Raw genomic sequence first — 136,633 nt, forward strand, 5'->3', positions numbered from 1 at the left:
AGCCCGCACTTGTGCCCTGGCCTTAAGCCTAGCCCGCACTTGTGCCCTGGCCTTAAGCCTAGCCCGCACTTGTGCCCCGGCCTTAAGCCTAGCCCGCACATGTGCCCAGGCCTCAAGCCTAGCCCGCACTTGTGCCCTGGCTTTAAGCCTAGCCCGCACTTGTGCCCTGGCCTTAAGCCTAGCCCGCACTTGTGCCCCGGCCTTAAGCCTAGCCCGCACTTGTGCCCCGGCCTTAAGCCTAGCCCGCACTTGTGCCCCGGCCTTAAGCCTAGCCCGCACTTGTGCCCCGGCCTTAAGCCTAGCCCGCACTTGTGCCCCGGCCTTAAGCCTAGCCCGCACTTGTGCCCCGGCCTTAAGCCTAGCCCGCACCTGTGCCCAGGCCTTAAGCCTAGCCCGCACCTGTGCCCAGGCCTTAAGCCTAGCCTGCACTTTTGAGCCCCTTGAAAGCTTGTTTGTTTTTGTATTCAGCTTCATGTTGGTTATGCACATAGGGCCAGCTTTACGCTCTTCGCTCTTGTCCCGTCTGAATGCGCATGCACGACTGTAATTGGGGAAGAAGGCATTACCCATTTACGGAGGACAGACAAAAAGTGCCTGGTCGCTTGGAGCATGGGGTTATGGAGAGGCTCCGCACTGTACAACAAAGGATCTAGTCCTAAATGTCCAAGTACAGAGTAGAGGGGTGAAATCTAGCTCTTCACCCCTATGGGTGCCTAACCCTTTATGCAAAGAGTGCAAAGAGTTAGCTGTATGCCTTAAGCCTAGCCCGCACTTGTGGCCCGGCCTTAAGCCTAGCCCGCACTTGTGCCCAGGCCTTAAGCCTAGCCCGCACTTGTGCCCAGGCCTTAAGCCTAGTCTGCACTTGTGCCCAGGCCTTAAGCCTAGCCCGCATTTGTGCCCAGGCCTTAAGCCTAGCCCGCACTTGTGCCCCGGCCTTAAGCCTAGCCCGCATTTGTGCCCCGGCCTTAAGCCTAGCCCGCACTTGTGCCCCGGCCTTAAGCCCAGCCCGCACTTGTGCCCCGGCATTAAGCCTAGCCCGCACTTGTGCCCCGGCCTTAAGACTAGCCCGCACTTGTGCCCCGGCCCTAAGACTAGCCCGCACTTGTGCCCCGGCCTTAAGCCTAGCCCGCACTTGTGCCCCGGCCTTAAGCCTAGCCCGCACATGTGCCCCGGCCTTAAGCCTAGCCCGCACTTGTGCCCCGGCCTTAAGCCTAGCCCGCACTTGTGCCCCGGCCTTAAGCCTAGCCCGCACTTGTGCCCCGGCCTTAAGCCTAGCCCGCACTTGTGCCCCGCCTTAAGTCTAGCCCGCACTTGTGCCCCGGCCTTAAGCCTAGCCCGCACTTGTGCCCAGGCCTTATGCCTAGCCCGCACTTGTGCCCAGGCCTTAAGCCTAGTCCGCACTTGTGCCCAGGCCTTAAGCTAAGCCCGCACTTGTGCCCCGGCCTTAAGCCTAGCCCGCACTTGTGCCCCGGCCTTAAGCCTAGCCCGCACTTGTGCCCCGGCCTTAAGCCTAGCCCGCACTTGTGCCCCGGCCTTAAGCCTAGCCCGCACTTGTGCCCCGGCCTTAAGCTAAGCCCGCACTTGTGCCCCGGCCTTAAGCCTAGCCCGCACTTGTGCCCAGGCCTTAAGCCTAGCCCGCACTTGTGCCCAGGCCTTATGCCTAGCCCGCACTTGTGCCCAGGCCTTAAGCCTAGCCCGCACTTATGCCCAGGCCTTAAGCCTAGCCCGCACTTGTGCCCAGGCCTTAAGCCTAGCCCGCACTTGTGCCCAGGCCTTAAGCCTAGCCCGCACTTGTGCCCCGGCCTTAAGCCTAGCCCGCACTTATGCCCAGGCCTTAAGCCTAGCCCGCACTTGTGCCCAGGCCTCAAGCCTAGCCCGCACTTGTGCCCAGGCCTTAAGCCTAGCCCGCACTTGTGCCCAGGCCTTAAGCCTAGCCCGCACTTGTGCCCAGGCCTTATGCCTAGCCCGCACTTGTGCCCAGGCCTCAAGCCTAGTCCGCACTTGTGCCCAGGCCTCAAGCCTAGTCCGCACTTGTGCCCAGGCCTCAAGCCTAGCCCGCACTTGTGCCCAGGCCTCAAGCCTAGCCCGCACTTGTGCCCAGGCCTTAAGCCTAGCCCGCACTTGTGCCCAGGCCTTAAGCCTAGCCCGCACTTGTGCCCAGGCCATAAGCCTAGCCCGCACTTGTGCCCAGGCCTTAAGCCTAGCCCGCACTTGTGCCCAGACCTCAAGCCTAGCCCGCACTTGTGCCCAGGCCTTAAGCCTAGTCTGCACTTGTGCCCAGGCCTTAAGCCTAGCCCGCATTTGTGCCCAGGCCTTAAGCCTAGTCCGCACTTGTGCCCCGGCCTTAAGCCTAGCCCGCACTTGTGCCCCGGCCTTAAGCCTAGCCCGCACTTGTGCCCCGGCCTTAAGCCTAGCCCGCACTTGTGCCCCGGCCTTAAGCCTAGCCCGCACTTGTGCCCCGGCCTTAAGCCTAGCCCGCACTTGTGCCCCGGCCTTAAGACTAGCCCGCACTTGTGCCCCGGCCTTAAGCCTAGCCCGCACTTGTGCCCCGGCCTTAAGCCTAGCCCGCACTTGTGCCCCGGCCTTAAGCCTAGCCCGCACTTGTGCCCCGGCTTTAAGCTAAGCCCGCACTTGTGCCCCGGCCTTAAGCCTAGCCCGCACTTGTGCCCAGGCCTTAAGCCTAGCCCGCACTTGTGCCCAGGCCTTATGCCTAGCCCGCACTTGAGCCCAGGCCTTAAGCCTAGCCCGCACTTATGCCCAGGCCTTAAGCCTAGCCCGCACTTGTGCCCAGGCCTCACGCCTAGCTCGCACTTGTGCCCAGGCCTTAAGCCTAGTCCGCACTTGTGCCCCGGCCTTAAGCCTAGCCCGCACTTGTGCCCCGGCCTTAAGCCTAGCCCGCACTTGTGCCCCGGCCTTAAGCCTAGCCCGCACTTGTGCCCCGGCCTTAAGCCTAGCCCGCACTTGTGCCCCGGCCTTAAGCCTAGCCCGCACTTGTGCCCCGGCCTTAAGCCTAGCCCGCACTTGTGCCCCGGCCTTAAGCCTAGCCCGCACTTGTGCCCCGGCCTTAAGCCTAGCCCGCACTTGTGCCCCGGCCTTAAGCCTAGCCCGCACTTGTGCCCCGGCCTTAAGCCTAGCCCGCACCTGTGCCCAGGCCTTAAGCCTAGCCCGCACCTGTGCCCAGGCCTTAAGCCTAGCCCGCACCTGTGCCCAGGCCTTAAGCCTAGCCCGCACCTGTGCAAAGGCCTTAAGCCTAGCCTGCACTTTTGAGCCCCTTGAAAGCTTGTTTGTTTTTGTATTCAGCTTCATGTTGGTTATGCACATAGGGCCAGCTTTACGCTCTTCGCTCTTGTCCCGTCTGAATGCGCATGCACGACTGTAATTGGGGAAGAAGGCATTACCCATTTACGGAGGACAGACAAGAAGTGCCTGGTCGCTTGGAGCATGGGGTTATGGAGAGGCTCCGCACTGTACAACAAAGGATCTAGTCCTAAATGTCCAAGTACAGAGTAGAGGGGTGAAAGCTAGCTCTTCACCCCTATGGGTGCCTAACCCTTTATGCAAAGAGTGCAAAGAGTTAGCTGTATGCCTTAAGCCTAGCCCGCACTTGTGCCCCGGCCTTAAGCCTAGCCCGCATTTGTGCCCCGGCCTTAAGCCTAGCCCGCATTTGTGCCCAGGCCTTAAGCCTAGCCCGCACTTGTGCCCCGGCCTTAAGCCTAGCCCGCACTTGTGCCCAGGCCTTAAGCCTAGCCCGCACTTGTGCCCAGGCCTTATGCCTAGCCCGCACTTGTGCCCAGGCCTTAAGCCTAGCCCGCACTTATGCCCAGGCCTTAAGCCTAGCCCGCACTTGTGCCCAGGCCTTAAGCCTAGCCCGCACTTGTGCCCAGGCCTTAAGCCTAGCCCGCACTTGTGCCCAGGCCTTAAGCCTAGCCCGCACTTGTACCCAGGCCTCAAGCCTAGCCCGCACTTGTGCCCAGGCCTTAAGCCTAGCCCGCACTTGTGCCCAGGCCTCACGCCTAGCTCGCACTTGTGCCCAGGCCTTAAGCCTAGCCCGCACTTGTGCCCCGGCCTTAAGCCTAGCCCGCACTTGTGCCCCGGCCTTAAGCCTAGCCCGCACTTGTGCCCCGGCCTTAAGCCTAGCCCGCACTTGTGCCCCGGCCTTAAGCCTAGCCCGCACTTGTGCCCCGGCCTTAAGCCTAGCCCGCACTTGTGCCCCGGCCTTAAGCCTAGCCCGCACTTGTGCCCCGGCCTTAAGCCTAGCCCGCACTTGTGCCCCGGCCTTAAGCCTAGCCCGCACTTGTGCCCCGGCCTTAAGCCTAGCCCGCACTTGTGCCCCGGCCTTAAGCCTAGCCCGCACTTGTGCCCCGGCCTTAAGCCTAGCCCGCACTTGTGCCCCGGCCTTAAGCCTAGCCCGCACCTGTGCCCAGGCCTTAAGCCTAGCCCGCACCTGTGCCCAGGCCTTAAGCCTAGCCCGCACCTGTGCCCAGGCCTTAAGCCTAGCCCGCACCTGTGCAAAGGCCTTAAGCCTAGCCTGCACTTTTGAGCCCCTTGAAAGCTTGTTTGTTTTTGTATTCAGCTTCATGTTGGTTATGCACATAGGGCCAGCTTTACGCTCTTCGCTCTTGTCCCGTCTGAATGCGCATGCACGACTGTAATTGGGGAAGAAGGCATTACCCATTTACGGAGGACAGACAAGAAGTGCCTGGTCGCTTGGAGCATGGGGTTATGGAGAGGCTCCGCACTGTACAACAAAGGATCTAGTCCTAAATGTCCAAGTACAGAGTAGAGGGGTGAAAGCTAGCTCTTCACCCCTATGGGTGCCTAACCCTTTATGCAAAGAGTGCAAAGAGTTAGCTGTATGCCTTAAGCCTAGCCCGCACTTGTGCCCCGGCCTTAAGCCTAGCCCGCATTTGTGCCCCGGCCTTAAGCCTAGCCCGCATTTGTGCCCAGGCCTTAAGCCTAGCCCGCACTTGTGCCCCGGCCTTAAGCCTAGCCCGCACTTGTGCCCCGGCCTTAAGCCCAGCCCGCACTTGTGCCCCGGCATTAAGCCTAGCCCGCACTTGTGCCCCGGCCTTAAGACTAGCCCGCACTTGTGCCCCGGCCTTAAGACTAGCCCGCACTTGTGCCCCGGCCTTAAGCCTAGCCCGCACTTGTGCCCAGGCCTTAAGCCTAGCCCGCACTTGTGCCCAGGCCTTATGCCTAGCCCGCACTTGTGCCCAGGCCTTAAGCCTAGCCCGCACTTATGCCCAGGCCTTAAGCCTAGCCCGCACTTGTGCCCAGGCCTTAAGCCTAGCCCGCACTTGTGCCCAGGCCTTAAGCCTAGCCCGCACTTGTACCCAGGCCTCAAGCCTAGCCCGCACTTGTGCCCAGGCCTTAAGCCTAGCCCGCACTTGTGCCCAGGCCTCACGCCTAGCTCGCACTTGTGCCCAGGCCTTAAGCCTAGCCCGCACTTGTGCCCCGGCCTTAAGCCTAGCCCGCACTTGTGCCCCGGCCTTAAGCCTAGCCCGCACTTGTGCCCCGGCCTTAAGCCTAGCCCGCACTTGTGCCCCGGCCTTAAGCCTAGCCCGCACTTGTGCCCCGGCCTTAAGCCTAGCCCGCACTTGTGCCCCGGCCTTAAGCCTAGCCCGCACTTGTGCCCCGGCCTTAAGCCTAGCCCGCACTTGTGCCCCGGCCTTAAGCCTAGCCCGCACTTGTGCCCCGGCCTTAAGCCTAGCCCGCACCTGTGCCCAGGCCTTAAGCCTAGCCCGCACCTGTGCCCAGGCCTTAAGCCTAGCCCGCACCTGTGCCCATGCCTTAAGCCTAGCCCGCACCTGTGCAAAGGCCTTAAGCCTAGCCTGCACTTTTGAGCCCCTTGAAAGCTTGTTTGTTTTTGTATTCAGCTTCATGTTGGTTATGCACATAGGGCCAGCTTTACGCTCTTCGCTCTTGTCCCGTCTGAATGCGCATGCACGACTGTAATTGGGGAAGAAGGCATTACCCATTTACGGAGGACAGACAAGAAGTGCCTGGTCGCTTGGAGCATGGGGTTATGGAGAGGCTCCGCACTGTACAACAAAGGATCTAGTCCTAAATGTCCAAGTACAGAGTAGAGGGGTGAAAGCTAGCTCTTCACCCCTATGGGTGCCTAACCCTTTATGCAAAGAGTGCAAAGAGTTAGCTGTATGCCTTAAGCCTAGCCCGCACTTGTGCCCCGGCCTTAAGCCTAGCCCGCATTTGTGCCCCGGCCTTAAGCCTAGCCCGCATTTGTGCCCAGGCCTTAAGCCTAGCCCGCACTTGTGCCCCGGCCTTAAGCCTAGCCCGCACTTGTGCCCCGGCCTTAAGCCCAGCCCAAACTTGTGCCCCGGCATTAAGCCTAGCCCGCACTTGTGCCCCGGCCTTAAGACTAGCCCGCACTTGTGCCCCGGCCTTAAGCCTAGCCCGCACTTGTGCCCCGGCCTTAAGCCTAGCCCGCACTTGTGCCCCGGCCTTAAGCCTAGCCCGCACTTGTGCCCCGGCCTTAAGCTAAGCCCGCACTTGTGCCCCGGCCTTAAGCCTAGCCCGCACTTGTGCCCAGGCCTTAAGCCTAGCCCGCACTTGTGCCCAGGCCTTATGCCTAGCTCGCACTTGTGCCCAGGCCTTAAGCCTAGCCCGCACTTGTGCCCAGGCCTTAAGCCTAGCCCGCACTTGTGCCCAGGCCTTAAGCCTAGCAAGCACTTGTGCCCAGGCCTTAAGCCTAGCCCGCACTTGTGCCCAGGCCTTAAGCCTAGCCCGCACTTGTGCCCCGGCCTTAAGCTTAGCCCGCACTTGTGCCCCGGCCTTCAGCCTAGCCCGCACTTTTGCCCCGGCCTTCAGCCTAGCCCGCACTTGTGCCCCGGCCTTCAGCCTAGCCCACACTTGTGCCCCGGCCTTCAGCCTAGCCCGCACTTGTGCCCCGGCCTTCAGCCTAGCCCGCACTTGTGCCCAGGCCTTCAGCCTAGCCCGCACTTGTGCCCCGGCCTTAAGCCTAGCCCGCACTTGTGCCCCGGCCTTAAGCCTAGCCCGCACTTGTGCCCGGCCTTAAGCCTAGCCCGCACTTGTGCCCCGGCCTTAAGCCTAGCCCGCACTTGTGCCCCGGCCTTAAGCCTAGCCCGCACTTGTGCCCAGGCCTCAAGCCTAGCCCGCACTTGTGCCCTGGCTTTAAGCCTAGCCCGCACTTGTGCCCTGGCCTTAAGCCTAGCCCGCACTTGTGCCCTGGCCTTAAGCCTAGCCCGCACTTGTGCCCTGGCCTTAAGCCTAGCCCGCACTTGTGCCCCGGCCTTAAGCCTAGCCCGCACTTGTGCCCAGGCCTCAAGCCTAGCCCGCACTTGTGCCCTGGCTTTAAGCCTAGCCCGCACTTGTGCCCTGGCCTTAAGCCTAGCCCGCACTTGTGCCCTGGCCTTAAGCCTAGCCCGCACTTGTGCCCTGGCCTTAAGCCTAGCCCGCACTTGTGCCCCAGCCTTAAGCCTAGCCCGCACTTGTGCCCCGGCCTTAAGCCTAGCCCGCACCTGTGCCCAGGCCTTAAGCCTAGCCCGCACCTGTGCCCCGGCCTTAAGCCTAGCCAGCACTTGTGCCCCGGCCTTAATCCTAGCCCGCACTTGTGCCCAGGCATTAAGCCTAGCCCGCACTTGTGCCCCGGCCTTAAGCCTAGCCCGCACTTGTGCCCCGGCCTTAAGCCTAGCCCGCACTTGTGCCCCGGCCTTAAGCCTAGCCCGCACTTGTGCCCCGGCCTTAAGCCTAGCCCGCACTTGTGCCCCGGCCTTAAGCCTAGCCCGCACTTGTGCCCCGGCCTCAAGCCTAGCCCGCACTTGTGCCCGGCCTCAAGCCTAGCCCGCACTTGTGCCCCGGCCTTAAGCCTAGCCCGCACTTGTGCCCCGGCCTCAAGCCATAACCGCATTTGTGCCCCGGCCTTAAGCCTAGCCCGCACTTGTACCCCGGCCTTAAGCCTGGCCCGCACCTGTGCCCCGGCCTTAAGCCTAGCCCGCACCTGTGCCCAGGCCTTAAGCCTAGCACGCACCTGTGCCCAGGCCTTAAGCCTAGCCCGCACCTGTGCCCAGGCCTTAAGCCTAGCCCGCACCTGTGCCCAGGCCCTAAGCCTAGCCTGCACTTTTGAGCCCCTTGAAAGCTTGTTTGTTTTTGTATTCAGCTTCATGTTGGTTATGCACATAGGGCCAGCTTTACGCTCTTCGCTCTTGTCCCGTCTGAATGCGCATGCACGACTGTAATTGGGGAAGAAGGCATTACCCATTTACGGAGGACAGACAAGAAGTGCCTGGTCGCTTGGAGCATGGGGTTATGGAGAGGCTCCACACTGTACAACAAAGGATCTAGTCCTAAATGTCCAAGTACAGAGTAGAGGGGTGAAAGCTAGCTCTTCACCCCTATGGGTGCCTAACCCTTTATGCAAAGAGTGCAAAGAGTTAGCTGTATGCCTTAAGCCTAGCCCGCACTTGTGCCCCGGCCTTAAGCCTAGCCCGCACTTGTGCCCCGGCCTTAAGCTAAGCCCGCACTTGTGCCCCGGCCTTAAGCCTAGCCCGCACTTGTGCCCAGGCCTTAAGCCTAGCCCGCACTTGTGCCCAGGCCTTATGCCTAGCCCGCACTTGTGCCCCGGCCTTAAGCCTAGCCCGCACTTGTGCCCCGGCCTTAAGCCTAGCCCGCACCTGTGCCCAGGCCTTAAGCCTAGCCCGCACCTGTGCCCCGGCCTTAATCCTAGCCCGCACTTGTGCCCAGGCATTAAGCCTAGCCCGCACTTGTGCCCCGGCCTTAAGCCTAGCCCGCACTTGTGCCCCGGCCTTAAGCCTAGCCCGCACTTGTGCCCCGGCCTTAAGCCTAGCCCGCACTTGTGCCCCGGCCTTAAGCCTAGCCCGCACTTGTGCCCAGGCCTTAAGCCTAGCCCGCACTTGTGCCCAGGCCTTAAGCTTAGCCCGCACTTGTGCCGCAGCCTCAAGCCTAGCCCGCACTTGTGCCCGGCCTCAAGCCTAGCCCGCACTTGTGCCCCGGCCTTAAGCCTAGCCCGCACTTGTGCCCCGGCCTCAAGCCTTAACCGCATTTGTGCCCCGGCCTTAAGCCTAGCCCGCACTTGTACCCCGGCCTTAAGCCTGGCCCGCACCTGTGCCCCGGCCTTAAGCCTAGCCTGCACCTGTGCCCAGGCCTTAAGCCTAGCCCGCACCTGTGCCCAGGCCTTAAGCCTAGCCCGCACCTGTGCCCAGGCCTTAAGCCTAGCCTGCACTTTTGAGCCCCTTGAAAGCTTGTTTGTTTTTGTATTCAGCTTCATGTTGGTTATGCACATAGGGCCAGCTTTACGCTCTTCGCTCTTGTCCCGTCTGAATGCGCATGCACGACTGTAATTGGGGAAATAGGCATTACCCATTTACGGAGGACAGACAAGAAGTGCCTGGTCGCTTGGAGCATGGGGTTATGGAGAGGCTCCGCACTGTACAACAAAGGATCTAGTCCTAAATGTCCAAGTACAGAGTAGAGGGGTGAAAGCTAGCTCTTCACCCCTATGGGTGCCTAACCCTTTATGCAAAGAGTGCAAAGAGTTAGCTGTATGCCTTAAGCCTAGCCCGCACTTGTGCCCCGGCCTTAAGCCTAGCCCGCACTAGTGCCCAGGCCTTAAGCCTAGCCCGCACTTGTGCCCAGGCCTTATGCCTAGCCCGCACTTGTGCCCAGGCCTTAAGCCTAGCCCGCACTTGTGCCCAGGCCTTAAGCCTAGCCCGCACTTGTGCCCAGGCCTTAAGCCTAGCCCGCACTTGTGCCCAGGCCTTAAGCCTAGCCCACACTTGTGCCCAGGCCTTAAGCCTAGCCCGCACTTGTGTCCAGGCCTCACGCCTAGCCCGCACTTGTGCCCAGGCCTTAAGCCTAGCCCGCACTTGTGCCCCGGCCTTAAGCCTAGCCCGCACTTGTGCCCAGGCCTTAAGCCTAGCCCGCACTTGTGCCCCGGCCTTAAGCCTAGCCCGCACTTGTGCCCCGGCCTTAAGCCTAGCCCGCACTTGTGCCCCGGCCTTAAGCCTAGCCCGCACTTGTGCCCCGGCCTTAAGCCTAGCCCGCACTTGTGCCCCGGCCTTAAGCCTAGCCCGCACTTGTGCCCGGCCTTAAGCCTAGCCCGCACTTGTGCCCCGGCCTTAAGCCTAGCCCGCACTTGTGCCCTGGCCTTAAGCCTAGCCCGCACTTGTGCCCCGGCCTTAAGCCTAGCCCGCACCTGTGCCCAGGCCTTAAGCCTAGCCCGCACCTGTGCCCAGGCCTTAAGCCTAGCCCGCACCTGTGCCCAGGCCTTAAGCCTAGCCTGCACTTTTGAGCCCCTTGAAAGCTTGTTTGTTTTTGTATTCAGCTTCATGTTGGTTATGCACATAGGGCCAGCTTTACGCTCTTCGCTCTTGTCCCGTCTGAATGCGCATGCACGACTGTAATTGGGGAAGAAGGCATTACCCATTTACGGAGGACAGACAAGAAGTGCCTGGTCGCTTGGAGCATGGGGTTATGGAGAGGCTCCGCACTGTACAACAAAGGATCTAGTCCTAAATGTCCAAGTACAGAGTAGAGGGGTGAAAGCTAGCTCTTCACCCCTATGGGTGCCTAACCCTTTATGCAAAGAGTGCAAAGAGTTAGCTGTATGCCTTAAGCCTAGCCTGCACTTGTGCCCCGGCCTTAAGCCTAGCCCGCACTTGTGCCCAGGCCTTAAGCCTAGCCCGCACTTGTGCCCAGGCCTTAAGCCTAGTCTGCACTTGTGTCCAGGCCTTAAGCCTAGCCCGCATTTGTGCCCAGGCCTTAAGCCTAGCCCGCACTTGTGCCCCGGCCTTAAGCCTAGCCCGCACTTGTGCCCCGGCCTTAAGCCTAGCCCGCACTTGTGCCCCGGCCTTAAGCCTAGCCCGCACTTGTGCCCCGGCATTAAGCCTAGCCCGCACTTGTGCCCCGGCCTTAAGACTAGCCCGCACTTGTGCCCCGGCCTTAAGCCTAGCCCGCACTTGTGCCCCGGCCTTAAGCCTAGCCCGCACTTGTGCCCCGGCCTTAAGCTAAGCCCGCACTTGTGCCCCGGCCTTAAGCCTAGCCCGCACTTGTGCCCAGGCCTTAAGCCTAGCCCGCACTTGTGCCCAGGCCTTATGCCTAGCTCGCACTTGTGCCCAGGCCTTAAGCCTAGCCCGCACTTGTGCCCAGGCCTTAAGCCTAGCCCGCACTTGTGCCCAGGCCTTAAGCCTAGCAAGCACTTGTGCCCAGGCCTTAAGCCTAGCCCGCACTTGTGCCCAGGCCTTAAGCCTAGCCCGCACTTGTGCCCCGGCCTTCAGCCTAGCCCGCACTTTTGCCCCGGCCTTCAGCCTAGCCCGCACTTGTGCCCCGGCCTTCAGCCTAGCCTGCACTTGTGCCCCGGCCTTCAGCCTAGCCCGCACTTGTGCCCCGGCCTTCAGCCTAGCCCGCACTTGTGCCCAGGCCTTCAGCCTAGCCCGCACTTGTGCCCCGGCCTTAAGCCTAGCCCGCACTTGTGCCCCGGCCTTAAGCCTAGCCCGCACTTGTGCCCCGGCCTTAAGCCTAGCCCGCACTTGTGCCCAGGCCTTAAGCCTAGCCCGCACTTGTGCCCAGGTCTTAAGCCTAGCCCGCACTTGTGCCCAGGCATTAAGCCTAGCCTGCACTTGTTCCCAGGCCTTAAGCCTAGCCCGCCCTTGTGCCCAGGCCTTAAGCCTAGCCCGCATTTGTGCCCAGGCCTTAAGCCTAGCCCGCACTTGTGCCCAGGCCTTAAGCCTAGCCCGCACTTGTGCCCCGGCCTTAAGCCTAGCCCGCACTTGTGCCCCGGCCTTAAGCCTAGCCCGCACTTGTGCCCCGGCCTTAAGCCTAGCCCGCACTTGTGCCCCGGCCTTAAGCCTAGCCCGCACTTGTACCCGGCCTTAAGCCTAGCCCGCACTTGTGCCCCGGCCTTAAGCCTAGCCCGCACTTGTGCCCCGGCCTTAAGCCTAGCCCGCACTTGTGCCCAGGCCTCAAGCCTAGCCCGCACTTGTGCCCTGGCTTTAAGCCTAGCCCGCACTTGTGCCCTGGCTTTAAGCCTAGCCCGCACTTGTGCCCTGGCCTTAAGCCTAGCCCGCACTTGTGCCCTGGCCTTAAGCCCAGCCGGCACTTGTGCCCCGGCCTTAAGCCCAGCCCGCACTTGTGCCCCGGCCTTAAGCCTAGCCCGCACCTGTGCCCAGGCCTTAAGCCTAGCCCGCACCTGTGCCCCGGCCTTAAGCCTAGCCAGCACTTGTGCCCCGGCCTTAATCCTAGCCCGCACTTGTGCCCAGGCATTAAGCCTAGCCCGCACTTGTGCCCCGGCCTTAAGCCTAGCCCGCACTTGTGCCCCGGCCTTAAGCCTAGCCCGCACTTGTGCCCCGGCCTTAAGCCTAGCCCGCACTTGTGCCCAGGCCTTAAGCCTAGCCCGCACTTGTGCCCAGGCCTTAAGCCTAGCCCGCACTTGTGCCCCAGCCTCAATCCTAGCCCGCACTTGTGCCCCGGCCTCAAGCCTAGCCCGCACTTGTGCCCCGGCCTTAAGCCTAGCCCGCACTTGTGCCCCGGCCTCAAGCCTTAACCGCATTTGTGCCCCGGCCTTAAGCCTAGCCCGCACTTGTACCCCGGCCTTAAGCCTGGCCCGCACCTGTGCCCCGGCCTTAAGCCTAGCCCGCACCTGTGCCCAGGCCTTAAGCCTAGCCCGCACCTGTGCCCAGGCCTTAAGCCTAGCCCGCACCTGTGCCCAGGCCTTAAGCCTAGCCCGCACCTGTGCCCAGGCCTTAAGCCTAGCCCGCACCTGTGCCCAGGCCTTAAGCCTAGCCTGCACTTTTGAGCCCCTTGAAAGCTTGTTTGTTTTTGTATTCAGCTTCATGTTGGTTATGCACATAGGGCCAGCTTTACGCTCTTCGCTCTTGTCCCGTCTGAATGCGCATGCACGACTGTAATTGGGGAAGAAGGCATTACCCATTTACGGAGGACAGACAAGAAGTGCCTGGTCGCTTGGAGCATGGGGTTATGGAGAGGCTCCGCACTGTACAACAAAGGATCTAGTCCTAAATGTCCAAGTACAGAGTAGAGGGGTGAAAGCTAGCTCTTCACCCCTATGGGTGCCTAACCCTTTATGCAAAGAGTGCAAAGAGTTAGCTGTCTGCCTTAAGCCTAGCCCGCACTTGTGCCCCGGCCTTAAGCCTAGCCCGCACTTGTGCCCAGGCCTTAAGCCTAGCCCGCACTTGTGCCCAGGCCTTAAGCCTAGTCTGCACTTGTGCCCAGGCCTTAAGCCTAGCCCGCATTTGTGCCCAGGCCTTAAGCCTAGCCCGCACTTGTGCCCTGGCCTTAAGCCTAGCCCGCACTTGTGCCCCGGCCTTAAGCCTAGCCCGCACTTGTGCCCCGGCCTTAAGCCTAGCCCGCACTTGTGCCCCGGCATTAAGCCTAGCCCGCACTTGTGCCCCGGCCTTAAGACTAGCCCGCACTTGTGCCCCAGCCTTAAGCCTAGCCCGCACTTGTGCCCCGGCCTTAAGCCTAGCCCGCACTTGTGCCCCGGCCTTAAGCTAAGCCCGCACTTGTGCCCCGGCCTTAAGCCTAGCCCGCACTTGTGCCCAGGCCTTAAGCCTAGCCCGCACTTGTGCCCCGGCCTTATGCCTAGCCCGCACTTGTGCCCCGGCCTTAAGCCTAGCCCGCACTTGTGCCCCGGCCTTAAGCCTAGCCCGCACCTGTGCCCAGGCCTTAAGCCTAGCCCGCACCTGTGCCCAGGCCTTAAGCCTAGCCCGCACCTGTGCCCAGGCCTTAAGCCTAGCCTGCACTTTTGAGCCCCTTGAAAGCTTGTTTGTTTTTGTATTCAGCTTCATGTTGGTTATGCACATAGGGCCAGCTTTACGCTCTTCGCTCTTGTCCCGTCTGAATGCGCATGCACGACTGTAATTGGGGAAGAAGGCATTACCCATTTACGGAGGACAGACAAGAAGTGCCTGGTCGCTTGGAGCATGGGGTTATGGAGAGGCTCCGCACTGTACAACAAAGGATCTAGTCCTAAATGTCCAAGTACAGAGTAGAGGGGTGAAAGCTAGCTCTTCACCCCTATGGGTGCCTAACCCTTTATGCAAAGAGTGCAAAGAGTTAGCTGTATGCCTTAAGCCTAGCCCGCACTTGTGCCCCGGCCTTAAGCCTAGCCCGCACTTGTGCCCAGGCCTTAAGCCTAGCCCGCACTTGTGCCCAGGCCTTAAGACAAGCCAGCACTTGTGCCCCGGCCTTAAGCCTAGCCCGCACTTGTGCCCGGCCTTAAGCCTAGCCCGCACTTGTGCCCCGGCCTTAAGCCTAGCCCGCACTTGTGCCCCGGCCTTAAGCCTAGCCCGCACTTGTGCCCCGGCCTTAAGCCTAGCCCGCACTTGTGCCCCGGCCTTAAGCCTAGCCCGCACTTGTGCCCGGCCTTAAGCCTAGCCCGCACTTGTGCCCCGGCCTTAAGCCTAGCCCGCACTTGTGCCCCGGCCTTAAGCCTAGCCCGCACTTGTGCCCAGGCCTTAAGCCTAGTCCGCACTTGTGCCCAGGCCTTAAGACAAGCCCGCACTTGTGCCCCGGCCTTAAGCCTAGCCCGCACTTGTGCCCGGCCTTAAGCCTAGCCCGCACTTGTGCCCCGGCCTTAAGCCTAGCCCGCACTTGTGCCCCGGCCTTAAGCCTAGCCCGCACTTGTGCCCCGGCCTTAAGCCTAGCCCGCACTTGTGCCCAGGCCTTAAGCCTAGCCCGCACTTGTGCCCCGGCCTTAAGCCTAGCCCGCACTTGTGCCTCGGCCTTAAGCCTAGCCCACACTTGTGCCCCGGCCTTAAGCCTAGCCCGCACTTGTGCCTCGGCCTTAAGCCTAGCCCGCACTTGTGCCCCGGCCTTAAGCCTAGCCCGCACTTGTGCCCCGGCCTTAAGCCTAGCCCGCACTTGTGCCCCGGCCTTAAGCCTAGCCCGCACTTGTGCCCCGGCCTTAAGCCTAGCCCACACATGTGCCCCGGCCTTAAGCCTAGCCCGCACTTGTGCCCAGGCCTTAAGCCTAGCCCGCACTTGTGCCCAGGCCTTATGCCTAGCCCGCACTTGTGCCCAGGCCTTAAGCCTAGCCCGCACTTGTGCCCAGGCCTTATGCCTAGCCCGCACTTGTGCCCAGGCCATAAGCCTAGCCCGCACTTGTGCCCAGGCCTTAAGCCTAGCAAGCACTTGTGCCCAGGCCTTAAGCCTAGCCCGCACTTGTGCCCAGGCCTTAAGCCTAGCAAGCACTTGTGCCCAGGCCTTAAGCCTAGCCCGCACTTGTGCCCAGGCCTTATGCCTAGCCCGCACTTGTGCCCAGGCCTTAAGCCTAGCCCGCACTTGTGCCCCGGCCTTATGCCTAGCCCGCACTTGTGCCCCGGCCTTAAGCCTAGCCCGCACTTGTGCCCCGGCCTTAAGCCTAGCCCGCACTTGTGCCCCGGCCTTAAGCCTAGCCCGCACTTGTGCCCCGGCCTCAAGCCTTAACCGCATTTGTGCCCCGGCCTTAAGCCTAGCCCGCACTTGTACCCCAGCCTTAAGCCTGGCCCGCACCTGTGCCCCGGCCTAAAGCCTAGCCCGCACCTGTGCCCAGGCCTTAAGCCTAGCCCGCACCTGTGCACAGGCCTTAAGCCTAGCCCGCACCTGTGCCCAGGCCTTAAGCCTAGCCCGCACCTGTGCCCAGGCCTTAAGCCTAGCCTGCACTTTTGAGCCCCTTGAAAGCTTGTTTGTTTTTGTATTCAGCTTCATGTTGGTTATGCACATAGGGCCAGCTTTACGCTCTTCACTCTTGTCCCGTCTGAATGCGCATGCACGACTGTAATTGGGGAAGAAGGCATTACCCATTTACGGAGGACAGACAAGAAGTGCCTGGTCGCTTGGAGCATGGGGTTATGGAGAGGCTCCGCACTGTACAACAAAGGATCTAGTCCTAAATGTCCAAGTACAGAGTAGAGGGGTGAAAGCTAGCTCTTCACCCCTATGGGTGCCTAACCCTTTATGCAAAGAGTGCAAAGAGTTAGCTGTATGCCTTAAGCCTAGCCCGCACTTGTGCCCCGGCCTTAAGCCTAGCCCGCACTTGTGCCCCGGCCTCAAGCCTTAACCGTATTTGTGCCCCGGCCTTAAGCCTAGCCCGCACTTGTACCCTGGCCTTAAGCCTGGCCCGCACCTGTGCCCCGGGCTTAAGCCTAGCCCGCACCTGTGCCCAGGCCTTAAGCCTAGCCTGCACCTGTGCCCAGGCCTTAAGCCTAGCCCGCACCTTTGCCCAGGCCTTAAGCCTAGCCCGCACTTGTGCCCAGGCCTTAAGCCTAGCCCGCACTTGTGCCCAGGCCTTATGCCTAGCTCGCACTTGTGCCCAGGCCTTAAGCCTAGCCCGCACTTGTGCCCAGGCCTTAAGCCTAGCCCGCACTTGTGCCCAGGCCTTAAGCCTAGCAAGCACTTGTGCCCAGGCCTTAAGCCTAGCCCGCACTTGTGCCCAGGCCTTAAGCCTAGCCCGCACTTGTGCCCCGGCCTTCAGCCTAGCCCGCACTTTTGCCCCAGCCTTCAGCCTAGCCCGCACTTGTGCCCCGGCCTTCAGCCTAGCCTGCACTTGTGCCCCGGCCTTCAGCCTAGCCCGCACTTGTGCCCCGGCCTTCAGCCTAGCCCGCACTTGTGCCCAGGCCTTCAGCCTAGCCCGCACTTGTGCCCCGGCCTTAAGCCTAGCCCGCACTTGTGCCCCGGCCTTAAGCCTAGCCCGCACTTGTGCCCAGGCCTTAAGCCTAGCCCGCACTTGTGCCCAGGTCTTAAGCCTAGCCCGCACTTGTGCCCAGGCATTAAGCCTAGCCTGCACTTGTTCCCAGGCCTTAAGCCTAGCCCGCCCTTGTGCCCAGGCCTTAAGCCTAGCCCGCATTTGTGCCCAGGCCTTAAGCCTAGCCCGCACTTGTGCCCAGGCCTTAAGCCTAGCCCGCACTTGTGCCCCGGCCTTAAGCCTAGCCCGCACTTGTGCCCCGGCCTTAAGCCTAGCCCGCACTTGTGCCCCGGCCTTAAGCCTAGCCCGCACTTGTGCCCCGGCCTTAAGCCTAGCCCGCACTTGTACCCGGCCTTAAGCCTAGCCCGCACTTGTGCCCCGGCCTTAAGCCTAGCCCGCACTTGTGCCCCGGCCTTAAGCCTAGCCCGCACTTGTGCCCAGGCCTCAAGCCTAGCCCGCACTTGTGCCCTGGCTTTAAGCCTAGCCCGCACTTGTGCTCTGGCTTTAAGCCTAGCCCGCACTTGTGCCCTGGCCTTAAGCCTAGCCCGCACTTGTGCCCTGGCCTTAAGCCCAGCCGGCACTTGTGCCCCGGCCTTAAGCCCAGCCCGCACTTGTGCCCCGGCCTTAAGCCTAGCCCGCACCTGTGCCCAGGCCTTAAGCCTAGCCCGCACCTGTGCCCCGGCCTTAAGCCTAGCCAGCACTTGTGCCCCGGCCTTAATCCTAGCCCGCACTTGTGCCCAGGCATTAAGCCTAGCCCGCACTTGTGCCCCGGCCTTAAGCCTAGCCCGCACTTGTGCCCCGGCCTTAAGCCTAGCCCGCACTTGTGCCCCGGCCTTAAGCCTAGCCCGCACTTGTGCCCAGGCCTTAAGCCTAGCCCGCACTTGTGCCCAGGCCTTAAGCCTAGCCCGCACTTGTGCCCCGGCCTCAATCCTAGCCCGCACTTGTGCCCCGGCCTCAAGCCTAGCCCGCACTTGTGCCCCGGCCTTAAGCCTAGCCCGCACTTGTGCCCCGGCCTCAAGCCTTAACCGCATTTGTGCCCCGGCCTTAAGCCTAGCCCGCACTTGTACCCCGGCCTTAAGCCTGGCCCGCACCTGTGCCCCGGCCTTAAGCCTAGCCCGCACCTGTGCCCAGGCCTTAAGCCTAGCCCGCACCTGTGCCCAGGCCTTAAGCCTAGCCCGCACCTGTGCCCAGGCCTTAAGCCTAGCCCGCACCTGTGCCCAGGCCTTAAGCCTAGCCCGCACCTGTGCCCAGGCCTTAAGCCTAGCCCGCACCTGTGCCCAGGCCTTAAGCCTAGCCTGCACTTTTGAGCCCCTTGAAAGCTTGTTTGTTTTTGTATTCAGCTTCATGTTGGTTATGCACATAGGGCCAGCTTTACGCTCTTCGCTCTTGTCCCGTCTGAATGCGCATGCACGACTGTAATTGGGGAAGAAGGCATTACCCATTTACGGAGGACAGACAAGAAGTGCCTGGTCGCTTGGAGCATGGGGTTATGGAGAGGCTCCGCACTGTACAACAAAGGATCTAGTCCTAAATGTCCAAGTACAGAGTAGAGGGGTGAAAGCTAGCTCTTCACCCCTATGGGTGCCTAACCCTTTATGCAAAGAGTGCAAAGAGTTAGCTGTCTGCCTTAAGCCTAGCCCGCACTTGTGCCCCGGCCTTAAGCCTAGCCCGCACTTGTGCCCAGGCCTTAAGCCTAGCCCGCACTTGTGCCCAGGCCTTAAGCCTAGTCTGCACTTGTGCCCAGGCCTTAAGCCTAGCCCGCATTTGTGCCCAGGCCTTAAGCCTAGCCCGCACTTGTGCCCTGGCCTTAAGCCTAGCCCGCACTTGTGCCCCGGCCTTAAGCCTAGCCCGCACTTGTGCCCCGGCCTTAAGCCTAGCCCGCACTTGTGCCCCGGCATTAAGCCTAGCCCGCACTTGTGCCCCGGCCTTAAGACTAGCCCGCACTTGTGCCCCGGCCTTAAGCCTAGCCCGCACTTGTGCCCCGGCCTTAAGCCTAGCCCGCACTTGTGCCCCGGCCTTAAGCTAAGCCCGCACTTGTGCCCCGGCCTTAAGCCTAGCCCGCACTTGTGCCCAGGCCTTAAGCCTAGCCCGCACTTGTGCCCCGGCCTTATGCCTAGCCCGCACTTGTGCCCCGGCCTTAAGCCTAGCCCGCACTTGTGCCCCGGCCTTAAGCCTAGCCCGCACCTGTGCCCAGGCCTTAAGCCTAGCCCGCACCTGTGCCCAGGCCTTAAGCCTAGCCCGCACCTGTGCCCAGGCCTTAAGCCTAGCCTGCACTTTTGAGCCCCTTGAAAGCTTGTTTGTTTTTGTATTCAGCTTCATGTTGGTTATGCACATAGGGCCAGCTTTACGCTCTTCGCTCTTGTCCCGTCTGAATGCGCATGCACGACTGTAATTGGGGAAGAAGGCATTACCCATTTACGGAGGACAGACAAGAAGTGCCTGGTCGCTTGGAGCATGGGGTTATGGAGAGGCTCCGCACTGTACAACAAAGGATCTAGTCCTAAATGTCCAAGTACAGAGTAGAGGGGTGAAAGCTAGCTCTTCACCCCTATGGGTGCCTAACCCTTTATGCAAAGAGTGCAAAGAGTTAGCTGTATGCCTTAAGCCTAGCCCGCACTTGTGCCCCGGCCTTAAGCATAGCCCGCACTTGTGCCCAGGCCTTAAGCCTAGCCCGCACTTGTGCCCAGGCCTTAAGACAAGCCAGCACTTGTGCCCCGGCCTTAAGCCTAGCCCGCACTTGTGCCCGGCCTTAAGCCTAGCCCGCACTTGTGCCCCGGCCTTAAGCCTAGCCCGCACTTGTGCCCCGGCCTTAAGCCTAGCCCGCACTTGTGCCCCGGCCTTAAGCCTAGCCCGCACTTGTGCCCCGGCCTTAAGCCTAGCCCGCACTTGTGCCCGGCCTTAAGCCTAGCCCGCACTTGTGCCCCGGCCTTAAGCCTAGCCCGCACTTGTGCCCCGGCCTTAAGCCTAGCCCGCACTTGTGCCCAGGCCTTAAGCCTAGTCCGCACTTGTGCCCAGGCCTTAAGACAAGCCCGCACTTGTGCCCCGGCCTTAAGCCTAGCCCGCACTTGTGCCCGGCCTTAAGCCTAGCCCGCACTTGTGCCCCGGCCTTAAGCCTAGCCCGCACTTGTGCCCCGGCCTTAAGCCTAGCCCGCACTTGTGCCCCGGCCTTAAGCCTAGCCCGCACTTGTGCCCAGGCCTTAAGCCTAGCCCGCACTTGTGCCCCGGCCTTAAGCCTAGCCCGCACTTGTGCCCCGGCATTAAGCCTAGCCCGCACTTGTGCCCCGGCCTTAAGACTAGCCCGCACTTGTGCCCCGGCCTTAAGCCTAGCCCGCACTTGTGCCCCGGCCTTAAGCCTAGCCCGCACTTGTGCCCCGGCCTTAAGCTAAGCCCGCACTTGTGCCCCGGCCTTAAGCCTAGCCCGCACTTGTGCCCAGGCCTTAAGCCTAGCCCGCACTTGTGCCCCGGCCTTATGCCTAGCCCGCACTTGTGCCCCGGCCTTAAGCCTAGCCCGCACTTGTGCCCCGGCCTTAAGCCTAGCCCGCACCTGTGCCCAGGCCTTAAGCCTAGCCCGCACCTGTGCCCAGGCCTTAAGCCTAGCCCGCACCTGTGCCCAGGCCTTAAGCCTAGCCTGCACTTTTGAGCCCCTTGAAAGCTTGTTTGTTTTTGTATTCAGCTTCATGTTGGTTATGCACATAGGGCCAGCTTTACGCTCTTCGCTCTTGTCCCGTCTGAATGCGCATGCACGACTGTAATTGGGGAAGAAGGCATTACCCATTTACGGAGGACAGACAAGAAGTGCCTGGTCGCTTGGAGCATGGGGTTATGGAGAGGCTCCGCACTGTACAACAAAGGATCTAGTCCTAAATGTCCAAGTACAGAGTAGAGGGGTGAAAGCTAGCTCTTCACCCCTATGGGTGCCTAACCCTTTATGCAAAGAGTGCAAAGAGTTAGCTGTATGCCTTAAGCCTAGCCCGCACTTGTGCCCCGGCCTTAAGCATAGCCCGCACTTGTGCCCAGGCCTTAAGCCTAGCCCGCACTTGTGCCCAGGCCTTAAGACAAGCCAGCACTTGTGCCCCGGCCTTAAGCCTAGCCCGCACTTGTGCCCGGCCTTAAGCCTAGCCCGCACTTGTGCCCCGGCCTTAAGCCTAGCCCGCACTTGTGCCCCGGCCTTAAGCCTAGCCCGCACTTGTGTCCCGGCCTTAAGCCTAGCCCGCACTTGTGCCCCGGCCTTAAGCCTAGCCCGCACTTGTGCCCGGCCTTAAGCCTAGCCCGCACTTGTGCCCCGGCCTTAAGCCTAGCCCGCACTTGTGCCCCGGCCTTAAGCCTAGCCCGCACTTGTGCCCAGGCCTTAAGCCTAGTCCGCACTTGTGCCCAGGCCTTAAGACAAGCCCGCACTTGTGCCCCGGCCTTAAGCCTAGCCCGCACTTGTGCCCGGCCTTAAGCCTAGCCCGCACTTGTGCCCCGGCCTTAAGCCTAGCCCGCACTTGTGCCCCGGCCTTAAGCCTAGCCCGCACTTGTGCCCCGGCCTTAAGCCTAGCCCGCACTTGTGCCCAGGCCTTAAGCCTAGCCCGCACTTGTGCCCCGGCCTTAAGCCTAGCCCGCACTTGTGCCTCGGCCTTAAGCCTAGCCCGCACTTGTGCCCCGGCCTTAAGCCTAGCCCGCACTTGTGCCTCGGCCTTAAGCCTAGCCCGCACTTGTGCCCCGGCCTTAAGCCTAGCCCGCACTTGTGCCCCGGCCTTAAGCCTAGCCCGCACTTGTGCCCCGGCCTTAAGCCTAGCCCGCACTTGTGCCCCGGCCTTAAGCCTAGCCCGCACTTGTGCCCCGGCCTTAAGCCTAGCCCGCACTTGTGCCCCGGCCTTAAGCCTAGCCCACACATGTGCCCCGGCCTTAAGCCTAGCCCGCACTTGTGCCCAGGCCTTAAGCCTAGCCCGCACTTGTGCCCAGGCCTTATGCCTAGCCCGCACTTGTGCCCAGGCCTTAAGCCTAGCCCGCACTTGTGCCCAGGCCTTATGCCTAGCCCGCACTTGTGCCCAGGCCATAAGCCTAGCCCGCACTTGTGCCCAGGCCTTAAGCCTAGCAAGCACTTGTGCCCAGGCCTTAAGCCTAGCCCGCACTTGTGCCCAGGCCTTAAGCCTAGCAAGCACTTGTGCCCAGGCCTTAAGCCTAGCCCGCACTTGTGCCCAGGCCTTATGCCTAGCCCGCACTTGTGCCCAGGCCTTAAGCCTAGCCCGCACTTGTGCCCCGGCCTTATGCCTAGCCCGCACTTGTGCCCCGGCCTTAAGCCTAGCCCGCACTTGTGCCCCGGCCTTAAGCCTAGCCCGCACTTGTGCCCCGGCCTTAAGCCTAGCCCGCACTTGTGCCCCGGCCTCAAGCCTTAACCGCATTTGTGCCCCGGCCTTAAGCCTAGCCCGCACTTGTACCCCAGCCTTAAGCCTGGCCCGCACCTGTGCCCCGGCCTAAAGCCTAGCCCGCACCTGTGCCCAGGCCTTAAGCCTAGCCCGCACCTGTGCACAGGCCTTAAGCCTAGCCCGCACCTGTGCCCAGGCCTTAAGCCTAGCCCGCACCTGTGCCCAGGCCTTAAGCCTAGCCTGCACTTTTGAGCCCCTCGAAAGCTTGTTTGTTTTTGTATTCAGCTTCATGTTGGTTATGCACATAGGGCCAGCTTTACGCTCTTCACTTTTGTCCCGTCTGAATGCGCATGCACGACTGTAATTGGGGAAGAAGGCATTACCCATTTACGGAGGACAGACAAGAAGTGCCTGGTCGCTTGGAGCATGGGGTTATGGAGAGGCTCCGCACTGTACAACAAAGGATCTAGTCCTAAATGTCCAAGTACAGAGTAGAGGGGTGAAAGCTAGCTCTTCACCCCTATGGGTGCCTAACCCTTTATGCAAAGAGTGCAAAGAGTTAGCTGTATGCCTTAAGCCTAGCCCGCACTTGTGCCCCGGCCTTAAGCCTAGCCCGCACTTGTGCCCCGGCCTCAAGCCTTAACCGTATTTGTGCCCCGGCCTTAAGCCTAGCCCGCACTTGTACCCTGGCCTTAAGCCTGGCCCGCACCTGTGCCCCGGGCTTAAGCCTAGCCCGCACCTGTGCCCAGGCCTTAAGCCTAGCCTGCACCTGTGCCCAGGCCTTAAGCCTAGCCCGCACCTTTGCCCAGGCCTTAAGCCTAGCCTGCACTTTTGAGCCCCTTGAAAGCTTGTTTGTTTTTGTATTCAGCTTCATGTTGGTTATGCACATAGGGCCAGCTTTACGCTCTTCGCTCTTGTCCCGTCTGAATGCGCATGCACGACTGTAATTGGGGAAGAAGGCATTACCCATTTACGGAGGACAGACAAGAAGTGCCTGGTCGCTTGGAGCATGGAGTTATGGAGAGGCTCCGCACTGTACAACAAAGGATCTAGTCCTAAATGTCCAAGTACAGAGTAGAGGGGTGAAAGCTAGCTCTTCACCCCTATGGGTGCCTAACCCTTTATGCAAAGAGTGCAAAGAGTTAGCTGTATGCCTTAAGCCTAGCCCGCACTTGTGCCCCGGCCTTAAGCCTAGCCCGCACTTGTGCCCAGGCCTTAAGCCTAGCCCGCACTTGTGCCCAGGCCTTAAGCCTAGTCCGCACTTGTGCCCAGGCCTTAAGACAAGCCCGCACTTGTGCCCCGGCCTTAAGCCTAGCCCGCACTTGTGCCCGGCCTTAAGCCTAGCCCGCACTTGTGCCCCGGCCTTAAGCCTAGCCCGCACTTGTGCCCCGGCCTTAAGCCTAGCCCGCACTTGTGCCCCGGCCTTAAGCCTAGCCCGCACTTGTGCCCGGCCTTAAGCCTAGCCCGCACTTGTGCCCCGGCCTTAAGCCTAGCCCGCACTTGTGCCCCGGCCTTAAGCTAAGCCCGCACTTGTGCCCCGGCCTTAAGCCTAGCCCGCACTTGTGCCCAGGCCTTAAGCCTAGCCCGCACTTGTGCCCAGGCCTTATGCCTAGCTCGCACTTGTGCCCAGGCCTTAAGCCTAGCCCGCACTTGTGCCCAGGCCTTAAGCCTAGCCCGCACTTGTGCCCAGGCCTTAAGCCTAGCAAGCACTTGTGCCCAGGCCTTAAGCCTAGTCTGCACTTGTGCCCAGGCCTTAAGCCTAGCCCGCATTTGTGCCCAGGCCTTAAGCCTAGCCCGCACTTGTGCCCTGGCCTTAAGCCTAGCCCGCACTTGTGCCCCGGCCTTAAGCCTAGCCCGCACTTGTGCCCCGGCCTTAAGCCTAGCCCGCACTTGTGCCCCGGCATTAAGCCTAGCCCGCACTTGTGCCCCGGCCTTAAGACTAGCCCGCACTTGTGCCCCGGCCTTAAGCCTAGCCCGCACTTGTGCCCCGGCCTTAAGCCTAGCCCGCACTTGTGCCCCGGCCTTAAGCTAAGCCCGCACTTGTGCCCCGGCCTTAAGCCTAGCCCGCACTTGTGCCCAGGCCTTAAGCCTAGCCCGCACTTGTGCCCCGGCCTTATGCCTAGCCCGCACTTGTGCCCCGGCCTTAAGCCTAGCCCGCACTTGTGCCCCGGCCTTAAGCCTAGCCCGCACCTGTGCCCAGGCCTTAAGCCTAGCCCGCACCTGTGCCCAGGCCTTAAGCCTAGCCCGCACCTGTGCCCAGGCCTTAAGCCTAGCCTGCACTTTTGAGCCCCTTGAAAGCTTGTTTGTTTTTGTATTCAGCTTCATGTTGGTTATGCACATAGGGCCAGCTTTACGCTCTTCGCTCTTGTCCCGTCTGAATGCGCATGCACGACTGTAATTGGGGAAGAAGGCATTACCCATTTACCGAGGACAGACAAGAAGTGCCTGGTCGCTTGGAGCATGGGGTTATGGAGAGGCTCCGCACTGTACAACAAAGGATCTAGTCCTAAATGTCCAAGTACAGAGTAGAGGGGTGAAAGCTAGCTCTTCACCCCTATGGGTGCCTAACCCTTTATGCAAAGAGTGCAAAGAGTTAGCTGTATGCCTTAAGCCTAGCCCGCACTTGTGCCCCGGCCTTAAGCCTAGCCCGCACTTGTGCCCAGGCCTTAAGCCTAGCCCGCACTTGTGCCCAGGCCTTAAGACAAGCCAGCACTTGTGCCCCGGCCTTAAGCCTAGCCCGCACTTGTGCCCGGCCTTAAGCCTAGCCCGCACTTGTGCCCCGGCCTTAAGCCTAGCCCGCACTTGTGCCCCGGCCTTAAGCCTAGCCCGCACTTGTGCCCCGGCCTTAAGCCTAGCCCGCACTTGTGCCCCGGCCTTAAGCCTAGCCCGCACTTGTGCCCGGCCTTAAGCCTAGCCCGCACTTGTGCCCCGGCCTTAAGCCTAGCCCGCACTTGTGCCCCGGCCTTAAGCCTAGCCCGCACTTGTGCCCAGGCCTTAAGCCTAGTCCGCACTTGTGCCCAGGCCTTAAGACAAGCCCGCACTTGTGCCCCGGCCTTAAGCCTAGCCCGCACTTGTGCCCGGCCTTAAGCCTAGCCCGCACTTGTGCCCCGGCCTTAAGCCTAGCCCGCACTTGTGCCCGGCCTTAAGCCTAGCCCGCACTTGTGCCCCGGCCTTAAGCCTAGCCCGCACTTGTGCCCCGGCCTTAAGCCTAGCCCGCACTTGTGCCCCGGCCTTAAGCCTAGCCCGCACTTGTGCCTCGGCCTTAAGCCTAGCCCGCACTTGTGCCCCGGCCTTAAGCCTAGCCCGCACTTGTGCCCCGGCCTTAAGCCTAGCCCGCACTTGTGCCCCGGCCTTAAGCCTAGCCCGCACTTGTGCCCCGGCCTTAAGCCTAGCCCGCACTTGTGCCCCGGCCTCAAGCCTAGCCCGCACTTGTGCCCCGGCCTTAAGCCTAGCCCACACATGTGCCCCGGCCTTAAGCCTAGCCCGCACTTGTGCCCAGGCCTTAAGCCTAGCCCGCACTTGTGCCCAGGCCTTATGCCTAGCCCGCACTTGTGCCCAGGCCTTAAGCCTAGCCCGCACTTGTGCCCAGGCCTTATGCCTAGCCCGCACTTGTGCCCAGGCCATAAGCCTAGCCCGCACTTGTGCCCAGGCCTTAAGCCTAGCAAGCACTTGTGCCCAGGCCTTAAGCCTAGCCCGCACTTGTGCCCAGGCCTTAAGCCTAGCAAGCACTTGTGCCCAGGCCTTAAGCCTAGCCCGCACTTGTGCCCAGGCCTTATGCCTAGCCCGCACTTGTGCCCAGGCCTTAAGCCTAGCCCGCACTTGTGCCCCGGCCTTATGCCTAGCCCGCACTTGTGCCCCGGCCTTAAGCCTAGCCCGCACTTGTGCCCCGGCCTTAAGCCTAGCCCGCACTTGTGCCCCGGCCTTAAGCCTAGCCCGCACTTGTGCCCCGGCCTCAAGCCTTAACCGCATTTGTGCCCCGGCCTTAAGCCTAGCCCGCACTTGTACCCCAGCCTTAAGCCTGGCCCGCACCTGTGCCCCGGCCTAAAGCCTAGCCCGCACCTGTGCCCAGGCCTTAAGCCTAGCCCGCACCTGTGCACAGGCCTTAAGCCTAGCCCGCACCTGTGCCCAGGCCTTAAGCCTAGCCCGCACCTGTGCCCAGGCCTTAAGCCTAGCCTGCACTTTTGAGCCCCTTGAAAGCTTGTTTGTTTTTGTATTCAGCTTCATGTTGGTTATGCACATAGGGCCAGCTTTACGCTCTTCACTCTTGTCCCGTCTGAATGCGCATGCACGACTGTAATTGGGGAAGAAGGCATTACCCATTTACGGAGGACAGACAAGAAGTGCCTGGTCGCTTGGAGCATGGGGTTATGGAGAGGCTCCGCACTGTACAACAAAGGATCTAGTCCTAAATGTCCAAGTACAGAGTAGAGGGGTGAAAGCTAGCTCTTCACCCCTATGGGTGCCTAACCCTTTATGCAAAGAGTGCAAAGAGTTAGCTGTATGCCTTAAGCCTAGCCCGCACTTGTGCCCCGGCCTTAAGCCTAGCCCGCACTTGTGCCCCGGCCTCAAGCCTTAACCGTATTTGTGCCCCGGCCTTAAGCCTAGCCCGCACTTGTACCCTGGCCTTAAGCCTGGCCCGCACCTGTGCCCCGGGCTTAAGCCTAGCCCGCACCTGTGCCCAGGCCTTAAGCCTAGCCTGCACCTGTGCCCAGGCCTTAAGCCTAGCCCGCACCTTTGCCCAGGCCTTAAGCCTAGCCTGCACTTTTGAGCCCCTTGAAAGCTTGTTTGTTTTTGTATTCAGCTTCATGTTGGTTATGCACATAGGGCCAGCTTTACGCTCTTCGCTCTTGTCCCGTCTGAATGCGCATGCACGACTGTAATTGGGGAAGAAGGCATTACCCATTTACGGAGGACAGACAAGAAGTGCCTGGTCGCTTGGAGCATGGGGTTATGGAGAGGCTCCGCACTGTACAACAAAGGATCTAGTCCTAAATGTCCAAGTACAGAGTAGAGGGGTGAAAGCTAGCTCTTCACCCCTATGGGTGCCTAACCCTTTATGCAAAGAGTGCAAAGAGTTAGCTGTATGCCTTAAGCCTAGCCCGCACTTGTGCCCCGGCCTTAAGCCTAGCCCGCACTTGTGCCCAGGCCTTAAGCCTAGCCCGCACTTGTGCCCAGGCCTTAAGCCTAGTCCGCACTTGTGCCCAGGCCTTAAGACAAGCCCGCACTTGTGCCCCGGCCTTAAGCCTAGCCCGCACTTGTGCCCGGCCTTAAGCCTAGCCCGCACTTGTGCCCCGGCCTTAAGCCTAGCCCGCACTTGTGCCCCGGCCTTAAGCCTAGCCCGCACTTGTGCCCCGGCCTTAAGCCTAGCCCGCACTTGTGCCCGGCCTTAAGCCTAGCCCGCACTTGTGCCCCGGCCTTAAGCCTAGCCCGCACTTGTGCCCCGGCCTTAAGCTAAGCCCGCACTTGTGCCCCGGCCTTAAGCCTAGCCCGCACTTGTGCCCAGGCCTTAAGCCTAGCCCGCACTTGTGCCCAGGCCTTATGCCTAGCTCGCACTTGTGCCCAGGCCTTAAGCCTAGCCCGCACTTGTGCCCAGGCCTTAAGCCTAGCCCGCACTTGTGCCCAGGCCTTAAGCCTAGCAAGCACTTGTGCCCAGGCCTTAAGCCTAGCCCGCACTTGTGCCCAGGCCTTAAGCCTAGCCCGCACTTGTGCCCCGGCCTTAAGCTTAGCCCGCACTTGTGCCCCGGCCTTCAGCCTAGCCCGCACTTTTGCCCCGGCCTTCAGCCTAGCCCGCACTTGTGCCCCGGCCTTCAGCCTAGCCCACACTTGTGCCCCGGCCTTCAGCCTAGCCCGCACTTGTGCCCCGGCCTTCAGCCTAGCCCGCACTTGTGCCCAGGCCTTCAGCCTAGCCCGCACTTGTGCCCCGGCCTTAAGCCTAGCCCGCACTTGTGCCCCGGCCTTAAGCCTAGCCCGCACTTGTGCCCGGCCTTAAGCCTAGCCCGCACTTGTGCCCCGGCCTTAAGCCTAGCCCGCACTTGTGCCCCGGCCTTAAGCCTAGCCCGCACTTGTGCCCAGGCCTCAAGCCTAGCCCGCACTTGTGCCCTGGCTTTAAGCCTAGCCCGCACTTGTGCCCTGGCCTTAAGCCTAGCCCGCACTTGTGCCCTGGCCTTAAGCCTAGCCCGCACTTGTGCCCTGGCCTTAAGCCTAGCCCGCACTTGTGCCCCGGCCTTAAGCCTAGCCCGCACTTGTGCCCAGGCCTCAAGCCTAGCCCGCACTTGTGCCCTGGCTTTAAGCCTAGCCCGCACTTGTGCCCTGGCCTTAAGCCTAGCCCGCACTTGTGCCCTGGCCTTAAGCCTAGCCCGCACTTGTGCCCTGGCCTTAAGCCTAGCCCGCACTTGTGCCCCGGCCTTAAGCCTAGCCCGCACTTGTGCCCCGGCCTTAAGCCTAGCCCGCACCTGTGCCCAGGCCTTAAGCCTAGCCCGCACCTGTGCCCCGGCCTTAAGCCTAGCCAGCACTTGTGCCCCGGCCTTAATCCTAGCCCGCACTTGTGCCCAGGCATTAAGCCTAGCCCGCACTTGTGCCCCGGCCTTAAGCCTAGCCCGCACCTGTGCCCAGGCCTTAAGCCTAGCCCGCACCTGTGCACAGGCCTTAAGCCTAGCCCGCACCTGTGCCCAGGCCTTAAGCCTAGCCCGCACCTGTGCCCAGGCCTTAAGCCTAGCCTGCACTTTTGAGCCCCTTGAAAGCTTGTTTGTTTTTGTATTCAGCTTCATGTTGGTTATGCACATAGGGCCAGCTTTACGCTCTTCACTCTTGTCCCGTCTGAATGCGCATGCACGACTGTAATTGGGGAAGAAGGCATTACCCATTTACGGAGGACAGACAAGAAGTGCCTGGTCGCTTGGAGCATGGGGTTATGGAGAGGCTCCGCACTGTACAACAAAGGATCTAGTCCTAAATGTCCAAGTACAGAGTAGAGGGGTGAAAGCTAGCTCTTCACCCCTATGGGTGCCTAACCCTTTATGCAAAGAGTGCAAAGAGTTAGCTGTATGCCTTAAGCCTAGCCCGCACTTGTGCCCCGGCCTTAAGCCTAGCCCGCACTTGTGCCCCGGCCTCAAGCCTTAACCGTATTTGTGCCCCGGCCTTAAGCCTAGCCCGCACTTGTACCCTGGCCTTAAGCCTGGCCCGCACCTGTGCCCCGGGCTTAAGCCTAGCCCGCACCTGTGCCCAGGCCTTAAGCCTAGCCTGCACCTGTGCCCAGGCCTTAAGCCTAGCCCGCACCTTTGCCCAGGCCTTAAGCCTAGCCTGCACTTTTGAGCCCCTTGAAAGCTTGTTTGTTTTTGTATTCAGCTTCATGTTGGTTATGCACATAGGGCCAGCTTTACGCTCTTCGCTCTTGTCCCGTCTGAATGCGCATGCACGACTGTAATTGGGGAAGAAGGCATTACCCATTTACGGAGGACAGACAAGAAGTGCCTGGTCGCTTGGAGCATGGGGTTATGGAGAGGCTCCGCACTGTACAACAAAGGATCTAGTCCTAAATGTCCAAGTACAGAGTAGAGGGGTGAAAGCTAGCTCTTCACCCCTATGGGTGCCTAACCCTTTATGCAAAGAGTGCAAAGAGTTAGCTGTATGCCTTAAGCCTAGCCCGCACTTGTGCCCCGGCCTTAAGCCTAGCCCGCACTTGTGCCCAGGCCTTAAGCCTAGCCCGCACTTGTGCCCAGGCCTTAAGCCTAGTCCGCACTTGTGCCCAGGCCTTAAGACAAGCCCGCACTTGTGCCCCGGCCTTAAGCCTAGCCCGCACTTGTGCCCGGCCTTAAGCCTAGCCCGCACTTGTGCCCCGGCCTTAAGCCTAGCCCGCACTTGTGCCCCGGCCTTAAGCCTAGCCCGCACTTGTGCCCCGGCCTTAAGCCTAGCCCGCACTTGTGCCCGGCCTTAAGCCTAGCCCGCACTTGTGCCCCGGCCTTAAGCCTAGCCCGCACTTGTGCCCCGGCCTTAAGCTAAGCCCGCACTTGTGCCCCGGCCTTAAGCCTAGCCCGCACTTGTGCCCAGGCCTTAAGCCTAGCCCGCACTTGTGCCCAGGCCTTATGCCTAGCTCGCACTTGTGCCCAGGCCTTAAGCCTAGCCCGCACTTGTGCCCAGGCCTTAAGCCTAGCCCGCACTTGTGCCCAGGCCTTAAGCCTAGCAAGCACTTGTGCCCAGGCCTTAAGCCTAGCCCGCACTTGTGCCCAGGCCTTAAGCCTAGCCCGCACTTGTGCCCCGGCCTTAAGCTTAGCCCGCACTTGTGCCCCGGCCTTCAGCCTAGCCCGCACTTTTGCCCCGGCCTTCAGCCTAGCCCGCACTTGTGCCCCGGCCTTCAGCCTAGCCCACACTTGTGCCCCGGCCTTCAGCCTAGCCCGCACTTGTGCCCCGGCCTTCAGCCTAGCCCGCACTTGTGCCCAGGCCTTCAGCCTAGCCCGCACTTGTGCCCCGGCCTTAAGCCTAGCCCGCACTTGTGCCCCGGCCTTAAGCCTAGCCCGCACTTGTGCCCGGCCTTAAGCCTAGCCCGCACTTGTGCCCCGGCCTTAAGCCTAGCCCGCACTTGTGCCCCGGCCTTAAGCCTAGCCCGCACTTGTGCCCAGGCCTCAAGCCTAGCCCGCACTTGTGCCCTGGCTTTAAGCCTAGCCCGCACTTGTGCCCTGGCCTTAAGCCTAGCCCGCACTTGTGCCCTGGCCTTAAGCCTAGCCCGCACTTGTGCCCTGGCCTTAAGCCTAGCCCGCACTTGTGCCCCGGCCTTAAGCCTAACCCGCACTTGTGCCCAGGCCTCAAGCCTAGCCCGCACTTGTGCCCTGGCTTTAAGCCTAGCCCGCACTTGTGCCCTGGCCTTAAGCCTAGCCCGCACTTGTGCCCTGGCCTTAAGCCTAGCCCGCACTTGTGCCCTGGCCTTAAGCCTAGCCCGCACTTGTGCCCCGGCCTTAAGCCTAGCCCGCACTTGTGCCCCGGCCTTAAGCCTAGCCCGCACCTGTGCCCAGGCCTTAAGCCTAGCCCGCACCTGTGCCCCGGCCTTAAGCCAAGCCAGCACTTGTGCCCCGGCCTTAATCCTAGCCCGCACTTGTGCCCAGGCATTAAGCCTAGCCCGCACTTGTGCCCCGGCCTTAAGCCTAGCCCGCACTTGTGCCCCGGCCTTAAGCCTAGCCCGCACTTGTGCCCCGGCCTTAAGCCTAGCCCGCACTTGTGCCCAGGCCTTAAGCCTAGCCCGCACTTGTGCCCAGGCCTTAAGCCTAGCCCGCACTTGTGCCCCGGCCTCAAGCCTAGCCCGCACTTGTGCCCGGCCTCAAGCCTAGCCCGCACTTGTGCCCCGGCCTTAAGCCTAGCCCGCACTTGTGCCCCGGCCTCAAGCCTTAACCGCATTTGTGCCCCGGCCTTAAGCCTAGCCCGCACTTGTACCCCGGCCTTAAGCCTGGCCCGCACCTGTGCCCCGGCCTTAAGCCTAGCCCGCACTTGTGCCCCGGCCTTAAGCCTAGCCCGCACTTGTGCCCGGCCTTAAGCCTAGCCCGCACTTGTGCCCCGGCCTTAAGCCTAGCCCGCACTTGTGCCCCGGCCTTAAGCCTAGCCCGCACTTGTGCCCCGGCCTTAAGCCTAGCCCGCACTTGTGCCCGGCCTTAAGCCTAGCCCGCACTTGTGCCCCGGCCTTAAGCCTAGCCCGCACTTGTGCCCCGGCCTTAAGCTAAGCCCGCACTTGTGCCCCGGCCTTAAGCCTAGCCCGCACTTGTGCCCAGGCCTTAAGCCTAGCCCGCACTTGTGCCCAGGCCTTATGCCTAGCTCGCACTTGTGCCCAGGCCTTAAGCCTAGCCCGCACTTGTGCCCAGGCCTTAAGCCTAGCCCGCACTTGTGCCCAGGCCTTAAGCCTAGCAAGCACTTGTGCCCAGGCCTTAAGCCTAGCCCGCACTTGTGCCCAGGCCTTAAGCCTAGCCCGCACTTGTGCCCCGGCCTTAAGCTTAGCCCGCACTTGTGCCCCGGCCTTCAGCCTAGCCCGCACTTTTGCCCCGGCCTTCAGCCTAGCCCGCACTTGTGCCCCGGCCTTCAGCCTAGCCCACACTTGTGCCCCGGCCTTCAGCCTAGCCCGCACTTGTGCCCCGGCCTTCAGCCTAGCCCGCACTTGTGTCCAGGCCTCACGCCTAGCCCGCACTTGTGCCCAGGCCTTAAGCCTAGCCCGCACTTGTGCCCCGGCCTTAAGCCTAGCCCGCACTTGTGCCCCGGCCTTAAGCCTAGCCCGCACTTGTGCCCCGGCCTTAAGCCTAGCCCGCACTTGTGCCCCGGCCTTAAGCCTAGCCCGCACTTGTGCCCCGGCCTTAAGCCTAGCCCGCACTTGTGCCCCGGCCTTAAGCCTAGCCCGCACTTGTGCCCCGGCCTTAAGCCTAGCCCGCACTTGTGCCCGGCCTTAAGCCTAGCCCGCACTTGTGCCCCGGCCTTAAGCCTAGCCCGCACTTGTGCCCTGGCCTTAAGCCTAGCCCGCACTTGTGCCCCGGCCTTAAGCCTAGCCCGCACCTGTGCCCAGGCCTTAAGCCTAGCCCGCACCTGTGCCCAGGCCTTAAGCCTAGCCCGCACCTGTGCCCAGGCCTTAAGCCTAGCCTGCACTTTTGAGCCCCTTGAAAGCTTGTTTGTTTTTGTATTCAGCTTCATGTTGGTTATGCACATAGGGCCAGCTTTACGCTCTTCGCTCTTGTCCCGTCTGAATGCGCATGCACGACTGTAATTGGGGAAGAAGGCATTACCCATTTACGGAGGACAGACAAGAAGTGCCTGGTCGCTTGGAGCATGGGGTTATGGAGAGGCTCCGCACTGTACAACAAAGGATCTAGTCCTAAATGTCCAAGTACAGAGTAGAGGGGTGAAAGCTAGCTCTTCACCCCTATGGGTGCCTAACCCTTTATGCAAAGAGTGCAAAGAGTTAGCTGTATGCCTTAAGCCTAGCCCGCACTTGTGCCCCGGCCTTAAGCCTAGCCCGCACTTGTGCCCAGGCCTTAAGCCTAGCCCGCACTTGTGCCCAGGCCTTAAGCCTAGTCTGCACTTGTGTCCAGGCCTTAAGCCTAGCCCGCATTTGTGCCCAGGCCTTAAGCCTAGCCCGCACTTGTGCCCCGGCCTTAAGCCTAGCCCGCACTTGTGCCCCGGCCTTAAGCCTAGCCCGCACTTGTGCCCCGGCCTTAAGCCTAGCCCGCACTTGTGCCCCGGCATTAAGCCTAGCCCGCACTTGTGCCCCGGCCTTAAGACTAGCCCGCACTTGTGCCCCGGCCTTAAGCCTAGCCCGCACTTGTGCCCCGGCCTTAAGCCTAGCCCGCACTTGTGCCCCGGCCTTAAGCTAAGCCCGCACTTGTGCCCCGGCCTTAAGCCTAGCCCGCACTTGTGCCCAGGCCTTAAGCCTAGCCCGCACTTGTGCCCAGGCCTTATGCCTAGCTCGCACTTGTGCCCAGGCCTTAAGCCTAGCCCGCATTTGTGCCCAGGCCTTAAGCCTAGCCCGCACTTGTGCCCAGGCCTTAAGCCTAGCAAGCACTTGTGCCCAGGCCTTAAGCCTAGCCCGCACTTGTGCCCAGGCCTTAAGCCTAGCCCGCACTTGTGCCCCGGCCTTCAGCCTAGCCCGCACTTTTGCCCCGGCCTTCAGCCTAGCCCACACTTGTGCCCCGGCCTTCAGCCTAGCCTGCACTTGTGCCCCGGCCTTCAGCCTAGCCCGCACTTGTGCCCCGGCCTTCAGCCTAGCCCGCACTTGTGCCCAGGCCTTCAGCCTAGCCCGCACTTGTGCCCCGGCCTTAAGCCTAGCCCGCACTTGTGCCCCGGCCTTAAGCCTAGCCCGCACTTGTGCCCAGGCCTTAAGCCTAGCCCGCACTTGTGCCCAGGTCTTAAGCCTAGCCCGCACTTGTGCCCAGGCATTAAGCCTAGCCCGCACTTGTGCCCCGGCCTTAAGCCTAGCCCGCACTTGTGCCCAGGCCTTCAGCCTAGCCCGCACTTGTGCCCCGGCCTTAAGCCTAGCCCGCACTTGTGCCCCGGCCTTAAGCCTAGCCCGCACTTGTGCCCCGGCCTTAAGCCTAGCCCGCACTTGTGCCCAGGCCTTAAGCCTAGCCCGCACTTGTGCCCAGGTCTTAAGCCTAGCCCGCACTTGTGCCCAGGCATTAAGCCTAGCCCGCACTTGTTCCCAGGCCTTAAGCCTAGCCCGCCCTTGTGCCCAGGCCTTAAGCCTAGCCCGCATTTGTGCCCAGGCCTTAAGCCTAGCCCGCACTTGTGCCCAGGCCTTAAGCCTAGCCCGCACTTGTGCCCCGGCCTTAAGCCTAGCCCGCACTTGTGCCCCGGCCTTAAGCCAGCCCGCACTTGTGCCCCGGCCTTAAGCCTAGCCCGCACTTGTGCCCCGGCCTTAAGCCTAGCCCGCACTTGTACCCGGCCTTAAGCCTAGCCCGCACTTGTGCCCCGGCCTTAAGCCTAGCCCGCACTTGTGCCCCGGCCTTAAGCCTAGCCCGCACTTGTGCCCTGGCCTCAAGCCTAGCCCGCACTTGTGCCCTGGCTTTAAGCCTAGCCCGCACTTGTGCCCTGGCTTTAAGCCTAGCCCGCACTTGTGCCCTGGCCTTAAGCCTAGCCCGCACTTGTGCCCTGGCCTTAAGCCCAGCCGGCACTTGTGCCCCGGCCTTAAGCCCAGCCCGCACTTGTGCCCCGGCCTTAAGCCTAGCCCGCACCTGTGCCCAGGCCTTAAGCCTAGCCCGCACCTGTGCCCCGGCCTTAAGCCTAGCCAGTAGAGTTGAGCGACCTTGACCTTTTTAGAGTCGAGCCGGGTTTTGCGAAACCCGACTATGTCCAAAGTCGGGTCGAGTGAAATCGGCCGATTATGACGTAAAGTCGGGATCGACCGAAACACGAAACCCAATGCAAGTCAATGGGGCAGCATAGTCGGCAGTGAGTGGGGGCCAGGAAAACACCTAGAGTGGCCATTTTAATGTCAAAACCATCCATTCTTCTTAATGAAGCTTGTCAAGCGTAATTTACCTTATAATAATTGGAAGGCATTTGAAATTGGGGGTCATTTGGCTAAAGTTGTGGGGGGTAGGGCTGGTTCAAGTAATTAGTGGGCCCAGTAAATCTGGACCACGTCACGGCAGTGGAGCAGGGAGAGGTAAGTATTTCAACTTTGCAAGTGCTGTGATCCTGAGCAAGCAGGGGGGGCCCACTCGTTGGCATTGGCACTGGCACAGGGCCCCTCAAAGTACAGCGGTGTGTTTGCACGGCGGGGGCGCCTCCCACCGGCAGCAACACTTTTGCGTACTATGAGAGGCCCTGTGCCAGTGACGTCGCCAACTAGTATTCCTCCCCCCACCTGATGAAGGAACCTGCACTTTCATCTGCACCTTCCTCTTTGTCCCCGTGTAAGGTGGTATGGTATGCGGGAAGAGCAACCTGACTTTCAGCAGGGTCACAATGTTGTTGTGTAGCGTGCACGGGGAATGTTGCGTTATGGGTCAATGTACCAGCAGACTCATCTATCACTGGCTGGGCAATGGGCACGATGAAGTGGAAACACAGATATAGGCCCAAAGAAGAAAGTGGGCTAAATGCAGTTCAAAATTGGTAACACAGGAATAACCAGGGGGCATTGCAGTGGAGGACAACTGGAATGAGAGGCTGACACAGAGAGTAGGGCCAAATCAGTAAGTAGTCGAAATGCAGTTCAAAATTGGCAACCGTAGTAAACAGGCGGCACAGCTTTGTTCAGTGGAGGAGAACAGCAAGGAGTGGCAGACACCGATAGTAGGCCCCAAACCAACTAGTACGCCAAATGCAGTTGTTCCATTTAACCACAATTTAATGAGAGCCTGAAGATAGAAGCTCAGGAAAGGCAACCTGGGGAACACCTTGGAGTGTAACACACCATCTCTCTCCACCCCATACCCATTTTGTATGGCCTAATGCAGTGTACTTTTCTACAACTACTAAACGAGAGTCGGAAGACCGAAGCAATGGCAAGGAAACCTGGGGAACACCTTAGAGTGTAACACACCCTCTCTCTACACCCCATACCCAATTTGAAGGCCTAATGCAGTGTAGTTTCCAAGAACTACTAAACGAGAGCCGGAAGATCGAAGCTCAGGAAAGGCAACCTGGGGAACACCTTGGAGTGTAACACACCCTCTCGCTACACCCCATACCCAATTTGAAGGCCTAATGCAGCGTAGTTTCCAACAACTACTAAACGAGAGCCGGAAGATCGAAGCTCAGGAAAGGCAACCTGGGGAACACCTTGGAGTGTAACAAACCCTCTCTCTACACCCCATACCCAATTTGTAGGCCTAATGCAGCGTAGTTTCCGACAACTACTAAACGAGAGCATGAAGATCGAAGCTCAGGAAAGGCAACCTGGGGAACACCTTGGAGTGTAACACACCCTCTCTCTACACCCCATACCCAATTTGTAGGCCTAATGCAGCGTAGTTTCCGACAACTACTAAACGAGAGCCGGAATATCGAAGCTCAGGAAAGGCAACCTGGGGAACACCTTGGAGTGTAACACACCCTCTCTCTACGCCCCATACCCAATTTGTAGGCCTAATGCAGCGTAGTTTCCGACAACTACTAAACGAGAGCCGGAATATCGAAGCTCAGGAAAGGCAACCTGGGGAACACCTTGGAGTGTAACACACCCTCTCTCTACACCCCATACCCAATTTGAAGGCCTAATGCAGTGTAGTTTCCAAGAACTACTAAACGAGAGCCGGAAGATCGAAGCTCAGGAAAGGCAACCTGGGGAACACCTTGGAGTGTAACACACCCTCTCGCTACACCCCATACCCAATTTGAAGGCCTAATGCAGCGTAGTTTCCAACAACTACTAAACGAGAGCCGGAAGATCGAAGCTCAGGAAAGGCAACCTGGGGAACACCTTGGAGTGGAACACACCATCTCTCTACACCCCATACCCAATTTGAAGGCCTAATGCAGAGTAGTTTCCAAGAACTACTAAACGAGAGCCGGAAGATCGAAGCTCAGGAAAGGCAACCTGGGGAACACCTTGGAGTATAACACAACGTCTCTCTACACGACGGAAGGGCTGATTCTTAGGAAGGAAGGCTGTTGGAAATAAGCATTGCGCGTCCGAGGGTGATTATATTCTTATTAGGTATATACTCACCCTCGGACGCGCCCTGCTTCTTTATTTGGAATGAATGTTTATTTGCAATGTGGTGTTGACTTTCTCTATTATTTTGGTAATTAATGATTTTATTATTTTCATTATTTTGCATCTTCTCGGCAATAATATAAAGAAGACGCGACAGGACAACACTCGGTGGATGCCATATGTGTGTTTTCAATTTAAAAAAACTTTCAGTTAACTACTTGCAGGAGAAAGTAATTGTAGCTGGTGGCCATTTTTAGTACTGTACCAGATTAGAGTTGTGTGTTTGTTTTTAATGTTAAAATGTCTGCATTTGATATCTCACCAGTATTTTCTTTTTTATAAGCAAAATACTTATTTTTATATTTTCTGATGTTGGTTCCAGGGGTACACGGCCAGCAGTGCCCTGGTCAGTGTAGTAGTAGTTGAAAGAATGGACCGCAGACAGGCATCGAAGGCCTAAAATAATAACACATGGCTGTAGGCAATTTTAAATTGGTTCCAGGGGTACACGGACAGCAGTGGTGTGGTCAGTGGAGGCCTAGTGGAAGGAGTGACCGCAGACAGGCATCGAAGGCCTAAAATAATAACACATGGCTGTAGGCAATTTTAAATTGGTTCCAGGGGTACACGGACAGCAGTGGTGTGGTCAGTGGAGGCCTAGTGGAAGGAGTGACCGCAGACAGGCATCGAAGGCCTAAAATAATAACACATGGCTGTAGGCAATTTTAAATTGGTTCCAGGGGTACACGGACAGCAGTGACCTGGTCAGTGTAGTAGTAGTTGAAAGAATGGACCGCAGACAGGCATCGAAGGCCTAAAATAAAAAAATTGGGCTGGCTGTAGGCAATTTTAAATTGGTTCCAGGGGTACACGGGCAGCAGTGGTGTGGTCAGTGGAGGCCTAGTGGAAGGAGTGACCGCAGACAGGCATCGAAGGCCTAAAATAATAACACATGGCTGTAGGCAATTTTAAATTGGTTCCAGGGGTACACGGACAGCAGTGGTGTGGTCAGTGGAGGCCTAGTGGAAGGAGTGACCGCAGACAGGCATCGAAGGCCTAAAATAATAACACATGGCTGTAGGCAATTTTAAATTGGTTCCAGGGGTACACGGACAGCAGTGACCTGGTCAGTGTAGTAGTAGTTGAAAGAATGGACCGCAGACAGGCATCGAAGGCCTAAAATAAAAAAATTGGGCTGGCTGTAGGCAATTTTAAATTGGTTCCAGGGGTACACGGGCAGCAGTGGTGTGGTCAGTGGAGGCCTAGTGGAAGGAGTGACCGCAGACAGGCATCGAAGGCCTAAAATAATAACACATGGCTGTAGGCAATTTTAAATTGGTTCCAGGGGTACACGGACAGCAGTGGTGTGGTCAGTGGAGGCCTAGTGGAAGGAGTGACCGCAGACAGGCATCGAAGGCCTAAAATAATAACACATGGCTGTAGGCAATTTTAAATTGGTTCCAGGGGTACACGGACAGCAGTGACCTGGTCAGTGTAGTAGTAGTTGAAAGAATGGACCGCAGACAGGCATCGAAGGCCTAAAATAAAAAAATTGGGCTGGCTGTAGGCAATTTTAAATTGGTTCCAGGGGTACACGGACAGCAGTGGTGTGGTCAGTGGAGGCCTAGTGGAAGGAGTGACCGCAGACAGGCATCGAAGGCCTAAAATAATAACACATGGCTGTAGGCAATTTTAAATTGGTTCCAGGGGTACACGGACAGCAGTGGTGTGGTCAGTGGAGGCCTAGTGGAAGGAGTGACCGCAGACAGGCATCGAAGGCCTAAAATAATAACACATGGCTGTAGGCAATTTTAAATTGGTTCCAGGGGTACACGGACAGCAGTGACCTGGTCAGTGTAGTAGTAGTTGAAAGAATGGACCGCAGACAGGCATCGAAGGCCTAAAATAAAAAAATTGGGCTGGCTGTAGGCAATTTTAAATTGGTTCCAGGGGTACACGGGCAGCAGTGGTGTGGTCAGTGGAGGCCTAGTGGAAGGAGTGACCGCAGACAGGCATCGAAGGCCTAAAATAATAACACATGGCTGTAGGCAATTTTAAATTGGTTCCAGGGGTACACGGACAGCAGTGGTGTGGTCAGTGGAGGCCTAGTGGAAGGAGTGACCGCAGACAGGCATCGAAGGCCTAAAATAATAACACATGGCTGTAGGCAATTTTAAATTGGTTCCAGGGGTACACGGGCAGCAGTGACCTGGTCAGTGTAGTAGTAGTTGAAAAAATGGACCGCAGACAGGCATCGAATGCCTAAAATAATAACACATGGCTGTAGGCAATTTTAAATTGGTTCCAGGGGTACACGGGCAGCAGTGACCTGGTCAGTGTAGTAGTAGTTGAAAGAATGGACCGCAGACAGGCATCGAAGGCCTAAAATAAAAAAATTGGGCTGGCTGTAGGCAATTTTAAATTGGTTCCAGGGGTACACGGACAGCAGTGGTGTGGTCAGTGGAGGCCTAGTGGAAGGAGTGACCGCAGACAGGCATCGAAGGCCTAAAATAATAACACATGGCTGTAGGCAATTTTAAATTGGTTCCAGGGGTACACGGACAGCAGTGGTGTGGTCAGTGGAGGCCTAGTGGAAGGAGTGACCGCAGACAGGCATCGAAGGCCTAAAATAATAACACATGGCTGTAGGCAATTTTAAATTGGTTCCAGGGGTACACGGACAGCAGTGGTGTGGTCAGTGGAGGCCTAGTGGAAGGAGTGACCGCAGACAGGCATCGAAGGCCTAAAATAATAACACATGGCTGTAGGCAATTTTAAATTGGTTCCAGGGGTACACGGGCAGCAGTGACCTGGTCAGTGTAGTAGTAGTTGAAAGAATGGACCGCAGACAGGCATCGAAGGCCTAAAATAAAAAAATTGGGCTGGCTGTAGGCAATTTTAAATTGGTTCCAGGGGTACACGGGCAGCAGTGGTGTGGTCAGTGGAGGCCTAGTGGAAGGAGTGACCGCAGACAGGCATCGAAGGCCTAAAATAATAACACATGGCTGTAGGCAATTTTAAATTGGTTCCAGGGGTACACGGGCAGCAGTGACCTGGTCAGTGTAGTAGTAGTTGAAAAAATGGACCGCAGACAGGCATCGAATGCCTAAAATAATAACACATGGCTGTAGGCAATTTTAAATTGGTTACAGGGGTACACGGACAGCAGTGACCTGGTCAGTGTAGTAGTAGTTGAAAGAATGGACCGCAGACAGGCATCGAAGGCCTAAAATAAAAAAATTGGGCTGGCTGTAGGCAATTTTAAATTGGTTCCAGGGGTACACGGACAGCAGTGGTGTGGTCAGTGGAGGCCTAGTGGAAGGAGTGACCGCAGACAGGCATCGAAGGCCTAAAATAATAACACATGGCTGTAGGCAATTTTAAATTGGTTCCAGGGGTACACGGACAGCAGTGACCTGGTCAGTGTAGTAGTAGTTGAAAGAATGGACCGCAGACAGGCATCGAAGGCCTAAAATAAAAAAATTGGGCTGGCTGTAGGCAATTTTAAATTGGTTCCAGGGGTACACGGGCAGCAGTGACCTGGTCAGTGTAGTAGTAGTTGAAAGAATGGACCGCAGACAGGCTTAGAAGGCCTAACATAACAAACTTGGGCTGGCTGTAGGCACTTTTAAATTGGTTCCAGGGGTACACGGGCAGCAGTGGTCTGGTCAGTGGAAGTCTAGTGGAAGGAGTGACCGCAGACAGGCTTCCAAGGCCTAACATAACAAACTTGGGCTGGCTGTAGGCACTTTTAAATTGGTTCCAGGGGTACACGGGCAGCAGTGGTCTGGTCAGTGGAAGTCTAGTGGAAGGAGTGACCGCAGACAGGCTTCCAAGGCCTAACATAACACACTTGGGCTGGCTGTAGGCACTTTTAAATTGGTTCCAGGGGTACACGGGCAGCAGTGGTCTGGTCAGTGGAAGTCTAGTGGAAGGAGTGACCGCAGACAGGCTTCCAAGGCCTAACATAACAAACTTGGGCTGGCTGTAGGCACTTTTAAATTGGTTCCAGGGGTACACGGGCAGCAGTGGTCTGGTCAGTGGAAGTCTAGTGGAAGGAGTGACCGCAGACAGGCTTCCAAGGCCTAACATAACAAACTTGGGCTGGCTGTAGGCACTTTTAAATTGGTTCCAGGGGTACACGGGCAGCAGTGGTCTGGTCAGTGGAAGTCTAGTGGAAGGAGTGACCGCAGACAGGCTTCGAAGGCCTAACATAACAAAATTGGGCTGGCTGTAGGCACTTTAAATTGGTTCCAGGGGTACATGGGCAGCAGTGTATGGTCAGTGGAAGTCTAGTGGAAGGAGTGACGGCAGACAGTCTTCGAAGGCCTAACATAACAAAATTGGGCTGACTGTAGGCACTTTTAAATTGGTTCCAGGGTAACACGGCCAGCAGTGGCCTGGTCAGTGTAGTAGTTGTAGAAAGAAGGGACCGCAGACAGGCTTCGAAGGCCTAACATAACAAAAATGTCAAAACAATGGTATTGTCAGTGCCAGGCATTGAAGGATGTCAGCGGCTAGACTACACATTGGTGAAGCTGTGAGAGATAATTTTGCTAGTGGTAGAGCACTGTTTGAGCTGGGGGGGGGAACTGTCTTGTGGCCGGCGGTACAGGCACAGGGCCCCTCATATTACAACGGTGTGTCTGACGTTGGGTGCGCACCACCACCGCCAGAGACACTTTATTGTACTATGAGGGACCCAGTGGCAGTGCCGTCGACCAAAAGCGGCCACACCCACCTCTTCAGACAAACAGCACTCTCAAGGGTCCAAGCGCAAAGTGGCGATAGCACGGCCCCGTGTGGGGAGTTTGGCCATTTCGTGAGGTGGAAACATGTCGTATGCTGGACAATCAGGTGAAGAAAATTACGAGATTGGAAAAGTCATTCAGAATAGTCCACAGGCAAGACCTTTTCATAGGAAAGCTAGGTGTCAGCCGGGCAGGGTGGGGCAAAAGATTTTGAAATCCAGTTGTGGTTCATTTTAATGAAGGTTAGATCATCTACATTTTGGGTAGCCAGACGAGTCCTTTTTTCTGTTAGTATTGAACCTGCAGCACTGAATACTCTTTCTGATAGGACACTAGCTGCCGGGCAAGCAAGCTCCTGCAATGCATATTCTGCCAATTCTGGCCAGGTGTCTAATTTGGATGCCCAGTAATCAAATGGGAATGACGGTTGAGGGAGAACGTCGATAAGGGATGAAAAATAGTTTGTAACCATACTGGACAAATGTTGTCTCCTGTCACTTTGAATTGATGCTGCAGTACCTGTCCTGTCTGCGGTCATAGAAAAATCACTCCACAACCTGGTCAGAAAACCCCTCTGTCCAACGCCACTTCTGATTTCTGCCCCTCTAACACCTCTGGTCTGCTGGCCCCTGGAGCTCGTGTGAGAACGATCACGGGCGCTGTGTGCAGGGAATGCCAGAAGCAAACGGTCAACAAGAGTTGATTGTTTTGTTGCTAATATTAGTTCCAAGTTCTCATGTGGCATAATATTTTGCAATTTGCCTTTATAGCGAGGATCAAGGAGGCAGGCCAACCAGTAATCGTCATCGTTCATCATTTTTGTAATGCGTGTGTCCCTTTTGAGGATACGCAAGGCATAATCCGCCATGTGGGCCAAAGTTCCCGTTGTCAAATCTGCGGTTGTGCTTGGTTGAGGGGCAGTTGCAGGCAAATCTACGTCACTTGTGTCCCTCAAAAAACCAGAACCCGGCCTTGCCACGCCACCAATTTCCCGTGCCCCCGGGAAAGCTTCCTCATTAAAAATATACTCATCCCCATCATCCTCCTCATCCTCCACCTCCTCTTCGCCCGGTACCTCGTCATGTACACTGCCCTGACCAGACAATCGCTGACTGTCATCAAGGCTTTCCTCTTCCTCTGGTGCAGACGCCTGATCCTTTATGTGCGTCAAACTTTGCATCAGCAGACGCATTAGGGGGATGCTCATGCTTATTATGGCGTTGTCTGCACTAACCAGCCGTGTGCATTCCTCAAAACACTGAAGGACTTGACACATGTCTTGAATCTTCGACCACTGCACACCTGACAACTCCATGTCTGCCATCCTACTGCCTGCCCGTGTATGTGTATCCTCCCACAAAAACATAACAGCCCGCCTCTGTTCGCACAGTCTCTGAAGCATGTGCAGTGTTGAGTTCCACCTTGTTGCAACGTCTATGATTAGGCGATGCTGGGGAAGGTTCAAAGAACGCTGATAGGTCTGCATACGGCTGGAGTGTACAGGCGAACGGCGGATATGTGCGCAAAGTCCACGCACTTTGAGGAGCAGGTCGGATAACCCCGGATAACTTTTCAGGAAGCACTGCACCACCAGGTTTAAGGTGTGAGCCAGGCAAGGAATGTGTTTCAGTTGGGAAAGGGAGATGGCAGCCATGAAATTCCTTCCGTTATCACTCACTACCTTGCCTGCCTCAAGATCTACAGTGCCCAGCCACGACTGCGTTTCTTGCTGCAAGAACTCGGACAGAACTTCCGCGGTGTGTCTATTGTCGCCCAAACACTTCATAGCCAATACAGCCTGCTGACGTATGCCAGTAGCTGCCCCATAATGGGAGACCTGGTGTGCAACAGTGGCAGGTGCGGATGGAGTGTTTGTGCGACTGCGGTCTGTGGACGAGCTCTTGCTTCTGCAGGAGGACGAGGAGGAGGAGGAGGAGGGGGTGCGAACGGCTACAGACAACTGTTTACTAGACCGTGGGCTAGGCAGAACTGTCCCAAACTTGCTGTCCCCTGTGGACCCTGAATCCACCACATTTACCCAGTGTGCCGTGATGGACACGTAACGTCCCTGGCCATGCCTACTGGTCCATGCATCTGTTGTCAGGTGCACCTTTGTGCTCACAGATTGCCTGAGTGCATGGACGATGCGCTCTTTAACATGCTGGTGGAGGGCTGGGATGGCTTTTCTGGAAAAAAAGTGTCGACTGGGTAGCTCGTAGCGTGGTACAGCGTAGTCCATCAGGTCTTTGAAAGCTTCGCTTTCAACTAACCGGTAGGGCATCATCTCTAACGAGATTAGTCTAGCTATGTGGGCGTTCAAACCCTGTGTACGCGGATGCGAGGCTAAGTATTTCCTTTTTCTAACCATAGTCTCATGTAGGGTGAGCTGGACTGGAGAGCTGGAGATCGTGGAACTAGCGGGGGTGCCGGTGGACATGGCAGACTGAGAGACGGTGGGAGATGGTATTGTTGCCGCCGGTGCCCTAGATGCAGTGTTTCCTACTACGAAACTGGTGATTCCCTGACCCTGACTGCTTTGGCCTGGCAAAGATACCTGCACAGATACAGCAGGTGGTGCGCTAAATGGTGGTCCTACACTGCCGGAAGGGATGTTGCGTTGATGACTAGCTTCATTGGCCGAGGGTGCAACAACCTTAAGGGACGTTTGGTAGTTAGTCCAAGCTTTCAAATGCATGGTGGTTAAATGTCTATGCATGCAACTAGTATTGAGACTTTTCAGATTCTGACCTCTGCTTAAGGAAGTAGAACATTTTTGACAGATGACTTTGCGCTGATCAATTGGATGTTGTTTAAAAAAATGCCAGACTGCACTCTTTCTAGCATCGGATACCTTTTCAGGCATTGCAGACTGAGCTTTAACCGGATGGCCACGCTGTCCTCCACCAGGTTTTGGCTTTGCCACGCGTTTTGGGCAAGATACGGGCCCGGCAGATGGAACCTGTGGCGATGTTGATGCCTGCTGCGGCCCCTCCTCCTCCTCTGCTTCAGAACTGCTGCCGCCTGCACCCTGTTCCCCCAATGGCTGCCAATCGGGGTCAAGAACTGGGTCATCTAATAACTCTTCTTGTACCTCCTGCGCAACTTCGTCTGTGTCACCGTGTCGTTCGGTGGTATAGCGTTCGTGATGGGGCAACATAGTCTCATCAGGGTCTGATTCTTGATCAGCACCCTGCGAGGGCAATGTTGTGGTCTGAGTCAAAGGACCAGCATAGTAGTCTGGCTGTGGCTGTGCGTCAGTGCACTCCATGTCAGATTCAATTTGTAATGGGCATGGACTGTTAACTGCTTCACTTTCTAAGCCAGGGACGGTATGTGTAAAGAGCTCCATGGAGTAACCCGTTGTGTCGCCTGCTGCATTCTTCTCTGTTGTTGTTTTTGCTGAAGAGGACAAGGAAGTGACTTGTCCCTGACCGTGAACATCCACTAACGACGCGCTGCTTTTACTTTTACCAGTTTCACGAGATGAGGCAAAAGAGCTAGAGGCTGAGTCAGCAAGATAAGCCAAAACTTGCTCTTGCTGCTCCGGCTTTAAAAGCGGTTTTCCTAATCCCAGAAAAGGGAGCGTTCGAGGCCTTGTGTAGCCGGACGACGAACCTGGCTCCACAGCTCCAGACTTAGGTGCAATATTTTTTCCCCCACGACCACCTGATGCTCCACCACTACCACTACCCTCATTACCAGCTGACAATGAACGCCCCCGGCCACGACCTCTTCCACTAGACTTCCTCATTGTTTTAAAAACGTAACCAAACTAACGTTATTTGTTGCAGTCACACAACTTACACGGTGAGCTATAACTTCAGTATGATTTAGCTACCCCTTTACAGGTTGGTGAGACCACAGCGAAAATCAGGCCCAATGTTACACACTCTTTTTTTGGTGGCTGCAAATTAGAGAGATGCCCCACACGCAGGACTGTCACTGAAGCACAAATGTTAATATTAATGTCACACTATTATTTTTTTTTTATTTTTATTTTTTTCAGGAACACTTTAGAAACCCCCCAAAAAAAAAAAAATAGATTTTTGCAGGGAGAATTTAGAAAACAAATGTAACAAACTATATGCTTTCTATGGGCCACTGAGTGAGAGATGACGCACACAGGAATCAGGAGTGGCACACAAGCCCAGAGGCCAATATTTTTCTACCAATGATTGATGGAGTTATTTTCTCTGGTAGATTTTGGAACCCAAATCAAGGAAAAAAAATGTAGGCTTTCTATGGACCACAATTGGAGAGAGAGAGAGAGAGAGATGGCACACCCAGGAGTCAAGACTGGCACACAAGCAGAAAGGCCAATATTAATCTCCCACTGTTTTTTTTTTGTTTTTTTTTTTTTTTTTTTTTTTCAGGGAGACTTTAGAAAAAAAAAATAATAAAAAAAATATGATTTTATCAGGAAGAATTTAGAAACCAAATAAAATAAAATGATTTTTTCAGGGAGAATTTATAAAACAAATAAAAACAAAAATAGGCGTTCTATGGCCCACTGACTGAGAGATGACGCACACAGGAGTCAGGAGTGGCACACAAACCCAGAGGCCAATATTTTTCTACCAATGATTGATGTAGTTATTTTCTCTGATAGATTTTAGAACCCAAATCAAGGAAAAAAAATATAGGCTTTCTATGGACCACAATTGGAGAGAGAGAGAGAGAGAGAGAGAGAGAGAGAGATGGCACACCCAGGAGTCAAGACTGGCACACAAGCAGAAAGGCCAATATTAATCTCCCACTGTTTTTTTTGGTTGTTTTTTTTTTTTTTTTTTTTCAGGGAGACTTTAGAAAAAAAAATAATAAAAAAAATATGATTTTATCAGGAAGAATTTAGAAACCAAATAAAATAAAATGATTTTTTCAGGGAGAATTTATAAAACAAATAAAACCAAAAATAGGCGTTCTATGGCCCACTGACTGAGAGATGACGCACCCAGGAGTCAAGACTGGCACACAAGCAGAAAGGCCAATATTAATCTCCCACTGTTTTTTTTGGTTGTTTTTTTTTTTTTTTTTTCAGGGAGACTTTAGAAAAAAAAATAATAAAAAAAATATGATTTTATCAGGAAGAATTTAGAAACCAAATAAAATAAAATGATTTTTTCAGGGAGAATTTATAAAACAAATAAAACCAAAAATAGGCGTTCTATGGCCCACTGACTGAGAGATGACGCACCCAGGAGTCAAGACTGGCACACAAGCAGAAAGGCCAATATTAATCTCCCACTGTTTTTTTTTTTTTTTTTCAGGGAGACTTTAGAAAAAAAAATAATAAAAAAAATATGATTTTATCAGGAAGAATTTAGAAACCAAATAAAATAAAATGATTTTTTCAGGGAGAATTTAGAAAACAAATAAAACCAAAAATAGGCGTTCTATGGCCCACTGACTGAGAGATGACGCACACAGGAGTCAGGAGTGGCACACAAACCCAGAGGCCAATATTTTTCTACCAATGATTGATGTAGTTATTTTCTCTGGTAGATTTTAGAACCCAAATCAAGGAAAAAAAATATAGGCTTTCTATGGACCACAATTGGAGAGAGAGAGAGAGAGAGAGAGATGGCACACCCAGGAGTCAAGACTGGCACACAAGCAGAAAGGCCAATATTAATCTCCCACTGTTTTTTTGGTTGTTTTTTTTTTTTTTTTTTCAGGGAGACTTTAGAAATAAAAATAATAAAAAAAATATGATTTTATCAGGAAGAATTTAGAAACCAAATAAAATAAAATGATTTTTTCAGGGAGAATTTAGAAAACAAATAAAACCAAAAATATGCGTTCTATGGCCCACTGACTGAGAGAGAGAGAGAGATGGAACGCTTAGTACTGGCACACAAGCCCAAAGGGCAATATTAATCTCCCTTTTTTTTTCCAGGGAGAATTTCTGAAACCCAAAAAAAAAATAAAATAGGCTTTCTATGGCCCACTATTTGTGAGAGAGATGGGACGCTCAGGACTGGCACAGATGGCACGCTCAGGACTGGCACAGAAGCCCAGAGGCCAATATTAATCTCCCTTTTTTTCTGGGAGAATTTATAAAACCAAAAAAATATTTAAATAGGCTTTCTATGGCCCACTATTTGTGAGAGAGATGGCACGCTCAGGACTGGCACAGATGGCACGCTCACAACTGGCACACAAGCCCAGAGGCCAATATTAATCTCCCTTTTTTCAGGGAGAATTTCTAAAACCCAAAAAAAAAATAAAATAGGCTTTCTATGGCCCACTATTTGTGAGAGAGATGGGACGCTCAGGACTGGCACAGATGGCACGCTCAGGACTGGCACAGAAGCCCAGAGGCCAATATTAATCTCCCTTTTTTTCTGGGAGAATTTATAAAACCAAAAAAATATTTAAATAGGCTTTCTATGGCCCACTATTTGTGAGAGAGATGGCACGCTCAGGACTGGCACAGATGGCACGCTCACAACTGGCACACAAGCCCAGAGGCCAATATTAATCTCCCTTTTTTCAGGGAAAATTGATAAAACAAAAAAAAAAATTAAATAGGCTTTCTATGGCCCACTATTTGTGAGAGAGATGGCACGCTCAGGGCTGGCTGGCACAGATGGCACGCTCAGGACTGGCACACAAGCCCAGAGGCCAATATTAATCTCCCTTTTTTTCTGGGAGAATTTATAAAACCAAAAAAATATTTAAATAGGCTTTCTATGGCCCACTATTTGTGAGAGAGATGGCACGCTCAGGACTGGCACAGATGGCACGCTCACAACTGGCACACAAGCCCAGAGGCCAATATTAATCTCCCTTTTTTCAGGGAAAATTGATAAAACAAAAAAAAAAATTAAATAGGCTTTCTATGGCCCACTATTTGTGAGAGAGATGGCACGCTCAGGGCTGGCTGGCACAGATGGCACGCTCAGGACTGGCACACAAGCCCAGAGGCCAATATTAATCTCCCTTTTTTTCTGGGAGAATTTATAAAACCAAAAAAATATTTAAATAGGCTTTCTATGGCCCACTATTTGTGAGAGAGATGGCACGCTCAGGACTGGCACAGATGGCACGCTCACAACTGGCACACAAGCCCAGAGGCCAATATTAATCTCCCTTTTTTCAGGGAAAATTTATAAAACAAAAAAAAAAATTAAATAGGCTTTCTATGGCCCACTATTTGTGAGAGAGATGGCACGCTCAGGGCTGGCACAGATGGCACGCTCAGGACTGGCACACAAGCCCAGAGGCCAATATTAATCTCCCTTTTTTTCAGGGAGAATTTATAAAACCAAAAAAAAAAATAAATAGGCTTTCTATGGCCCACTATTTGTGAGAGAGATGGCACACTCAGGACTGGCACACAAGCCCAAAGGCCAATATTAATCTCCCACTGTATTTTTATCAGGGAGAATTTATACACCCCACAAAAAAAAATACAGAAAAATGAAAAGGCTTTCTATGGCCCACTATGTGAGAGAGATGGCACACACAGGGATGGCACTCTAGCAGAAATGCCAAATTGCCAATCTTAATCTCCCACCAAAAAAAAAAAAAAAAAAAAAAACAGGGAATGTCCTACAATTACTATCTCCCTGCCTGCAGTAATCTCAGCCAGGTATGGCAGGCAGCTACTATCTCCCTGCCTGCAGTAATCTCAGCCAGGTATGGCAGGCAGCAATAAGGAGTGGACTGATGCACAAATGAAATAAAAAGTGTGGACAAACAAAAAAGATAGCTGTGCAGAAAGGAAGGAACAAGAGGATTTGTGCTTTGAAAAAAGCAGTTGGTTTGCACAGCGGCGTACACACAGCAATGCAGCTATCAGGGAGCCTTCTAGGGCAGCCCAATGAGCTACAGCGCTGAGGGAAAAAAAAAAAAAAAAAAAACTTCCACTGTCCCTGCACACCGAGGGTGGTGTTGGACAGTGCAAATCGCTGCAGCACAAGCGGTTTTGTGGTTAATGGACCCTGCCTAACGCTATCCCTGCTTCTGACAAAGCGGCAGCAACCTCTCCCTAAGCTCAGATCAGCAGCAGTAAGATGGCGGTCGGCGGGAACGCCTCTTTATAGCCCCTGTGACGTCGCAGACAGCAAGCCAATCACTGCAATGCCCTTCTCTAAGATGGTGGGGACCAGGACCTATGTCATCACGCTGCCCACACTCTGCGTTTACCTTCATTGGCTGAGAAATGGCGCTTTTCGCGTCATTGAAACGCGACTTTGGCGCGAAAGTCGCGTACCGCATGGCCGACCCCGCACAGGGGTCGGATCGGGTTTCATGAAACCCCGACTTAGCCAAAAGTCGGCGACTTTTGAAAATGTTCGACCCGTTTCGCTCAACCCTACTAGCCAGCACTTGTGCCCCGGCCTTAATCCTAGCCCGCACTTGTGCCCAGGCATTAAGCCTAGCCCGCACTTGTGCCCCGGCCTTAAGCCTAGCCCGCACTTGTGCCCCGGCCTTAAGCCTAGCCCGCACTTGTGCCCCGGCCTTAAGCCTAGCCCGCACTTGTGCCCAGGCCTTAAGCCTAGCCCGCACTTGTGCCCAGGCCTTAAGCCTAGCCCGCACTTGTGCCCCGGCCTCAATCCTAGCCCGCACTTGTGCCCCGGCCTCAAGCCTAGCCCGCACTTGTGCCCCGGCCTTAAGCCTAGCCCGCACTTGTGCCCCGGCCTCAAGCCTTAACCGCATTTGTGCCCCGGCCTTAAGCCTAGCCCGCACTTGTACCCCGGCCTTAAGCCTGGCCCGCACCTGTGCCCCGGCCTTAAGCCTAGCCCGCACCTGTGCCCAGGCCTTAAGCCTAGCCCGCACCTGTGCCCAGGCCTTAAGCCTAGCCCGCACCTGTGCCCAGGCCTTAAGCCTAGCCCGCACCTGTGCCCAGGCCTTAAGCCTAGCCCGCACCTGTGCCCAGGCCTTAAGCCTAGCCTGCACTTTTGAGCCCCTTGAAAGCTTGTTTGTTTTTGTATTCAGCTTCATGTTGGTTATGCACATAGGGCCAGCTTTACGCTCTTCGCTCTTGTCCCGTCTGAATGCGCATGCACGACTGTAATTGGGGAAGAAGGCATTACCCATTTACGGAGGACAGACAAGAAGTGCCTGGTCGCTTGGAGCATGGGGTTATGGAGAGGCTCCGCACTGTACAACAAAGGATCTAGTCCTAAATGTCCAAGTACAGAGTAGAGGGGTGAAAGCTAGCTCTTCACCCCTATGGGTGCCTAACCCTTTATGCAAAGAGTGCAAAGAGTTAGCTGTCTGCCTTAAGCCTAGCCCGCACTTGTGCCCCGGCCTTAAGCCTAGCCCGCACTTGTGCCCAGGCCTTAAGCCTAGCCCGCACTTGTGCCCAGGCCTTAAGCCTAGTCTGCACTTGTGCCCAGGCCTTAAGCCTAGCCCGCATTTGTGCCCAGGCCTTAAGCCTAGCCCGCACTTGTGCCCTGGCCTTAAGCCTAGCCCGCACTTGTGCCCCGGCCTTAAGCCTAGCCCGCACTTGTGCCCCGGCCTTAAGCCTAGCCCGCACTTGTGCCCCGGCATTAAGCCTAGCCCGCACTTGTGCCCCGGCCTTAAGACTAGCCCGCACTTGTGCCCCGGCCTTAAGCCTAGCCCGCACTTGTGCCCCGGCCTTAAGCCTAGCCCGCACTTGTGCCCCGGCCTTAAGCTAAGCCCGCACTTGTGCCCCGGCCTTAAGCCTAGCCCGCACTTGTGCCCAGGCCTTAAGCCTAGCCCGCACTTGTGCCCAGGCCTTATGCCTAGCCCGCACTTGTGCCCCGGCCTTAAGCCTAGCCCGCACTTGTGCCCCGGCCTTAAGCCTAGCCCGCACCTGTGCCCAGGCCTTAAGCCTAGCCCGCACCTGTGCCCCGGCCTTAAGCCTAGCCAGCACTTGTGCCCCGGCCTTAATCCTAGCCCGCACTTGTGCCCAGGCATTAAGCCTAGCCCGCACTTGTGCCCCGGCCTTAAGCCTAGCCCGCACTTGTGCCCCGGCCTTAAGCCTAGCCCGCACTTGTGCCTCGGCCTTAAGCCTAGCCCGCACTTGTGCCTCGGCCTTAAGCCTAGCCCGCACTTGTGCCCCGTCCTTAAGCCTAGCCCGCACTTGTGCCCCGTCCTTAAGCCTAGCCCGCACTTGTGCCCCGGCCTTCAGCCTAGCCCGCACTTTTGCCCCGGCCTTCAGCCTAGCCCGCACTTGTGCCCCGGCCTTCAGCCTAGCCTGCACTTGTGCCCCGGCCTTCAGCCTAGCCCGCAGTTGTGCCCCGCCCTTCAGCCTAGCCCGCACTTGTGCCCAGGCCTTCAGCCTAGCCCGCACTTGTGCCCCGGCCTTAAGCCTAGCCCGCACTTGTGCCCCGGCCTTAAGCCTAGCCTGCACTTGTGCCCAGGCCTTAAGCCTAGCCCGCACTTGTGCCCAGGTCTTAAGCCTAGCCCGCACTTGTGCCCAGGCATTAAGCCTAGCCCGCACTTGTTCCCAGGCCTTAAGCCTAGCTCGCCCTTGTGCCCAGGCCTTAAGCCTAGCCCGCATTTGTGCTCAGGCCTTAAGCCTAGCCCGCACTTGTGCCCAGGCCTTAAGCCTAGCCCGCACTTGTGCCCCGGCCTTAAGCCTAGCCCGCACTTGTGCCCCGGCCTTAAGCCTAGCCCGCACTTGTGCCCCGGCCTTAAGCCTAGCCCGCACTTGTGCCCCGGCCTTAAGCCTAGCCCGCACTTGTACCCGGCCTTAAGCCTAGCCCGCACTTGTGCCCCGGCCTTAAGCCTAGCCCGCACTTGTGCCCAGGCATTAAGCCTAGCCCGCACTTGTGCCCCGGCCTTAAGACTAGCCCGCACTTGTGCCCCGGCCTTAAGCCTAGCCCGCACTTGTGCCCCGGCCTTAAGCCTAGCCCGCACTTGTGCCCCGGCCTTAAGCTAAGCCCGCACTTGTGCCCCGGCCTTAAGCCTAGCCCGCACTTGTGCCCAGGCCTTAAGCCTAGCCCGCACTTGTGCCCAGGCCTTATGCCTAGCTCGCACTTGTGCCCAGGCCTTAAGCCTAGCCCGCACTTGTGCCCAGGCCTTAAGCCTAGCCCGCACTTGTGCCCAGGCCTTAAGCCCAGCAAGCACTTGTGCCCAGGCCTTAAGCCTAGCCCGCACTTGTGCCCAGGCCTTAAGCCTAGCCCGCACTTGTGCCCCGGCCTTCAGCCTAGCCCGCACTTTTGCCCCGGCCTTCAGCCTAGCCCGCACTTGTGCCCCGGCCTTCAGCCTAGCCTGCACTTGTGCCCCGGCCTTCAGCCTAGCCCGCACTTGTGCCCCGGCCTTCAGCCTAGCCCACACTTGTGCCCAGGCCTTCAGCCTAGCCCGCACTTGTGCCCCGGCCTTAAGCCTAGCCCGCACTTGTGCCCCGGCCTTAAGCCTAGCCCGCACTTGTGCCCAGGCCTTAAGCCTAGCCCGCACTTGTGCCCAGGTCTTAAGCCTAGCCCGCACTTGTGCCCAGGCATTAAGCCTAGCCTGCACTTGTTCCCAGGCCTTAAGCCTAGCCCGCCCTTGTGCCCAGGCCTTAAGCCTAGCCCGCATTTGTGCCCAGGCCTTAAGCCTAGCCCGCACTTGTGCCCAGGCCTTAAGCCTAGCCCGCACTTGTGCCCGGGCCTTAAGCCTAGCCCGCACTTGTGCCCCGACCTTAAGCCTAGCCCGCACTTGTGCCCCGGCCTTAAGCCTAGCCCGCACTTGTGCCCCGGCCTTAAGCCTAGCCCGCACTTGTACCCGGCCTTAAGCCTAGCCCGCACTTGTGCCCCGGCCTTAAGCCTAGCCCGCACTTGTGCCCCGGCCTTAAGCCTAGCCCGCACTTGTGCCCAGGCCTCAAGCCTAGCCCGCACTTGTGCCCTGGCTTTAAGCCTAGCCCGCACTTGTGCCCTGGCCTTAAGCCTAGCCCGCACTTGTGCCCTGGCCTTAAGCCCAGCCGGCACTTGTGCCCCGGCCTTAAGCCCAGCCCGCACTTGTGCCCCGGCCTTAAGCCTAGCCCGCACCTGTGCCCAGGCCTTAAGCCTAGCCCGCACCTGTGCCCCGGCCTTAAGCCTAGCCAGCACCTGTGCCCCGGCCTTAATCCTAGCCCGCACTTGTGCCCAGGCCTTAAGCCTAGCCCGCACTTGTGCCCAGGCCTTAAGCCTAGCCCGCACTTGTGCCCCGGCCTCAATCCTAGCCCGCACTTGTGCCCCGGCCTCAAGCCTAGCCCGCACTTGTGCCCCGGCCTTAAGCCTAGCCCGCACTTGTGCCCCGGCCTCAAGCCTTAACCGCATTTGTGCCCCGGCCTTAAGCCTAGCCCGCACTTGTACCCCGGCCTTAAGCCTGGCCCGCACCTGTGCCCCGGCCTTAAGCCTAGCCCGCACCTGTGCCCAGGCCTTAAGCCTAGCCCGCACCTGTGCCCAGGCCTTAAGCCTAGCCCGCACCTGTGCCCAGGCCTTAAGCCTAGCCCGCACCTGTGCCCAGGCCTTAAGCCTAGCCCGCACCTGTGCCCAGGCCTTAAGCCTAGCCTGCACTTTTGAGCCCCTTGAAAGCTTGTTTGTTTTTGTATTCAGCTTCATGTTGGTTATGCACATAGGGCCAGCTTTACGCTCTTCGCTCTTGTCCCGTCTGAATGCGCATGCACGACTGTAATTGGGGAAGAAGGCATTACCCATTTACGGAGGACAGACAAGAAGTGCCTGGTCGCTTGGAGCATGGGGTTATGGAGAGGCTCCGCACTGTACAACAAAGGATCTAGTCCTAAATGTCCAAGTACAGAGTAGAGGGGTGAAAGCTAGCTCTTCACCCCTATGGGTGCCTAACCCTTTATGCAAAGAGTGCAAAGAGTTAGCTGTCTGCCTTAAGCCTAGCCCGCACTTGTGCCCCGGCCTTAAGCCTAGCCCGCACTTGTGCCCAGGCCTTAAGCCTAGCCCGCACTTGTGCCCAGGCCTTAAGCCTAGTCTGCACTTGTGCCCAGGCCTTAAGCCTAGCCCGCATTTGTGCCCAGGCCTTAAGCCTAGCCCGCACTTGTGCCTGGCCTTAAGCCTAGCCCGCACTTGTGCCCCGGCCTTAAGCCTAGCCCGCACTTGTGCCCCGGCCTTAAGCCTAGCCCGCACTTGTGCCCCGGCATTAAGCCTAGCCCGCACTTGTGCCCCGGCCTTAAGACTAGCCCGCACTTGTGCCCCGGCCTTAAGCCTAGCCCGCACTTGTGCCCCGGCCTTAAGCCTAGCCCGCACTTGTGCTTTGGCCTTAAGCCTAGCCCGCACTTGTGCCCCGTCCTTAAGCCTAGCCCGCACTTGTGCCCCGTCCTTAAGCCTAGCCAGCACTTGTGCCCAGGCCTTAAGCCTAGCCCGCACTTGTTCCCAGGCCTTAAGCCTAGCCCGCACTTGTGCCCCGGCCTTAAGCCTAGCCCGCACATGTGCCCCGGCCTTAAGCCTAGCCCGCACTTGTGCCCCGGCCTTAAGCCTAGCCCGCACTTGTGCCCCGGCCTTAAGCCTAGCCCACACTTGTGCCCCGGCCTTAAGCCTAGCCCGCACTTGTGCCCCGGCCTTAAGCCTAGCCCGCACTTGTGCCCCGGCCTTAAGCCTAGCCCGCACTTGTGCCCCGGCATTAAGCCTAGCCCGCACTTGTGCCCCGACCTTAAGACTAGCCCGCACTTGTGCCCCGGCCTTAAGACTAGCCCGCACTTGTGCCCCGGCCTTAAGCCTAGCCCGCACTTGTGCCCCGGCCTTAAGCCTAGCCCGCACTTGTGCCCCGGCCTTAAGCTAAGCCCGCACTTGTGCCCCGGCCTTAAGCCTAGCCCGCACTTGTGCCCAGGCCTTAAGCCTAGCCCGCACTTGTGCCCAGGCCTTATGCCTAGCTCGCACTTGTGCCCAGGCCTTAAGCCTAGCCCGCACTTGTGCCCAGGCCTTAAGCCTAGCCCGCACTTGTGCCCAGGCCGTAAGCCTAGCAAGCACTTGTGCCCAGGCCTTAAGCCTAGCCCGCACTTGTGCCCAGGCCTTAAGCCTAGCCCGCACTTGTGCCCCGGCCTTCAGCCTAGCCCGCACTTGTGCCCCGGCCTTCAGCCTAGCCCGCACTTTTGCCCCGGCCTTCAGCCTAGCCCGCACTTGTGCCCCGGCCTTCAGCCTAGCCCGCACTTGTGCCCAGGCCTTCAGCCTAGCCCGCACTTGTGCCCCGGCCTTAAGCCTAGCCCGCACTTGTGCCCCGGCCTTAAGCCTAGCCCGCACTTGTGCCCAGGCCTTAAGCCTAGCCCGCACTTGTGCCCAGGTCTTAAGCCTAGCCCGCACTTGTGCCCAGGCATTAAGCCTAGCCTGCACTTGTTCCCAGGCCTTAAGCCTAGCCCGCCCTTGTGCCCAGGCCTTAAGCCTAGCCCGCATTTGTGCCCAGGCCTTAAGCCTAGCCCGCACTTGTGCCCGGGCCTTAAGCCTAGCCCGCACTTGTGCCCGGGCCTTAAGCCTAGCCCGCACTTGTGCCCCGACCTTAAGCCTAGCCCGCACTTGTGCCCCGGCCTTAAGCCTAGCCCGCACTTGTGCCCCGGCCTTAAGCCTAGCCCGCACTTGTACCCGGCCTTAAGCCTAGCCCGCACTTGTGCCCCGGCCTTAAGCCTAGCCCGCACTTGTGCCCCGGCCTTAAGCCTAGCCCGCACTTGTGCCCAGGCCTCAAGCCTAGCCCGCACTTGTGCCCTGGCTTTAAGCCTAGCCCGCACTTGTGCCCTGGCCTTAAGCCTAGCCCGCACTTGTGCCCTGGCCTTAAGCCCAGCCGGCACTTGTGCCCCGGCCTTAAGCCCAGCCCGCACTTGTGCCCCGGCCTTAAGCCTAGCCCGCACCTGTGCCCAGGCCTTAAGCCTAGCCCGCACCTGTGCCCCGGCCTTAAGCCTAGCCAGCACCTGTGCCCCGGCCTTAATCCTAGCCCGCACTTGTGCCCAGGCCTTAAGCCTAGCCCGCACTTGTGCCCAGGCCTTAAGCCTAGCCCGCACTTGTGCCCCGGCCTCAATCCTAGCCCGCACTTGTGCCCCGGCCTCAAGCCTAGCCCGCACTTGTGCCCCGGCCTTAAGCCTAGCCCGCACTTGTGCCCCGGCCTCAAGCCTTAACCGCATTTGTGCCCCGGCCTTAAGCCTAGCCCGCACTTGTGCCCCGGCCTTAAGCCTGGCCCGCACCTGTGCCCCGGCCTTAAGCCTAGCCCGCACCTGTGCCCAGGCCTTAAGCCTAGCCCGCACCTGTGCCCAGGCCTTAAGCCTAGCCCGCACCTGTGCCCAGGCCTTAAGCCTAGCCCGCACCTGTGCCCAGGCCTTAAGCCTAGCCCGCACCTGTGCCCAGGCCTTAAGCCTAGCCTGCACTTTTGAGCCCCTTGAAAGCTTGTTTGTTTTTGTATTCAGCTTCATGTTGGTTATGCACATAGGGCCAGCTTTACGCTCTTCGCTCTTGTCCCGTCTGAATGCGCATGCACGACTGTAATTGGGGAAGAAGGCATTACCCATTTACGGAGGACAGACAAGAAGTGCCTGGTCGCTTGGAGCATGGGGTTATGGAGAGGCTCCGCACTGTACAACAAAGGATCTAGTCCTAAATGTCCAAGTACAGAGTAGAGGGGTGAAAGCTAGCTCTTCACCCCTATGGGTGCCTAACCCTTTATGCAAAGAGTGCAAAGAGTTAGCTGTCTGCCTTAAGCCTAGCCCGCACTTGTGCCCCGGCCTTAAGCCTAGCCCGCACTTGTGCCCAGGCCTTAAGCCTAGCCCGCACTTGTGCCCAGGCCTTAAGCCTAGTCTGCACTTGTGCCCAGGCCTTAAGCCTAGCCCGCATTTGTGCCCAGGCCTTAAGCCTAGCCCGCACTTGTGCCTGGCCTTAAGCCTAGCCCGCACTTGTGCCCCGGCCTTAAGCCTAGCCCGCACTTGTGCCCCGGCCTTAAGCCTAGCCCGCACTTGTGCCCCGGCATTAAGCCTAGCCCGCACTTGTGCCCCGGCCTTAAGACTAGCCCGCACTTGTGCCCCGGCCTTAAGCCTAGCCCGCACTTGTGCCCCGGCCTTAAGCCTAGCCCGCACTTGTGCCCCGGCCTTAAGCTAAGCCCGCACTTGTGCCCCGGCCTTAAGCCTAGCCCGCACTTGTGCCCAGGCCTTAAGCCTAGCCCGCACTTGTGCCCCGGCCTTAAGCCTAGCCCGCACTTGTGCCCCGGCCTTAAGCCTAGCCCGCACCTGTGCCCAGGCCTTAAGCCTAGCCCGCACCTGTGCCCCGGCCTTAAGCCTAGCCAGCACTTGTGCCCCGGCCTTAATCCTAGCCCGCACTTGTGCCCAGGCCTTAAGCCTAGCCCGCACTTGTGCCCAGGCCTTAAGCCTAGTCTGCACTTGTGCCCAGGCCTTAAGCCTAGCCCGCATTTGTGCCCAGGCCTTAAGCCTAGCCCGCACTTGTGCCTGGCCTTAAGCCTAGCCCGCACTTGTGCCCCGGCCTTAAGCCTAGCCCGCACTTGTGCCCCGGCCTTAAGCCTAGCCCGCACTTGTGCCCCGGCATTAAGCCTAGCCCGCACTTGTGCCCCGGCCTTAAGACTAGCCCGCACTTGTGCCCCGGCCTTAAGCCTAGCCCGCACTTGTGCCCCGGCCTTAAGCCTAGCCCGCACTTGTGCCCCGGCCTTAAGCTAAGCCCGCACTTGTGCCCCGGCCTTAAGCCTAGCCCGCACTTGTGCCCCGGCCTTAAGCCTAGCCCGCACTTGTGCCCCGGCCTTAAGCCTAGCCCGCACTTGTGCCCCGGCCTTAAGCCTAGCCCGCACTTGTGCCCCGGCCTTAAGCCTAGCCCGCACTTGTGCCACGGCCTTAAGCCTAGCCCGCACTTGTGCCACGGCCTTAAGCCTAGCCCGCACTTGTGCCCCGGCCTTAAGCTAAGCCCGCACTTGTGCCCCGGCCTTAAGCTAAGCCCGCACTTGTGCCCCGGCCTTAAGCCTAGCCCGCACTTGTGCCCCGGCCTTAAGCCTAGCCCGCACTTGTGCCTCGGCCTTAAGCCTAGCCCGCACTTGTGCCTCGGCCTTAAGCCTAGCCCGCACTTGTGCCCCGTCCTTAAGCCTAGCCCGCACTTGTGCCCCGTCCTTAAGCCTAGCCAGCACTTGTGCCCAGGCCTTAAGCCTAGCCCGCACTTGTTCCCAGGCCTTAAGCCTAGCCCGCACTTGTGCCCCGGCCTTAAGCCTAGCCCGCACTTGTGCCCCGGCCTTAAGCCTAGCCCGCACTTGTGCCCCGGCCTTAAGCCTAGCCCGCACTTGTGCCCCGGCCTTAAGCCTAGCCCACACTTGTGCCCCGGCCTTAAGCCTAGCCCGCACTTGTGCCCCGGCCTTAAGCCTAGCCCGCACTTGTGCCCCGGCCTTAAGCCTAGCCCGCACTTGTGCCCCGGCATTAAGCCTAGCCCGCACTTGTGCCCCGACCTTAAGACTAGCCCGCACTTGTGCCCCGGCCTTAAGCCTAGCCCGCACTTGTGCCCCGGCCTTAAGCCTAGCCCGCACTTGTGCCCCGGCCTTAAGCTAAGCCCGCACTTGTGCCCCGGCCTTAAGCCTAGCCCGCACTTGTGCCCAGGCCTTAAGCCTAGCCCGCACTTGTGCCCAGGCCTTATGCCTAGCTCGCACTTGTGCCCAGGCCTTAAGCCTAGCCCGCACTTGTGCCCAGGCCTTAAGCCTAGCCCGCACTTGTGCCCAGGCCGTAAGCCTAGCAAGCACTTATGCCCCGGCCTTAAGCCTAGCCCGCACTTGTGCCCCGGCCTTCAGCCTAGCCCGCACTTTTGCCCCGGCCTTCAGCCTAGCCCGCACTTGTGCCCCGGCCTTCAGCCTAGCCTGCACTTGTGCCCCGGCCTTCAGCCTAGCCCGCAGTTGTGCCCCGCCCTTCAGCCTAGCCCGCACTTGTGCCCAGGCCTTCAGCCTAGCCCGCACTTGTGCCCCGGCCTTAAGCCTAGCCCGCACTTGTGCCCCGGCCTTAAGCCTAGCCCGCACTTGTGCCCAGGCCTTAAGCCTAGCCCGCACTTGTGCCCAGGTCTTAAGCCTAGCCCGCACTTGTGCCCAGGCATTAAGCCTAGCCCGCACTTGTTCCCAGGCCTTAAGCCTAGCCCGCCCTTGTGCCCAGGCCTTAAGCCTAGCCCGCATTTGTGCTCAGGCCTTAAGCCTAGCCCGCACTTGTGCCCAGGCCTTAAGCCTAGCCCGCACTTGTGCCCCGGCCTTAAGCCTAGCCCGCACTTGTGCCCCGGCCTTAAGCCTAGCCCGCACTTGTGCCCCGGCCTTAAGCCTAGCCCGCACTTGTGCCCCGGCCTTAAGCCTAGCCCGCACTTGTGCCCCGGCCTTAAGCCTAGCCCGCACTTGTACCCGGCCTTAAGCCTAGCCCGCACTTGTGCCCCGGCCTTAAGCCTAGCCCGCACTTGTGCCCCGGCCTTAAGCCTAGCCCGCACTTGTGCCCAGGCCTCAAGCCTAGCCCGCACTTGTGCCCTGGCTTTAAGCCTAGCCCGCACTTGTGCCCTGGCCTTAAGCCTAGCCCGCACTTGTGCCCTGGCCTTAAGCCCAGCCCGCACTTGTGCCCCGGCCTTAAGCCCAGCCCGCACTTGTGCCCCGGCCTTAAGCCTAGCCCGCACCTGTGCCCAGGCCTTAAGCCTAGCCCGCACCTGTGCCCCGGCCTTAAGCCTAGCCAGCACTTGTGCCCCGGCCTTAATCCTAGCCCGCACTTGTGCCCAGGCATTAAGCCTAGCCCGCACTTGTGCCCCGGCCTTAAGCCTAGCCCGCACTTGTGCCCCGGCCTTAAGCCTAGCCCGCACTTGTGCCCCGGCCTTAAGCCTAGCCCGCACTTGTGCCCAGGCCTTAAGCCTAGCCCGCACTTGTGCCCAGGCCTTAAGCCTAGCCCGCACTTGTGCCCCGGCCTCAAGCCTAGCCCGCACTTGTGCCCCGGCCTCAAGCCTAGCCCGCACTTGTGCCCCGGCCTTAAGCCTAGCCCGCACTTGTGCCCCGGCCTCAAGCCTTAACCGCATTTGTGCCCCGGCCTTAAGCCTGGCCCGCACCTGTGCCCCGGCCTTAAGCCTAGCCTGCACCTGTGCCCAGGCCTTAAGCCTAGCCCGCACCTGTGCCCAGGCCTTAAGCCTAGCCCGCACCTGTGCCCAGGCCTTAAGCCTAGCCCGCACCTGTGCCCAGGCCTTAAGCCTAGCCTGCACTTTTGAGCCCCTTGAAAGCTTGTTTGTTTTTGTATTCAGCTTCATGTTGGTTATGCACATAGGGCCAGCTTTACGCTCTTCGCTCTTGTCCCGTCTGAATGTGCATGCACGACTGTAATTGGGGAAGAAGGCATTACCCATTTACGGAGGACAGACAAGAAGTGCCTGGTCGCTTGGAGCATGGGGTTATGGAGAGGCTCCGCACTGTACAACAAAGGATCTAGTCCTAAATGTCCAAGTACAGAGTAGAGGGGTGAAAGCTAGCTCTTCACCCCTATGGGTGCCTAACCCTTTATGCAAAGAGTGCAAAGAGTTAGCTGTCTGCCTTAAGCCTAGCCCGCACTTGTGCCCCGGCCTTAAGCCTAGCCCGCACTTGTGCCCAGGCCTTAAGCCTAGCCCGCACTTGTGCCCAGGCCTTAAGCCTAGCCCGCACTTGTGCCCTGGCCTTAAGCCCAGCCGGCACTTGTGCCCCGGCCTTAAGCCCAGCCCGCACTTGTGCCCCGGCCTTAAGCCTAGCCCGCACCTGTGCCCAGGCCTTAAGCCTAGCCCGCACCTGTGCCCCGGCCTTAAGCCTAGCCAGCACCTGTGCCCCGGCCTTAATCCTAGCCCGCACTTGTGCCCAGGCCTTAAGCCTAGCCCGCACTTGTGCCCAGGCCTTAAGCCTAGCCCGCACTTGTGCCCCGGCCTCAATCCTAGCCCGCACTTGTGCCCCGGCCTCAAGCCTAGCCCGCACTTGTGCCCCGGCCTTAAGCCTAGCCCGCACTTGTGCCCCGGCCTCAAGCCTTAACCGCATTTGTGCCCCGGCCTTAAGCCTAGCCCGCACTTGTACCCCGGCCTTAAGCCTGGCCCGCACCTGTGCCCCGGCCTTAAGCCTAGCCCGCACCTGTGCCCAGGCCTTAAGCCTAGCCCGCACCTGTGCCCAGGCCTTAAGCCTAGCCCGCACCTGTGCCCAGGCCTTAAGCCTAGCCCGCACCTGTGCCCAGGCCTTAAGCCTAGCCCGCACCTGTGCCCAGGCCTTAAGCCTAGCCTGCACTTTTGAGCCCCTTGAAAGCTTGTTTGTTTTTGTATTCAGCTTCATGTTGGTTATGCACATAGGGCCAGCTTTACGCTCTTCGCTCTTGTCCCGTCTGAATGCGCATGCACGACTGTAATTGGGGAAGAAGGCATTACCCATTTACGGAGGACAGACAAGAAGTGCCTGGTCGCTTGGAGCATGGGGTTATGGAGAGGCTCCGCACTGTACAACAAAGGATCTAGTCCTAAATGTCCAAGTACAGAGTAGAGGGGTGAAAGCTAGCTCTTCACCCCTATGGGTGCCTAACCGTTTATGCAAAGAGTGCAAAGAGTTAGCTGTCTGCCTTAAGCCTAGCCCGCACTTGTGCCCCGGCCTTAAGCCTAGCCCGCACTTGTGCCCAGGCCTTAAGCCTAGCCCGCACTTGTGCCCAGGCCTTAAGCCTAGTCTGCACTTGTGCCCAGGCCTTAAGCCTAGCCCGCATTTGTGCCCAGGCCTTAAGCCTAGCCCGCACTTGTGCCTGGCCTTAAGCCTAGCCCGCACTTGTGCCCCGGCCTTAAGCCTAGCCCGCACTTGTGCCCCGGCCTTAAGCCTAGCCCGCACTTGTGCCCCGGCATTAAGCCTAGCCCGCACTTGTGCCCCGGCCTTAAGACTAGCCCGCACTTGTGCCCCGGCCTTAAGCCTAGCCCGCACTTGTGCCCCGGCCTTAAGCCTAGCCCGCACTTGTGCCTCGGCCTTAAGCCTAGCCCGCACTTGTGCCCCGTCCTTAAGCCTAGCCCGCACTTGTGCCCCGTCCTTAAGCCTAGCCAGCACTTGTGCCCAGGCCTTAAGCCTAGCCCGCACTTGTTCCCAGGCCTTAAGCCTAGCCCGCACTTGTGCCCCGGCCTTAAGCCTAGCCCGCACTTGTGCCCCGGCCTTAAGCCTAGCCCGCACTTGTGCCCCGGCCTTAAGCCTAGCCCGCACTTGTGCCCCGGCCTTAAGCCTAGCCCACACTTGTGCCCCGGCCTTAAGCCTAGCCCGCACTTGTGCCCCGGCCTTAAGCCTAGCCCGCACTTGTGCCCCGGCCTTAAGCCTAGCCCGCACTTGTGCCCCGGCATTAAGCCTAGCCCGCACTTGTGCCCCGACCTTAAGACTAGCCCGCACTTGTGCCCCGGCCTTAAGCCTAGCCCGCACTTGTGCCCCGGCCTTAAGCCTAGCCCGCACTTGTGCCCCGGCCTTAAGCTAAGCCCGCACTTGTGCCCCGGCCTTAAGCCTAGCCCGCACTTGTGCCCAGGCCTTAAGCCTAGCCCGCACTTGTGCCCAGGCCTTATGCCTAGCTCGCACTTGTGCCCAGGCCTTAAGCCTAGCCCGCACTTGTGCCCAGGCCTTAAGCCTAGCCCGCACTTGTGCCCAGGCCGTAAGCCTAGCAAGCACTTGTGCCCAGGCCTTAAGCCTAGCCCGCACTTGTGCCCAGGCCTTAAGCCTAGCCCGCACTTATGCCCCGGCCTTAAGCCTAGCCCGCACTTGTGCCCCGGCCTTCAGCCTAGCCCGCACTTTTGCCCCGGCCTTCAGCCTAGCCCGCACTTGTGCCCCGGCCTTCAGCCTAGCCCGCACTTGTGCCCCGGCCTCAAGCCTTAACCGCATTTGTGCCCCGGCCTTAAGCCTAGCCCGCACTTGTACCCCGGCCTTAAGCCTGGCCCGCACCTGTGCCCCGGCCTTAAGCCTAGCCCGCACCTGTGCCCAGGCCTTAAGCCTAGCCCGCACCTGTGCCCAGGCCTTAAGCCTAGCCCGCACCTGTGCCCAGGCCTTAAGCCTAGCCCGCACCTGTGCCCAGGCCTTAAGCCTAGCCTGCACTTTTGAGCCCCTTGAAAGCTTGTTTGTTTTTGTATTCAGCTTCATGTTGGTTATGCACATAGGGCCAGCTTTACGCTCTTCGCTCTTGTCCCGTCTGAATGCGCATGCACGACTGTAATTGGGGAAGAAGGCATTACCCATTTACGGAGGACAGACAAGAAGTGCCTGGTCGCTTGGAGCATGGGGTTATGGAGAGGCTCCGCACTGTACAACAAAGGATCTAGTCCTAAATGTCCAAGTACAGAGTAGAGGGGTGAAAGCTAGCTCTTCACCCCTATGGGTGCCTAACCGTTTATGCAAAGAGTGCAAAGAGTTAGCTGTCTGCCTTAAGCCTAGCCCGCACTTGTGCCCCGGCCTTAAGCCTAGCCCGCACTTGTGCCCAGGCCTTAAGCCTAGCCCGCACTTGTGCCCAGGCCTTAAGCCTAGTCTGCACTTGTGCCCAGGCCTTAAGCCTAGCCCGCATTTGTGCCCAGGCCTTAAGCCTAGCCCGCACTTGTGCCTGGCCTTAAGCCTAGCCCGCACTTGTGCCCCGGCCTTAAGCCTAGCCCGCACTTGTGCCCCGGCCTTAAGCCTAGCCCGCACTTGTGCCCCGGCATTAAGCCTAGCCCGCACTTGTGCCCCGGCCTTAAGACTAGCCCGCACTTGTGCCCCGGCCTTAAGCCTAGCCCGCACTTGTGCCCCGGCCTTAAGCCTAGCCCGCACTTGTGCCCCGGCCTTAAGCCTAGCCCGCACTTGTGCCCCGGCCTTAAGCCTAGCCCGCACTTGTGCCCCGGCATTAAGCCTAGCCCGCACTTGTGCCCCGGCCTTAAGACTAGCCCGCACTTGTGCCCCGGCCTTAAGCCTAGCCCGCACTTGTGCCCCGGCCTTAAGCCTAGCCCGCACTTGTGCCTCGGCCTTAAGCCTAGCCCGCACTTGTGCCCCGTCCTTAAGCCTAGCCCGCACTTGTGCCCCGTCCTTAAGCCTAGCCAGCACTTGTGCCCAGGCCTTAAGCCTAGCCCGCACTTGTTCCCAGGCCTTAAGCCTAGCCCGCACTTGTGCCCCGGCCTTAAGCCTAGCCCGCACTTGTGCCCCGGCCTTAAGCCTAGCCCGCACTTGTGCCCCGGCCTTAAGCCTAGCCCGCACTTGTGCCCCGGCCTTAAGCCTAGCCCACACTTGTGCCCCGGCCTTAAGCCTAGCCCGCACTTGTGCCCCGGCCTTAAGCCTAGCCCGCACTTGTGCCCCGGCCTTAAGCCTAGCCCGCACTTGTGCCCCGGCATTAAGCCTAGCCCGCACTTGTGCCCCGACCTTAAGACTAGCCCGCACTTGTGCCCCGGCCTTAAGCCTAGCCCGCACTTGTGCCCCGGCCTTAAGCCTAGCCCGCACTTGTGCCCCGGCCTTAAGCTAAGCCCGCACTTGTGCCCCGGCCTTAAGCCTAGCCCGCACTTGTGCCCAGGCCTTAAGCCTAGCCCGCACTTGTGCCCAGGCCTTATGCCTAGCTCGCACTTGTGCCCAGGCCTTAAGCCTAGCCCGCACTTGTGCCCAGGCCTTAAGCCTAGCCCGCACTTGTGCCCAGGCCGTAAGCCTAGCAAGCACTTGTGCCCAGGCCTTAAGCCTAGCCCGCACTTGTGCCCAGGCCTTAAGCCTAGCCCGCACTTATGCCCCGGCCTTAAGCCTAGCCCGCACTTGTGCCCCGGCCTTCAGCCTAGCCCGCACTTTTGCCCCGGCCTTCAGCCTAGCCCGCACTTGTGCCCCGGCCTTCAGCCTAGCCTGCACTTGTGCCCCGGCCTTCAGCCTAGCCCGCAGTTGTGCCCCGCCCTTCAGCCTAGCCCGCACTTGTGCCCAGGCCTTCAGCCTAGCCCGCACTTGTGCCCCGGCCTTAAGCCTAGCCCGCACTTGTGCCCCGGCCTTAAGCCTAGCCCGCACTTGTGCCCAGGCCTTAAGCCTAGCCCGCACTTGTGCCCAGGTCTTAAGCCTAGCCCGCACTTGTGCCCAGGCATTAAGCCTAGCCCGCACTTGTTCCCAGGCCTTAAGCCTAGCTCGCCCTTGTGCCCAGGCCTTAAGCCTAGCCCGCATTTGTGCTCAGGCCTTAAGCCTAGCCCGCACTTGTGCCCAGGCCTTAAGCCTAGCCCGCACTTGTGCCCCGGCCTTAAGCCTAGCCCGCACTTGTGCCCCGGCCTTAAGCCTAGCCCGCACTTGTACCCGGCCTTAAGCCTAGCCCGCACTTGTGCCCCGGCCTTAAGCCTAGCCCGCACTTGTGCCCAGGCATTAAGCCTAGCCCGCACTTGTGCCCCGGCCTTAAGACTAGCCCGCACTTGTGCCCCGGCCTTAAGCCTAGCCCGCACTTGTGCCCCGGCCTGAAGCCTAGCCCGCACTTGTGCCCCGGCCTTAAGCTAAGCCCGCACTTGTGCCCCGGCCTTAAGCCTAGCCCGCACTTGTGCCCAGGCCTTCAGCCTAGCCTGCACTTGTGCCCCGGCCTTCAGCCTAGCCCGCAGTTGTGCCCCGCCCTTCAGCCTAGCCCGCACTTGTGCCCAGGCCTTCAGCCTAGCCCGCACTTGTGCCCCGGCCTTAAGCCTAGCCCGCACTTGTGCCCCGGCCTTAAGCCTAGCCCGCACTTGTGCCCAGGCCTTAAGCCTAGCCCGCACTTGTGCCCAGGTCTTAAGCCTAGCCCGCACTTGTGCCCAGGCATTAAGCCTAGCCCGCACTTGTTCCCAGGCCTTAAGCCTAGCTCGCCCTTGTGCCCAGGCCTTAAGCCTAGCCCGCATTTGTGCTCAGGCCTTAAGCCTAGCCCGCACTTGTGCCCAGGCCTTAAGCCTAGCCCGCACTTGTGCCCCGGCCTTAAGCCTAGCCCGCACTTGTGCCCCGGCCTTAAGCCTAGCCCGCACTTGTACCCGGCCTTAAGCCTAGCCCGCACTTGTGCCCCGGCCTTAAGCCTAGCCCGCACTTGTGCCCAGGCATTAAGCCTAGCCCGCACTTGTGCCCCGGCCTTAAGACTAGCCCGCACTTGTGCCCCGGCCTTAAGCTAAGCCCGCACTTGTGCCCCGGCCTTAAGCCTAGCCCGCACTTGTGCCCAGGCCTTTAGCCTAGCCCGCACTTGTGCCCAGGCCTTATGCCTAGCTCGCACTTGTGCCCAGGCCTTAAGCCTAGCCCGCACTTGTGCCCAGGCCTTAAGCCTAGCCCGCACTTGTGCCCAGGCCTTAAGCCCAGCAAGCACTTGTGCCCAGGCCTTAAGCCTAGCCCGCACTTGTGCCCAGGCCTTAAGCCTAGCCCGCACTTGTGCCCCGGCCTTCAGCCTAGCCCGCACTTTTGCCCCGGCCTTCAGCCTAGCCCGCACTTGTGCCCCGGCCTTCAGCCTAGCCTGCACTTGTGCCCCGGCCTTCAGCCTAGCCCGCACTTGTGCCCCGGCCTTCAGCCTAGCCCGCACTTGTGCCCAGGCCTTCAGCCTAGCCCGCACTTGTGCCCCGGCCTTAAGCCTAGCCCGCACTTGTGCCCCGGCCTTAAGCCTAGCCCGCACTTGTGCCCAGGCCTTAAGCCTAGCCCGCACTTGTGCCCAGGCCTTAAGCCTAGCCCGCACTTGTGCCCAGGTCTTAAGCCTAGCCCACACTTGTGCCCAGGCATTAAGCCTAGCCTGCACTTGTTCCCAGGCCTTAAGCCTAGCCCGCCCTTGTGCCCAGGCCTTAAGCCTAGCCCGCATTTGTGCCCAGGCCTTAAGCCTAGCCCGCACTTGTGCCCAGGCCTTAAGCCTAGCCCGCACTTGTGCCCGGGCCTTAAGCCTAGCCCGCACTTGTGCCCCGACCTTAAGCCTAGCCCGCACTTGTGCCCCGGCCTTAAGCCTAGCCCGCACTTGTGCCCCGGCCTTAATCCTAGCCCGCACTTGTACCCGGCCTTAAGCCTAGCCCGCACTTGTGCCCCGGCCTTAAGCCTAGCCCGCACTTGTGCCCCGGCCTTAAGCCTAGCCCGCACTTGTGCCCAGGCCTCAAGCCTAGCCCGCACTTGTGCCCTGGCTTTAAGCCTAGCCCGCACTTGTGCCCTGGCCTTAAGCCTAGCCCGCACTTGTGCCCTGGCCTTAAGCCCAGCCGGCACTTGTGCCCCGGCCTTAAGCCCAGCCCGCACTTGTGCCCCGGCCTTAAGCCTAGCCCGCACCTGTGCCCAGGCCTTAAGCCTAGCCCGCACCTGTGCCCCGGCCTTAAGCCTAGCCAGCACCTGTGCCCCGGCCTTAATCCTAGCCCGCACTTGTGCCCAGGCCTTAAGCCTAGCCCGCACTTGTGCCCAGGCCTTAAGCCTAGCCCGCACTTGTGCCCCGGCCTCAATCCTAGCCCGCACTTGTGCCCCGGCCTCAAGCCTAGCCCGCACTTGTGCCCCGGCCTTAAGCCTAGCCCGCACTTGTGCCCCGGCCTCAAGCCTTAACCGCATTTGTGCCCCGGCCTTAAGCCTAGCCCGCACTTGTACCCCGGCCTTAAGCCTGGCCCGCACCTGTGCCCCGGCCTTAAGCCTAGCCCGCACCTGTGCCCAGGCCTTAAGCCTAGCCCGCACCTGTGCCCAGGCCTTAAGCCTAGCCCGCACCTGTGCCCAGGCCTTAAGCCTAGCCCGCACCTGTGCCCAGGCCTTAAGCCTAGCCCGCACCTGTGCCCAGGCCTTAAGCCTAGCCTGCACTTTTGAGCCCCTTGAAAGCTTGTTTGTTTTTGTATTCAGCTTCATGTTGGTTATGCACATAGGGTCAGCTTTACGCTCTTCGCTCTTGTCCCGTCTGAATGCGCATGCACGACTGTAATTGGGGAAGAAGGCATTACCCATTTACGGAGGACAGACAAGAAGTGCCTGGTCGCTTGGAGCATGGGGTTATGGAGAGGCTCCGCACTGTACAACAAAGGATCTAGTCCTAAATGTCCAAGTACAGAGTAGAGGGGTGAAAGCTAGCTCTTCACCCCTATGGGTGCCTAACCCTTTATGCAAAGAGTGCAAAGAGTTAGCTGTCTGCCTTAAGCCTAGCCCGCACTTGTGCCCCGGCCTTAAGCCTAGCCCGCACTTGTGCCCAGGCCTTAAGCCTAGTCTGCACTTGTGCCCAGGCCTTAAGCCTAGCCCGCATTTGTGCCCAGGCCTTAAGCCTAGCCCGCACTTGTGCCTGGCCTTAAGCCTAGCCCGCACTTGTGCCCCGGCCTTAAGCCTAGCCCGCACTTGTGCCCCGGCCTTAAGCCTAGCCCGCACTTGTGCCCCGGCATTAAGCCTAGCCCGCACTTGTGCCCCGGCCTTAAGACTAGCCCGCACTTGTGCCCCGGCCTTAAGCCTAGCCCGCACTTGTGCCCCGGCCTTAAGCCTAGCCCGCACTTGTGCCCCGGCCTTAAGCTAAGCCCGCACTTGTGCCCCGGCCTTAAGCCTAGCCCGCACTTGTGCCCAGGCCTTAAGCCTAGCCCGCACTTGTGCCCTGGCCTTAAGCCTAGCCCGCACTTGTGCCCCGGCCTTAAGCCTACCCCGCACCTGTGCCCAGGCCTTAAGCCTAGCCCGCACCTGTGCACCGGCCTTAAGCCTAGCCAGCACTTGTGCCCCGGCCTTAATCCTAGCCCGCACTTGTGCCCAGGCATTAAGCCTAGCCCGCACTTGTGCCCCGGCCTTAAGCCTAGCCCGCACTTGTGCCCCGGCCTTAAGCCTAGCCCGCACTTGTGCCTCGGCCTTAAGCCTAGCCCGCACTTGTGCCTCGGCCTTAAGCCTAGCCCGCACTTGTGCCCCGTCCTTAAGCCTAGCCCGCACTTGTGCCCCGTCCTTAAGCCTAGCCAGCACTTGTGCCCAGGCCTTAAGCCTAGCCCGCACTTGTTCCCAGGCCTTAAGCCTAGCCCGCACTTGTGCCCCGGCCTTAAGCCTAGCCCGCACTTGTGCCCCGGCCTTAAGCCTAGCCCGCACTTGTGCCCCGGCCTTAAGCCTAGCCCGCACTTGTGCCCCGGCCTTAAGCCTAGCCCACACTTGTGCCCCGGCCTTAAGCCTAGCCCGCACTTGTGCCCCGGCCTTAAGCCTAGCCCGCACTTGTGCCCCGGCCTTAAGCCTAGCCCGCACTTGTGCCCCGGCATTAAGCCTAGCCCGCACTTGTGCCCCGACCTTAAGACTAGCCCGCACTTGTGCCCCGGCCTTAAGCCTAGCCCGCACTTGTGCCCCGGCCTTAAGCCTAGCCCGCACTTGTGCCCCGGCCTTAAGCTAAGCCCGCACTTGTGCCCCGGCCTTAAGCCTAGCCCGCACTTGTGCCCAGGCCTTAAGCCTAGCCCGCACTTGTGCCCAGGCCTTATGCCTAGCTCGCACTTGTGCCCAGGCCTTAAGCCTAGCCCGCACTTGTGCCCAGGCCTTAAGCCTAGCCCGCACTTGTGCCCAGGCCGTAAGCCTAGCAAGCACTTATGCCCCGGCCTTAAGCCTAGCCCGCACTTGTGCCCCGGCCTTCAGCCTAGCCCGCACTTTTGCCCCGGCCTTCAGCCTAGCCCGCACTTGTGCCCCGGCCTTCAGCCTAGCCTGCACTTGTGCCCCGGCCTTCAGCCTAGCCCGCAGTTGTGCCCCGCCCTTCAGCCTAGCCCGCACTTGTGCCCAGGCCTTCAGCCTAGCCCGCACTTGTGCCCCGGCCTTAAGCCTAGCCCGCACTTGTGCCCCGGCCTTAAGCCTAGCCCGCACTTGTGCCCAGGCCTTAAGCCTAGCCCGCACTTGTGCCCAGGTCTTAAGCCTAGCCCGCACTTGTGCCCAGGCATTAAGCCTAGCCCGCACTTGTTCCCAGGCCTTAAGCCTAGCCCGCCCTTGTGCCCAGGCCTTAAGCCTAGCCTGCATTTGTGCTCAGGCCTTAAGCCTAGCCCGCACTTGTGCCCAGGCCTTAAGCCTAGCCCGCACTTGTGCCCCGGCCTTAAGCCTAGCCCGCACTTGTGCCCCGGCCTTAAGCCTAGCCCGCACTTGTGCCCCGGCCTTAAGCCTAGCCCGCACTTGTGCCCCGGCCTTAAGCCTAGCCCGCACTTGTACCCGGCCTTAAGCCTAGCCCGCACTTGTGCCCCGGCCTTAAGCCTAGCCCGCACTTGTGCCCCGGCCTTAAGCCTAGCCCGCACTTGTGCCCAGGCCTCAAGCCTAGCCCGCACTTGTGCCCTGGCTTTAAGCCTAGCCCGCACTTGTGCCCTGGCCTTAAGCCTAGCCCGCACTTGTGCCCTGGCCTTAAGCCCAGCCCGCACTTGTGCCCCGGCCTTAAGCCCAGCCCGCACTTGTGCCCCGGCCTTAACCCTAGCCCGCACCTGTGCCCAGGCCTTAAGCCTAGCCCGCACCTGTGCTCCGGCCTTAAGCCTAGCCAGCACTTGTGCCCCGGCCTTAATCCTAGCCCGCACTTGTGCCCAGGCATTAAGCCTAGCCCGCACTTGTGCCCCGGCCTTAAGCCTAGCCCGCACTTGTGCCCCGGCCTTAAGCCTAGCCCGCACTTGTGCCCCTGCCTTAAGCCTAGCCCGCACTTGTGCCCAGGCCTTAAGCCTAGCCCGCACTTGTGCCCAGGCCTTAAGCCTAGCCCGCACTTGTGCCCCGGCCTCAAGCCTAGCCCGCACTTGTGCCCCGGCCTCAAGCCTAGCCCGCACTTGTGCCCCGGCCTTAAGCCTAGCCCGCACTTGTGCCCCGGCCTCAAGCCTTAACCGCATTTGTGCCCCGGCCTTAAGCCTGGCCCGCACCTGTGCCCCGGCCTTAAGCCTAGCCCGCACCTGTGCCCAGGCCTTAAGCCTAGCCCGCACCTGTGCCCAGGCCTTAAGCCTAGCCCGCACCTGTGCCCAGGCCTTAAGCCTAGCCCGCACCTGTGCCCAGGCCTTAAGCCTAGCCTACACTTTTGAGCCCCTTGAAAGCTTGTTTGTTTTTGTATTCAGCTTCATGTTGGTTATGCACATAGGGCCAGCTTTACGCTCTTCGCTCTTGTCCCGTCTGAATGCGCATGCACGACTGTAATTGGGGAAGAAGGCATTACCCATTTACGGAGGACAGACAAGAAGTGCCTGGTCGCTTGGAGCATGGGGTTATGGAGAGGCTCCGCACTGTACAACAAAGGATCTAGTCCTAAATGTCCAAGTACAGAGTAGAGGGGTGAAAGCTAGCTCTTCACCCCTATGGGTGCCTAACCCTTTATGCAAAGAGTGCAAAGAGTTAGCTGTCTGCCTTAAGCCTAGCCCGCACTTGTGCCCCGGCCTTAAGCCTAGCCCGCACTTGTGCCCAGGCCTTAAGCCTAGCCCGCACTTGTGCCCAGGCCTTAAGCCTAGTCTGCACTTGTGCCCAGGCCTTAAGCCTAGCCCGCATTTGTGCCCAGGCCTAAAGCCTAGCCCGCACTTGTGCCCCGGCCTTAAGCCTAGCCCGCACTTGTGCCCCGGCCTTAAGCCTAGCCCACACTTGTGCCCCGGCCTTAAGCCTAGCCCGCACTTGTGCCCCGGCCTTAAGCCTAGCCCGCACTTGTGCCCCGGCATTAAGCCTAGCCCGCACTTGTGCCCCGGCCTTAGGACTAGCCCGCACTTGTGCCCCGGCCTTAAGCCTAGCCCGCACTTGTGCCCCGGCCTTAAGCTAAGCCCGCACTTGTGCCCCGGCCTTAAGCCTAGCCCGCACTTGTGCCCCGGCCTTAAGCCTAGCCCGCACTTGTGCCCAGGCCTTATGCCTAGCCCGCACTTGTGCCCCGGCCTTAAGCCTAGCCCGCACTTGTGCCCCGGCCTTAAGCCTAGCCCGCACTTGTGCCCAGGCCTTAAGCCTAGCCCGCACTTGTGCCCAGGTCTTAAGCCTAGCCCGCACTTGTGCCCAGGCATTAAGCCTAGCCCGCACTTGTTCCCAGGCCTTAAGCCTAGCTCGCCCTTGTGCCCAGGCCTTAAGCCTAGCCCGCATTTGTGCTCAGGCCTTAAGCCTAGCCCGCACTTGTGCCCAGGCCTTAAGCCTAGCCCGCACTTGTGCCCCGGCCTTAAGCCTAGCCCGCACTTGTGCCCCGGCCTTAAGCCTAGCCCGCACTTGTACCCGGCCTTAAGCCTAGCCCGCACTTGTGCCCCGGCCTTAAGCCTAGCCCGCACTTGTGCCCAGGCATTAAGCCTAGCCCGCACTTGTGCCCCGGCCTTAAGACTAGCCCGCACTTGTGCCCCGGCCTTAAGCCTAGCCCGCACTTGTGCCCCGGCCTGAAGCCTAGCCCGCACTTGTGCCCCGGCCTTAAGCTAAGCCCGCACTTGTGCCCCGGCCTTAAGCCTAGCCCGCACTTGTGCCCAGGCCTTCAGCCTAGCCTGCACTTGTGCCCCGGCCTTCAGCCTAGCCCGCAGTTGTGCCCCGCCCTTCAGCCTAGCCCGCACTTGTGCCCAGGCCTTCAGCCTAGCCCGCACTTGTGCCCCGGCCTTAAGCCTAGCCCGCACTTGTGCCCCGGCCTTAAGCCTAGCCCGCACTTGTGCCCAGGCCTTAAGCCTAGCCCGCACTTGTGCCCAGGTCTTAAGCCTAGCCCGCACTTGTGCCCAGGCATTAAGCCTAGCCCGCACTTGTTCCCAGGCCTTAAGCCTAGCTCGCCCTTGTGCCCAGGCCTTAAGCCTAGCCCGCATTTGTGCTCAGGCCTTAAGCCTAGCCCGCACTTGTGCCCAGGCCTTAAGCCTAGCCCGCACTTGTGCCCCGGCCTTAAGCCTAGCCCGCACTTGTGCCCCGGCCTTAAGCCTAGCCCGCACTTGTACCCGGCCTTAAGCCTAGCCCGCACTTGTGCCCCGGCCTTAAGCCTAGCCCGCACTTGTGCCCAGGCATTAAGCCTAGCCCGCACTTGTGCCCCGGCCTTAAGACTAGCCCGCACTTGTGCCCCGGCCTTAAGCTAAGCCCGCACTTGTGCCCCGGCCTTAAGCCTAGCCCGCACTTGTGCCCAGGCCTTTAGCCTAGCCCGCACTTGTGCCCAGGCCTTATGCCTAGCTCGCACTTGTGCCCAGGCCTTAAGCCTAGCCCGCACTTGTGCCCAGGCCTTAAGCCTAGCCCGCACTTGTGCCCAGGCCTTAAGCCCAGCAAGCACTTGTGCCCAGGCCTTAAGCCTAGCCCGCACTTGTGCCCAGGCCTTAAGCCTAGCCCGCACTTGTGCCCCGGCCTTCAGCCTAGCCCGCACTTTTGCCCCGGCCTTCAGCCTAGCCCGCACTTGTGCCCCGGCCTTCAGCCTAGCCTGCACTTGTGCCCCGGCCTTCAGCCTAGCCCGCACTTGTGCCCCGGCCTTCAGCCTAGCCCGCACTTGTGCCCAGGCCTTCAGCCTAGCCCGCACTTGTGCCCCGGCCTTAAGCCTAGCCCGCACTTGTGCCCCGGCCTTAAGCCTAGCCCGCACTTGTGCCCAGGCCTTAAGCCTAGCCCGCACTTGTGCCCAGGCCTTAAGCCTAGCCCGCACTTGTGCCCAGGTCTTAAGCCTAGCCCACACTTGTGCCCAGGCATTAAGCCTAGCCTGCACTTGTTCCCAGGCCTTAAGCCTAGCCCGCCCTTGTGCCCAGGCCTTAAGCCTAGCCCGCATTTGTGCCCAGGCCTTAAGCCTAGCCCGCACTTGTGCCCAGGCCTTAAGCCTAGCCCGCACTTGTGCCCGGGCCTTAAGCCTAGCCCGCACTTGTGCCCCGACCTTAAGCCTAGCCCGCACTTGTGCCCCGGCCTTAAGCCTAGCCCGCACTTGTGCCCCGGCCTTAATCCTAGCCCGCACTTGTACCCGGCCTTAAGCCTAGCCCGCACTTGTGCCCCGGCCTTAAGCCTAGCCCGCACTTGTGCCCCGGCCTTAAGCCTAGCCCGCACTTGTGCCCAGGCCTCAAGCCTAGCCCGCACTTGTGCCCTGGCTTTAAGCCTAGCCCGCACTTGTGCCCTGGCCTTAAGCCTAGCCCGCACTTGTGCCCTGGCCTTAAGCCCAGCCGGCACTTGTGCCCCGGCCTTAAGCCCAGCCCGCACTTGTGCCCCGGCCTTAAGCCTAGCCCGCACCTGTGCCCAGGCCTTAAGCCTAGCCCGCACCTGTGCCCCGGCCTTAAGCCTAGCCAGCACCTGTGCCCCGGCCTTAATCCTAGCCCGCACTTGTGCCCAGGCCTTAAGCCTAGCCCGCACTTGTGCCCAGGCCTTAAGCCTAGCCCGCACTTGTGCCCCGGCCTCAATCCTAGCCCGCACTTGTGCCCCGGCCTCAAGCCTAGCCCGCACTTGTGCCCCGGCCTTAAGCCTAGCCCGCACTTGTGCCCCGGCCTCAAGCCTTAACCGCATTTGTGCCCCGGCCTTAAGCCTAGCCCGCACTTGTACCCCGGCCTTAAGCCTGGCCCGCACCTGTGCCCCGGCCTTAAGCCTAGCCCGCACCTGTGCCCAGGCCTTAAGCCTAGCCCGCACCTGTGCCCAGGCCTTAAGCCTAGCCCGCACCTGTGCCCAGGCCTTAAGCCTAGCCCGCACCTGTGCCCAGGCCTTAAGCCTAGCCCGCACCTGTGCCCAGGCCTTAAGCCTAGCCTGCACTTTTGAGCCCCTTGAAAGCTTGTTTGTTTTTGTATTCAGCTTCATGTTGGTTATGCACATAGGGTCAGCTTTACGCTCTTCGCTCTTGTCCCGTCTGAATGCGCATGCACGACTGTAATTGGGGAAGAAGGCATTACCCATTTACGGAGGACAGACAAGAAGTGCCTGGTCGCTTGGAGCATGGGGTTATGGAGAGGCTCCGCACTGTACAACAAAGGATCTAGTCCTAAATGTCCAAGTACAGAGTAGAGGGGTGAAAGCTAGCTCTTCACCCCTATGGGTGCCTAACCCTTTATGCAAAGAGTGCAAAGAGTTAGCTGTCTGCCTTAAGCCTAGCCCGCACTTGTGCCCCGGCCTTAAGCCTAGCCCGCACTTGTGCCCAGGCCTTAAGCCTAGTCTGCACTTGTGCCCAGGCCTTAAGCCTAGCCCGCATTTGTGCCCAGGCCTTAAGCCTAGCCCGCACTTGTGCCTGGCCTTAAGCCTAGCCCGCACTTGTGCCCCGGCCTTAAGCCTAGCCCGCACTTGTGCCCCGGCCTTAAGCCTAGCCCGCACTTGTGCCCCGGCATTAAGCCTAGCCCGCACTTGTGCCCCGGCCTTAAGACTAGCCCGCACTTGTGCCCCGGCCTTAAGCCTAGCCCGCACTTGTGCCCCGGCCTTAAGCCTAGCCCGCACTTGTGCCCCGGCCTTAAGCTAAGCCCGCACTTGTGCCCCGGCCTTAAGCCTAGCCCGCACTTGTGCCCAGGCCTTAAGCCTAGCCCGCACTTGTGCCCTGGCCTTAAGCCTAGCCCGCACTTGTGCCCCGGCCTTAAGCCTAGCCCGCACCTGTGCCCAGGCCTTAAGCCTAGCCCGCACCTGTGCACCGGCCTTAAGCCTAGCCAGCACTTGTGCCCCGGCCTTAATCCTAGCCCGCACTTGTGCCCAGGCATTAAGCCTAGCCCGCACTTGTGCCCCGGCCTTAAGCCTAGCCCGCACTTGTGCCCCGGCCTTAAGCCTAGCCCGCACTTGTGCCTCGGCCTTAAGCCTAGCCCGCACTTGTGCCTCGGCCTTAAGCCTAGCCCGCACTTGTGCCCCGTCCTTAAGCCTAGCCCGCACTTGTGCCCCGTCCTTAAGCCTAGCCAGCACTTGTGCCCAGGCCTTAAGCCTAGCCCGCACTTGTTCCCAGGCCTTAAGCCTAGCCCGCACTTGTGCCCCGGCCTTAAGCCTAGCCCGCACTTGTGCCCCGGCCTTAAGCCTAGCCCGCACTTGTGCCCCGGCCTTAAGCCTAGCCCGCACTTGTGCCCCGGCCTTAAGCCTAGCCCACACTTGTGCCCCGGCCTTAAGCCTAGCCCGCACTTGTGCCCCGGCCTTAAGCCTAGCCCGCACTTGTGCCCCGGCCTTAAGCCTAGCCCGCACTTGTGCCCCGGCATTAAGCCTAGCCCGCACTTGTGCCCCGACCTTAAGACTAGCCCGCACTTGTGCCCCGGCCTTAAGCCTAGCCCGCACTTGTGCCCCGGCCTTAAGCCTAGCCCGCACTTGTGCCCCGGCCTTAAGCTAAGCCCGCACTTGTGCCCCGGCCTTAAGCCTAGCCCGCACTTGTGCCCAGGCCTTAAGCCTAGCCCGCACTTGTGCCCAGGCCTTATGCCTAGCTCGCACTTGTGCCCAGGCCTTAAGCCTAGCCCGCACTTGTGCCCAGGCCTTAAGCCTAGCCCGCACTTGTGCCCAGGCCGTAAGCCTAGCAAGCACTTATGCCCCGGCCTTAAGCCTAGCCCGCACTTGTGCCCCGGCCTTCAGCCTAGCCCGCACTTTTGCCCCGGCCTTCAGCCTAGCCCGCACTTGTGCCCCGGCCTTCAGCCTAGCCTGCACTTGTGCCCCGGCCTTCAGCCTAGCCCGCAGTTGTGCCCCGCCCTTCAGCCTAGCCCGCACTTGTGCCCAGGCCTTCAGCCTAGCCCGCACTTGTGCCCCGGCCTTAAGCCTAGCCCGCACTTGTGCCCCGGCCTTAAGCCTAGCCCGCACTTGTGCCCAGGCCTTAAGCCTAGCCCGCACTTGTGCCCAGGTCTTAAGCCTAGCCCGCACTTGTGCCCAGGCATTAAGCCTAGCCCGCACTTGTTCCCAGGCCTTAAGCCTAGCCCGCCCTTGTGCCCAGGCCTTAAGCCTAGCCCGCATTTGTGCTCAGGCCTTAAGCCTAGCCCGCACTTGTGCCCAGGCCTTAAGCCTAGCCCGCACTTGTGCCCCGGCCTTAAGCCTAGCCCGCACTTGTGCCCCGGCCTTAAGCCTAGCCCGCACTTGTGCCCCGGCCTTAAGCCTAGCCCGCACTTGTGCCCCGGCCTTAAGCCTAGCCCGCACTTGTACCCGGCCTTAAGCCTAGCCCGCACTTGTGCCCCGGCCTTAAGCCTAGCCCGCACTTGTGCCCCGGCCTTAAGCCTAGCCCGCACTTGTGCCCAGGCCTCAAGCCTAGCCCGCACTTGTGCCCTGGCTTTAAGCCTAGCCCGCACTTGTGCCCTGGCCTTAAGCCTAGCCCGCACTTGTGCCCTGGCCTTAAGCCCAGCCCGCACTTGTGCCCCGGCCTTAAGCCCAGCCCGCACTTGTGCCCCGGCCTTAACCCTAGCCCGCACCTGTGCCCAGGCCTTAAGCCTAGCCCGCACCTGTGCTCCGGCCTTAAGCCTAGCCAGCACTTGTGCCCCGGCCTTAATCCTAGCCCGCACTTGTGCCCAGGCATTAAGCCTAGCCCGCACTTGTGCCCCGGCCTTAAGCCTAGCCCGCACTTGTGCCCCGGCCTTAAGCCTAGCCCGCACTTGTGCCCCTGCCTTAAGCCTAGCCCGCACTTGTGCCCAGGCCTTAAGCCTAGCCCGCACTTGTGCCCAGGCCTTAAGCCTAGCCCGCACTTGTGCCCCGGCCTCAAGCCTAGCCCGCACTTGTGCCCCGGCCTCAAGCCTAGCCCGCACTTGTGCCCCGGCCTTAAGCCTAGCCCGCACTTGTGCCCCGGCCTCAAGCCTTAACCGCATTTGTGCCCCGGCCTTAAGCCTGGCCCGCACCTGTGCCCCGGCCTTAAGCCTAGCCCGCACCTGTGCCCAGGCCTTAAGCCTAGCCCGCACCTGTGCCCAGGCCTTAAGCCTAGCCCGCACCTGTGCCCAGGCCTTAAGCCTAGCCCGCACCTGTGCCCAGGCCTTAAGCCTAGCCTACACTTTTGAGCCCCTTGAAAGCTTGTTTGTTTTTGTATTCAGCTTCATGTTGGTTATGCACATAGGGCCAGCTTTACGCTCTTCGCTCTTGTCCCGTCTGAATGCGCATGCACGACTGTAATTGGGGAAGAAGGCATTACCCATTTACGGAGGACAGACAAGAAGTGCCTGGTCGCTTGGAGCATGGGGTTATGGAGAGGCTCCGCACTGTACAACAAAGGATCTAGTCCTAAATGTCCAAGTACAGAGTAGAGGGGTGAAAGCTAGCTCTTCACCCCTATGGGTGCCTAACCCTTTATGCAAAGAGTGCAAAGAGTTAGCTGTCTGCCTTAAGCCTAGCCCGCACTTGTGCCCCGGCCTTAAGCCTAGCCCGCACTTGTGCCCAGGCCTTAAGCCTAGCCCGCACTTGTGCCCAGGCCTTAAGCCTAGTCTGCACTTGTGCCCAGGCCTTAAGCCTAGCCCGCATTTGTGCCCAGGCCTAAAGCCTAGCCCGCACTTGTGCCCCGGCCTTAAGCCTAGCCCGCACTTGTGCCCCGGCCTTAAGCCTAGCCCACACTTGTGCCCCGGCCTTAAGCCTAGCCCGCACTTGTGCCCCGGCCTTAAGCCTAGCCCGCACTTGTGCCCCGGCATTAAGCCTAGCCCGCACTTGTGCCCCGGCCTTAGGACTAGCCCGCACTTGTGCCCCGGCCTTAAGCCTAGCCCGCACTTGTGCCCCGGCCTTAAGCTAAGCCCGCACTTGTGCCCCGGCCTTAAGCCTAGCCCGCACTTGTGCCCCGGCCTTAAGCCTAGCCCGCACTTGTGCCCAGGCCTTATGCCTAGCCCGCACTTGTGCCCCGGCCTTAAGCCTAGCCCGCACTTGTGCCCCGGCCTTAAGCCTAGCCCGCACCTGTGCCCAGGCCTTAAGCCTAGCCCGCACCTGTGCCCCGGCCTTAAGCCTAGCCAGCACTTGTGCCCCGGCCTTAATCCTAGCCCGCACTTGTGCCCAGGCATTAAGCCTAGCCCGCACTTGTGCCCCGGCCTTAAGCCTAGCCCGCACTTGTGCCCCGGGCTTAAGCCTAGCCCGCACTTGTGCCCCGGCCTTAAGCCTAGCCCGCACTTGTGCCCAGGCCTTAAGCCTAGCCCGCACTTGTGCCCAGGCCTTAAGCCTAGCCCGCACTTGTGCCCCAGCCTCAAGCCTAGCCCGCACTTGTGCCCGGCCTCAAGCCTAGCCCGCACCTGTGCCCAGGCCTTAAGCCTAGCCCACACCTGTGCCCAGGCCTTAAGCCTAGCCTGCACTTTTGAGCCCCTTGAAAGCTTGTTTGTTTTTGTATTCAGCTTCATGTTGGTTATGCACATAGGGCCAGCTTTACGCTCTTCGCTCTTGTCCCGTCTGAATGCGCATGCACGACTGTAATTGGGGAAGAAGGCATTACCCATTTACGGAGGACAGACAAGAAGTGCCTGGTCGCTTGGAGCATGGGGTTATGGAGAGGCTCCGCACTGTACAACAAAGGATCTAGTCCTAAATGTCCAAGTACAGAGTAGAGGGGTGAAAGCTAGCTCTTCACCCCTATGGGTGCCTAACCCTTTATGCAAAGAGTGCAAAGAGTTAGCTGTATGCCTTAAGCCTAGCCCGCACTTGTGCCCCGGCCTTAAGCCTAGCCCGCACTTGTGCCCAGGCCTTAAGCCTAGCCCGCACTTGTGCCCAGGCCTTAAGCCTAGTCCGCACTTGTGCCCAGGCCTTAAGACAAGCCCGCACTTGTGCCCCGGCCTTAAGCCTAGCCCGCACTTGTGCCCGGCCTTAAGCCTAGCCCGCACTTGTGCCCCGGCCTTAAGCCTAGCCCGCACTTGTGCCCCGGCCTTAAGCCTAGCCCGCACTTGTGCCCCGGCCTTAAGCTTAGCCCGCACTTGTGCCCCCGCCTTAAGCCTAGCCCGCACTTGTGCCCGGCCTTAAGCCTAGCCCGCACTTGTGCCCCGGCCTTAAGCCTAGCCCGCACTTTTGCCCCGGCCTTAAGCCTAGCCCGCACTTGTGCCCCGGCCTTAAGCCTAGCCCGCACTTGTGCCCAGGCCTTAAGCCTAGCCCGCACTTGTGCCCAGGCCTTAAGCCTAGCAAGCACTTGTGCCCAGGCCTTAAGCCTAGCCCGCATTTGTGCCCAGGCCTTAAGCCTAGCCCGCACTTGTGCCCCGGCCTTCAGCCTAGCCCGCACTTTTGCCCCGGCCTTCAGCCTAGCCCGCACTTGTGCCCCGGCCTTCAGCCTAGCCTGCACTTGTGCCCCGGCCTTCAGCCTAGCCCGCACTTGTGCCCCGGCCTTCAGCCTAGCCCGCACTTGTGCCCAGGCCTTCAGCCTAGCCCGCACTTGTGCCCCGGCCTTAAGCCTAGCCCGCACTTGTGCCCCGGCCTTAAGCCTAGCCCGCACTTGTGCCCAGGCCTTAAGCCTAGCCCGCACTTGTGCCCAGGTCTTAAGCCTAGCCCGCACTTGTGCCCAGGCATTAAGCCTAGCCTGCGCTTGTTCCCAGGCCTTAAGCCTAGCCCGCCCTTGTGCCCAGGCCTTAAGCCTAGCCCGCATTTGTGCCCAGGCCTTAAGCCTAGCCCGCACTTGTGCCCAGGCCTTAAGCCTAGCCCGCACTTGTGCCCCGGCCTTAAGCCTAGCCCGCACTTGTGCCCCGGCCTTAAGCCTAGCCCGCACTAGTGCCCCGGCCTTAAGCCTAGCCCGCACTTGTGCCCCGGCCTTAAGCCTAGCCCGCACTTGTACCCGGCCTTAAGCCTAGCCCGCACTTGTGCCCCGGCCTTAAGCCTAGCCCGCACTTGTGCCCCGGCCTTAAGCCTAGCCCGCACTTGTGCCCAGGCCTCAAGCCTAGCCCGCACTTGTGCCCTGGCTTTAAGCCTAGCCCGCACTTGTGCCCTGGCCTTAAGCCTAGCCCGCACTTGTGCCCTGGCCTTAAGCCCAGCCGGCACTTGTGCCCCGGCCTTAAGCCCAGCCCGCACTTGTGCCCCGGCCTTAAGCCTAGCCCGCACCTGTGCCCAGGCCTTAAGCCTAGCCCGCACCTGTGCCCCGGCCTTAAGCCTAGCCAGCACTTGTGCCCCGGCCTTAATCCTAGCCCGCACTTGTGCCCAGGCATTAAGCCTAGCCCGCACTTGTGCCCCGGCCTTAAGCCTAGCCCGCACTTGTGCCCCGGCCTTAAGCCTAGCCCGCACTTGTGCCCCGGCCTTAAGCCTAGCCCGCACTTGTGCCCAGGCCTTAAGCCTAGACCGCACTTGTGCCCAGGCCTTAAGCCTAGCCCGCACTTGTGCCCCGGCCTCAATCCTAGCCCGCACTTGTGCCCCGGCCTCAAGCCTAGCCCGCACTTGTGCCCCGGCCTTAAGCCTAGCCCGCACTTGTGCCCCGGCCTCAAGCCTTAACCGCATTTGTGCCCCGGCCTTAAGCCTAGCCCGCACTTGTACCCCGGCCTAAAGCCTGGCCCGCACCTGTGCCCCGGCCTTAAGCCTAGCCCGCACCTGTGCCCAGGCCTTAAGCCTAGCCCGCACCTGTGCCCAGGCCTTAAGCCTAGCCCGCACCTGTGCCCAGGCCTTAAGCCTAGCCCGCACCTGTGCCCAGGCCTTAAGCCTAGCCTGCACTTTTGAGCCCCTTGAAAGCTTGTTTGTTTTTGTATTCAGCTTCATGTTGGTTATGCACATAGAGCCAGCTTTACGCTCTTCGCTCTTGTCCCGTCTGAATGCGCATGCACGACTGTAATTGGGGAAGAAGGCATTACCCATTTACGGAGGACAGACAAGAAGTGCCTGGTCGCTTGGAGCATGGGGTTATGGAGAGGCTCCGCACTGTACAACAAAGGATCTAGTCCTAAATGTCCAAGTACAGAGTAGAGGGGTGAAAGCTAGCTCTTCACCCCTATGGGTGCCTAACCCTTTATGCAAAGAGTGCAAAGAGTTAGCTGTCTGCCTTAAGCCTAGCCCGCACTTGTGCCCCGGCCTTAAGCCTAGCCCGCACTTGTGCCCAGGCCTTAAGCCTAGCCCGCACTTGTGCCCAGGCCTTAAGCCTAGTCTGCACTTGTGCCCAGGCCTTAAGCCTAGCCCGCATTTGTGCCCAGGCCTTAAGCCTAGCCCGCACTTGTGCCCTGGCCTTAAGCCTAGCCCGCACTTGTGCCCCGGCCTTAAGCCTAGCCCGCACTTGTGCCCCGGCCTTAAGCCTAGCCCGCACTTGTGCCCCGGCATTAAGCCTAGCCCGCACTTGTGCCCCGGCCTTAAGACTAGCCCGCACTTGTGCCCCGGCCTTAAGCCTAGCCCGCACTTGTGCCCCGGCCTTAAGCCTAGCCCGCACTTGTGCCCCGGCCTTAAGCTAAGCCCGCACTTGTGCCCCGGCCTTAAGCCTAGCCCGCACTTGTGCCCAGGCCTTAAGCCTAGCCCGCACTTGTGCCCAGGCCTTAAGCCTAGCCCGCACTTGTGCCCAGGCCTTATGCCTAGCCCGCACTTGTGCCCCGGCCTTAAGCCTAGCCCGCACTTGTGCCCCGGCCTTAAGCCTAGCCCGCACCTGTGCCCAGGCCTTAAGCCTAGCCCGCACCTGTGCCCCGGCCTTAAGCCTAGCCAGCACTTGTGCCCCGGCCTTAATCCTAGCCCGCACTTGTGCCCAGGCATGAAGCCTAGCCCGCACTTGTGCCCCGGCCTTAAGCCTAGCCCGCACTTGTGCCCCGGCCTTAAGCCTAGCCCGCACTTGTGCCTCGGCCTTAAGCCTAGCCCGCACTTGTGCCTCGGCCTTAAGCCTAGCCCGCACTTGTGCCCCGTCCTTAAGCCTAGCCCGCACTTGTGCCCCGTCCTTAAGCCTAGCCAGCACTTGTGCCCAGGCCTTAAGCCTAGCCCGCACTTGTTCCCAGGCCTTAAGCCTAGCCCGCACTTGTGCCCCGGCCTTAAGCCTAGCCCGCACTTGTGCCCCGGCCTTAAGCCTAGCCCGCACTTGTGCCCCGGCCTTAAGCCTAGCCCGCACTTGTGCCCCGGCCTTAAGCCTAGCCCGCACTTGTGCCCCGGCCTTAAGCCTAGCCCGCACTTGTGCCCCGGCCTTAAGCCTAGCCCGCACTTGTGCCCCGGCATTAAGCCTAGCCCGCACTTGTGCCCCGACCTTAAGACTAGCCCGCACTTGTGCCCCGGCCTTAAGCCTAGCCCGCACTTGTGCCCCGGCCTTAAGCCTAGCCCGCACTTGTGCCCCGGCCTTAAGCTAAGCCCGCACTTGTGCCCCGGCCTTAAGCCTAGCCCGCACTTGTGCCCAGGCCTTAAGCCTAGCCCGCACTTGTGCCCAGGCCTTATGCCTAGCTCGCACTTGTGCCCAGGCCTCAAGCCTTAACCGCATTTGTGCCCCGGCCTTAAGCCTGGCCCGCACCTGTGCCCGGGCCTTAAGCCTATCCCGCACCTGTGCCCAGGCCTTAAGCCTAGCCCGCACCTGTGCCTAGGCCTTAAGCCTAGCCCGCACCTGTGCCCAGGCCTTAAGCCTAGCCCGCACCTGTGCCCAGGCCTTAAGCCTAGCCTGCACTTTTGAGCCCCTTGAAAGCTTGTTTGTTTTTGTATTCAGCTTCATGTTGGTTATGCACATAGGGCCAGCTTTACGCTCTTCGCTCTTGTCCCGTCTGAATGCGCATGCACGACTGTAATTGGGGAAGAAGGCATTACCCATTTACGGAGGACAGACAAGAAGTGCCTGGTCGCTTGGAGCATGGGGTTATGGAGAGGCTCCGCACTGTACAACAAAGGATCTAGTCCTAAATGTCCAAGTACAGAGTAGAGGGGTGAAAGCTAGCTCTTCACCCCTATGGGTGCCTAACCCTTTATGCAAAGAGTGCAAAGAGTTAGCTGTCTGCCTTAAGCCTAGCCCGCACTTGTGCCCCGGCCTTAAGCCTAGCCCGCACTTGTGCCCAGGCCTTAAGCCTAGCCCGCACTTGTGCCCAGGCCTTAAGCCTAGTCTGCACTTGTGCCCAGGCCTTAAGCCTAGCCCGCATTTGTGCCCAGGCCTTAAGCCTAGCCCGCACTTGTGCCCCGGCCTTAAGCCTAGCCCGCACTTGTGCCCCGGCCTTAAGCCTAGCCCACACTTGTGCCCCGGCCTTAAGCCTAGCCCGCACTTGTGCCCCGGCCTTAAGCCTAGCCCGCACTTGTGCCCCGGCATTAAGCCTAGCCCGCACTTGTGCCCCGGCCTTAGGACTAGCCCGCACTTGTGCCCCGGCCTTAAGCCTAGCCCGCACTTGTGCCCCGGCCTTAAGCTAAGCCCGCACTTGTGCCCCGGCCTTAAGCCTAGCCCGCACTTGTGCCCAGGCCTTAAGCCTAGCCCGCACTTGTGCCCAGGCCTTATGCCTAGCCCGCACTTGTGCCCCGGCCTTAAGCCTAGCCCGCACTTGTGCCCCGGCCTTAAGCCTAGCCCGCACCTGTGCCCAGGCCTTAAGCCTAGCCCGCACCTGTGCCCCGGCCTTAAGCCTAGCCAGCACTTGTGCCCCGGCCTTAGTCCTAGCCCGCACTTGTGCCCAGGCATTAAGCCTAGCCCGCACTTGTGCCCCGGCCTTAAGCCTAGCCCGCACCTGTGCCCCGGCCTTAAGCCTAGCCCGCACTTGTGCCCCGGCCTTAAGCCTAGCCCGCACTTGTGCCCAGGCCTTAAGCCTAGCCCGCACTTGTGCCCAGGCCTTAAGCCTAGCCCGCACTTGTGCCCCAGCCTCAAGCCTAGCCCGCACTTGTGCCCGGCCTCAAGCCTAGCCCGCACCTGTGCCCAGGCCTTAAGCCTAGCCCGCACCTGTGCCCAGGCCTTAAGCCTAGCCTGCACTTTTGAGCCCCTTGAAAGCTTGTTTGTTTTTGTATTCAGCTTCATGTTGGTTATGCACATAGGGCCAGCTTTACGCTCTTCGCTCTTGTCCCGTCTGAATGCGCATGCACGACTGTAATTGGGGAAGAAGGCATTACCCATTTACGGAGGACAGACAAGAAGTGCCTGGTCGCTTGGAGCATGGGGTTATGGAGAGGCTCCACACTGTACAACAAAGGATCTAGTCCTAAATGTCCAAGTACAGAGTAGAGGGGTGAAAGCTAGCTCTTCACCCCTATGGGTGCCTAACCCTTTATGCAAAGAGTGCAAAGAGTTAGCTGTATGCCTTAAGCCTAGCCCGCACTTGTGCCCCGGCCTTAAGCCTAGCCCGCACTTGTGCCCAGGCCTTAAGCCTAGCCCGCACTTGTGCCCAGGCCTTAAGCCTAGTCCGCACTTGTGCCCAGGCCTTAAGACAAGCCAGCACCTGTGCCCCGGCCTTAAGCCTAGCCAGCACTTGTGCCCCGGCCTTAATCCTAGCCCGCACTTGTGCCCAGGCATTAAGCCTAGCCCGCACTTGTGCCCCGGCCTTAAGCCTAGCCCGCACTTGTGCCCCGGCCTTAAGCCTAGCCCGCACTTGTGCCCCGGCCTTAAGCCTAGCCCGCACTTGTGCCCAGGCCTTAAGCCTAGCCCGCACTTGTGCCCAGGCCTTAAGCCTAGCCCGCACTTGTGCCCCAGCCTCAAGCCTAGCCCGCACTTGTGCCCGGCCTCAAGCCTAGCCCGCACCTGTGCCCAGGCCTTAAGCCTAGCCCGCACCTGTGCCCAGGCCTTAAGCCTAGCCTGCACTTTTGAGCCCCTTGAAAGCTTGTTTGTTTTTGTATTCAGCTTCATGTTGGTTATGCACATAGGGCCAGCTTTACGCTCTTCGCTCTTGTCCCGTCTGAATGCGCATGCACGACTGTAATTGGGGAAGAAGGCATTACCCATTTACGGAGGACAGACAAGAAGTGCCTGGTCGCTTGGAGCATGGGGTTATGGAGAGGCTCCGCACTGTACAACAAAGGATCTAGTCCTAAATGTCCAAGTACAGAGTAGAGGGGTGAAAGCTAGCTCTTCACCCCTATGGGTGCCTAACCCTTTATGCAAAGAGTGCAAAGAGTTAGCTGTATGCCTTAAGCCTAGCCCGCACTTGTGCCCCGGCCTTAAGCCTAGCCCGCACTTGTGCCTAGGCCTTAAGCCTAGCCCGCACTTGTGCCCAGGCCTTAAGCCTAGTCCGCACTTGTGCCCAGGCCTTAAGACAAGCCCGCACTTGTGCCCCGGCCTTAAGCCTAGCCCGCACTTGTGCCCGGCCTTAAGCCTAGCCCGCACTTGTGCCCCGGCCTTAAGCCTAGCCCGCACTTGTGCCCCGGCCTTAAGCCTAGCCCGCACTTGTGCCCCGGCCTTAAGCTTAGCCCGCACTTGTGCCCCGGCCTTAAGCCTAGCCCGCACTTGTGCCCCGGCCTTAAGCCTAGCCCGCACTTGTGCCCCGGCATTAAGCCTAGCCCGCACTTGTGCCCCGACCTTAAGACTAGCCCGCACTTGTGCCCCGGCCTTAAGCCTAGCCCGCACTTGTGCCCCGGCCTTAAGCCTAGCCCGCACTTGTGCCCCGGCCTTAAGCTAAGCCCGCACTTGTGCCCCGGCCTTAAGCCTAGCCCGCACTTGTGCCCAGGCCTTAAGCCTAGCCCGCACTTGTGCCCAGGCCTTATGCCTAGCTCGCACTTGTGCCCAGGCCTCAAGCCTTAACCGCATTTGTGCCCCGGCCTTAAGCCTGGCCCGCACCTGTGCCCCGGCCTTAAGCCTAGCCCGCACCTGTGCCCAGGCCTTAAGCCTAGCCCGCACCTGTGCCTAGGCCTTAAGCCTAGCCCGCACCTGTGCCCAGGCCTTAAGCCTAGCCCGCACCTGTGCCCAGGCCTTAAGCCTAGCCTGCACTTTTGAGCCCCTTGAAAGCTTGTTTGTTTTTGTATTCAGCTTCATGTTGGTTATGCACATAGGGCCAGCTTTACGCTCTTCGCTCTTGTCCCGTCTGAATGCGCATGCACGACTGTAATTGGGGAAGAAGGCATTACCCATTTACGGAGGACAGACAAGAAGTGCCTGGTCGCTTGGAGCATGGGGTTATGGAGAGGCTCCGCACTGTACAACAAAGGATCTAGTCCTAAATGTCCAAGTACAGAGTAGAGGGGTGAAAGCTAGCTCTTCACCCCTATGGGTGCCTAACCCTTTATGCAAAGAGTGCAAAGAGTTAGCTGTCTGCCTTAAGCCTAGCCCGCACTTGTGCCCCGGCCTTAAGCCTAGCCCGCACTTGTGCCCAGGCCTTAAGCCTAGCCCGCACTTGTGCCCAGGCCTTAAGCCTAGTCTGCACTTGTGCCCAGGCCTTAAGCCTAGCCCGCATTTGTGCCCAGGCCTTAAGCCTAGCCCGCACTTGTGCCCCGGCCTTAAGCCTAGCCCGCACTTGTGCCCCGGCCTTAAGCCTAGCCCACACTTGTGCCCCGGCCTTAAGCCTAGCCCGCACTTGTGCCCCGGCCTTAAGCCTAGCCCGCACTTGTGCCCCGGCATTAAGCCTAGCCCGCACTTGTGCCCCGGCCTTAGGACTAGCCCGCACTTGTGCCCCGGCCTTAAGCCTAGCCCGCACTTGTGCCCCGGCCTTAAGCTAAGCCCGCACTTGTGCCCCGGCCTTAAGCCTAGCCCGCACTTGTGCCCAGGCGTTAAGCCTAGCCCGCACTTGTGCCCAGGCCTTATGCCTAGCCCGCACTTGTGCCCCGGCCTTAAGCCTAGCCCGCACTTGTGCCCCGGCCTTAAGCCTAGCCCGCACCTGTGCCCAGGCCTTAAGCCTAGCCCGCACCTGTGCCCCGGCCTTAAGCCTAGCCAGCACTTGTGCCCCGGCCTTAATCCTAGCCCGCACTTGTGCCCAGGCATTAAGCCTAGCCCGCACTTGTGCCCCGGCCTTAAGCCTAGCCCGCACTTGTGCCCCGGCCTTAAGCCTAGCCCGCACTTGTGCCCCGGCCTTAAGCCTAGCCCGCACTTGTGCCCAGGCCTTAAGCCTAGCCCGCACTTGTGCCCAGGCCTTAAGCCTAGCCCGCACTTGTGCCCCAGCCTCAAGCCTAGCCCGCACTTGTGCCCGGCCTCAAGCCTAGCCCGCACCTGTGCCCAGGCCTTAAGCCTAGCCCGCACCTGTGCCCAGGCCTTAAGCCTAGCCTGCACTTTTGAGCCCCTTGAAAGCTTGTTTGTTTTTGTATTCAGCTTCATGTTGGTTATGCACATAGGGCCAGCTTAACGCTCTTCGCTCTTGTCCCGTCTGAATGCGCATGCACGACTGTAATTGGGGAAGAAGGCATTACCCATTTACGGAGGACAGACAAGAAGTGCCTGGTCGCTTGGAGCATGGGGTTATGGAGAGGCTCCGCACTGTACAACAAAGGATCTAGTCCTAAATGTCCAAGTACAGAGTAGAGGGGTGAAAGCTAGCTCTTCACCCCTATGGGTGCCTAACCCTTTATGCAAAGAGTGCAAAGAGTTAGCTGTATGCCTTAAGCCTAGCCCGCACTTGTGCCCCGGCCTTAAGCCTAGCCCGCACTTGTGCCCAGGCCTTAAGCCTAGCCTGCACTTGTGCCCAGGCCTTAAGCCTAGTCCGCACTTGTGCCCAGGCCTTAAGACAAGCCCGCACCTGTGCCCCGGCCTTAAGCCTAGCCAGCACTTTTGCCCCGGCCTTAATCCTAGCCCGCACTTGTGCCCAGGCATTAAGCCTAGCCCGCACTTGTGCCCCGGCCTTAAGCCTAGCCCGCACTTGTGCCCCGGCCTTAAGCCTAGCCCGCACTTGTGCCCCGGCCATAAGCCTAGCCCGCACTTGTGCCCAGGCCTTAAGCCTAGCCCGCACTTGTGCCCAGGCCTTAAGCCTAGCCCGCACTTGTGCCCCAGCCTCAAGCCTAGCCCGCACTTGTGCCCGGCCTCAAGCCTAGCCCGCACCTGTGCCCAGGCCTTAAGCCTAGCCCGCACCTGTGCCCAGGCCTTAAGCCTAGCCTGCACTTTTGAGCCCCTTGAAAGCTTGTTTGTTTTTGTATTCAGCTTCATGTTGGTTATGCACATAGGGCCAGCTTTACGCTCTTCGCTCTTGTCCCGTCTGAATGCGCATGCACGACTGTAATTGGGGAAGAAGGCATTACCCATTTACGGAGGACAGACAAGAAGTGCCTGGTCGCTTGGAGCATGGGGTTATGGAGAGGCTCCGCACTGTACAACAAAGGATCTAGTCCTAAATGTCCAAGTACAGAGTAGAGGGGTGAAAGCTAGCTCTTCACCCCTATGGGTGCCTAACCCTTTATGCAAAGAGTGCAAAGAGTTAGCTGTATGCCTTAAGCCTAGCCCGCACTTGTGCCCCGGCCTTAAGCCTAGCCCGCACTTGTGCCCAGGCCTTAAGCCTAGCCCGCACTTGTGCCCAGGCCTTAAGCCTAGTCCGCACTTGTGCCCAGGCCTTAAGACAAGCCCGCACTTGTGCCCCGGCCTTAAGCCTAGCCCGCACTTGTGCCCGGCCTTAAGCCTAGCCCGCACTTGTGCCCCGGCCTTAAGCCTAGCCCGCACTTGTGCCCCGGCCTTAAGCCTAGCCCGCACTTGTGCCCCGGCCTTAAGCTTAGCCCGCACTTGTGCCCCGGCCTTAAGCCTAGCCCGCACTTGTGCCCGGCCTTAAGCCTAGCCCGCACTTGTGCCCCGGCCTTAAGCCTAGCCCGCACTTGTGCCCCGGCCTTAAGCCTAGCCCGCACTTGTGCCCCGGCCTTAAGCCTAGCCCGCACTTGTGCCCCGGCCTTAAGCCTAGCCCGCACTTGTGCCCCGGCCTTAAGCCTAGCCCGCACTTGTGCCCGGCCTTAAGCCTAGCCCGCACTTGTGCCCCGGCCTTAAGCCTAGCCCGCACTTGTGCCCCGGCCTTAAGCCTAGCCCGCACTTGTGCCCCGGCCTTAAGCCTAGCCCGCACTTGTGCCCGGCCTTAAGCCTAGCCCGCACTTGTGCCCAGGCCTTAAGCCTAGCCCGCACTTGTGCCCTGGCCTTAAGCCTAGCCCGCACTTGTGCCCCGGCCTTAAGCCTAGCCCGCACTTGTGCCCCGGCCTTAAGCCTAGCTCGCACTTGTGCCCCGGCCTTAAGCCTAGCCCGCACTTGTGCCCCAGCCTCAAGCCTAGCCCGCACTTGTGCCCCGGCCTTAAGCCTAGCCCGCACTTGTGCCCCGGCCTTAAGCCTAGCCCGCACTTGTGCCCCGGCCTTAAGCCTAGCCCGCACTTGTGCCACGGCCTTAAGCCTAGCCCGCACTTGTGCCCCGGCCTTAAGCTAAGCCCGCACTTGTGCCCCGGCCTTAAGCTAAGCCCGCACTTGTGCCCCGGCCTTAAGCCTAGCCCGCACTTGTGCCCCGGCCTTAAGCCTAGCCCGCACTTGTGCCCCGGCCTTAAGCCTAGCCCGCACTTGTGCCCCGGCCTTAAGCATAGCCCGCACTTGTGCCCCGGCCTTAAGCCTAGCCCGCACTTGTGCCCCGGCCTTAAGCCTAGCCCGCACTTGTGCCCCGGCCTTAAGCCTAGCCCGCACTTGTGCCCCGGCCTTAAGCCTAGTCCGCACTTGTGCCCAGGCCTTAAGACAAGCCCGCACTTGTGCCCCGGCCTTAAGCCTAGCCCGCACTTGTGCCCGGCCTTAAGCCTAGCCCGCACTTGTGCCCCGGCCTTAAGCCTAGCCCGCACTTGTGCCCCGGCCTTAAGCCTAGCCCGCACTTGTGCCCCGGCCTTAAGCTTAGCCCGCACTTGTGCCCCGGCCTTAAGCCTAGCCCGCACTTGTGCCCGGCCTTAAGCCTAGCCCGCACTTGTGCCCCGGCCTTAAGCCTAGCCCGCACTTGTGCCCCGGCCTTAAGCCTAGCCCGCACTTGTGCCCCGGCCTTAAGCCTAGCCCGCACTTGTGCCCCGGCCTTAAGCCTAGCCCGCACTTGTGCCCCGGCCTTAAGCCTAGCCCGCACTTGTGCCCGGCCTTAAGCCTAGCCCGCACTTGTGCCCCGGCCTTAAGCCTAGCCCGCACTTGTGCCCCGGCCTTAAGCCTAGCCCGCACTTGTGCCCCGGCCTTAAGCCTAGCCCGCACTTGTGCCCGGCCTTAAGCCTAGCCCGCACTTGTGCCCAGGCCTTAAGCCTAGCCCGCACTTGTGCCCTGGCCTTAAGCCTAGCCCGCACTTGTGCCCCGGCCTTAAGCCTAGCCCGCACTTGTGCCCCGGCCTTAAGCCTAGCTCGCACTTGTGCCCCGGCCTTAAGCCTAGCCCGCACTTGTGCCCCAGCCTCAAGCCTAGCCCGCACTTGTGCCCCGGCCTTAAGCCTAGCCCGCACTTGTGCCCCGGCCTTAAGCCTAGCCCGCACTTGTGCCCCGGCCTTAAGCCTAGCCCGCACTTGTGCCACGGCCTTAAGCCTAGCCCGCACTTGTGCCCCGGCCTTAAGCTAAGCCCGCACTTGTGCCCCGGCCTTAAGCTAAGCCCGCACTTGTGCCCCGGCCTTAAGCCTAGCCCGCACTTGTGCCCCGGCCTTAAGCCTAGCCCGCACTTGTGCCCCGGCCTTAAGCCTAGCCCGCACTTGTGCCCCGGCCTTAAGCATAGCCCGCACTTGTGCCCCGGCCTTAAGCCTAGCCCGCACTTGTGCCCCGGCCTTAAGCCTAGCCCGCACTTGTGCCCCGGCCTTAAGCCTAGCCCGCACTTGTGCCCCGGCCTTAAGCCTAGCCCGCACTTGTGCCCCGGCCTTAAGCCTAGCCCGCACTTGTGCCCGGCCTTAAGTCAAGCCCGCACTTGTGCCCCGGCCTTAAGCCTAGCCCGCACTTGTGCCCCGGCCTTAAGCCTAGCCCGCACTTGTGCCCCGGCCTTAAGCCTAGCCCGCACTTGTGCCCGGCCTTAAGCCTAGGACGCACTTGTGCCCCGGCCTTAAGCCTAGCCCGCACTTGTGCCCTGGCCTTAAGCCTAGCCCCCACTTGTGCCCCGGCCTTAAGCCTAGCCCGCACTTGTGCCCCGGCCTTAAGCCTAGCCCGCACTTGTGCCCCGGCCTTAAGCCTAGCCCGCACTTGTGCCCCGGCCTTAAGCCTAGCCCGCACTTGTGCCCCGGCCTTAAGCCTAGCCCGCACTTGTGCCCCGGCCTTAAGCCTAGCCCGCACTTGTGCCACGGCCTTAAGCCTAGCCCGCACTTGTGCCCTGGCCTTAAGCTAAGCCCGCACTTGTGCCCCGGCCTTAAGCTAAGCCCGCACTTGTGCCCCGGCCTTAAGCCTAGCCCGCACTTGTGCCCCGGCCTTAAGCCTAGCCCGCACTTGTGCCCCGGCCTTAAGCCTAGCCCGCACTTGTGCCCCGGCCTTAAGCCTAGCCCGCACTTGTGCCCCGGCCTTAAGCCTAGCCCGCACTTGTGCCCCGGCCTTAAGCCTAGCCCGCACTTGTGCCCCGGCCTTAAGCCTAGCCCGCACTTGTGCCCAGGCCTTATGCCTAGCCCGCACTTGTGCCCAGGCCTTAAGCCTAGCCTGCACTTGTGCCCAGGCCTCAAGCCTAGTCCGCACTTGTGCCCAGGCCTCAAGCCTAGTCCGCACTTGTGCCCAGGCCTCAAGCCTAGCCCGCACTTGTGCCCAGGCCTTAAGCCTAGCCCGCACTTGTGCCCAGGCCTTAAGCCTAGCCCGCACTTGTGCCCAGGCCATAAGCCTAGCCCGCACTTGTGCCCAGGCCTCAAGCCTAGCCCGCACTTGTGCCCAGACCTCAAGCCTAGCCCGCACTTGTGCCCAGGCCTTAAGCCTAGTCTGCACTTGTGCCCAGGCCTTAAGCCTAGCCCGCATTTGTGCCCAGGCCTTAAGCCTAGCCCGCACTTGTGCCCCGGCCTTAAGCCTAGCCCGCACTTGTGCCCCGGCCTTAAGCCTAGCCCGCACTTGTGTCCAGGCCTTAAGCCTAGCCCGCACTTGTGCCCAGGCCTTAAGCCTAGCCCGCACTTGTGCCCCGGCCTCAAGCCTAGCCCGCACTTGTGCCCCGGACTCAAGCCTAGCCCGCACTTGTGCCCCGGCCTTAAGTCTAGCCCGCACTTGTGCCCCGGCCTCAAGCCTTAACCGCATTTGTGCCCCGGCCTTAAGCCTGGCCCGCACCTGTGCCCCGGCCTTAAGCCTAGCCCGCACCTGTGCCCAGGCCTTAAGCCTAGCCCGCACCTGTGCCCAGGCCTTAAGCCTAGCCCGCACCTGTGCCCAGGCCTTAAGCCTAGCCTGCACTTTTGAGCCCCTTGAAAGCTTGTTTGTTTTTGTATTCTGCTTCATGTTGGTTATGCACATAGGGCCAGCTTTACGCTCTTCGCTCTTGTCCCGTCTGAATGCGCATGCACGACTGTAATTGGGGAAGAAGGCATTACCCATTTACGGAGGACAGACAAGAAGTGCCTGGTCGCTTGGAGCATGGGGTTATGGAGAGGCTCCGCACTGTACAACAAAGGATCTAGTCCTAAATGTCCAAGTACAGAGTAGAGGGGTGAAAGCTAGCTCTTCACCCCTATGGGTGCCTAACCCTTTATGCAAAGAGTGCAAAGAGTTAGCTGTCTGCCTTAAGCCTAGCCCGCACTTGTGCCCCGGCCTTAAGCCTAGCCCGCACTTGTGCCCAGGCCTTAAGCCTAGCCCGCACTTGTGCCCAGGCCTTAAGCCTAGTCTGCACTTGTGCCCAGGCCTTAAGCCTAGCCCGCATTTGTGCCCAGGCCTTAAGCCTAGCCCGCACTTGTGCCCCGGCTATAAGCCTAGCCCGCACTTGTGCCCCGGCCTTAAGCCTAGCCCACACTTGTGCCCCGGCCTTAAGCCTAGCCCGCACTTGTGCCCCGGCCTTAAGCCTAGCCCGCACTTGTGCCCCGGCATTAAGCCTAGCCCGCACTTGTGCCCCGGCCTTAGGACTAGCCCGCACTTGTGCCCCGGCCTTAAGCCTAGCCCGCACTTGTGCCCCGGCTTTAAGCTAAGCCCGCACTTGTGCCCCGGCCTTAAGCCTAGCCCGCACTTGTGCCCAGGCCTTAAGCCTAGCCCGCACTTGTGCCCAGGCCTTATGCCTAGCCCGCACTTGTGCCCCGGCCTTAAGCCTAGCCCGCACTTGTGCCCCGGCCTTAAGCCTAGCCCGCACCTGTGCCCAGGCCTTAAGCCTAGCCCGCACCTGTGCCCCGGCCTTAAGCCTAGCCAGCACTTGTGCCCCGGCCTTAATCCTAGCCCGCACTTGTGCCCAGGCATTAAGCCTAGCCCGCACTTGTGCCCCGGCCTTAAGCCTAGCCCGCACTTGTGCCCCGGCCTTAAGCCTAGCCCGCACTTGTGCCCCGGCCTTAAGCCTAGCCCGCACTTGTGCCCAGGCCTTAAGCCTAGCCCGCACTTGTGCCCAGGCCTTAAGCCTAGCCCGCACTTGTGCCCCAGCCTCAAGCCTAGCCCGCACTTGTGCCCGGCCTCAAGCCTAGCCCGCACCTGTGCCCAGGCCTTAAGCCTAGCCCGCACCTGTGCCCAGGCCTTAAGCCTAGCCTGCACTTTTGAGCCCCTTGAAAGCTTGTTTGTTTTTGTATTCAGCTTCATGTTGGTTATGCACATAGGGCCAGCTTTACGCTCTTCGCTCTTGTCCCGTCTGAATGCGCATGCACGACTGTAATTGGGGAAGAAGGCATTACCCATTTACGGAGGACAGACAAGAAGTGCCTGGTCGCTTGGAGCATGGGGTTATGGAGAGGCTCCGCACTGTACAACAAAGGATCTAGTCCTAAATGTCCAAGTACAGAGTAGAGGGGTGAAAGCTAGCTCTTCACCCCTATGGGTGCCTAACCCTTTATGCAAAGAGTGCAAAGAGTTAGCTGTATGCCTTAAGCCTAGCCCGCACTTGTGCCCCGGCCTTAAGCCTAGCCCGCACTTGTGCCCAGGCCTTAAGCCTAGCCCGCACTTGTGCCCAGGCCTTAAGCCTAGTCCGCACTTGTGCCCAGGCCTTAAGACAAGCCCGCACTTGTGCCCCGGCCTTAAGCCTAGCCCGCACTTGTGCCCGGCCTTAAGCCTAGCCCGCACTTGTGCCCCGGCCTTAAGCCTAGCCCGCACTTGTGCCCCGGCCTTAAGCCTAGCCCGCACTTGTGCCCCGGCCTTAAGCCTAGCCCGCACTTGTGCCCCGGCCTTAAGCCTAGCCCGCACTTGTGCCCCGGCCTTAAGACTAGCCCGCACTTGTGCCCCGGCCTTAAGCCAAGCCCGCACTTGTGCCCCGGCCTTAAGCCTAGCCCGCACTTGTGCCCCGGCCTTAAGCTAAGCACGCACTTGTGCCCCGGCCTTAAGCCTAGCCCGCACTTCTGCCCAGGCCTTAAGCCTAGCCCGCACTTGTGCCCAGGCCTCAAGCCTAGCCCGCACTTGTGCCCAGGCTTTAAGCCTAGCCCGCACTTGTGCCCTGGCCTTAAGCCTAGCCCGCACTTGTGCCCTGGCCTTAAGCCTAGCCCGCACTTGTGCCCCGGCCTTAAGCCTAGCCCGCACTTGTGCCCCGGCCTTAAGCCTAGCCCGCACCTGTGCCCAGGCCTTAAGCCTAGCCCGCACCTGTGCCCCGGCCTTAAGCCTAGCCAGCACTTGTGCCCCGGCCTTAATCCTAGCCCGCACTTGTGCCCAGGCATTAAGCCTAGCCCGCACTTGTGCCCCGGCCTTAAGCCTAGCCCGCACTTGTGCCCCGGTCTTAAGCCTAACCCGCACTTGTGCCCCAGCCTTAAGCCTAGCCCGCACTTGTGCCCAGGCCTTAAGCCTAGCCCGCACTTGTGCCCAGGCCTTAAGCCTAGCCCGCACTTGTGCCCCGGCCTCAAGCCTAGCCCGCACTTGTGCCCGGCCTCAAGCCTAGCCCGCACTTGTGCCCTGGCCTTAAGCCTAGCCCGCACTTGTGCCCCGGCCTCAAGCCTTAACCGCATTTGTGCCCCGGCCTTAAGCCTAGCCCGCACTTGTACCCCGGCCTTAAGCCTGGCCCGCACCTGTGCCCCGGCCTTAAGCCTAGCCCGCACCTGTGCCCAGGCCTTAAGCCTAGCCCGCACCTGTGCCCAGGCCTTAAGCCTAGCCCGCACCTGTGCCCAGGCCTTAAGCCTAGCCCGCACCTGTGCCCAGGCCTTAAGCCTAGCCTGCACTTTTGAGCCCCTTGAAAGCTTGTTTGTTTTTGTATTCAGCTTCATGTTGGTTATGCACATAGGGCCAGCTTTACGCTCTTCGCTCTTGTCCCGTCTGAATGCGCATGCACGACTGTAATTGGGGAAGAAGGCATTACCCATTTACGGAGGACAGACAAGAAGTGCCTGGTCGCTTGGAGCATGGGGTTATGGAGAGGCTCCGCACTGTACAACAAAGGATCTAGTCCTAAATGTCCAAGTACAGAGTAGAGGGGTGAAAGCTAGCTCTTCACCCCTATGGGTGCCTAACCCTTTATGCAAAGAGTGCAAAGAGTTAGCTGTATGCCTTAAGCCTAGCCCGCACTTGTGCCCCGGCCTTAAGCCTAGCCCGCACTTGTGCCCAGGCCTTAAGCCTAGCCCGCACTTGTGCCCAGGCCTTAAGACAAGCCAGCACTTGTGCCCCGGCCTTAAGCCTAGCCCGCACTTGTGCCCGGCCTTAAGCCTAGCCCGCACCTGTGCCCAGGCCTTAAGCCTAGCCCGCACCTGTGCCCAGGCCTTAAGCCTAGCCCGCACCTGTGCCCAGGCCTTAAGCCTAGCCTGCACTTTTGAGCCCCTTGAAAGCTTGTTTGTTTTTGTATTCAGCTTCATGTTGGTTATGCACATAGGGCCAGCTTTACGCTCTTCGCTCTTGTCCCGTCTGAATGCGCATGCACGACTGTAATTGGGGAAGAAGGCATTACCCATTTACGGAGGACAGACAAGAAGTGCCTGGTCGCTTGGAGCATGGGGTTATGGAGAGGCTCCGCACTGTACAACAAAGGATCTAGTCCTAAATGTCCAAGTACAGAGTAGAGGGGTGAAAGCTAGCTCTTCACCCCTATGGGTGCCTAACCCTTTATGCAAAGAGTGCAAAGAGTTAGCTGTCTGCCTTAAGCCTAGCCCGCACTTGTGCCCCGGCCTTAAGCCTAGCCCGCACTTGTGCCCAGGCCTTAAGCCTAGCCCGCACTTGTGCCCAGGCCTTAAGCCTAGTCTGCACTTGTGCCCAGGCCTTAAGCCTAGCCCGCATTTGTGCCCAGGCCTTAAGCCTAGCCCGCACTTGTGCCCCGGCTTTAAGCCTAGCCCGCACTTGTGCCCCGGCCTTAAGCCTAGCCCACACTTGTGCCCCGGCCTTAAGCCTAGCCCGCACTTGTGCCCCGGCCTTAAGCCTAGCCCGCACTTGTGCCCCGGCATTAAGCCTAGCCCGCACTTGTGCCCCGGCCTTAGGACTAGCCCGCACTTGTGCCCCGGCCTTAAGCCTAGCCCGCACTTGTGCCCCGGCTTTAAGCTAAGCCCGCACTTGTGCCCCGGCCTTAAGCCTAGCCCGCACTTGTGCCCAGGCCTTAAGCCTAGCCCGCACTTGTGCCCAGGCCTTATGCCTAGCCCGCACTTGTGCCCCGGCCTTAAGCCTAGCCCGCACTTGTGCCCCGGCCTTAAGCCTAGCCCGCACCTGTGCCCAGGCCTTAAGCCTAGCCCGCACCTGTGCCCCGGCCTTAAGCCTAGCCAGCACTTGTGCCCCGGCCTTAATCCTAGCCCGCACTTGTGCCCAGGCATTAAGCCTAGCCCGCACTTGTGCCCCGGCCTTAAGCCTAGCCCGCACTTGTGCCCCGGCCTTAAGCCTAGCCCGCACTTGTGCCCCGGCCTTAAGCCTAGCCCGCACTTGTGCCCAGGCCTTAAGCCTAGCCCGCACTTGTGCCCAGGCCTTAAGCCTAGCCCGCACTTGTGCCCCAGCCTCAAGCCTAGCCCGCACTTGTGCCCGGCCTCAAGCCTAGCCCGCACCTGTGCCCAGGCCTTAAGCCTAGCCCGCACCTGTGCCCAGGCCTTAAGCCTAGCCTGCACTTTTGAGCCCCTTGAAAGCTTGTTTGTTTTTGTATTCAGCTTCATGTTGGTTATGCACATAGGGCCAGCTTTACGCTCTTCGCTCTTGTCCCGTCTGAATGCGCATGCACGACTGTAATTGGGGAAGAAGGCATTACCCATTTACGGAGGACAGACAAGAAGTGCCTGGTCGCTTGGAGCATGGGGTTATGGAGAGGCTCCGCACTGTACAACAAAGGATCTAGTCCTAAATGTCCAAGTACAGAGTAGAGGGGTGAAAGCTAGCTCTTCACCCCTATGGGTGCCTAACCCTTTATGCAAAGAGTGCAAAGAGTTAGCTGTATGCCTTAAGCCTAGCCCGCACTTGTGCCCCGGCCTTAAGCCTAGCCCGCACTTGTGCCCAGGCCTTAAGCCTAGCCCGCACTTGTGCCCAGGCCTTAAGCCTAGTCCGCACTTGTGCCCAGGCCTTAAGACAAGCCCGCACTTGTGCCCCGGCCTTAAGCCTAGCCCGCACTTGTGCCCGGCCTTAAGCCTAGCCCGCACTTGTGCCCCGGCCTTAAGCCTAGCCCGCACTTGTGCCCCGGCCTTAAGCCTAGCCCGCACTTGTGCCCCGGCCTTAAGCCTAGCCCGCACTTGTGCCCCGGCCTTAAGCCTAGCCCGCACTTGTGCCCCGGCCTTAAGACTAGCCCGCACTTGTGCCCCGGCCTTAAGCCTAGCCCGCACTTGTGCCCCGGCCTTAAGCCTAGCCCGCACTTGTGCCCCGGCCTTAAGCTAAGCACGCACTTGTGCCCCGGCCTTAAGCCTAGCCCGCACTTCTGCCCAGGCCTTAAGCCTAGCCCGCACTTGTGCCCAGGCCTCAAGCCTAGCCCGCACTTGTGCCCAGGCTTTAAGCCTAGCCCGCACTTGTGCCCTGGCCTTAAGCCTAGCCCGCACTTGTGCCCTGGCCTGAAGCCTAGCCCGCACTTGTGCCCCGGCCTTAAGCCTAGCCCGCACTTGTGCCCCGGCCTTAAGCCTAGCCCGCACCTGTGCCCAGGCCTTAAGCCTAGCCCGCACCTGTGCCCCGGCCTTAAGCCTAGCCAGCACTTGTGCCCCGGCCTTAATCCTAGCCCGCACTTGTGCCCAGGCATTAAGCCTAGCCCGCACTTGTGCCCCGGCCTTAAGCCTAGCCCGCACTTGTGCCCAGGTCTTAAGCCTAACCCGCACTTGTGCCCCAGCCTTAAGCCTAGCCCGCACTTGTGCCCAGGCCTTAAGCCTAGCCCGCACTTGTGCCCAGGCCTTAAGCCTAGCCCGCACTTGTGCCCCGGCCTCAAGCCTAGCCCGCACTTGTGCCCGGCCTCAAGCCTAGCCCGCACTTGTGCCCTGGCCTTAAGCCTAGCCCGCACTTGTGCCCCGGCCTCAAGCCTTAACCGCATTTGTGCCCCGGCCTTAAGCCTAGCCCGCACTTGTACCCCGGCCTTAAGCCTGGCCCGCACCTGTGCCCCGGCCTTAAGCCTAGCCCGCACCTGTGCCCAGGCCTTAAGCCTAGCCCGCACCTGTGCCCAGGCCTTAAGCCTAGCCCGCACCTGTGCCCAGGCCTTAAGCCTAGCCCGCACCTGTGCCCAGGCCTTAAGCCTAGCCTGCACTTTTGAGCCCCTTGAAAGCTTGTTTGTTTTTGTATTCAGCTTCATGTTGGTTATGCACATAGGGCCAGCTTTACGCTCTTCGCTCTTGTCCCGTCTGAATGCGCATGCACGACTGTAATTGGGGAAGAAGGCATTACCCATTTACGGAGGACAGACAAGAAGTGCCTGGTCGCTTGGAGCATGGGGTTATGGAGAGGCTCCGCACTGTACAACAAAGGATCTAGTCCTAAATGTCCAAGTACAGAGTAGAGGGGTGAAAGCTAGCTCTTCACCCCTATGGGTGCCTAACCCTTTATGCAAAGAGTGCAAAGAGTTAGCTGTATGCCTTAAGCCTAGCCCGCACTTGTGCCCCGGCCTTAAGCCTAGCCCGCACTTGTGCCCAGGCCTTAAGCCTAGCCCGCACTTGTGCCCAGGCCTTAAGACAAGCCAGCACTTGTGCCCCGGCCTTAAGCCTAGCCCGCACTTGTGCCCGGCCTTAAGCCTAGCCCGCACTTGTGCCCTGGCCTTAAGCCTAGCCCGCACTTGTGCCCCGGCCTTAAGCCTAGCCCGCACTTGTGCCCCGGCCTTAAGCCTAGCCCGCACTTGTGCCCAGGCCTTATGCCTAGCCCGCACTTGTGCCCAGGCCTTAAGCCTAGCCCGCACTTGTGCCCAGGCCTCAAGCCTAGTCCGCACTTGTGCCCAGGCCTCAAGCCTAGTCCGCACTTGTGCCCAGGCCTCAAGCCTAGCCCGCACTTGTGCCCAGGCCTTAAGCCTAGCCCGCACTTGTGCCCAGGCCTTAAGCCTAGCCCGCACTTGTGCCCAGGCCATAAGCCTAGCCCGCACTTGTGCCCAGGCCTCAAGCCTAGCCCGCACTTGTGCCCAGACCTCAAGCCTAGCCCGCACTTGTGCCCAGGCCTTAAGCCTAGTCTGCACTTGTGCCCAGGCCTTAAGCCTAGCCCGCATTTGTGCCCAGGCCTTAAGCCTAGCCCGCACTTGTGCCCCGGCCTTAAGCCTAGCCCGCACTTGTGCCCCGGCCTTAAGCCTAGCCCGCACTTGTGTCCAGGCCTTAAGCCTAGCCCGCACTTGTGCCCAGGCCTTAAGCCTAGCCCGCACTTGTGCCCCGGCCTCAAGCCTAGCCCGCACTTGTGCCCCGGACTCAAGCCTAGCCCGCACTTGTGCCCCGGCCTTAAGTCTAGCCCGCACTTGTGCCCCGGCCTCAAGCCTTAACCGCATTTGTGCCCCGGCCTTAAGCCTGGCCCGCACCTGTGCCCCGGCCTTAAGCCTAGCCCGCACCTGTGCCCAGGCCTTAAGCCTAGCCCGCACCTGTGCCCAGGCCTTAAGCCTAGCCCGCACCTGTGCCCAGGCCTTAAGCCTAGCCTGCACTTTTGAGCCCCTTGAAAGCTTGTTTGTTTTTGTATTCTGCTTCATGTTGGTTATGCACATAGGGCCAGCTTTACGCTCTTCGCTCTTGTCCCGTCTGAATGCGCATGCACGACTGTAATTGGGGAAGAAGGCATTACCCATTTACGGAGGACAGACAAGAAGTGCCTGGTCGCTTGGAGCATGGGGTTATGGAGAGGCTCCGCACTGTACAACAAAGGATCTAGTCCTAAATGTCCAAGTACAGAGTAGAGGGGTGAAAGCTAGCTCTTCACCCCTATGGGTGCCTAACCCTTTATGCAAAGAGTGCAAAGAGTTAGCTGTCTGCCTTAAGCCTAGCCCGCACTTGTGCCCCGGCCTTAAGCCTAGCCCGCACTTGTGCCCAGGCCTTAAGCCTAGCCCGCACTTGTGCCCAGGCCTTAAGCCTAGTCTGCACTTGTGCCCAGGCCTTAAGCCTAGCCCGCATTTGTGCCCAGGCCTTAAGCCTAGCCCGCACTTGTGCCCCGGCTTTAAGCCTAGCCCGCACTTGTGCCCCGGCCTTAAGCCTAGCCCACACTTGTGCCCCGGCCTTAAGCCTAGCCCGCACTTGTGCCCCGGCCTTAAGCCTAGCCCGCACTTGTGCCCCGGCATTAAGCCTAGCCCGCACTTGTGCCCCGGCCTTAGGACTAGCCCGCACTTGTGCCCCGGCCTTAAGCCTAGCCCGCACTTGTGCCCCGGCATTAAGCCTAGCCCGCACTTGTGCCCCGGCCTTAGGACTAGCCCGCACTTGTGCCCCGGCCTTAAGCCTAGCCCGCACTTGTGCCCCGGCTTTAAGCTAAGCCCGCACTTGTGCCCCGGCCTTAAGCCTAGCCCGCACTTGTGCCCAGGCCTTAATCCTAGCCCGCACTTGTGCCCAGGCATTAAGCCTAGCCCGCACTTGTGCCCCGGCCTTAAGCCTAGCCCGCACTTGTGCCCCGGCCTTAAGCCTAGCCCGCACTTGTGCCCCGGCCTTAAGCCTAGCCCGCACTTGTGCCCAGGCCTTAAGCCTAGCCCGCACTTGTGCCCAGGCCTTAAGCCTAGCCCGCACTTGTGCCCCAGCCTCAAGCCTAGCCCGCACTTGTGCCCGGCCTCAAGCCTAGCCCGCACCTGTGCCCAGGCCTTAAGCCTAGCCCGCACCTGTGCCCAGGCCTTAAGCCTAGCCTGCACTTTTGAGCCCCTTGAAAGCTTGTTTGTTTTTGTATTCAGCTTCATGTTGGTTATGCACATAGGGCCAGCTTTACGCTCTTCGCTCTTGTCCCGTCTGAATGCGCATGCACGACTGTAATTGGGGAAGAAGGCATTACCCATTTACGGAGGACAGACAAGAAGTGCCTGGTCGCTTGGAGCATGGGGTTATGGAGAGGCTCCGCACTGTACAACAAAGGATCTAGTCCTAAATGTCCAAGTACAGAGTAGAGGGGTGAAAGCTAGCTCTTCACCCCTATGGGTGCCTAACCCTTTATGCAAAGAGTGCAAAGAGTTAGCTGTATGCCTTAAGCCTAGCCCGCACTTGTGCCCCGGCCTTAAGCCTAGCCCGCACTTGTGCCCAGGCCTTAAGCCTAGCCCGCACTTGTGCCCAGGCCTTAAGCCTAGTCCGCACTTGTGCCCAGGCCTTAAGACAAGCCCGCACTTGTGCCCCGGCCTTAAGCCTAGCCCGCACTTGTGCCCGGCCTTAAGCCTAGCCCGCACTTGTGCCCCGGCCTTAAGCCTAGCCCGCACTTGTGCCCCGGCCTTAAGCCTAGCCCGCACTTGTGCCCCGGCCTTAAGCCTAGCCCGCACTTGTGCCCCGGCCTTAAGCCTAGCCCGCACTTGTGCCCCGGCCTTAAGACTAGCCCGCACTTGTGCCCCGGCCTTAAGCCTAGCCCGCACTTGTGCCCCGGCCTTAAGCCTAGCCCGCACTTGTGCCCCGGCCTTAAGCTAAGCACGCACTTGTGCCCCGGCCTTAAGCTAAGCACGCACTTGTGCCCCGGCCTTAAGCCTAGCCCGCACTTCTGCCCAGGCCTTAAGCCTAGCCCGCACTTGTGCCCAGGCCTCAAGCCTAGCCCGCACTTGTGCCCAGGCTTTAAGCCTAGCCCGCACTTGTGCCCTGGCCTTAAGCCTAGCCCGCACTTGTGCCCTGGCCTTAAGCCTAGCCCGCACTTGTGCCCCGGCCTTAAGCCTAGCCCGCACTTGTGCCCCGGCCTTAAGCCTAGCCCGCACCTGTGCCCAGGCCTTAAGCCTAGCCCGCACCTGTGCCCCGGCCTTAAGCCTAGCCAGCACTTGTGCCCCGGCCTTAATCCTAGCCCGCACTTGTGCCCAGGCATTAAGCCTAGCCCGCACTTGTGCCCCGGCCTTAAGCCTAGCCCGCACTTGTGCCCCGGTCTTAAGCCTAACCCGCACTTGTGCCCCAGCCTTAAGCCTAGCCCGCACTTGTGCCCAGGCCTTAAGCCTAGCCCGCACTTGTGCCCAGGCCTTAAGCCTAGCCCGCACTTGTGCCCCGGCCTCAAGCCTAGCCCGCACTTGTGCCCGGCCTCAAGCCTAGCCCGCACTTGTGCCCTGGCCTTAAGCCTAGCCCGCACTTGTGCCCCGGCCTCAAGCCTTAACCGCATTTGTGCCCCGGCCTTAAGCCTAGCCCGCACTTGTACCCCGGCCTTAAGCCTGGCCCGCACCTGTGCCCCGGCCTTAAGCCTAGCCCGCACCTGTGCCCAGGCCTTAAGCCTAGCCCGCACCTGTGCCCAGGCCTTAAGCCTAGCCCGCACCTGTGCCCAGGCCTTAAGCCTAGCCCGCACCTGTGCCCAGGCCTTAAGCCTAGCCTGCACTTTTGAGCCCCTTGAAAGCTTGTTTGTTTTTGTATTCAGCTTCATGTTGGTTATGCACATAGGGCCAGCTTTACGCTCTTCGCTCTTGTCCCGTCTGAATGCGCATGCACGACTGTAATTGGGGAAGAAGGCATTACCCATTTACGGAGGACAGACAAGAAGTGCCTGGTCGCTTGGAGCATGGGGTTATGGAGAGGCTCCGCACTGTACAACAAAGGATCTAGTCCTAAATGTCCAAGTACAGAGTAGAGGGGTGAAAGCTAGCTCTTCACCCCTATGGGTGCCTAACCCTTTATGCAAAGAGTGCAAAGAGTTAGCTGTATGCCTTAAGCCTAGCCCGCACTTGTGCCCCGGCCTTAAGCCTAGCCCGCACTTGTGCCCAGGCCTTAAGCCTAGCCCGCACTTGTGCCCAGGCCTTAAGACAAGCCAGCACTTGTGCCCCGGCCTTAAGCCTAGCCCGCACTTGTGCCCGGCCTTAAGCCTAGCCCGCACCTGTGCCCAGGCCTTAAGCCTAGCCCGCACCTGTGCCCAGGCCTTAAGCCTAGCCCGCACCTGTGCCCAGGCCTTAAGCCTAGCCTGCACTTTTGAGCCCCTTGAAAGCTTGTTTGTTTTTGTATTCAGCTTCATGTTGGTTATGCACATAGGGCCAGCTTTACGCTCTTCGCTCTTGTCCCGTCTGAATGCGCATGCACGACTGTAATTGGGGAAGAAGGCATTACCCATTTACGGAGGACAGACAAGAAGTGCCTGGTCGCTTGGAGCATGGGGTTATGGAGAGGCTCCGCACTGTACAACAAAGGATCTAGTCCTAAATGTCCAAGTACAGAGTAGAGGGGTGAAAGCTAGCTCTTCACCCCTATGGGTGCCTAACCCTTTATGCAAAGAGTGCAAAGAGTTAGCTGTCTGCCTTAAGCCTAGCCCGCACTTGTGCCCCGGCCTTAAGCCTAGCCCGCACTTGTGCCCAGGCCTTAAGCCTAGCCCGCACTTGTGCCCAGGCCTTAAGCCTAGTCTGCACTTGTGCCCAGGCCTTAAGCCTAGCCCGCATTTGTGCCCAGGCCTTAAGCCTAGCCCGCACTTGTGCCCCGGCTTTAAGCCTAGCCCGCACTTGTGCCCCGGCCTTAAGCCTAGCCCACACTTGTGCCCCGGCCTTAAGCCTAGCCCGCACTTGTGCCCCGGCCTTAAGCCTAGCCCGCACTTGTGCCCCGGCATTAAGCCTAGCCCGCACTTGTGCCCCGGCCTTAGGACTAGCCCGCACTTGTGCCCCGGCCTTAAGCCTAGCCCGCACTTGTGCCCCGGCTTTAAGCTAAGCCCGCACTTGTGCCCCGGCCTTAAGCCTAGCCCGCACTTGTGCCCAGGCCTTAAGCCTAGCCCGCACTTGTGCCCAGGCCTTATGCCTAGCCCGCACTTGTGCCCCGGCCTTAAGCCTAGCCCGCACTTGTGCCCCGGCCTTAAGCCTAGCCCGCACCTGTGCCCAGGCCTTAAGCCTAGCCCGCACCTGTGCCCCGGCCTTAAGCCTAGCCAGCACTTGTGCCCCGGCCTTAATCCTAGCCCGCACTTGTGCCCAGGCATTAAGCCTAGCCCGCACTTGTGCCCCGGCCTTAAGCCTAGCCCGCACTTGTGCCCCGGCCTTAAGCCTAGCCCGCACTTGTGCCCCGGCCTTAAGCCTAGCCCGCACTTGTGCCCAGGCCTTAAGCCTAGCCCGCACTTGTGCCCAGGCCTTAAGCCTAGCCCGCACTTGTGCCCCAGCCTCAAGCCTAGCCCGCACTTGTGCCCGGCCTCAAGCCTAGCCCGCACCTGTGCCCAGGCCTTAAGCCTAGCCCGCACCTGTGCCCAGGCCTTAAGCCTAGCCTGCACTTTTGAGCCCCTTGAAAGCTTGTTTGTTTTTGTATTCAGCTTCATGTTGGTTATGCACATAGGGCCAGCTTTACGCTCTTCGCTCTTGTCCCGTCTGAATGCGCATGCACGACTGTAATTGGGGAAGAAGGCATTACCCATTTACGGAGGACAGACAAGAAGTGCCTGGTCGCTTGGAGCATGGGGTTATGGAGAGGCTCCGCACTGTACAACAAAGGATCTAGTCCTAAATGTCCAAGTACAGAGTAGAGGGGTGAAAGCTAGCTCTTCACCCCTATGGGTGCCTAACCCTTTATGCAAAGAGTGCAAAGAGTTAGCTGTATGCCTTAAGCCTAGCCCGCACTTGTGCCCCGGCCTTAAGCCTAGCCCGCACTTGTGCCCAGGCCTTAAGCCTAGCCCGCACTTGTGCCCAGGCCTTAAGCCTAGTCCGCACTTGTGCCCAGGCCTTAAGACAAGCCCGCACTTGTGCCCCGGCCTTAAGCCTAGCCCGCACTTGTGCCCGGCCTTAAGCCTAGCCCGCACTTGTGCCCCGGCCTTAAGCCTAGCCCGCACTTGTGCCCCGGCCTTAAGCCTAGCCCGCACTTGTGCCCCGGCCTTAAGCCTAGCCCGCACTTGTGCCCCGGCCTTAAGCCTAGCCCGCACTTGTGCCCCGGCCTTAAGACTAGCCCGCACTTGTGCCCCGGCCTTAAGCCTAGCCCGCACTTGTGCCCCGGCCTTAAGCCTAGCCCGCACTTGTGCCCCGGCCTTAAGCTAAGCACGCACTTGTGCCCCGGCCTTAAGCCTAGCCCGCACTTCTGCCCAGGCCTTAAGCCTAGCCCGCACTTGTGCCCAGGCCTCAAGCCTAGCCCGCACTTGTGCCCAGGCTTTAAGCCTAGCCCGCACTTGTGCCCTGGCCTTAAGCCTAGCCCGCACTTGTGCCCTGGCCTTAAGCCTAGCCCGCACTTGTGCCCCGGCCTTAAGCCTAGCCCGCACTTGTGCCCCGGCCTTAAGCCTAGCCCGCACCTGTGCCCAGGCCTTAAGCCTAGCCCGCACCTGTGCCCCGGCCTTAAGCCTAGCCAGCACTTGTGCCCCGGCCTTAATCCTAGCCCGCACTTGTGCCCAGGCATTAAGCCTAGCCCGCACTTGTGCCCCGGCCTTAAGCCTAGCCCGCACTTGTGCCCCGGTCTTAAGCCTAACCCGCACTTGTGCCCCAGCCTTAAGCCTAGCCCGCACTTGTGCCCAGGCCTTAAGCCTAGCCCGCACTTGTGCCCAGGCCTTAAGCCTAGCCCGCACTTGTGCCCCGGCCTCAAGCCTAGCCCGCACTTGTGCCCGGCCTCAAGCCTAGCCCGCACTTGTGCCCTGGCCTTAAGCCTAGCCCGCACTTGTGCCCCGGCCTCAAGCCTTAACCGCATTTGTGCCCCGGCCTTAAGCCTAGCCCGCACTTGTACCCCGGCCTTAAGCCTGGCCCGCACCTGTGCCCCGGCCTTAAGCCTAGCCCGCACCTGTGCCCAGGCCTTAAGCCTAGCCCGCACCTGTGCCCAGGCCTTAAGCCTAGCCCGCACCTGTGCCCAGGCCTTAAGCCTAGCCCGCACCTGTGCCCAGGCCTTAAGCCTAGCCTGCACTTTTGAGCCCCTTGAAAGCTTGTTTGTTTTTGTATTCAGCTTCATGTTGGTTATGCACATAGGGCCAGCTTTACGCTCTTCGCTCTTGTCCCGTCTGAATGCGCATGCACGACTGTAATTGGGGAAGAAGGCATTACCCATTTACGGAGGACAGACAAGAAGTGCCTGGTCGCTTGGAGCATGGGGTTATGGAGAGGCTCCGCACTGTACAACAAAGGATCTAGTCCTAAATGTCCAAGTACAGAGTAGAGGGGTGAAAGCTAGCTCTTCACCCCTATGGGTGCCTAACCCTTTATGCAAAGAGTGCAAAGAGTTAGCTGTATGCCTTAAGCCTAGCCCGCACTTGTGCCCCGGCCTTAAGCCTAGCCCGCACTTGTGCCCAGGCCTTAAGCCTAGCCCGCACTTGTGCCCAGGCCTTAAGACAAGCCAGCACTTGTGCCCCGGCCTTAAGCCTAGCCCGCACTTGTGCCCGGCCTTAAGCCTAGCCCGCACTTGTGCCCTGGCCTTAAGCCTAGCCCGCACTTGTGCCCCGGCCTTAAGCCTAGCCCGCACTTGTGCCCCGGCCTTAAGCCTAGCCCGCACTTGTGCCCCGGCCTTAAGCCTAGCCCGCACTTGTGCCCGGCCTTAAGCCTAGCCCGCACTTGTGCCCCGGCCTTAAGCCTAGCCCGCACTTGTGCCCCGGCCTTAAGCCTAGCCCGCACTTGTGCCCAGGCCTTAAGCCTAGTCCGCACTTGTGCCCAGGCCTTAAGACAAGCCCGCACTTGTGCCCCGGCCTTAAGCCTAGCCCGCACTTGTGCCCGGCCTTAAGCCTAGCCCGCACTTGTGCCCCGGCCTTAAGCCTAGCCCGCACTTGTGCCCCGGCCTTAAGCCTAGCCCGCACTTGTGCCCCGGCCTTAAGCCTAGCCCGCACTTGTGCCCAGGCCTTAAGCCTAGCCCGCACTTGTGCCCCGGCCTTAAGCCTAGCCCGCACTTGTGCCCCGGCCTTAAGCCTAGCCCGCACTTGTGCCCCGGCCTTAAGCCTAGCCCGCACTTGTGCCTCGGCCTTAAGCCTAGCCCGCACTTGTGCCCCGGCCTTAAGCCTAGCCCGCACTTGTGCCCCGGCCTTAAGCCTAGCCCGCACTTGTGCCCCGGCCTTAAACCTAGCCCGCACTTGTGCCCCGGCCTTAAGCCTAGCCCGCACTTGTGCCCCGGCCTTAAGCCTAGCCCGCACTTGTGCCCCGGCCTTAAGCCTAGCCCACACATGTGCCCCGGCCTTAAGCCTAGCCCGCACTTGTGCCCAGGCCTTAAGCCTAGCCCGCACTTGTGCCCAGGCCTTATGCCTAGCCCGCACTTGTGCCCAGGCCTTAAGCCTAGCCCGCACTTGTGCCCAGGCCTTATGCCTAGCCCGCACTTGTGCCCAGGCCATAAGCCTAGCCCGCACTTGTGCCCAGGCCTTAAGCCTAGCAAGCACTTGTGCCCAGGCCTTAAGCCTAGCCCGCACTTGTGCCCAGGCCTTAAGCCTAGCAAGCACTTGTGCCCAGGCCTTAAGCCTAGCCCGCACTTGTGCCCAGGCCTTATGCCTAGCCCGCACTTGTGCCCAGGCCTTAAGCCTAGCCCGCACTTGTGCCCCGGCCTTATGCCTAGCCCGCACTTGTGCCCCGGCCTTAAGCCTAGCCCGCACTTGTGCCCCGGCCTTAAGCCTAGCCCGCACTTGTGCCCCGGCCTTAAGCCTAGCCCGCACTTGTGCCCCGGCCTTAAGCCTAGCCCGCACTTGTGCCCCGGCCTCATGCCTTAACCGCATTTGTGCCCCGGCCTTAAGCCTAGCCCGCACTTGTACCCCAGCCTTAAGCCTGGCCCGCACCTGTGCCCCGGCCTAAAGCCTAGCCCGCACCTGTGCCCAGGCCTTAAGCCTAGCCCGCACCTGTGCACAGGCCTTAAGCCTAGCCCGCACCTGTGCCCAGGCCTTAAGCCTAGCCCGCACCTGTGCCCAGGCCTTAAGCCTAGCCTGCACTTTTGAGCCCCTTGAAAGCTTGTTTGTTTTTGTATTCAGCTTCATGTTGGTTATGCACATAGGGCCAGCTTTACGCTCTTCACTCTTGTCCCGTCTGAATGCGCATGCACAACTGTAATTGGGGAAGAAGGCATTACCCATTTACGGAGGACAGACAAGAAGTGCCTGGTCGCTTGGAGCATGGGGTTATGGAGAGGCTCCGCACTGTACAACAAAGGATCTAGTCCTAAATGTCCAAGTACAGAGTAGAGGGGTGAAAGCTAGCTCTTCACCCCTATGGGTGCCTAACCCTTTATGCAAAGAGTGCAAAGAGTTAGCTGTATGCCTTAAGCCTAGCCCGCACTTGTGCCCCGGCCTTAAGCCTAGCCCGCACTTGTGCCCCGGCCTCAAGCCTTAACCGTATTTGTGCCCCGGCCTTAAGCCTAGCCCGCACTTGTACCCCGGCCTTAAGCCTGGCCCGCACCTGTGCCCCGGGCTTAAGCCTAGCCCGCACCTGTGCCCAGGCCTTAAGCCTAGCCTGCACCTGTGCCCAGGCCTTAAGCCTAGCCCGCACCTTTGCCCAGGCCTTAAGCCTAGCCTGCACTTTTGAGCCCCTTGAAAGCTTGTTTGTTTTTGTATTCAGCTTCATGTTGGTTATGCACATAGGGCCAGCTTTACGCTCTTCGCTCTTGTCCCGTCTGAATGCGCATGCACGACTGTAATTGGGGAAGAAGGCATTACCCATTTACGGAGGAAAGACAAGAAGTGCCTGGTCGCTTGGAGCATGGGGTTATGGAGAGGCTCCGCACTGTACAACAAAGGATCTAGTCCTAAATGTCCAAGTACAGAGTAGAGGGGTGAAAGCTAGCTCTTCACCCCTATGGGTGCCTAACCCTTTATGCAAAGAGTGCAAAGAGTTAGCTGTATGCCTTAAGCCTAGCCCGCACTTGTGCCCCGGCCTTAAGCCTAGCCCGCACTTGTGCCCAGGCCTTAAGCTTAGCCCGCACTTGTGCCCAGGCCTTAAGCCTAGTCCGCACTTGTGCCCAGGCCTTAAGACAAGCCCGCACTTGTGCCCCGGCCTTAAGCCTAGCCCGCACTTGTGCCCGGCCTTAAGCCTAGCCCGCACTTGTGCCCCGGCCTTAAGCCTAGCCCGCACTTGTGCCCCGGCCTTAAGCCTAGCCCGCACTTGTGCCCCGGCCTTAAGCCTAGCCCGCACTTGTGCCCGGCCTTAAGCCTAGCCCGCACTTGTGCCCCGGCCTTAAGCCTAGCCCGCACTTGTGCCCAGGCCTTAAGCCTAGCCCGCACTTGTGCCCAGGCCTTAAGCCTAGTCCGCACTTGTGCCCAGGCCTTAAGACAAGCCCGCACTTGTGCCCCGGCCTTAAGCCTAGCCCGCACTTGTGCCCGGCCTAAAGCCTAGCCCGCACTTGTGCCCCGGCCTTAAGCCTAGCCCGCACTTGTGCCCAGGCCTTAAGCCTAGCCCGCACTTGTGCCCAGACCTCATGCCTAGCCCGCACTTGTGCCCAGGCCTTAAGCCTAGTCTGCACTTGTGCCCAGGCCTTAAGCCTAGCCCGCATTTGTGCCCAGGCCTTAAGTCTAGCCCGCACTTGTGCCCCGGCCTTAAGCCTAGCCCGCACTTGTGCCCCGGCCTTAAGCCTAGCCCGCACTTGTGCCCCGGCCTTAAGCCTAGCCCGCACTTGTGCCCAGGCCTTAAGCCTAGCCCGCACTTGTGCCCAGGCCTTAAGCCTAGCCCGCACTTGTGCCCAGACCTCATGCCTAGCCCGCACTTGTGCCCAGGCCTTAAGCCTAGTCTGCACTTGTGCCCAGGCCTTAAGCCTAGCCCGCATTTGTGCCCAGGCCTTAAGCCTAGCCCGCACTTGTGCCCCGGCCTTAAGCCTAGCCCGCACTTGTGCCCCGGCCTTAAGCCTAGCCCGCACTTGTGCCCCGGCCTTAAGCCTAGCCCGCACTTGTGCCCCGGCCTTAAGCCTTGCCCGCACTTGTGCCCCGGCCTTAAGCCTAGCCCGCACTTGTGCCCAGGCCTTAAGCCTAGCCCGCACTTGTGCCCAGGCCTTAAGCCTAGTCCGCACTTGTGCCCAGGCCTTAAGACAAGCCCGCACTTGTGCCCCGGCCTTAAGCCTAGCCCGCACTTGTGCCCGGCCTTAAGCCTAGCCCGCACTTGTGCCCCGGCCTTAAGCCTAGCCCGCACTTGTGCCCCGGCCTTAAGCCTAGCCCGCACTTGTGCCCCGGCCTTAAGCCTAGCCCGCACTTGTGCCCGGCCTTAAGCCTAGCCCGCACTTGTGCCCCGGCCTTAAGCCTAGCCCGCACTTGTGCCCCGGCCTTAAGCCTAGCCCGCACTTGTGCCCAGGCCTTAAGCCTAGTCCGCACTTGTGCCCAGGCCTTAAGACAAGCCCGCACTTGTGCCCCGGCCTTAAGCCTAGCCCGCACTTGTGCCCGGCCTAAAGCCTAGCCCGCACTTGTGCCCCGGCCTTAAGCCTAGCCCGCACTTGTGCCCAGGCCTTAAGCCTAGCCCGCACTTGTGCCCAGACCTCATGCCTAGCCCGCACTTGTGCCCAGGCCTTAAGCCTAGTCTGCACTTGTGCCCAGGCCTTAAGCCTAGCCCGCATTTGTGCCCAGGCCTTAAGCCTAGCCCGCACTTGTGCCCCGGCCTTAAGCCTAGCCCGCACTTGTGCCCCGGCCTTAAGCCTAGCCCGCACTTGTGCCCCGGCCTTAAGCCTAGCCCGCACTTGTGCCCAGGCCTTAAGCCTAGCCCGCACTTGTGCCCAGGCCTTAAGCCTAGCCCGCACTTGTGCCCAGACCTCATGCCTAGCCCGCACTTGTGCCCAGGCCTTAAGCCTAGTCTGCACTTGTGCCCAGGCCTTAAGCCTAGCCCGCATTTGTGCCCAGGCCTTAAGCCTAGCCCGCACTTGTGCCCCGGCCTTAAGCCTAGCCCGCACTTGTGCCCCGGCCTTAAGCCAAGCCCGCACTTGTGCCCCGGCCTTAAGCCTAGCCCGCACTTGTGCCCCGGCCTTAAGCCTTGCCCGCACTTGTGCCCCGGCCTTAAGACTAGCCCGCACTTGTGCCCCGGCCTTAAGCCTAGCCCGCACTTGTGCCCCGGCCTTAAGCCTAGCCCGCACTTGTGCCCCGGCCTTAAGCTAAGCCCGCACTTGTGCCCCGGCCTTAAGCCTAGCCCGCACTTGTGCCCAGGCCTGAAGCCTAGCCCGCACTTGTGCCCAGGCCTTATGCCTAGCCCGCAATTGTGCCCAGGCCTTAAGCCTAGCCCGCACTTGTGCCCAGGCCTTAAGCCTAGCCCGCACTTGTGCCCAGGCCTTAAGCCTAGCCCGCACTTGTGCCCAGGCCCCAAGCCTAGCCCGCACTTGTGCCCAGGCCTCAAGCCTAGCCCGCACTTGTGCCCAGGCCTTAAGCCTAGCCCGCACTTGTGCCCAGGCCTCACGCCTAGCCCGCACTTGTGCCCAGGCCTTAAGCCTAGCCCGCACTTGTGCCCCGGCCTTAAGCCTAGCCCGCACTTGTGCCCCGGCCTTAAGCCTAGCCCGCACTTGTGCCCCGGCCTTAAGCCTAGCCCGCACTTGTGCCCCGGCCTTAAGCCTAGCCCGCACCTGTGCCCAGGCCTTAAGCCTAGCCCGCACTTGTGCCCCGGCCTTAAGCCTTGCCCGCACTTGTGCCCCGGCCTTAAGCCTTGCCCGCACTTGTGCCCAGGCATTAAGCCTAGCCCGCACTTGTGCCCAGGCATTAAGCCTAGCCCGCCCTTGTGCCCAGGCCTTAAGCCAAGCCTGCCCTTGTGCCCAGGCCTTAAGCCAAGCCCGCCCTTGTGCCCAGGCCTTAAACCTAGCCCGCACTTGTGCCCAGGCCTTAAGCCTAGCCCGCACTTGTGCCCAGGCCTTAAGCCTAGCCCGCACTTGTGCCCTGGCCTTAAGCCTAGCCCTCACTTGTGCCCCGGCCTTAAGCCTAGCCCTCACTTGTGCCCCGGCCTTAGGCCTAGCCCGCACTTGTGCCCCGGCCTTAAGCCTAGCCCGCACTTGTGCCCCGGCCTTAAGCCTAGCCCGCACTTGTGCCCCGGCCTTAAGCCTAGCCCGCACTTGTGCCCCGGCCTTAAGCCTAGCCAGCACTTGTGCCCCGGCCTTAAGCCTAGCCCGCACTTGTGCCCCGGCCTTAAGCCTAGCCAGCACTTGTGCCCCGGCCTTAAGCCTAGCCAGCACTTGTGCCCCGGCCTTAAGCCTAGCCCGCACTTGTGCCCCGGCCTTAAGCCTAGCCAGCACTTGTGCCCCGGCCTCAAGCCTAGCCAGCACTTGTGCCCCGGCCTCAAGCCTAGCCCGCACTTGTGCCCCGGCCTTAAGCCTAGCCCGCACCTGTGCCCAGGCCTTAAGCCTAGCCCGCACCTGTGGCCAGGCCTTAAGTCTAGCCCGCACCTGTGCCCAGGCCTTAAGCCTAGCCCGCACCTGTGCCCAGGCCTTAAGCCTAGCCCGCACCTGTGCCCAGGCCTTAAGCCTAGCCTGCGCTTTTGAGCCCCTTGAATGCTTGTTTGTTTGTTTTTGTCTTCAGGTTCATGTTGGTTATGCACATAGGGCCAGCTTTACGCTCTTCGCTCTTGTCCCGTCTGAATGTGCATGCACGACTGTAATTGGGGAAGAAGGCATTACCCATTTACGGAGGACAGACAAGAAGTGCCTGGTCGCTTGGAGCATGGGGTTATGGAGAGGCTCCGCACTGTACAACAAAGGATCTAGTCCAAAATGTCCAAGTACAGAGTAGAGGGGTGAAAGCTAGCTCTTCACCCCTATGGGTGCCTAACCCTTTATGCAAAGAGTGCAAAGAGTTAGCTGTATGCCTTAAGCCTAGCCCGCAATTGTGCCCAGGCCTTAAGCCTAGCCCGCACTTGTGCCCAGGCCTTAAGCCTAGCCCGCACTTGTGCCCCGGCCTTAAGCCTAGCCTGCACTTGTGCCCCGGCCTTAAGCCTAGCCCGCACTCGTGCCCCGGCCTTAAGCCTAGCCCACACTCGTGCCCCTGCCTTAAGCCTAGCCCGCACTTGTGCCCCGGCCTTAAGCCTAGCCCTCACTTGTGCCCCGGCCTTAAGCCTTGCCCGCACTTGTGCCCCGGCCTTAAGCCTTGCCCGCACTTATGCCCCGGCCTTAAGCCTAGCCCGCACTTGTGCCCCGGCCTAAAGCCTAGCCCGCACTTGTGCCCCGGCCTAAAGCCTAGCCCGCACTTGTGCCCCGGCCTTAAGCCTAGCCCGCACTTGTGCCCCGGCCTTAAGCCTAGCCCGCACTTGTGCCCCGGCCTTAAGCCTAGCCCGCACTTGTGCCCCGGCCTAAAGCCTAGCCCGCACTCGTGCCCCGGCCTTAAGCCTAGCCCGCACTCGTGCCCCGGACTTAAGCCTAGCCCGCACTTGTGCCCCGGCCTTAAGCCTAGCCAGCACTTGTGCCCCGGCCTTAAGCCTAGCCCGCACTTGTGCCCCGGCCTTAAGCCTAGCCCGCACTTGTGCCCCGGCCATAAGCCTAGCCCGCACTTGTGCCCCGGCCATAAGCCTAGCCCGCACTTGTGCCCCGGCCTTAAGCCTAGCCCGCACTTGTGCCCCGGCCTTAAGCCTAGCCCGCACTTGTGCCCCGGCCTTAAGCCTAGCCCGCACTTGTGCCCCGGCCTTAAGCCTAGCCCGCACTTGTGCCCCGGCCTTAAGACTAGCCCGCACTTGTGCCCCGGCCTTAAGCCTAGCCCGCACTTGTGCCCCGGCCTTAAGCCTAGCCCGCACTTGTGCCCCGGCCTTAAGCTAAGCACGCACTTGTGCCCCGGCCTTAAGCCTAGCCCGCACTTCTGCCCAGGCCTTAAGCCTAGCCCGCACTTGTGCCCAGGCCTCAAGCCTAGCCCGCACTTGTGCCCAGGCTTTAAGCCTAGCCCGCACTTGTGCCCTGGCCTTAAGCCTAGCCCGCACTTGTGCCCTGGCCTTAAGCCTAGCCCGCACTTGTGCCCCGGCCTTAAGCCTAGCCCGCACTTGTGCCCCGGCCTTAAGCCTAGCCCGCACCTGTGCCCAGGCCTTAAGCCTAGCCCGCACCTGTGCCCCGGCCTTAAGCCTAGCCAGCACTTGTGCCCCGGCCTTAATCCTAGCCCGCACTTGTGCCCAGGCATTAAGCCTAGCCCGCACTTGTGCCCCGGCCTTAAGCCTAGCCCGCACTTGTGCCCCGGTCTTAAGCCTAACCCGCACTTGTGTCCCAGCCTTAAGCCTAGCCCGCACTTGTGCCCAGGCCTTAAGCCTAGCCCGCACTTGTGCCCAGGCCTTAAGCCTAGCCCGCACTTGTGCCCCGGCCTCAAGCCTAGCCCGCACTTGTGCCCGGCCTCAAGCCTAGCCCGCACTTGTGCCCTGGCCTTAAGCCTAGCCCGCACTTGTGCCCCGGCCTCAAGCCTTAACCGCATTTGTGCCCCGGCCTTAAGCCTAGCCCGCACTTGTACCCCGGCCTTAAGCCTGGCCCGCACCTGTGCCCCGGCCTTAAGCCTAGCCCGCACCTGTGCCCAGGCCTTAAGCCTAGCCCGCACCTGTGCCCAGGCCTTAAGCCTAGCCCGCACCTGTGCCCAGGCCTTAAGCCTAGCCCGCACCTGTGCCCAGGCCTTAAGCCTAGCCTGCACTTTTGAGCCCCTTGAAAGCTTGTTTGTTTTTGTATTCAGCTTCATGTTGGTTATGCACATAGGGCCAGCTTTACGCTCTTCGCTCTTGTCCCGTCTGAATGCGCATGCACGACTGTAATTGGGGAAGAAGGCATTACCCATTTACGGAGGACAGACAAGAAGTGCCTGGTCGCTTGGAGCATGGGGTTATGGAGAGGCTCCGCACTGTACAACAAAGGATCTAGTCCTAAATGTCCAAGTACAGAGTAGAGGGGTGAAAGCTAGCTCTTCACCCCTATGGGTGCCTAACCCTTTATGCAAAGAGTGCAAAGAGTTAGCTGTATGCCTTAAGCCTAGCCCGCACTTGTGCCCCGGCCTTAAGCCTAGCCCGCACTTGTGCCCAGGCCTTAAGCCTAGCCCGCACTTGTGCCCAGGCCTTAAGACAAGCCAGCACTTGTGCCCCGGCCTTAAGCCTAGCCCGCACTTGTGCCCGGCCTTAAGCCTAGCCCGCACTTGTGCCCTGGCCTTAAGCCTAGCCCGCACTTGTGCCCCGGCCTTAAGCCTAGCCCGCACTTGTGCCCCGGCCTTAAGCCTAGCCCGCACTTGTGCCCCGGCCTTAAGCCTAGCCCGCACTTGTGCCCGGCCTTAAGCCTAGCCCGCACTTGTGCCCCGGCCTTAAGCCTAGCCCGCACTTGTGCCCCGGCCTTAAGCCTAGCCCGCACTTGTGCCCAGGCCTTAAGCCTAGTCCGCACTTGTGCCCAGGCCTTAAGACAAGCCCGCACTTGTGCCCCGGCCTTAAGCCTAGCCCGCACTTGTGCCCGGCCTTAAGCCTAGCCCGCACTTGTGCCCCGGCCTTAAGCCTAGCCCGCACTTGTGCCCCGGCCTTAAGCCTAGCCCGCACTTGTGCCCCGGCCTTAAGCCTAGCCCGCACTTGTGCCCAGGCCTTAAGCCTAGCCCGCACTTGTGCCCCGGCCTTAAGCCTAGCCCGCACTTGTGCCCCGGCCTTAAGCCTAGCCCGCACTTGTGCCCCGGCCTTAAGCCTAGCCCGCACTTGTGCCTCGGCCTTAAGCCTAGCCCGCACTTGTGCCCCGGCCTTAAGCCTAGCCCGCACTTGTGCCCCGGCCTTAAGCCTAGCCCGCACTTGTGCCCCGGCCTTAAACCTAGCCCGCACTTGTGCCCCGGCCTTAAGCCTAGCCCGCACTTGTGCCCCGGCCTTAAGCCTAGCCCGCACTTGTGCCCCGGCCTTAAGCCTAGCCCACACATGTGCCCCGGCCTTAAGCCTAGCCCGCACTTGTGCCCAGGCCTTAAGCCTAGCCCGCACTTGTGCCCAGGCCTTATGCCTAGCCCGCACTTGTGCCCAGGCCTTAAGCCTAGCCCGCACTTGTGCCCAGGCCTTATGCCTAGCCCGCACTTGTGCCCAGGCCATAAGCCTAGCCCGCACTTGTGCCCAGGCCTTAAGCCTAGCAAGCACTTGTGCCCAGGCCTTAAGCCTAGCCCGCACTTGTGCCCAGGCCTTAAGCCTAGCAAGCACTTGTGCCCAGGCCTTAAGCCTAGCCCGCACTTGTGCCCAGGCCTTATGCCTAGCCCGCACTTGTGCCCAGGCCTTAAGCCTAGCCCGCACTTGTGCCCCGGCCTTATGCCTAGCCCGCACTTGTGCCCCGGCCTTAAGCCTAGCCCGCACTTGTGCCCCGGCCTTAAGCCTAGCCCGCACTTGTGCCCCGGCCTTAAGCCTAGCCCGCACTTGTGCCCCGGCCTTAAGCCTAGCCCGCACTTGTGCCCCGGCCTCATGCCTTAACCGCATTTGTGCCCCGGCCTTAAGCCTAGCCCGCACTTGTACCCCAGCCTTAAGCCTGGCCCGCACCTGTGCCCCGGCCTAAAGCCTAGCCCGCACCTGTGCCCAGGCCTTAAGCCTAGCCCGCACCTGTGCACAGGCCTTAAGCCTAGCCCGCACCTGTGCCCAGGCCTTAAGCCTAGCCCGCACCTGTGCCCAGGCCTTAAGCCTAGCCTGCACTTTTGAGCCCCTTGAAAGCTTGTTTGTTTTTGTATTCAGCTTCATGTTGGTTATGCACATAGGGCCAGCTTTACGCTCTTCACTCTTGTCCCGTCTGAATGCGCATGCACAACTGTAATTGGGGAAGAAGGCATTACCCATTTACGGAGGACAGACAAGAAGTGCCTGGTCGCTTGGAGCATGGGGTTATGGAGAGGCTCCGCACTGTACAACAAAGGATCTAGTCCTAAATGTCCAAGTACAGAGTAGAGGGGTGAAAGCTAGCTCTTCACCCCTATGGGTGCCTAACCCTTTATGCAAAGAGTGCAAAGAGTTAGCTGTATGCCTTAAGCCTAGCCCGCACTTGTGCCCCGGCCTTAAGCCTAGCCCGCACTTGTGCCCCGGCCTCAAGCCTTAACCGTATTTGTGCCCCGGCCTTAAGCCTAGCCCGCACTTGTACCCCGGCCTTAAGCCTGGCCCGCACCTGTGCCCCGGGCTTAAGCCTAGCCCGCACCTGTGCCCAGGCCTTAAGCCTAGCCTGCACCTGTGCCCAGGCCTTAAGCCTAGCCCGCACCTTTGCCCAGGCCTTAAGCCTAGCCTGCACTTTTGAGCCCCTTGAAAGCTTGTTTGTTTTTGTATTCAGCTTCATGTTGGTTATGCACATAGGGCCAGCTTTACGCTCTTCGCTCTTGTCCCGTCTGAATGCGCATGCACGACTGTAATTGGGGAAGAAGGCATTACCCATTTACGGAGGACAGACAAGAAGTGCCTGGTCGCTTGGAGCATGGGGTTATGGAGAGGCTCCGCACTGTACAACAAAGGATCTAGTCCTAAATGTCCAAGTACAGAGTAGAGGGGTGAAAGCTAGCTCTTCACCCCTATGGGTGCCTAACCCTTTATGCAAAGAGTGCAAAGAGTTAGCTGTATGCCTTAAGCCTAGCCCGCACTTGTGCCCCGGCCTTAAGCCTAGCCCGCACTTGTGCCCAGGCCTTAAGCTTAGCCCGCACTTGTGCCCAGGCCTTAAGCCTAGTCCGCACTTGTGCCCAGGCCTTAAGACAAGCCCGCACTTGTGCCCCGGCCTTAAGCCTAGCCCGCACTTGTGCCCGGCCTTAAGCCTAGCCCGCACTTGTGCCCCGGCCTTAAGCCTAGCCCGCACTTGTGCCCCGGCCTTAAGCCTAGCCCGCACTTGTGCCCCGGCCTTAAGCCTAGCCCGCACTTGTGCCCGGCCTTAAGCCTAGCCCGCACTTGTGCCCCGGCCTTAAGCCTAGCCCGCACTTGTGCCCCGGCCTTAAGCCTAGCCCGCACTTGTGCCCAGGCCTTAAGCCTAGTCCGCACTTGTGCCCAGGCCTTAAGACAAGCCCGCACTTGTGCCCCGGCCTTAAGCCTAGCCCGCACTTGTGCCCGGCCTAAAGCCTAGCCCGCACTTGTGCCCCGGCCTTAAGCCTAGCCCGCACTTGTGCCCAGGCCTTAAGCCTAGCCCGCACTTGTGCCCAGACCTCATGCCTAGCCCGCACTTGTGCCCAGGCCTTAAGCCTAGTCTGCACTTGTGCCCAGGCCTTAAGCCTAGCCCGCATTTGTGCCCAGGCCTTAAGTCTAGCCCGCACTTGTGCCCCGGCCTTAAGCCTAGCCCGCACTTGTGCCCCGGCCTTAAGCCTAGCCCGCACTTGTGCCCCGGCCTTAAGCCTAGCCCGCACTTGTGCCCAGGCCTTAAGCCTAGCCCGCACTTGTGCCCAGGCCTTAAGCCTAGCCCGCACTTGTGCCCAGACCTCATGCCTAGCCCGCACTTGTGCCCAGGCCTTAAGCCTAGTCTGCACTTGTGCCCAGGCCTTAAGCCTAGCCCGCATTTGTGCCCAGGCCTTAAGCCTAGCCCGCACTTGTGCCCCGGCCTTAAGCCTAGCCCGCACTTGTGCCCCGGCCTTAAGCCTAGCCCGCACTTGTGCCCCGGCCTTAAGCCTAGCCCGCACTTGTGCCCCGGCCTTAAGCCTTGCCCGCACTTGTGCCCCGGCCTTAAGCCTAGCCCGCACTTGTGCCCAGGCCTTAAGCCTAGCCCGCACTTGTGCCCAGGCCTTAAGCCTAGTCCGCACTTGTGCCCCGGCCTTAAGCCTAGCCCGCACTTCTGCCCAGGCCTTAAGCCTAGCCCGCACTTGTGCCCAGGCCTCAAGCCTAGCCCGCACTTGTGCCCAGGCTTTAAGCCTAGCCCGCACTTGTGCCCTGGCCTTAAGCCTAGCCCGCACTTGTGCCCTGGCCTTAAGCCTAGCCCGCACTTGTGCCCCGGCCTTAAGCCTAGCCCGCACTTGTGCCCCGGCCTTAAGCCTAGCCCGCACCTGTGCCCAGGCCTTAAGCCTAGCCCGCACCTGTGCCCCGGCCTTAAGCCTAGCCAGCACTTGTGCCCCGGCCTTAATCCTAGCCCGCACTTGTGCCCAGGCATTAAGCCTAGCCCGCACTTGTGCCCCGGCCTTAAGCCTAGCCCGCACTTGTGCCCCGGTCTTAAGCCTAACCCGCACTTGTGCCCCAGCCTTAAGCCTAGCCCGCACTTGTGCCCAGGCCTTAAGCCTAGCCCGCACTTGTGCCCAGGCCTTAAGCCTAGCCCGCACTTGTGCCCCGGCCTCAAGCCTAGCCCGCACTTGTGCCCGGCCTCAAGCCTAGCCCGCACTTGTGCCCTGGCCTTAAGCCTAGCCCGCACTTGTGCCCCGGCCTCAAGCCTTAACCGCATTTGTGCCCCGGCCTTAAGCCTAGCCCGCACTTGTACCCCGGCCTTAAGCCTGGCCCGCACCTGTGCCCCGGCCTTAAGCCTAGCCCGCACCTGTGCCCAGGCCTTAAGCCTAGCCCGCACCTGTGCCCAGGCCTTAAGCCTAGCCCGCACCTGTGCCCAGGCCTTAAGCCTAGCCCGCACCTGTGCCCAGGCCTTAAGCCTAGCCTGCACTTTTGAGCCCCTTGAAAGCTTGTTTGTTTTTGTATTCAGCTTCATGTTGGTTATGCACATAGGGCCAGCTTTACGCTCTTCGCTCTTGTCCCGTCTGAATGCGCATGCACGACTGTAATTGGGGAAGAAGGCATTACCCATTTACGGAGGACAGACAAGAAGTGCCTGGTCGCTTGGAGCATGGGGTTATGGAGAGGCTCCGCACTGTACAACAAAGGATCTAGTCCTAAATGTCCAAGTACAGAGTAGAGGGGTGAAAGCTAGCTCTTCACCCCTATGGGTGCCTAACCCTTTATGCAAAGAGTGCAAAGAGTTAGCTGTATGCCTTAAGCCTAGCCCGCACTTGTGCCCCGGCCTTAAGCCTAGCCCGCACTTGTGCCCAGGCCTTAAGCCTAGCCCGCACTTGTGCCCAGGCCTTAAGACAAGCCAGCACTTGTGCCCCGGCCTTAAGCCTAGCCCGCACTTGTGCCCGGCCTTAAGCCTAGCCCGCACTTGTGCCCTGGCCTTAAGCCTAGCCCGCACTTGTGCCCCGGCCTTAAGCCTAGCCCGCACTTGTGCCCCGGCCTTAAGCCTAGCCCGCACTTGTGCCCCGGCCTTAAGCCTAGCCCGCACTTGTGCCCGGCCTTAAGCCTAGCCCGCACTTGTGCCCCGGCCTTAAGCCTAGCCCGCACTTGTGCCCCGGCCTTAAGCCTAGCCCGCACTTGTGCCCAGGCCTTAAGCCTAGTCCGCACTTGTGCCCAGGCCTTAAGACAAGCCCGCACTTGTGCCCCGGCCTTAAGCCTAGCCCGCACTTGTGCCCGGCCTTAAGCCTAGCCCGCACTTGTGCCCCGGCCTTAAGCCTAGCCCGCACTTGTGCCCCGGCCTTAAGCCTAGCCCGCACTTGTGCCCCGGCCTTAAGCCTAGCCCGCACTTGTGCCCAGGCCTTAAGCCTAGCCCGCACTTGTGCCCCGGCCTTAAGCCTAGCCCGCACTTGTGCCCCGGCCTTAAGCCTAGCCCGCACTTGTGCCCCGGCCTTAAGCCTAGCCCGCACTTGTGCCTCGGCCTTAAGCCTAGCCCGCACTTGTGCCCCGGCCTTAAGCCTAGCCCGCACTTGTGCCCCGGCCTTAAGCCTAGCCCGCACTTGTGCCCCGGCCTTAAACCTAGCCCGCACTTGTGCCCCGGCCTTAAGCCTAGCCCGCACTTGTGCCCCGGCCTTAAGCCTAGCCCGCACTTGTGCCCCGGCCTTAAGCCTAGCCCACACATGTGCCCCGGCCTTAAGCCTAGCCCGCACTTGTGCCCAGGCCTTAAGCCTAGCCCGCACTTGTGCCCAGGCCTTATGCCTAGCCCGCACTTGTGCCCAGGCCTTAAGCCTAGCCCGCACTTGTGCCCAGGCCTTATGCCTAGCCCGCACTTGTGCCCAGGCCATAAGCCTAGCCCGCACTTGTGCCCAGGCCTTAAGCCTAGCAAGCACTTGTGCCCAGGCCTTAAGCCTAGCCCGCACTTGTGCCCAGGCCTTAAGCCTAGCAAGCACTTGTGCCCAGGCCTTAAGCCTAGCCCGCACTTGTGCCCAGGCCTTATGCCTAGCCCGCACTTGTGCCCAGGCCTTAAGCCTAGCCCGCACTTGTGCCCCGGCCTTATGCCTAGCCCGCACTTGTGCCCCGGCCTTAAGCCTAGCCCGCACTTGTGCCCCGGCCTTAAGCCTAGCCCGCACTTGTGCCCCGGCCTTAAGCCTAGCCCGCACTTGTGCCCCGGCCTTAAGCCTAGCCCGCACTTGTGCCCCGGCCTCATGCCTTAACCGCATTTGTGCCCCGGCCTTAAGCCTAGCCCGCACTTGTACCCCAGCCTTAAGCCTGGCCCGCACCTGTGCCCCGGCCTAAAGCCTAGCCCGCACCTGTGCCCAGGCCTTAAGCCTAGCCCGCACCTGTGCACAGGCCTTAAGCCTAGCCCGCACCTGTGCCCAGGCCTTAAGCCTAGCCCGCACCTGTGCCCAGGCCTTAAGCCTAGCCTGCACTTTTGAGCCCCTTGAAAGCTTGTTTGTTTTTGTATTCAGCTTCATGTTGGTTATGCACATAGGGCCAGCTTTACGCTCTTCACTCTTGTCCCGTCTGAATGCGCATGCACAACTGTAATTGGGGAAGAAGGCATTACCCATTTACGGAGGACAGACAAGAAGTGCCTGGTCGCTTGGAGCATGGGGTTATGGAGAGGCTCCGCACTGTACAACAAAGGATCTAGTCCTAAATGTCCAAGTACAGAGTAGAGGGGTGAAAGCTAGCTCTTCACCCCTATGGGTGCCTAACCCTTTATGCAAAGAGTGCAAAGAGTTAGCTGTATGCCTTAAGCCTAGCCCGCACTTGTGCCCCGGCCTTAAGCCTAGCCCGCACTTGTGCCCCGGCCTCAAGCCTTAACCGTATTTGTGCCCCGGCCTTAAGCCTAGCCCGCACTTGTACCCCGGCCTTAAGCCTGGCCCGCACCTGTGCCCCGGGCTTAAGCCTAGCCCGCACCTGTGCCCAGGCCTTAAGCCTAGCCTGCACCTGTGCCCAGGCCTTAAGCCTAGCCCGCACCTTTGCCCAGGCCTTAAGCCTAGCCTGCACTTTTGAGCCCCTTGAAAGCTTGTTTGTTTTTGTATTCAGCTTCATGTTGGTTATGCACATAGGGCCAGCTTTACGCTCTTCGCTCTTGTCCCGTCTGAATGCGCATGCACGACTGTAATTGGGGAAGAAGGCATTACCCATTTACGGAGGAAAGACAAGAAGTGCCTGGTCGCTTGGAGCATGGGGTTATGGAGAGGCTCCGCACTGTACAACAAAGGATCTAGTCCTAAATGTCCAAGTACAGAGTAGAGGGGTGAAAGCTAGCTCTTCACCCCTATGGGTGCCTAACCCTTTATGCAAAGAGTGCAAAGAGTTAGCTGTATGCCTTAAGCCTAGCCCGCACTTGTGCCCCGGCCTTAAGCCTAGCCCGCACTTGTGCCCAGGCCTTAAGCTTAGCCCGCACTTGTGCCCAGGCCTTAAGCCTAGTCCGCACTTGTGCCCAGGCCTTAAGACAAGCCCGCACTTGTGCCCCGGCCTTAAGCCTAGCCCGCACTTGTGCCCGGCCTTAAGCCTAGCCCGCACTTGTGCCCCGGCCTTAAGCCTAGCCCGCACTTGTGCCCCGGCCTTAAGCCTAGCCCGCACTTGTGCCCCGGCCTTAAGCCTAGCCCGCACTTGTGCCCGGCCTTAAGCCTAGCCCGCACTTGTGCCCCGGCCTTAAGCCTAGCCCGCACTTGTGCCCAGGCCTTAAGCCTAGCCCGCACTTGTGCCCAGGCCTTAAGCCTAGTCCGCACTTGTGCCCAGGCCTTAAGACAAGCCCGCACTTGTGCCCCGGCCTTAAGCCTAGCCCGCACTTGTGCCCGGCCTAAAGCCTAGCCCGCACTTGTGCCCCGGCCTTAAGCCTAGCCCGCACTTGTGCCCAGGCCTTAAGCCTAGCCCGCACTTGTGCCCAGACCTCATGCCTAGCCCGCACTTGTGCCCAGGCCTTAAGCCTAGTCTGCACTTGTGCCCAGGCCTTAAGCCTAGCCCGCATTTGTGCCCAGGCCTTAAGTCTAGCCCGCACTTGTGCCCCGGCCTTAAGCCTAGCCCGCACTTGTGCCCCGGCCTTAAGCCTAGCCCGCACTTGTGCCCCGGCCTTAAGCCTAGCCCGCACTTGTGCCCAGGCCTTAAGCCTAGCCCGCACTTGTGCCCAGGCCTTAAGCCTAGCCCGCACTTGTGCCCAGACCTCATGCCTAGCCCGCACTTGTGCCCAGGCCTTAAGCCTAGTCTGCACTTGTGCCCAGGCCTTAAGCCTAGCCCGCATTTGTGCCCAGGCCTTAAGCCTAGCCCGCACTTGTGCCCCGGCCTTAAGCCTAGCCCGCACTTGTGCCCCGGCCTTAAGCCTAGCCCGCACTTGTGCCCCGGCCTTAAGCCTAGCCCGCACTTGTGCCCCGGCCTTAAGCCTTGCCCGCACTTGTGCCCCGGCCTTAAGCCTAGCCCGCACTTGTGCCCAGGCCTTAAGCCTAGCCCGCACTTGTGCCCAGGCCTTAAGCCTAGTCCGCACTTGTGCCCAGGCCTTAAGACAAGCCCGCACTTGTGCCCCGGCCTTAAGCCTAGCCCGCACTTGTGCCCGGCCTTAAGCCTAGCCCGCACTTGTGCCCCGGCCTTAAGCCTAGCCCGCACTTGTGCCCCGGCCTTAAGCCTAGCCCGCACTTGTGCCCCGGCCTTAAGCCTAGCCCGCACTTGTGCCCGGCCTTAAGCCTAGCCCGCACTTGTGCCCCGGCCTTAAGCCTAGCCCGCACTTGTGCCCCGGCCTTAAGCCTAGCCCGCACTTGTGCCCAGGCCTTAAGCCTAGTCCGCACTTGTGCCCAGGCCTTAAGACAAGCCCGCACTTGTGCCCCGGCCTTAAGCCTAGCCCGCACTTGTGCCCGGCCTAAAGCCTAGCCCGCACTTGTGCCCCGGCCTTAAGCCTAGCCCGCACTTGTGCCCAGGCCTTAAGCCTAGCCCGCACTTGTGCCCAGACCTCATGCCTAGCCCGCACTTGTGCCCAGGCCTTAAGCCTAGTCTGCACTTGTGCCCAGGCCTTAAGCCTAGCCCGCATTTGTGCCCAGGCCTTAAGCCTAGCCCGCACTTGTGCCCCGGCCTTAAGCCTAGCCCGCACTTGTGCCCCGGCCTTAAGCCTAGCCCGCACTTGTGCCCCGGCCTTAAGCCTAGCCCGCACTTGTGCCCAGGCCTTAAGCCTAGCCCGCACTTGTGCCCAGGCCTTAAGCCTAGCCCGCACTTGTGCCCAGACCTCATGCCTAGCCCGCACTTGTGCCCAGGCCTTAAGCCTAGTCTGCACTTGTGCCCAGGCCTTAAGCCTAGCCCGCATTTGTGCCCAGGCCTTAAGCCTAGCCCGCACTTGTGCCCCGGCCTTAAGCCTAGCCCGCACTTGTGCCCCGGCCTTAAGCCAAGCCCGCACTTGTGCCCCGGCCTTAAGCCTAGCCCGCACTTGTGCCCCGGCCTTAAGCCTTGCCCGCACTTGTGCCCCGGCCTTAAGACTAGCCCGCACTTGTGCCCCGGCCTTAAGCCTAGCCCGCACTTGTGCCCCGGCCTTAAGCCTAGCCCGCACTTGTGCCCCGGCCTTAAGCTAAGCCCGCACTTGTGCCCCGGCCTTAAGCCTAGCCCGCACTTGTGCCCAGGCCTGAAGCCTAGCCCGCACTTGTGCCCAGGCCTTATGCCTAGCCCGCAATTGTGCCCAGGCCTTAAGCCTAGCCCGCACTTGTGCCCAGGCCTTAAGCCTAGCCCGCACTTGTGCCCAGGCCTTAAGCCTAGCCCGCACTTGTGCCCAGGCCCCAAGCCTAGCCCGCACTTGTGCCCAGGCCTCAAGCCTAGCCCGCACTTGTGCCCAGGCCTTAAGCCTAGCCCGCACTTGTGCCCAGGCCTCACGCCTAGCCCGCACTTGTGCCCAGGCCTTAAGCCTAGCCCGCACTTGTGCCCCGGCCTTAAGCCTAGCCCGCACTTGTGCCCCGGCCTTAAGCCTAGCCCGCACTTGTGCCCCGGCCTTAAGCCTAGCCCGCACTTGTGCCCCGGCCTTAAGCCTAGCCCGCACCTGTGCCCAGGCCTTAAGCCTAGCCCGCACTTGTGCCCCGGCCTTAAGCCTTGCCCGCACTTGTGCCCCGGCCTTAAGCCTTGCCCGCACTTGTGCCCAGGCATTAAGCCTAGCCCGCACTTGTGCCCAGGCATTAAGCCTAGCCCGCCCTTGTGCCCAGGCCTTAAGCCAAGCCTGCCCTTGTGCCCAGGCCTTAAGCCAAGCCCGCCCTTGTGCCCAGGCCTTAAACCTAGCCCGCACTTGTGCCCAGGCCTTAAGCCTAGCCCGCACTTGTGCCCAGGCCTTAAGCCTAGCCCGCACTTGTGCCCTGGCCTTAAGCCTAGCCCTCACTTGTGCCCCGGCCTTAAGCCTAGCCCTCACTTGTGCCCCGGCCTTAGGCCTAGCCCGCACTTGTGCCCCGGCCTTAAGCCTAGCCCGCACTTGTGCCCCGGCCTTAAGCCTAGCCCGCACTTGTGCCCCGGCCTTAAGCCTAGCCCGCACTTGTGCCCCGGCCTTAAGCCTAGCCAGCACTTGTGCCCCGGCCTTAAGCCTAGCCCGCACTTGTGCCCCGGCCTTAAGCCTAGCCAGCACTTGTGCCCCGGCCTTAAGCCTAGCCAGCACTTGTGCCCCGGCCTTAAGCCTAGCCCGCACTTGTGCCCCGGCCTTAAGCCTAGCCAGCACTTGTGCCCCGGCCTCAAGCCTAGCCAGCACTTGTGCCCCGGCCTCAAGCCTAGCCCGCACTTGTGCCCCGGCCTTAAGCCTAGCCCGCACCTGTGCCCAGGCCTTAAGCCTAGCCCGCACCTGTGGCCAGGCCTTAAGTCTAGCCCGCACCTGTGCCCAGGCCTTAAGCCTAGCCCGCACCTGTGCCCAGGCCTTAAGCCTAGCCCGCACCTGTGCCCAGGCCTTAAGCCTAGCCTGCGCTTTTGAGCCCCTTGAATGCTTGTTTGTTTGTTTTTGTCTTCAGGTTCATGTTGGTTATGCACATAGGGCCAGCTTTACGCTCTTCGCTCTTGTCCCGTCTGAATGTGCATGCACGACTGTAATTGGGGAAGAAGGCATTACCCATTTACGGAGGACAGACAAGAAGTGCCTGGTCGCTTGGAGCATGGGGTTATGGAGAGGCTCCGCACTGTACAACAAAGGATCTAGTCCAAAATGTCCAAGTACAGAGTAGAGGGGTGAAAGCTAGCTCTTCACCCCTATGGGTGCCTAACCCTTTATGCAAAGAGTGCAAAGAGTTAGCTGTATGCCTTAAGCCTAGCCCGCAATTGTGCCCAGGCCTTAAGCCTAGCCCGCACTTGTGCCCAGGCCTTAAGCCTAGCCCGCACTTGTGCCCCGGCCTTAAGCCTAGCCTGCACTTGTGCCCCGGCCTTAAGCCTAGCCCGCACTCGTGCCCCGGCCTTAAGCCTAGCCCACACTCGTGCCCCTGCCTTAAGCCTAGCCCGCACTTGTGCCCCGGCCTTAAGCCTAGCCCTCACTTGTGCCCCGGCCTTAAGCCTTGCCCGCACTTGTGCCCCGGCCTTAAGCCTTGCCCGCACTTATGCCCCGGCCTTAAGCCTAGCCCGCACTTGTGCCCCGGCCTAAAGCCTAGCCCGCACTTGTGCCCCGGCCTAAAGCCTAGCCCGCACTTGTGCCCCGGCCTTAAGCCTAGCCCGCACTTGTGCCCCGGCCTTAAGCCTAGCCCGCACTTGTGCCCCGGCCTTAAGCCTAGCCCGCACTTGTGCCCCGGCCTAAAGCCTAGCCCGCACTCGTGCCCCGGCCTTAAGCCTAGCCCGCACTCGTGCCCCGGACTTAAGCCTAGCCCGCACTTGTGCCCCGGCCTTAAGCCTAGCCAGCACTTGTGCCCCGGCCTTAAGCCTAGCCCGCACTTGTGCCCCGGCCTTAAGCCTAGCCCGCACTTGTGCCCCGGCCATAAGCCTAGCCCGCACTTGTGCCCCGGCCATAAGCCTAGCCCGCACTTGTGCCCCGGCCTTAAGCCTAGCCCGCACTTGTGCCCCGGCCTTAAGCCTAGCCCGCACTTGTGCCCCGGCCTTAAGCCTAGCCCGCACTTGTGCCCCGGCCTTAAGCCTAGCCCGCACTTGTGCCCCGGCCTTAAGACTAGCCCGCACTTGTGCCCCGGCCTTAAGCCTAGCCCGCACTTGTGCCCCGGCCTTAAGCCTAGCCCGCACTTGTGCCCCGGCCTTAAGCTAAGCACGCACTTGTGCCCCGGCCTTAAGCCTAGCCCGCACTTCTGCCCAGGCCTTAAGCCTAGCCCGCACTTGTGCCCAGGCCTCAAGCCTAGCCCGCACTTGTGCCCAGGCTTTAAGCCTAGCCCGCACTTGTGCCCTGGCCTTAAGCCTAGCCCGCACTTGTGCCCTGGCCTTAAGCCTAGCCCGCACTTGTGCCCCGGCCTTAAGCCTAGCCCGCACTTGTGCCCCGGCCTTAAGCCTAGCCCGCACCTGTGCCCAGGCCTTAAGCCTAGCCCGCACCTGTGCCCCGGCCTTAAGCCTAGCCAGCACTTGTGCCCCGGCCTTAATCCTAGCCCGCACTTGTGCCCAGGCATTAAGCCTAGCCCGCACTTGTGCCCCGGCCTTAAGCCTAGCCCGCACTTGTGCCCCGGTCTTAAGCCTAACCCGCACTTGTGTCCCAGCCTTAAGCCTAGCCCGCACTTGTGCCCAGGCCTTAAGCCTAGCCCGCACTTGTGCCCAGGCCTTAAGCCTAGCCCGCACTTGTGCCCCGGCCTCAAGCCTAGCCCGCACTTGTGCCCGGCCTCAAGCCTAGCCCGCACTTGTGCCCTGGCCTTAAGCCTAGCCCGCACTTGTGCCCCGGCCTCAAGCCTTAACCGCATTTGTGCCCCGGCCTTAAGCCTAGCCCGCACTTGTACCCCGGCCTTAAGCCTGGCCCGCACCTGTGCCCCGGCCTTAAGCCTAGCCCGCACCTGTGCCCAGGCCTTAAGCCTAGCCCGCACCTGTGCCCAGGCCTTAAGCCTAGCCCGCACCTGTGCCCAGGCCTTAAGCCTAGCCCGCACCTGTGCCCAGGCCTTAAGCCTAGCCTGCACTTTTGAGCCCCTTGAAAGCTTGTTTGTTTTTGTATTCAGCTTCATGTTGGTTATGCACATAGGGCCAGCTTTACGCTCTTCGCTCTTGTCCCGTCTGAATGCGCATGCACGACTGTAATTGGGGAAGAAGGCATTACCCATTTACGGAGGACAGACAAGAAGTGCCTGGTCGCTTGGAGCATGGGGTTATGGAGAGGCTCCGCACTGTACAACAAAGGATCTAGTCCTAAATGTCCAAGTACAGAGTAGAGGGGTGAAAGCTAGCTCTTCACCCCTATGGGTGCCTAACCCTTTATGCAAAGAGTGCAAAGAGTTAGCTGTATGCCTTAAGCCTAGCCCGCACTTGTGCCCCGGCCTTAAGCCTAGCCCGCACTTGTGCCCAGGCCTTAAGCCTAGCCCGCACTTGTGCCCAGGCCTTAAGACAAGCCAGCACTTGTGCCCCGGCCTTAAGCCTAGCCCGCACTTGTGCCCGGCCTTAAGCCTAGCCCGCACTTGTGCCCTGGCCTTAAGCCTAGCCCGCACTTGTGCCCCGGCCTTAAGCCTAGCCCGCACTTGTGCCCCGGCCTTAAGCCTAGCCCGCACTTGTGCCCCGGCCTTAAGCCTAGCCCGCACTTGTGCCCGGCCTTAAGCCTAGCCCGCACTTGTGCCCCGGCCTTAAGCCTAGCCCGCACTTGTGCCCCGGCCTTAAGCCTAGCCCGCACTTGTGCCCAGGCCTTAAGCCTAGTCCGCACTTGTGCCCAGGCCTTAAGACAAGCCCGCACTTGTGCCCCGGCCTTAAGCCTAGCCCGCACTTGTGCCCGGCCTTAAGCCTAGCCCGCACTTGTGCCCCGGCCTTAAGCCTAGCCCGCACTTGTGCCCCGGCCTTAAGCCTAGCCCGCACTTGTGCCCCGGCCTTAAGCCTAGCCCGCACTTGTGCCCAGGCCTTAAGCCTAGCCCGCACTTGTGCCCCGGCCTTAAGCCTAGCCCGCACTTGTGCCCCGGCCTTAAGCCTAGCCCGCACTTGTGCCCCGGCCTTAAGCCTAGCCCGCACTTGTGCCTCGGCCTTAAGCCTAGCCCGCACTTGTGCCCCGGCCTTAAGCCTAGCCCGCACTTGTGCCCCGGCCTTAAGCCTAGCCCGCACTTGTGCCCCGGCCTTAAACCTAGCCCGCACTTGTGCCCCGGCCTTAAGCCTAGCCCGCACTTGTGCCCCGGCCTTAAGCCTAGCCCGCACTTGTGCCCCGGCCTTAAGCCTAGCCCACACATGTGCCCCGGCCTTAAGCCTAGCCCGCACTTGTGCCCAGGCCTTAAGCCTAGCCCGCACTTGTGCCCAGGCCTTATGCCTAGCCCGCACTTGTGCCCAGGCCTTAAGCCTAGCCCGCACTTGTGCCCAGGCCTTATGCCTAGCCCGCACTTGTGCCCAGGCCATAAGCCTAGCCCGCACTTGTGCCCAGGCCTTAAGCCTAGCAAGCACTTGTGCCCAGGCCTTAAGCCTAGCCCGCACTTGTGCCCAGGCCTTAAGCCTAGCAAGCACTTGTGCCCAGGCCTTAAGCCTAGCCCGCACTTGTGCCCAGGCCTTATGCCTAGCCCGCACTTGTGCCCAGGCCTTAAGCCTAGCCCGCACTTGTGCCCCGGCCTTATGCCTAGCCCGCACTTGTGCCCCGGCCTTAAGCCTAGCCCGCACTTGTGCCCCGGCCTTAAGCCTAGCCCGCACTTGTGCCCCGGCCTTAAGCCTAGCCCGCACTTGTGCCCCGGCCTTAAGCCTAGCCCGCACTTGTGCCCCGGCCTCATGCCTTAACCGCATTTGTGCCCCGGCCTTAAGCCTAGCCCGCACTTGTACCCCAGCCTTAAGCCTGGCCCGCACCTGTGCCCCGGCCTAAAGCCTAGCCCGCACCTGTGCCCAGGCCTTAAGCCTAGCCCGCACCTGTGCACAGGCCTTAAGCCTAGCCCGCACCTGTGCCCAGGCCTTAAGCCTAGCCCGCACCTGTGCCCAGGCCTTAAGCCTAGCCTGCACTTTTGAGCCCCTTGAAAGCTTGTTTGTTTTTGTATTCAGCTTCATGTTGGTTATGCACATAGGGCCAGCTTTACGCTCTTCACTCTTGTCCCGTCTGAATGCGCATGCACAACTGTAATTGGGGAAGAAGGCATTACCCATTTACGGAGGACAGACAAGAAGTGCCTGGTCGCTTGGAGCATGGGGTTATGGAGAGGCTCCGCACTGTACAACAAAGGATCTAGTCCTAAATGTCCAAGTACAGAGTAGAGGGGTGAAAGCTAGCTCTTCACCCCTATGGGTGCCTAACCCTTTATGCAAAGAGTGCAAAGAGTTAGCTGTATGCCTTAAGCCTAGCCCGCACTTGTGCCCCGGCCTTAAGCCTAGCCCGCACTTGTGCCCCGGCCTCAAGCCTTAACCGTATTTGTGCCCCGGCCTTAAGCCTAGCCCGCACTTGTACCCCGGCCTTAAGCCTGGCCCGCACCTGTGCCCCGGGCTTAAGCCTAGCCCGCACCTGTGCCCAGGCCTTAAGCCTAGCCTGCACCTGTGCCCAGGCCTTAAGCCTAGCCCGCACCTTTGCCCAGGCCTTAAGCCTAGCCTGCACTTTTGAGCCCCTTGAAAGCTTGTTTGTTTTTGTATTCAGCTTCATGTTGGTTATGCACATAGGGCCAGCTTTACGCTCTTCGCTCTTGTCCCGTCTGAATGCGCATGCACGACTGTAATTGGGGAAGAAGGCATTACCCATTTACGGAGGACAGACAAGAAGTGCCTGGTCGCTTGGAGCATGGGGTTATGGAGAGGCTCCGCACTGTACAACAAAGGATCTAGTCCTAAATGTCCAAGTACAGAGTAGAGGGGTGAAAGCTAGCTCTTCACCCCTATGGGTGCCTAACCCTTTATGCAAAGAGTGCAAAGAGTTAGCTGTATGCCTTAAGCCTAGCCCGCACTTGTGCCCCGGCCTTAAGCCTAGCCCGCACTTGTGCCCAGGCCTTAAGCCTAGCCCGCACTTGTGCCCAGGCCTTAAGACAAGCCAGCACTTGTGCCCCGGCCTTAAGCCTAGCCCGCACTTGTACCCCAGCCTTAAGCCTGGCCCGCACCTGTGCCCCGGCCTAAAGCCTAGCCCGCACCTGTGCCCAGGCCTTAAGCCTAGCCCGCACCTGTGCACAGGCCTTAAGCCTAGCCCGCACCTGTGCCCAGGCCTTAAGCCTAGCCCGCACCTGTGCCCAGGCCTTAAGCCTAGCCTGCACTTTTGAGCCCCTTGAAAGCTTGTTTGTTTTTGTATTCAGCTTCATGTTGGTTATGCACATAGGGCCAGCTTTACGCTCTTCACTCTTGTCCCGTCTGAATGCGCATGCACAACTGTAATTGGGGAAGAAGGCATTACCCATTTACGGAGGACAGACAAGAAGTGCCTGGTCGCTTGGAGCATGGGGTTATGGAGAGGCTCCGCACTGTACAACAAAGGATCTAGTCCTAAATGTCCAAGTACAGAGTAGAGGGGTGAAAGCTAGCTCTTCACCCCTATGGGTGCCTAACCCTTTATGCAAAGAGTGCAAAGAGTTAGCTGTATGCCTTAAGCCTAGCCCGCACTTGTGCCCCGGCCTTAAGCCTAGCCCGCACTTGTGCCCCGGCCTCAAGCCTTAACCGTATTTGTGCCCCGGCCTTAAGCCTAGCCCGCACTTGTACCCCGGCCTTAAGCCTGGCCCGCACCTGTGCCCCGGGCTTAAGCCTAGCCCGCACCTGTGCCCAGGCCTTAAGCCTAGCCTGCACCTGTGCCCAGGCCTTAAGCCTAGCCCGCACCTTTGCCCAGGCCTTAAGCCTAGCCTGCACTTTTGAGCCCCTTGAAAGCTTGTTTGTTTTTGTATTCAGCTTCATGTTGGTTATGCACATAGGGCCAGCTTTACGCTCTTCGCTCTTGTCCCGTCTGAATGCGCATGCACGACTGTAATTGGGGAAGAAGGCATTACCCATTTACGGAGGAAAGACAAGAAGTGCCTGGTCGCTTGGAGCATGGGGTTATGGAGAGGCTCCGCACTGTACAACAAAGGATCTAGTCCTAAATGTCCAAGTACAGAGTAGAGGGGTGAAAGCTAGCTCTTCACCCCTATGGGTGCCTAACCCTTTATGCAAAGAGTGCAAAGAGTTAGCTGTATGCCTTAAGCCTAGCCCGCACTTGTGCCCCGGCCTTAAGCCTAGCCCGCACTTGTGCCCAGGCCTTAAGCTTAGCCCGCACTTGTGCCCAGGCCTTAAGCCTAGTCCGCACTTGTGCCCAGGCCTTAAGACAAGCCCGCACTTGTGCCCCGGCCTTAAGCCTAGCCCGCACTTGTGCCCGGCCTTAAGCCTAGCCCGCACTTGTGCCCCGGCCTTAAGCCTAGCCCGCACTTGTGCCCCGGCCTTAAGCCTAGCCCGCACTTGTGCCCCGGCCTTAAGCCTAGCCCGCACTTGTGCCCGGCCTTAAGCCTAGCCCGCACTTGTGCCCCGGCCTTAAGCCTAGCCCGCACTTGTGCCCAGGCCTTAAGCCTAGCCCGCACTTGTGCCCAGGCCTTAAGCCTAGTCCGCACTTGTGCCCAGGCCTTAAGACAAGCCCGCACTTGTGCCCCGGCCTTAAGCCTAGCCCGCACTTGTGCCCGGCCTAAAGCCTAGCCCGCACTTGTGCCCCGGCCTTAAGCCTAGCCCGCACTTGTGCCCAGGCCTTAAGCCTAGCCCGCACTTGTGCCCAGACCTCATGCCTAGCCCGCACTTGTGCCCAGGCCTTAAGCCTAGTCTGCACTTGTGCCCAGGCCTTAAGCCTAGCCCGCATTTGTGCCCAGGCCTTAAGTCTAGCCCGCACTTGTGCCCCGGCCTTAAGCCTAGCCCGCACTTGTGCCCCGGCCTTAAGCCTAGCCCGCACTTGTGCCCCGGCCTTAAGCCTAGCCCGCACTTGTGCCCAGGCCTTAAGCCTAGCCCGCACTTGTGCCCAGGCCTTAAGCCTAGCCCGCACTTGTGCCCAGACCTCATGCCTAGCCCGCACTTGTGCCCAGGCCTTAAGCCTAGTCTGCACTTGTGCCCAGGCCTTAAGCCTAGCCCGCATTTGTGCCCAGGCCTTAAGCCTAGCCCGCACTTGTGCCCCGGCCTTAAGCCTAGCCCGCACTTGTGCCCCGGCCTTAAGCCTAGCCCGCACTTGTGCCCCGGCCTTAAGCCTAGCCCGCACTTGTGCCCCGGCCTTAAGCCTTGCCCGCACTTGTGCCCCGGCCTTAAGCCTAGCCCGCACTTGTGCCCAGGCCTTAAGCCTAGCCCGCACTTGTGCCCAGGCCTTAAGCCTAGTCCGCACTTGTGCCCAGGCCTTAAGACAAGCCCGCACTTGTGCCCCGGCCTTAAGCCTAGCCCGCACTTGTGCCCGGCCTTAAGCCTAGCCCGCACTTGTGCCCCGGCCTTAAGCCTAGCCCGCACTTGTGCCCCGGCCTTAAGCCTAGCCCGCACTTGTGCCCCGGCCTTAAGCCTAGCCCGCACTTGTGCCCGGCCTTAAGCCTAGCCCGCACTTGTGCCCCGGCCTTAAGCCTAGCCCGCACTTGTGCCCCGGCCTTAAGCCTAGCCCGCACTTGTGCCCAGGCCTTAAGCCTAGTCCGCACTTGTGCCCAGGCCTTAAGACAAGCCCGCACTTGTGCCCCGGCCTTAAGCCTAGCCCGCACTTGTGCCCGGCCTAAAGCCTAGCCCGCACTTGTGCCCCGGCCTTAAGCCTAGCCCGCACTTGTGCCCAGGCCTTAAGCCTAGCCCGCACTTGTGCCCAGACCTCATGCCTAGCCCGCACTTGTGCCCAGGCCTTAAGCCTAGTCTGCACTTGTGCCCAGGCCTTAAGCCTAGCCCGCATTTGTGCCCAGGCCTTAAGCCTAGCCCGCACTTGTGCCCCGGCCTTAAGCCTAGCCCGCACTTGTGCCCCGGCCTTAAGCCTAGCCCGCACTTGTGCCCCGGCCTTAAGCCTAGCCCGCACTTGTGCCCAGGCCTTAAGCCTAGCCCGCACTTGTGCCCAGGCCTTAAGCCTAGCCCGCACTTGTGCCCAGACCTCATGCCTAGCCCGCACTTGTGCCCAGGCCTTAAGCCTAGTCTGCACTTGTGCCCAGGCCTTAAGCCTAGCCCGCATTTGTGCCCAGGCCTTAAGCCTAGCCCGCACTTGTGCCCCGGCCTTAAGCCTAGCCCGCACTTGTGCCCCGGCCTTAAGCCAAGCCCGCACTTGTGCCCCGGCCTTAAGCCTAGCCCGCACTTGTGCCCCGGCCTTAAGCCTTGCCCGCACTTGTGCCCCGGCCTTAAGACTAGCCCGCACTTGTGCCCCGGCCTTAAGCCTAGCCCGCACTTGTGCCCCGGCCTTAAGCCTAGCCCGCACTTGTGCCCCGGCCTTAAGCTAAGCCCGCACTTGTGCCCCGGCCTTAAGCCTAGCCCGCACTTGTGCCCAGGCCTGAAGCCTAGCCCGCACTTGTGCCCAGGCCTTATGCCTAGCCCGCAATTGTGCCCAGGCCTTAAGCCTAGCCCGCACTTGTGCCCAGGCCTTAAGCCTAGCCCGCACTTGTGCCCAGGCCTTAAGCCTAGCCCGCACTTGTGCCCAGGCCCCAAGCCTAGCCCGCACTTGTGCCCAGGCCTCAAGCCTAGCCCGCACTTGTGCCCAGGCCTTAAGCCTAGCCCGCACTTGTGCCCAGGCCTCACGCCTAGCCCGCACTTGTGCCCAGGCCTTAAGCCTAGCCCGCACTTGTGCCCCGGCCTTAAGCCTAGCCCGCACTTGTGCCCCGGCCTTAAGCCTAGCCCGCACTTGTGCCCCGGCCTTAAGCCTAGCCCGCACTTGTGCCCCGGCCTTAAGCCTAGCCCGCACCTGTGCCCAGGCCTTAAGCCTAGCCCGCACTTGTGCCCCGGCCTTAAGCCTTGCCCGCACTTGTGCCCCGGCCTTAAGCCTTGCCCGCACTTGTGCCCAGGCATTAAGCCTAGCCCGCACTTGTGCCCAGGCATTAAGCCTAGCCCGCCCTTGTGCCCAGGCCTTAAGCCAAGCCTGCCCTTGTGCCCAGGCCTTAAGCCAAGCCCGCCCTTGTGCCCAGGCCTTAAACCTAGCCCGCACTTGTGCCCAGGCCTTAAGCCTAGCCCGCACTTGTGCCCAGGCCTTAAGCCTAGCCCGCACTTGTGCCCTGGCCTTAAGCCTAGCCCTCACTTGTGCCCCGGCCTTAAGCCTAGCCCTCACTTGTGCCCCGGCCTTAGGCCTAGCCCGCACTTGT

This window comes from Ranitomeya imitator, chromosome 3, assembly GCF_032444005.1.
Source record: "Ranitomeya imitator isolate aRanImi1 chromosome 3, aRanImi1.pri, whole genome shotgun sequence".
Lineage (NCBI taxonomy): Eukaryota > Metazoa > Chordata > Amphibia > Anura > Dendrobatidae > Ranitomeya > Ranitomeya imitator.